This window comes from Dipodomys spectabilis, unplaced genomic scaffold (genome assembly GCF_019054845.1).
Source record: "Dipodomys spectabilis isolate Male_0828 unplaced genomic scaffold, ASM1905484v1 ptg000032l, whole genome shotgun sequence".
Classification (NCBI taxonomy): domain Eukaryota; kingdom Metazoa; phylum Chordata; class Mammalia; order Rodentia; family Heteromyidae; genus Dipodomys; species Dipodomys spectabilis.
In genome coordinates, this window is record NW_024870709.1 from 22,906,304 (window position 1) to 23,031,679 (window position 125,376).

Below are 125,376 nucleotides of genomic sequence, written 5' to 3' on the forward strand. Positions count from 1 at the left end.
TGTCTACTACATATATAGAATGCATGTACCTCATAGCATGAATCTAGGAAGGCTTAACAACAAAAACGTTGTAGAGGATTGAACTAGAGTCTTAGCTATTTCTGAACATGCAAGGAGAAAAAGACAAGGAAAAAGTTTACAAATTAGCATTCATTTACACTTTGGCCAACACTGTCCGTTTTCTACTACCTAATTTTATCTCAGGCAGAAGCTCAAGGCCATTTTAAAAACCAAGCCCGTTGCAACAATGAGAAGTACAAGTTGTCATGTGGAAAACGAACTTTACAATCTTTGTGTGGGGTTGGGAGGAGGGAAGGGGAAACAAAGGAGGAGGCTACAATGCTTGATAAGAAATGTACTCATTATCTTGCCCATGTAACTGTAACTCCTTTTTTAATTTCACAATAAAAAAATTTAAAAAAATAAAAATTCCTTTTCTCTGTATCTTAAAAAACAAAACCAAGGAATAAGAAACTGAGTTTTTATTCCTGCTAGAATCAACCATAAATGGACTTATCTAGATTGAAATCTACCCATACTAATTTTGGATGGGATATAAAGAAATGAAGAAAAATATTCAAATACTAAAATTGTTACCAACAAAAACAACATCGCAAAGACTCCCACATAAACATCTTGCATCTTCCACGGCTTTCACACTCAGTCCCATTTGAAATTCATCAGCATTTAAAACACTCATGGAACTGGTGTGTGTTAGAACCTGAATTTGGATATTGATTGACTGTTCTCTTCTGTTCCTGAATATTTCTTTCCTGATTATTATGTCAATCCCAGTAGATTTTCTAAGTTAAAGCCAATTTCCATTCTAAACATACCTTCCAGTTGCAAAGAGGTAGCTCTAATGAGAGTTAAAGATGAAGAAGGAATACTCATCAGCGTATTATTACTGGAAAGTTGAGGCTTCCAGTTCTAAAGAGAGAATACACACTGTGAATGACACTGTGAAGACCATTGCTAGAAGTGAAAATAACCACTGTAATAGCACCAGGAGTTAATAAAGACAACTGAAGACCAAAATTAAGAAATTTTACTGGCAATAGTGAGACTAGCTTTCAGAGATGGTATCACGGAAAAATTAGAAACAAACAGGAAAGCCAACAGGCTAAACAAATCAAGGGAGAATTTGAGGACATCATCAAGTAAGAAAAAGCACAAAAGAGGTAGAAACAGAAATTTGGATGAAAATGGAAACAAAGCCTGAAGAGAAACAGGCAGAGTGTAATAAGAACATGGATGGATGTAGGAAAAGAAGTCAGAATACAAAGAGAGTAAGCATCAGAAAGTTTGAAGATAAAATGAAGGGCAGGTCTCAAGTGCTTGAGTGTGAATGCTGGTCCTAAGCTTGGTAATCATTGACATTTTCCAGTCATAAGAACTATTTTTCTTTGCGGTAAATCATGATATACATTACTATAGAAATATGCTTTTTTAATTTATATATATTATTGTAAAAGTACTGAATAGAGGGGTTACAGTTACAAGAATAAGGTAATGAATACATTTCCCCTTCATCTTGTATATACATTTTTCTAATTTGGGGAAGGGAAAGGAAATAACAAAATGCTGATATAAGGATACAGGTTGACCCATTGTAACAATAAAATGTACAAGACACTATGTTGAAAATGAACTTTACAACTTTGCAGGGGACAGGGAGGGCGGAGCGTTGGGGAGGTGGGGAGGGAGGGGATGGTAGGGGAAAAACAAAGGAGGAGGTAACAACAAACCTATAGAAATATATTTCTGATATTTTCCTATATGTTTTCTACATTTTTCTGAAATAAACATTTATTTTAAATATGACTGGAAATTTTGGTTTGATAGTATGTACATTTGATAGTATGTATATATTTTCACTTACATATTGAAATGTTACTTTATCTGAGGTATTACAGCAATTGGCACTAAATTTCTTGAGAAATCTTATTGATTTTATAGTTTATTTCTTTCCACAATATTTTCAAGAGAATCATATTATATTATATCATATATTCTGCATAATATATATAACTTATATTATAGGTGAAACATATAGAGATATATACATAGTAATATCTATAATATGATGTCAATATTTCGACTTATAAATAGTAATTGTTTGCTTCCATTTAATCACAAATCACATGATAATAGAAGGTTATCAGCATATGTCCATCTAGATACTTAATAAATTAATAAATGCATAAATCCTGTGTATATTAGAGAACCTAGATTACTGAAGGAATTAAAATTGAAAATCTGTTTTTTTTGTATACCACATCAGAATAAGTATTCTCTGTATACCATTCTTTCTCTATTAATATACATATGAATAAATTATTTTCATAGGATACAAGTGTGAAAGAGTAAAGAGTTAAGTCACAATTTTAATCAGGCCATGTGATAAAATAAACAGAATAGTATTTGTAGTGGAAATCTTTTTATCTAACGATCATCAGGACCTCAAACTTTATAAGATATTTAAAATTAATATTTCATTTTATCAAAACTTCAGGTCATCATTAGTTAAATAAATAATAAAGGATGTTAAAAAAGAATAATTCAGACGTATTACATATTCCTAGCTAACCAAAAAGATCAAACACATGGGTAATTCTTTTTTATTGTTGCTGTTTTCATGTACAACTTACAAGCCAAATATAATTTTTTTATAACTTGAATAGAACTTGAAACATTTTAGAAACAATATGAAGGAAACTATTTGTCTCTTACTTATGTCTTGATCCTTCAAAGTTATCAGTCTTTCTTAATCATAGAAAAACACCATAGCACAAAAATATCCCTAACATAGGCAGCAATTCTTTCCACAGTGATTTATTTTGGAGGTTTCATTCCCCAAGCACAAATAAAATGATGTTTATATAAAGGTTCTTCAACATAAGAGTCACCCAATTGTACCTCCTCATGAAGAGAAAAGGTTGGAGAAATTCCCATGAGAAAGCCTTAGGAATCCCTGTAGACCAGGGATGCTGTTCTGCTGAGCATGGTAGATTTGGACACACATCACAAGTCCACATGGCCTGCCAGGCATTACAGATTCCAGTATCGCAAATATCCATTGACTCCAGGCAAATGCAGTTCTGACAATTGAAAATATGTTGATGACATTACTTCTGATTGCAAATGATGTGCATGATTTATGTAGGCATATGTTATACATAAAAAAGTATGGATCATTTTTGTTTTTCCTAAGCTAATGAGAAAGTTATTTATAGGGCCTGGGATTAAGTTTGCTTCTTGAGGCATTTGAAAGTAAAGTTGTCCTCCTATCTATGTAGTTGAAATTGGAGGAATAGAGCTATCTTCCCCACAAATCTAAAATCTGATGAAAAACCCTAGTAGGGGGAAGCAGAAAGCAAACATGGGCACAGGACTGCAGTGGAAGGTGGGCTGAACCTGAGCTCCCCAAACATTAGTGTCTCAACATGCCCAGGAAGCTTGTTGAAATACATATTCTGTTGCAATGGTATGGGTGAGGCTAAGCCATCTTGCTTTACAGTAAGAAGACTGATTGGTAGAAAAGGCCTTCATCACAGGAAGGCCAAGATTACTAATGAGCCTCAATCATTGAGGAAGCTAACAAGTGCAAATGTGATGGCTTGAGAACCCCAAGCAAAAGGAGTTAGGTGTGGTCAGAAAAGCAGCATGGGACTTCAAGCACTGTGCAGTTTCCTCCAACATAGAAGAAAACCACTTGAGGAAGTAGGAATGTAATATGCTCATATTTTCCCTTTAAGTATGAATACAGAACTTGTCAAGAAACATTAATTCAGAAAAAAAACATTCAGTTTAATATTCGTGGCCTTTAGATTTGATGTCTAAGTAGAATATTCTCTATGTTTTTGTTGTTTTTTTAATTGTGAAAATACTGTACAGAGGGGTTACAATTACATGGGCAAGATTATCAAGCATTGCAGCCTCCTCCTTTGTTTACCTTTCTCATCCCTTCCCAACCTCCCCCCACCACCAATTCCTCCCCCCCCCAACCAAAGTTGTAAAGTTCGTTTTCGACATGACAACTTGTACTTCTCATTGTTTCAACAGGTCCACTTGTATCCTTATTTAAACGACTTGTTTTTCCCCTTCCCCTCTACAAATTATACCGACATCAAATACAGTGAAAGCAGGGGTTATACTGTGGGGGGAGGGACATACAAAGCAACAAAGAAATAATCTTATAAATGCGTTAGAAACAAATGCATGAAAGAAAAAAAAACATTTAAATACATATCTTAGGGTTCATTTTCCTAACTTCACCTTATCTGACCTTTTCTGCTTGACTCATACATGTACTAGATATTTGTCTTACCTCAACCTCTACAAACCACAAAGAGGAAAATCAGAGTACATATTTTTAAAATTGCCAATCAGAGCAATATTGAAAACTTTTGAAATCAAATTATAAAACAAACCCCTATTATCTATTATCTAATGTATTTTTAGTGACTTAACAAGTGATGGGTTTCATTGGATTCCTCTGAACTTTTCTTGAAAGCAATAAAATTGATCACATTTGTCTAAAAGTAGAGCTTCTCAGTCATTCCTGGGTATCATTTACTGATGAGGCTATACATCATGAAAAGATTCAAGATGATTGTGTAGGCCCTGCCATTTTCCCTTTTCCTTCCCTACCCTCTCCAATTATCAATCTTCCTGAGTGACAAGGAACATGTCAAAAAATACACTAAACAAAATTTACTGTCATGTTAGGCAAAAATCAAGGAGTAAATAATATGATATATGGAGGTCATTCTTAACTAAATCACAATTTGACTCAGATTGACTCCTCCCCTAAATTATTTATGAGCCTCTCTGTGCTCATCATTTTTATTATTTACTACAAAAATATAGCAATACAGATTGCTGCTTTAGATAATCTTTACAAAAGCATTCATTGAGTGGCATTTCACTGAGGTTTGCATTCACATTGACACATAACTGAGAAGCCAGCATGACTTGGAGCTGTTATTTGGTATAGATACATCTCTTCAGTGAATTGTCTCTTCACATTTTTGTCCATTGTTTATTTGGGCTAATAAATTTCTCGAACATATTTTAAGTGCTTATCAAATATGTGACATATACATATAACTTTTCAATTTCAAGTGAGTTATGTAAGAGTGGCATTGCAGTAGGAGCTGATTTTCTACATAGAGAACTGTATGAACACAATGAGTGTCTGTGGGAGTGTGTCCAGATTGCATCATTCATTTATAATAGTCAAGAAAAAGTTTCTAGAGATACATTTGAATTTATTTTGAGAGGGACTCCAAATAACTCAGGATGAGTAAACATAGTTGGGAGAACACACACTTAAATGGATACTAATGGTTCATTTTGGTAATCTAGCTACTCAGGAGCAGGATTTGAGAAGATCAAGGTCCTTAACTGAGCTCAGGCAAAAGAGTTCATGAGACATTATCTCAAAGAATAGCTGGAAGCAATGGCATGTGCTTATTGTTCCAGCTTTGTGAGAGGTTGAGCTCAAGAGAATCAGAGTTAGAAGTCATCTTGGCAAAAAAAATAAAATTTTTTAGAAAAAAGCTTACAAACCCCATCTCAACATAAAAAGTTAAGGATTATGAACATAACTACCATTCCCAGCCACTGCTGAAAAACTAAGTAGGAGGATCATGGTCTAGGCCTGGCTCTAGGTAAAGAGTAAGACCTATTTTAAAACAATCACTTACAAGGGGCTCAAAGGATGATTCAAGCAGGAAAGCACCTGGCTAAGATGCTTTAATCACTGAGTTCACAGCTCACTACTGCACAGTTTATTATATCTTGTGTACACACATATTGTACACACATATGGGAAACGAAATTATCCAAATATTTTATATCTTTATATATTCGGATTTATCTGTATTTATATATTCAGATATTGATATACTCAAATTATTATATATGTACATGATCGGTTGTCAACAACAATTATTAAAACTTAATGAAAAAATAATATTCCTTAATCAGACTTCTGTATAAGAACAAAATCTGGAAGAGGATTATATAATATGACAGAAGAAATAAGTTACTAGAGTTTTACCAAGTACATATATGAAAACTTTTTACAGAGTGGTCCTGATTGGTATCAGTCAAAAAGGGGTGAGGGTTGAAAGGAAGATACTCATTGGTTAAACTTGGAATGTATAAAATAACAGGAAACCTAGCATTTAAGGCTTTTCACAAGTGAGGCCTATGCACATGCTCATTTCTGTCTTTCACAGATACCCACTGAGTACGATGGCTTCACATTTTCTTAGTATTACTAGATCTTCGTTAATATATTTCAGTAATATATTAGAGTACCTACTGAGATGGTTCTGATTTCCTGTTCACGTGGATATTTTTTAATTCCAGAACAGTGGAATATATTGTTCCTTTTCTGCCACTTTTCTATGTCCATGTAAACCTAATGCTTTTATTTCAACTATTAGTTTCTGAATGAGCAAAGCTTCTCACATTGCATGAATCTTAAAAAAATAAATCTGCAAAGGTGTTCAAAGACACTATAAACAACCTCACATCGTCTCTCTCTCCATCTAGACAAACCAAACAGAGTAGCCTTAGAGTTCTGTCATACTTTCACTGTGTCATTTTTCTCAATATTGCATTCCAAGTCCTATCTATTTCTCGACAGCATATGTTAGTTGAATATTTACAAAACAAGAATTCATCATTAAATAATTTGTTAGAAGAAAAGATTTGAAGAATAGTAGATTTCCTGACTCATAACCAAGATGAACAAACACAAACTTGCCAACAAGATAGAATATTTGTGATAAATTTCCATCTTACAGAAAATTTCCAACCATAAAATAGATCCTTTACATTGGTCATTTTGAAAGAAACAGTATTTTAGAAATTTTTCTATTAATAAAGTCACAATAAAGAACACATAGCAGAAAAATGCTTTTATCTAATTACTTAGCATTCATAGATGCTTTACACTGAATATTTTCTGATTTAAAATATTAATATTTTAGAGATTTTATTAGGTGTGCCAATTTACGTCATTAAATAGCTTGAAGTGTTGGTTTAATTAGAATTGAACAAGGATAGGAAATTTACAATGGTAAAAAGTTTTGGAACATTTCAAAACATGCACAACTAACTGCAAAATTTTTGTGAGTGTGTATACTAAACAGGGAAATATAATAGTTTCAGAACTAAGCATTTTTCTTTAATGTTTTTCTCAGGGAATCTCTGACTTGCTTGTTTCTCAGGCTGTAGATCACTGGATTTAACACAGGGATTATGACTGTGTAAAACAGAGAATCTATCATGTCTGGGTCATCTGCTTGCTGAGACGTGGGGAGCACATACATGGTGAAAAGCGTTCCATAGTACAGAGACACCGACAGGAGATGGGCTCCACAGGTGGAGAAGGCTCTCCGCACACTTCTCATAGACCTCGCTCGTAAAATGGTGAAGAGCACTAGGGCATAAGAAATAATAACCGTTCCAATCGTAACTAGCTGGATTAAGCCAGCAAAAATAAATAGTATCAGATAATCTATAGAAGTGTCAGTACAGGAAATCTTAATCAATGGCATAAGGTCACAATAAAAATGTTGTATTATGTTGGAATTGCAGAAAGTTAATCTGAATAATAAAACCTCATAAATTGAAGCATGAATAAGTCCACCTATATAGGATAAAACTATTAGCCAGATGCACCGTGTATTGGTCACAATCGCTGGGTAAAGTAAAGGGCTGCATATGGCTACATAGCGATCATAAGCCATTGCGGCCAAGAGAAAGCATTCTGCAGTTACCCAGATTGCAAAAGAGAAAAACTGTGTCATACATTGAGAATAAGAAATCATCCTACTTTCATCTGTGAAGTCCACCAGCATCTTTGGTGTGACTGTGGACGATAAGCAAGCATCCACAAAGGCTAAATTCCCAAGGAAAATGTACATGGGGATGTGAAGGTGAGGGTCCTTCCAGATGAGAGCAATCAGACCAAAGTTCCACACAATGGTGAGCAGGTAGATTACCAAGAATACTAGAAACAAGGGGAGCCACAGCTCTTGATGTTGTGTAAGTCCAGTGAGAACAAATTCTGTCAGAAACGTTGAATTTCCCCTTTCCATAGCTCCAGAGGATGTCTTCTGAAATGAAATAACATACATAGAAAAGGTCAGCCAATAGGACTAGAAAGTGAATACTTGAGAATGAACCATGTTATCAGAACTATGTTTCTTTATTTACTTATTTTAATCTTTTTATTTTCTTTCATTAGTTGTACCAAGGAGTTGCCACTCAACAGAGCAGTTTATGAATCCAGAGCCTCTTGCCAATGTCACCACTTCTCAGCCACCCCTCCTGTCCCATCCCTTCCCTTTTTACAGCTTGACTTCATCTCATTTACTCCAAAAACTGTTATCGATTTATAGAACTAATCAATTCCTGAAAACAAGAGTGTCCAGACCCTACTACACATATCCTGTACCTGCAAAGACATTGACAGTGTTTGTTTCAGGGCTCATCTTCCTCCTGTTATTGAGATGTAATCACTTCACACAGTACATTAAAAACAACAAATACAAAGAAAAAGCTCTTGTTTCCATATCTTGGAGTTCATTTCTCTTTGCATCATCTTATAAGGTCATATGTACATAGCTATTGAGCTATTCTGCTCATCTGTTAGGACTATCTTAGACATGTATTAATTATTACAAATGAGAGAAACCATGGGAATCTATGTTTCTCTGGGTCTGGCTTACTTCACTTAATGTGATTTTTTTCTGAGTCTTTCCATTTCCTTTTGATGTCATTCTTTCTGATGGAAGCATAGTATTCCATTGTGTATATTCTATTTGTGTATATTGTGTACATTTTCTTGATCCATTCATCTACTTAGGGACATCTAGGTTGGTACCATACCTTAGCTAATAATGCTGCAATGAATTTGGTTGTGCTGGTAGTGTTAGCATACCTTTGTTTGTGGTCATTTGGATAAATGCCCAGAAGTGGGACTGCTATTTCATAGGGGATCTCTATATTTAGCCTTTTGAGGACCCTCCATACTGCTTTCCAGAGTGATTGAACAAGTTTATACTCCCACCAAAAGTGTTGTATCATTCCTTTTTGGCTACATTCCCATCATTGTGTGAGTTAGTTCTTTTTGTTTGTTTTCCCTTTTTGGTTTATCCCCTGTTGTCACTGTATTTGATTTCGGTACTCTGTGTCTTGTTATAAACGTTTATCTGATTTGGAGAAGAGAAGGGAAACAAAAAAATAATGGTGAGCCAAAGGATAAAGAGTGAACCAATGCAACAGTGACACTCACAAGACAATATGTTGGAAATGAACTTTACAAGGTAAAAGAGGCAATGTGGGGGGAGAGAAACTGGGAGAAAAACAAGGGAGGGGGTAAAAATGTTTGACAAGAAAGGTACTCATTTTTTATGTATGTAACTGTAACCCCTTTGTACATCACCTTTACAATAAAATTAAATTAAAGAAAGAAGCTACAAAAAAAAGAGATGTGATTGCAGTTGTTTATTGGCTCCTGTGTTTCTTCCTGTTCCTGTCATTTTAGCTAGATGATTTCTCCCATTCTATATCAAAGCCAATGCCAATTAAAAATCTCTTTTCTTACTTTAATTCAAACCTCTGTACAGACAACAAACCTTCTGCTGGGAGACACATTGAAAACACCACAGGAAGGAATAGGAGAAACTCTAGGGCTCTTTGGCACAGGCAGAAATTTTCTTAATACAGACCCAGAAACTCAACAAATCAAAGAAAGGTTGGACAAATTGGGTGTCATGAAGCTGCAGTGCTTCTGCATGGCAAAGGACATAGCTAGCAAGATCAATAGAAAGCCCACGGATTGGGAGAAGATCTTCACTAGCCATAGTGAAGGACATGACCTCATATCTGAAATATACTTAGAACTCAAGAAATTAACTCCCCCAACAACAAATCCTCAAAGAAACAACCCCCTGATTAACAAGCGGGTTAAAGACTTAAAGAGAAACTTCTCTGAAGAAGAAATGCTCAACTTCTCTACCCATAAAAGAAATACAAATCAAAACAGCATTGAGATTCCACCTCATCCCAGTTAGAATTGCTACCATCAAGAAATCTAATAACAACAGATGCTGAAGGGGATGTGGCCAGAAGGGAACCCTATTACATTGTTGGTGGGAATGTAAACTTGTTCAACCACTTCGGAAAGCAGTATGGAGGTTCCTCAAAAGACTCCACATAGAGCTCCCCCATGACCCAGCAATTCCACTTTTAGGCATTTACCCAAACGATCACAAACAAGGCCATACTAAAGCTACCAGCACAATTATGTTTATCGCAGCGCTATTCGCTATTGCTAAGATATGAAAACAACCCAGATGCCCCTCAGTAGATGAATGGATCAAGCAAATGTGCTATATATACAATGGAATTCTATGTCTCTATCAGAAAGAATGATATTACCCCATATTTGTTAGGAAATGGAAAGACTTGAAAAAAATTATATTAAGTGAAGTAAGCCAGACTCAAAGAAACATAGGTCCCATGATTTCCCTTATCTGCAATAACTAGTATATGTCTAGGACAAGCAGAAGAGATCAAAAGCTATGTACATATGACCATATAACCTGATTCTAACTGAAACAAACCCCAAGATAGGGATACAAGATGTTTTATCTTTGTTGCTGTTCCTTTTAATGTACTTATAATGTACTCTTATCACTTATAATGTGATTTTTTTTTGTTTCTTTGTATATTCTTGGTACAACCTCTGTTGTCACTGTATTTGATTCTGGTGTCCTGCATCTTGTATATAATTTTTCTGATTTGGGGAGATGAAGGGAAATAACAAAATGCTGAAGTAAGGATACAGGATGACACATTGTAACAATGATATGTACAAGACAGTATATTCAAAGGGAACTTTACAACTCTGTGGGGAGGGGGAGGTTAGAGAGGGAAGGGAGGAGTTGGGGAGTGGGGAGAAAAGGGATGGTAGGAGAAAAACAAAGGAGGGGTAACAATGCTCCATAGGAAATGGACTCATAACCTTGCCCCCTCTATACAGTATCTTTACAGTAAGAAAGATATTTTTAAAAGTAAAAAAAAAAAACCTGCTGGGGAAAGACAACCAAAACATTCTGAAGAGTGATAGAAGAAAAGTTCAGGGAGAACACAAGATAGTTGAATGCCAAAAAATAAAAATAAAAGAAGGAAAGATACTAAAAATGACAAATGACAGTGCCAAATGTGAAAATAATGTTCAAGGAAGCAAAAGAATGAAGAGATAGGTCTTCAGTTCTGAAAAACAAATAATGAAGAGAGATTACTGAGATTACTCAGTGAAATTTATATGTTGTTAAATGTGTAATTCAATATTTTTATATTGATAAATATATATCTTCACAATCGACTAATTATTATATCTGTATACAATATATTTGACTATATTATACATAGATACATTCATACACCCATACATATACATATATATAACATCTAGGAGAAAGATATAAATAAGTTCATGTTTAATTTATAAATTTAAAGTTTGAATTCAAAATTGTAATTATCCTAATCAAAAATGTTTTTTAGATAACTATTATAATTATGTAAATCTGTAAATATAATTTTGAAGCATTTGTCATTAGAGTTCACTAGAATGTAGCCAGTCATCACAGAGGGGATAAATAGTTAACAGATCACTTTTTCTGGAATCAATCAACTTATAAATATTTTAGTTACCCATACTTTTGTCATGAGAATAAAATATGCTTACTCAATTCTTTATTTCCCATGCAATCTTGAATAATTTTCATATTTTGAAAACTAAATCTAAAATTATCACAAGTTAAGAAAAATTAAACTTTATAAATCTAAGAAGTTCATTATAAATAATATTAAATATTATAAAATTATTTGTTCTTACCAATATCTTCTAAAAAATATGGAGATCCTTTAAAATTATTAAGCTTTCAAAAAGTACATTGTAGCACAAATGTTACTTCAGCTCTGGTCCCTAATCTTTCCACAATGATTCATGGTGAAGGCTTCACTTCCCAATCTAGAAAAATATCATATAGATAACTTTCCTTAAATACAGTTGTAAGCCAGTTGGATGCCTCTGGGGTTTTGCCAGGACTAGAAGGCATAGGAAAAAAAATCTCCTACAAGAGCCTTGGAAATCCCTTCAGGTAAATGTGAAGATCTCCAACTGGACATTCTTGACATGGATATTCTTGGAAAATCCAAATCATCCCATGGGGCCTTACAATGTCTAGAATACTAGAATATCAAGAAAATTGCATTAGTTTTGACAACTGAAATTACACTTGGGCACATGATTCAACCACAAGTGTCATTTCTGATAAGTTTATTCAAATCTCAGCTTTTCTATGTACATGCTTATTCACTATTATATATGCTTATTAGCAAACTATTCCCTATTTATTATTTTAATTATATGTCTATTACCTTTAAGTAATTGGAGAAAGAAGATATTATTCAAAATGTCAGTTAATGAGTACCAATATTACCCAGTCCTACCAACTGCATGCATCCCATCAATTTTACTAGCATATATTTAAGTGTATAAACATTTGTTGAGATTGCTTATAGAATATGTAAACCCACATACTCTTTTTTCTCAGAGTTCTACTAATCAAAGAATAATAACTGCACACAACTAAGAAAATAGGTGCTGGTGAGGATGCCATCAAAAGAGAACTCTAATATACCATTGGTGAGAGTGTAAACTTGTTCAGCCACTCTGGAAAATAATATGGAAGTTCCTCAAAAGACTAAACATAGAGCTTCTTGTGACCCAGCACTTCCACTCCTGAGCACTTATCCAATTGACCACAAACCAAGTCACTAAAGGTACCAGCATAACTATGTTTATTGCAGCTTTGTTTACCATAGCCAAGATATAGAATTAACCCAGATTCCCCTCAGTGGTTAAGAAAATGTGATATATATACACAATGGAATCCTATGCTTCCATCAGAAAGAATACCATTGCCCCATTGTAAGGAAATTGAATATCTTGGGGAAAAAATATTTAGAGATGTAAGCCAAACCCAAAGAAGCATTGGTTCCTGGTTTCCTTAATTTGTAGTAATTAGAATGTGCCTATAAATCGACAGGCAAACACAATGGATGGCAAAAGACAAAAAAAAAATACACTTGGACATGCTCAAATAAACAGCACTCTAAATTTTTACACAGTGAAACCAAAGAAGGATATTTGTATAAGAAGATCACAAAGGTTCAAAAGCTATGTGTTTATGATCATATAAAATAATATTTGTAAAATGAACGCCAAGAAATGGAAACAAGAGGATTTTTATTTTACATTTTCGTGAGTTTTTAAAAAGTTTTCCTGTTTGTGGCTGTTTTATATTTCTATATCTTTTGTCTTGTATGTAAGCTTATCTGATTTGGGGAGATTACAGGGAAGCACAAAAATATTGGGACACCAGAATCAACTCCAAATGGATCAAAACCTCGGAGTCAAAGCAGACACCCTGGAAACATTACAGGAAGGAATAGGAGAAACCATAGGTCACCTTGGCACAGGCCAAATTTCTCAATAGATACCCAGAAACACAACAAATCAAAGAAAGGTTGGACAAATGGGATTGCATGAAGTTGCAGAGCTTCTGCATGGCAAAGGACATAGCTAGCAAGATCAATGGAAATCCCACGAATTGGGAGAAGATCTTCACTAGCCATACAACGGACAAGGGTTTCATATCTAAAATATACTTGGAACTCAAAAATTAACTCCCCCATCAACAAATCCTCAAAGAAACAACTGCCCAATAAATAAGTGGGCTAAAGACTTGAGAAACTTCTCTGAAAAGGAAATAAGAATGGCCAATAGACATATGAAGAAATGTTCAATGGTTCTAGCCATAAACAACATTGAGATTCTACCTCACCCCAGTTAGAATGGCTATAATCAAGAACTCTAACAACAGATGCTGGAAGGGATGTGGCCAGAAGGGAACCCTACTGCATTGTTGGTGGGTGTGTAAACTTGTTCAACCACTTTGGAAAGTAGTATGGAGGTCTCTCAAACGACTCCACCTAGAGCTCCCCTATGACCCAGCAATCCCACTTTTGGACATTTACCCGAATGATAACAAACAAGACCATAGTAAAGCTACCAGCACAGCTATGTTTATTGCAGCATTATTTACCATAGCTAAGATATGGAACCAATCTAGATGCCCCTCAGTAGATGAATGGATCAAGAAAATATGGTATATATACACAATGGAATTCTATGCCTCCTTCAGGAAGAATACATTGCCCCATTTGTTAGGAAGTGGAAAGACTTGGAAAAAATTATACTAAGTGAAGTAAGCCAGGCACAAAGAAACATAGGTCCCAGGGTTGTGGAGGTGGGGAGGGAAGGGATAGAGGGGAAAAACAAAGGAGGAGGTAACAATGCTTGATAGGAAATGTACTCATTACCTTGCTCATGTAACTGTAACCCTTCTCTACAGTATTTTTACAATAAAAAGTATTAAAAATGGTGGGACACAGGGTGAGCTAATTCAGCAGTGATACTCACTAGATACTATGTTGAAAATGAACTATACAACTTCTGGGAGAGGGGACTCATGGGGGAAAATCTGGGAGTAAACAAGAGAAGAGATGACACTGTTCAAAAAGAAATGTACTCATTACCTGATTGACGTAACTGTAACCTCTCTGTATATCATCTTTATAATAAAAAAGAATATAACCCTAGTATCAACTCCCACTGATCCCAAAATCTGTACAATCATGCATTTATTGTATAGAAATGAAAGGTATTTACAAAACATGTCTAATTGTTTTAATACATAATACAAAATAATGGTATGAATGATTTGTATACTGCATTCTCTAGAGAATAACAGGAATATCTGTACTTTCTGTTGTGATTCACTTCACTGAACATTTCAATAATCCAAGCCAAGTAGGACAATTAATGGTCAAAAATCATAAAATAAACTTAAATTTTAAGTCATCGTAACAGGTAAATGTCATAATTTCATGAATTGATTCTAAAGTGAACAAGGATATGTTTGAAAGATTATACCAGCTTCAATCACATGACAAACTACAGAAATAAAGAATGTTACTATCATGAAATCACTAGTTTGAATGAATATATGTGTGCATGTATATGTATATACTTCTTTAGAGCAAGTACTACTATAATTTCCTTAATTGTATTACATAAGATATGCAGCCTTATTTCTTAATATTTAAATATTGTAGTTTGACTAAGCTAGATTTATGTTACCAAAGATCAAGGAAATCAAGCCTTTTGCATGGGCTTTACCTCTTTTTGAGGGATGATTGGATGGAGAATTTTCTTTTGCAATAGAATCAGTGAACACCACATATATTTGCTTTCTTGGAAATTCAGTCTGCCTTCTTGAAAATTCAGCCTAAGCATCCAGGTTGGAAAAACTCATCACATTTCTAATACTTATCTGAGAACAAGATACTTCAATTATGAAATAGTTCTTTCTAGAATCTATGGACAGTTTCTGTTTTTACAGATCTTCATATGCATGAAAAAATGCATCATGATGATCAAGATGCATTGTACTCACAATAATACGCTGAAGTGGAACTCTTTTGTATAGCTACTTGAAGATAATAAATCTTATAAATAAATTTAAAAAAAGAATCTATGGACACTTGTCCCTATCCTTTTGTCTCTGCAACAAATAGTGTAGTGACTATGGATGAATTAATAAATGTATTATCTACAAGGAACCCAGGAAACATCTCATATCTTACCTTCTACTGATAAAGTGCAGGTGAAAAGAACTTGTGTATATACATATGTATTATAAATAGCTTCTTATTCACATATTTTATGCTATCATCTAAAATACAATTATGATAAATAGATACTTTAATAAAAAGATACTTTAATACCTAGTTATTTAGAAAAAGCATGGATTTATTTCTTGAAATCTCAATCCAAAGATATATTTCTTTAAGACCTTTAAATTATTTTTTCTAGTATTACTTGCCTTAAGTATATATGCCCAAAATAAATAGAGATCTAGAGGACTGTGATTGCTTTACTAAAGGAGGAATTGAATTATCTATGTCTATCTGTCTATGTCTATGTCTGTTTTAATGAAATAATGAACGCCGTAATACCATGACAATCAATATTTAACCATGTAGGCACACATGTATATATTCACACACACACACACACACACACACACACACACACAGAATTCAGTACAGCAATTTTGTGTTGGGGTTTGAACTCAGGGCCTCAGTCTTACTGGGCAGGCAATCTAGCACTGAGCCACACTCCAGTCTTTCTTTTTTTTTTTTTTTTTGGTCATTCCTGGGTCTTGAACTCTGGGCCTGAGCACTATCCCTAAGCTCTTCAGCTCAAGGCAAGTGCTTTACCACTTGAGCCACAGCACCACTTCTGGTTTTCTGGTGGTTTATTAGAGTCTCACGGACTTTCCTGCCTTGGCTGGCTTTGAACCGCTATCCTCAGATCTCAGCCTTCTGAATAGTTAAGATTACAAGTCTGAGCCACCGGTGCCCAGAATCTCCAGTCTTTCTGTTGTGCTAGTTCTCTATTTTTTTTATAGATCCACAGACTTTTATTTTAATTCAACAGAATATTATTTATACAGAAAGAATTACTATTAGAAGGTACAAGTGGCTGAACATGGAGAATATAATTCTCAGAAATATAAACTAGACTAAATAAGAAATTACATACAAACATCAACTTGATTCATGGTTGCAAGGAGATGGGAACAAGTCTGAACTGCTTTTGAATGTTCTAGTTATTTTTGACATAGGGTTTAGCTGCCTGGATCAATTTTAGGTTTGCAGTTTCATCTGGGATGACAGGTAAGCTCCACCATGCCTTACTTTCTCCATTTTCATGGAATCCCATGGATTCTCTGCCTAGAATAGCCTTGAGATCCCCTAGGAAGCTTCTGTTATAGACCATCAACACATGGATTCACTGTAAAGTATTTACTTCCATCACTTTAGAATAAATTTCTTGTATCTGAAAGTCTTCTCCCTTTCTGCCACATAATTGCATGTCAAATTCACAGGAACAACAAGACAGTCACAAGGAGGAGATCTGAATTCAGCATTTTACACTAACCAAATCTCATATTTATAAAATTGGAATATCATGCTACATGTAATATTCTTCATTACTGATTGAAGTAGAGAAAGAAAAAAACATTACTAACTTGCCAGTCTGGGACAAGGCCAGGGTGAGGGGGGCCAAGAGGGAGGCTAGGATCATTTAATAAGCTGCCTTGACATGCTAGCTTCAATTGGAGATATTTTCACCAAGTTATTCTCAGCAAAATTTCTAATGACTACCTGCAACTGTGGGAGTCAGGAAGAAATAGTTATTCTGAAAAGGGTAGATGCTCAAATAAAATGGAATTTTAAATAAGCTAGAGTACCTAAATAAGCTACTTAGGAATATGATTATGGGTGGAATGAAATACAGGAAAATATAATACAAAGCCAAGTTCTTTCAAAGCGCAGGGAGAGTCCAAGGAAATGGCAGAATGGTGGCTAATCCACAGCTTTTGAGTTCTCGCTCTAAGAGTGTGGAATGTAAATGTGATCATTTATTTGTTCATAATTCTTCTTGAGGCACCTACAACCTCTTTGTTCCTCAGGCTGTATATGAAGGGATTTAGCAGGGGAATTATTATGGTATAGAACAAAGAATACATTTTGTCCTGCTCTTCTGTTGGCACAGACCCTGGGCGCACATACATGAGGAAGAGAGTGCCGTAGAACAAAGCTAGAGAGAGCAGGTGGGCACCGCACGTAGATAGGGCTTTGCTTCTGCCCTTCTCAGACTTCTTTCTCAGGACAGCAAAGAGGACATAAGAGTATGAGACAATGACTGTCAGAAAGGTAAAGACTTGTATAAAGGCAGAAAAGATTAAGATCATAACCATGTTAATGGTAGGATCTGTGCAGGAAATTTTGAGCAATTGTAAAATTTCACAGTAGAAATAATGGATGATATTGGACTTGCAGAAGGCTAATCTAGTCAGCAAACATACATGAATTGCTGAATGTACAAAACCAACAAAATATGAAAAATATATAAATTGAGCACAGTGTCTGTTGGACATCAGCACTGGGTAAAGCAAAGGATTACATATGGCCACATAGCGGTCATAGGCCATGACTGACAGGAGGAAGCATTCTGTGGTCGCACTGGAACCAAAAAGGTAAAATTGGATGAAGCATTCAGACAGCGATATCTTATGATTCTTAGACAAAAAATTCATGAGCATCTTAGGGGTCACGGAGGAAGAAGTACACGCATCTGCCAAGGCCAAGCTGCTGAGGAATAAGTACATGGGGGTGTGAAGATGGGGGTCCTTCCAGATGAGAGCAATGAGCCCCACATTACCAACCATGGTGATGAGGTAGATGAGTAGAAACACCAAGAAGAGGAGCGCCTGCAGCCTAGGCTGGTCTGTGAGTCCTGTGAGGATGAACTCAGTCACCAGCGTTAGATTTTCTTCAACCATATCGGAACTGCACAATTACTATAATGAAAGAATAATTGTTAAACAGATATACACATCATAAGAATGGCTACCTTTGTGAATGTGTATGACTGAAATATTCCTAAAAGTGCTTCTTGCCTGATAAGTATTTTTTTTAATTTTCCACATATGTTCCCTTTTATATATATTCACGTCCTTAACATAGCTTCAAAATAATTCATCTAAATTACATGTGTACTTATTGAAAGTCCTTTTCAATCTAAAGACAGTTTTAGAATTGCATATGCCTATCAAAAAAGTGTCCTAATTATATACAATAAGATTCTGAGAGAGTAACAAATAATTTTAGAAGGTTTTATTCTGTAGTTTCAGTAATATTTAAATTTTTTCCTGAATTGTTGTACTTGTTGGCATTATTGTGAGTGAAACATTTAATGTTTGCTTCCAGTAAGAAAGTTTCAATACTATTGCTTAGTCTCTGAAGAAACTTAGACAAAGATCTTTATTATTTTTGAAAATAATTTTATCACACTATTTACATTTATGAAATATTTTCATTTTATATTTATACCTTTCACTGTATATAATGTATTTACTATGACAAAATGTTCAAAAACATGCTCAAATTTTAAAGTAATATTAATGCTATTTTTCTTTTTTGTATGTTTTTATCGTAAAAATATTATACAAGAGGGTTGCAGTTACATGAGCAAAGTAATGAGTACATTTCCTATCAAGCATTGTTGCCTTCTCCTTTGTTTTTCCCCTACCATCCATTCATAATTATGAAATATTAACTTATGTTTACTTAAAAGAATTGAGTGACTTTTGAATTCTTGTTTGCAAATATATGCCTATAGAGAGTACTAGTACACCTAAGATTAAAATATCATTTTAAAATTAAGAACCAATAAAGATGTTTTCCTGAATGTCTGATTCAATTTATTTATAAACACCAAAGCCAAATACTGCTATTCTTAACCACAAGCAATATATGATTCTTCCCAAAAGGATAAGCTATATAACATTTTCCCCAAGCATTTTGTAATATATAAGGAAAATCAAAGCATCTATGCATTTCCTATCCAGCATTGTTACCTCCTCCTTTGTTTTTCTCCTACCATCCCTTTCCTCCCCACCTCACTAACTCCTCCCCCGGGGAAGTTGTAAAGTTCGTTTTCAACATAGTGTCTTGTACATCTCATTGTTACAATGAGTCAACCTGTATCCTTATTTCAGCATTTTGTTATTTCTCTTCCCCTCCCCAAATTAGAAAAATGTATATACAAGATGCAGGACACCGGAATCAAATATAGTGAAAACAAGGGTTATACTGTGGGGGAAGAACATACAAAAGAAACAAAAAAATCACATAGTACATTATAAATACATTAAAAATAACAGCAAGTAAGATAAAACCACTTGTGTCCCTATCTTGGGGTTCACTTCACTTGTCATCATCTTATATGGTCACATGTACATAGCTTTTGAGCTTTTATGCTTGTCCTAGACATATACTTGTTATTGCAAATAAGGGAAACTATGGGACCTATGTTTCTTTGGGTCTGGCTTACTTCACTTAATATATTTTTTTACAAGTCTTTCCATTTCCTAACAAATGGGACGATATCATTATTTCTGATGGAGGCATAGAATTCATTGTAAATATATATATATACATTTTCTTGATCCATTCATCTACTGAGGGCATCTGGATTGGTTCCATATCTTAGTTATGGTGAATAATGGTGCTATAAACATACTTGTGCTGGTAGCTTGGGTATGACCTTGTTTGTGTTCGATTGGGTAAGTGCCCAAAAGTGGGACTGCTGGATCCTAGGGGAGCTCTGTGTGGAGTTTTTGAGGAACCTCCATACTGCTTTCCAAAGTAGTTGAACAAGTTTACACTCCCACCAGCAATGCAGTAGGGTTCCCTTTTGGCCACATCCCCTCCTTCATCTGTTGTTATTAGATTTCTTGATTATAGCCATTCTAACTGGGGTAAGGTGGAATCTCTAAAGTAAATCCCCAACAACAAATCTTCAAAGAAACAACTGCCCAATTAATAAGTGGGCTAAAGACTTAAAGAGAAACTTCTCTGAAGAGGAAATAAGAATGGCCAATAACACATAAAAAAATACTCAACTTCTCTAGCCATATTCTGATTTTTTAAACTACATTTCAATGATCATTAGAATGTGTCATCCTGTATCCTTATTTCAGCATTTTGTTATTTCTCTTCCCCTCCCCAAATTAGAAAAATGTATGTACAAGATGCAAGACACTGGAATCCAATACAGCAACAACAGGTGTGGCACCATGGGGAAAGAAAATACAAAGAAACAACAATAACAAAAAAACCCACATATTACATTATAAGTACATTGAAAAGAACAACAAGAAAGATAAAGTCTCTTGTGTCCTATCTTAGGGTTCATTTTGTTTAGCTCAGGTTATATGGTCATATGTACATAGTTTTGACCTCTTCTGCTTGTCCTAGACATATTCTATATATCTATATTGCAGATAAGGCTGCTTGTTGGGGGGGCGGAATTGGGGAGGTGGGGAGAAAAGGGATTGTAGGGGAAAAACAAAAACAAAGGAATGGGTAACAATGTTCGATAGGAAATGAACTCTTTACCTTGCTCAAGTAACTGTAACCCCTCTGTACAGTATCTTTACAATAAAAAAATATTTAAAATAAAAAATAAAATAAAAAACTACATATCAATGAGATGTTAGCATCATAGTTTATATCTCATTTTTTTAATTGACAAAAGTAACCTGGATACATTAAAATTTCCTTGTAATTATTACATTAATATTTTAGCTTTCATTTCAAGACCTCAAAGTTTATTTTAAACCTTTATCATTTTTCCTATGTACAGAGCAATAATTATAAATGCATGATACATATTCAGATTTTGGTTACTGATTCTGTCTTAAAAAGTCTAGAATTTAGTTTATTACTTTGATATATTGTTGAAAAAACACATTGCTGAACTTTAGTAAACTGAATCATAAAATACTTCCATTCTCACCCAATTCCTGTAAAACACTGGACAACTGGAAATGTTCACATTTTTTCAAAAGAACATAAAAGAATGCAGAAAGCAATGCTATTTGTTTATTAGTTTAAAGAAATCTCCACCATGGAGGACAATAGAGCTTACTGCTTCTATTTCAAGCTCATTTTAAATGTAACTGGGATTCTCATAATATTTTTTAGAGATTCCCAGTAGGATGGATTCAAGGTTGTCCTAGTGGGCATTGTGAGATAATTACTAATCACCAAATTACACACAGCAGTAGTGACAATTACGACATGTTGTGTCCTCAGGGGTCACTATAAACCTTATTTGTAAAGTTATCATCGCTGAGCAGATTTAGAATGAGCTCGTTGTAATTCCCCTTACATCGCTTAATGGTTTCTAACTTAACTATAAAATGAACTGATTTCCATTTAGAAAATTTAAATATTCATAAGAATTAACATGTCCTTTTTTTGAAACTAATATCTTTGTGGTCACATCCCCAAACCTGCCCTTCTTCCAGGGATGAGTGTATCAGGGAGCAAGAATAATAAACATTCATTATGCAAGCAATTGAACCAGGAAACAGGTGACAAAACCGCACCTCAGAGCCAAACCATAGCAAAATCCAAAGAAGTATCTTAAATCCAACTTATTTTCCTGTCTCAAAATTGACCTCAAAATACAAGAATTATTCATCTTGATTATATTAAGAAAGCTCTAGTTTTACACTATCAACACATGTTAAACAAATCCTCCTTTTACACTCTTCAGAGGAATCATCATTTCACCAGCAACATACAAGCACATTGGGTGCACATTTAATATGGGAGTGATTTCCCTTTCCATGTAGGATTAACTAAGTCTCTTTTTTCCTTCCTTTCCTTTCTTTCCTTCCTTTCTTGACCCTTTTCTTTCTTGCTTGCTTGCTCTCTTTCTTTCATTTTTTCTTTCTTTCTTCATTTTTGTTGGGTACTAGGGTTTGAATTCAGGGTCTTGCCATTGCTATGTAGTCATTTTACCACATGAGTTATACACCTTGGCCTTCTTTGCTTTAGTTATTTTTCCAAAAAGCTCTCACACTTCATGCCTCCTGTGTAGCTTGCAGTACATAGGTGCTTCATCATATCCTACTTGTTTGCCGAGATGAGCATTTCATCAAATTTTTGAGGGTTGGCCTAAAAACATTATCTTTTAGATCTCTACTTCCCCAGTATCTGTAATTAGAGGTGTACTCCACCACATCTAGTTCAATGGCTGAAATGTTTAATCTTAAATATCAGTCCTTACACTGAAGAAAATAGAACCAATACCTAATAACAAAAGTTAAGGATCTTTTGTGTATTATTCACAAATGTATGTATATATCTACATATGCATATATATTATGTATATAATCAATAGTTAATGTATTCATAATCTTCAGTATTTGAATGGATTGAGACACAGAACTTAATTATTCTTTATGAAGATATAACATACATGGTCCTAAAGTTCTATACTATTCTGGGATTCCGATTTATAGACCAGCTTTTTCTATTTTTTATTTTTATTGTCAAGGTGATGTACAAATGGTAATAAGTACATTCCTTGTCAAACTTGTCACCCCTTCCCTTGTTTTTCTTTCCCTCCACCCCAAACCCCCGCAAATGGACAGCTCATTACCAACATCAATATTGTCTTGTGAATATTGCTGTTGCATTGGTCCCACCCACCTCCATCTTTGTCCCATTCTGTTGTTCCCCTTCCCTTCCCTAATTCAGATAAATGCATATACAATACCAGGGTACCAAAATCAAATACAGTGACAACAGGAGATGTACCACAAGGGGAAGAACATTCAAAAGAAACAAGAAATCATATAGAACACTCAAAACAACAACAACAAAGAAAAGCCTCTTACGTCCATGTCTTGGAGTTCATTTCACTTGGCATCGTCTTATATTAGGTCAGCTTTTTCTTACTTTATACATCACTGACTTCCTTCAATGTTAATACACTCATCTGAATCATTTACAAAGACAATCTGCAAGGTACTCATAATTGTTTTATAACTCATACAATAAAATTAGTCCTGGTATATGAGAAATTTGAGATTTCCCCCAAGAGTGAAATACATTTACAATTTAATTTATTCAAATAGATGCATCCTGCTTTGTAGAATCATTAGTCAAATGATTCTAGCTATCTAGAAGGTATACATCCTATTATACAGAAACAATGAAAAGTTGTGTAGATGTGTATTAAAAAATCCATCTAAGATGTACAAATGGTTCTTGTTCTGTGGAACTTTTCCTAAATGCAACTTTATGTTTTTGGAGTTTGAAAATGCATGCATTAGGTGAGGATGCCAAGCAAAGTATAAACAGATAATATCTGATAGAAAAAAAAATTATTCGGTCTTAGTGTGAATGAGAAAGGAAACAAAAACAAAAATAAAATAAGACCTGTCTTAAATGAGGCTAGATGATACAGTCTGCTGTCAACCAGGTGAATGCTGTGGTGGCTATACTGAAGTCATAAAAGATCCAATACTTACATCTGAAAAGTAGACTTCAAATCAAAATTGGTCAAAAGAGATAGAAAAGGTCATTTCATATGAATAAAGGAAATTTTCCATCAAGAAGGCAAATTCCAGGGCACTCAACTTTGTCAACTGAACACTAGTGAACTGAAAAATAAGATTTTATATCTTTAATATTTTCCTTTATCATATTGTGCACTGTTTTTATTGGATTAATCTATTTGTATTCTGTAGATATTTGTATCCTCTTTGAATTCATTTAGGCATTTAAATATCATTGACCATCTTTTCCATTTTTAGTTCTTTTGATTTTTAGTTCTTCCTCCTTTTAGTATTATTAGGTTTCTTTATTTTGGAATTGTTGGTGCTTTAGGTTGACATATTGCCTTGTTTATTCACAAACTTAGAAATTTTTCACTGGGATTTATGCACCTGAATTTGTTGGAAGTTTCAGTCTCCCATATCATTTGGTTAGAGATCCTGTATATTGCTTAAGATTGGATAAGGACTGGGTTATGACATTTCCATTTGGTGGATTGGAGGAATGAGTCTCAGTTATCAAATAATCACTTTCATTGTTTATAAATCTGTGTTATAATATGACCAAAAAATTCTGCTTGGGAAGAAGAAATTTGTCTACAAAAGCTATTATACATGTGAAACTTACAAATGTTACTTATTTGTTTGTTCATAGAAGGAAGGGGTAGGTTCTAGGCCTGTTAGGAGAAACTAATTTCTTAAAAAAAATGAAGGGTGCAGTTTTTTCACAATAAAAAAATTTAAAAAATAAATAAATAAATAAATGAAGGGTGGTAGTAGTGAGAAGATAATGTTTGGGGTAGGAAAGGATTAGTGCACTGAAGATCATTGAATAGGTAAATGTGTTCAACAGAGAGAGAGAGAAAGAGAGAGAGAGAGAGAGAGAGATCCCAAAGAGCCAAGAGGAAGAAGAGAAAAGAGAGAAAGAGGAAAACAATATAGGATGAAAAACAATCACACTGGACTTTAAAATATATAACAGGAAAATGAAAAACAGTTGAATGGTATTTGGATAATGCAGTTGCCTGGTAAGAGAGCAGGTAATGAAGACGTATTAGTGATAGAAGAGGGATAGAAAGATATAAGGGTAAGAGATTCTACCTGAAGATAGAAGGAAAACCAAGAGGGAACTTAGAAAGAAGATAAACGTATGGTTGAAAATGAATCCTGGAAAGCAGATGTTGTGGGGTGGGAATGATGAGCTCAGAGAGAAGGTGCAATGCTGGGAGCAATAGCACGAATGGGGGCTGTGGGAGAGTACATGGCCATCCTAAAAGTCAAGAACACTAATGTCTCTATGGTAGACAGGAAAAAAGAAACCAAAAACAAAATAAAAAGAAATGTACTCATTACCTGACTTATCACCGTTGCAATAAAAAATAAAACAAACTAATAATTTATTTGCATTCTATACATGTTTGTATCCTCTTCGAATTCAACCAGGTATTTAACCATCACTGAGGATGCGAAAGGAAGATGTTGGAAAGATCACAGGGAACAGCTCTCTGTGAAGAAGCCGCGTTTTAGGGTCCCCTCAAGCTTTCCACATCTAGAGAGTCACTCCAAGTAAGTTATAATCATACAGAGATATACACCAAAGAAGATTATAATCTGTTTGCATAAGAAGACACAAATCGGTGGAGGCGGAGGCCTTGCCACAACCAACCTACAATGGACACAGTCACAACTCACCCCAACACAGATGGTCCGAAGCATCCAAAGGAACTGGGAGCATCCCGCAAAAGACATCCCTTCCCAGAGAACAGCATCTGGACAGGAACCTCCCGTACCCGAGGAGAATGCCACTTTAAAAAATACATATTTTATCGTAAAGATGCTGTACAGAGGGATCATATTACATGAGTATGGTGATGAATCCATTTCTTGTTGAGCATTGTTACTCCCTCCCTTGTTTTTCTCCTACTACCCCTTCCCTCTCCCACCTCCCCTATTCTTCCCCTGCCAAACTCCTCCCCGAAGTTGTAAAGTTCATTTCCAATATAGTGTCTTGTGGGTATCATTGTTACAATGGGTCATCCTATGTCCTTGTTTCAGCATTTCGTTATTCCCCTTCCCCTTCCTAAATTAAGATAAATATATATACAAGACGGAAATTACATACAATTGCATACAAAGAAGCATTGTTTATTTATATACCAATTTCCCCAAAACTAAAAGCTAGAGGAAGTAGTACTTCTCTGACAAACCAATTCTTCAAAACGTTTTGAAATTTTTTGTACGTTTTTAATACTGCACAAAGGGTTACACTTACATGAGCAAGATAATGAGTACATTTCCCATCGAGTATTGTTACGCCTTCCTTTCTTTTTCTGCTACTATCCCTTCCCTCCCCAACTCCTCAATTACTCCCTCCCACTCATCCCCCAAAAGTTATAAAGTTCATTTTTTTAAATTTTTTTATTGTGAAAATACTGTACAGAGGGGTTACAATTACATGGGCAAGATAATGAGTACATTTCTTACCAAGCATTGTAGCCTCCTCCTTTGTTTCCCCTTCCCAGCCTCCTCCTCCCACCCAAAACTCCCCGCCCCCCCCATCAAAGTTGTAAAGTTTGTTTTTGTCATAACGACTTGTACTTCTCATTGTTGCAATGGGTCCGCCTGTATCCCTATTTAAACATTTTCAACATAGTGTCTTGTACATCTTGTCGTTACAATGGGTCAAATATTTTTTCCTTTCTTGCTGTTGTTTCTAACGTGATTTTCTACTATGTGATTTCTTTGTTTCTTTGTATATTCCTCCCGGTATAACCCCTTTTTTCACTCTATTTGTTAGGGGGCGAGGCTGCATCTCGTACATACACTTCTCTAATTTGGGGATGGGAAGGGAATAAACAAAATGCTTAAATAGGGATACAGGTTGATCCATTGTAACATTTTGAAATTTTTATCTTGTTTCCAGGGAATTTCCAGTAGGGGGGAGCCAGTGTTGTTCTACTGGGCATTGTGAACTAATCATTGAATCATCTGTACAGCAAGATGACTGAAAAAAGAATCTGTGTCCTCAGGTTTCCCAGGAGCTTGCTTATAAACCATCACTGAACACAGTTTAGATCAGCCTGCAGTCATTTGCCTTATTTTTCTCATGGTGCTACAAGCATATTATCTAACCAGATTGATTTTTATTAGGAAAGCACAGTTACTTTAGAAAAAAATATACCCAAATCAGAAATTAAGATCGTTCCATATTCCACCACTAAAAACATTTGTTTCTTGTATCTATGTTGTAATCAGGTCTACTATCCTAGCTACTCAGGAGACTGAGACTTGGAAGATGACAGTCAGTACAATACCAGCCAAGGAAGAACAGTCTACAGGACTTGTACACCCATGATTTGTGTAGCACTCTCTATCACAATAGCCAAGCTGAGGAATCAAATTTGATCCCTTTCAACTTGTGAATGATGAAAACAATGTGATATCACACATATTTTTAAATATACATATATTACATGCTTGTAATCATGGAGATGTTTTGAAGGGGATGAGGAAGAGTGATAGAATAAGAAAAAGATGAGGGAATATACAGTATTGAAATACAATGTGTCTATGTATGATTATAACATAAAAATTCATTGTTACCTATTGGGAATGTGGGGGAGAAAAAAACAGAATAAAATTCTCTACTTGGTAAGTCATGCCATAAATTGGTAGCGTTTTTCCTTAAAACTATAAAGTAGACAAATACCAGACAATATCTATGGGCTGATTTTTACCAGCCATTTTTTATTAGCCACACAGCATTATTCTTCCAAAAAGAATTAAAAAGAAGTCTTTTTCAGGACAAATAAACAGAAGTTATGCATGTGTTAGCTGCCTACATATCAATACAGATAGACACACATAAATACATATGCAAATACACATATATATGTGTATATATAACATGATTATGATCGTAGGAGTGTTTGAAGGGTACAAGCAAGAAGGGGAGAGTGACAGAGAGTAAAGAAGTACAAAGAATTTAGAAATATAATGTGAAAACATAAGAAAAGTCACTTCTTCAGTAAGTAGTGATATATATATATATATATATATGTATATCACACACACACACACACTATATATATATATATATGTATATATATATATATGTATATATATATATATACATATATATATATATATATATATATATATGAGACACAGGTGTAATCCTTTAAGGTCGTGCTGCAAAGAAGTAGTGGCCTTTCTTGAGATAATAAAGGTAGTCAAGGACAATGTCTATGTAGTGACATTTTTAAGTTTTTAAAATTAGTATCTTTAAGTAGTTGTACAAAGGAGTTGCAATTTTCAACCAAGTAGTTTATGAGTATAGTATCTCTTGATCAATGTCGCCCTTCCATTATTCTCACCCATCCCGCCCCTCCCGGCTCCTGTCCTCACCCTTCTTAATTTTGTAGGATATACACTGGATCACATGGCCACGTTTAAGAAATGAGAAATCTTTGCAGTTGGCATGACTGAGGTCAACTTCAGGCATAACTTTTGTGGAGATTCTGCATCCCCAGGAAGAGGGCTGTTGGCATCAGAGCCCACACCGCTGGGCACACAAGGAAGACTCATGAGGAGGAACCTGATTCTGAGAAGACTGAATCATTAACGTAACACACTGTGACTGAGGTCTTCTGTTCCACCTTACAGGAAGCAACAAATCACTAGATAATCTTAAAGCTAAATGTGCTAATGTCATGAGACAAGCAGATTGCTTACACAGCAGTGTGACCAAACTTACACAGTTTACATAACAAAAAGAGTCATCTCTATGTCACTAATTATGAATTGACCAAACGTTATCTGCTCTTTTAATGTGGGTGTCAAATTCTAAGACCTAACAGCTTTCAACTGGCATCAATGTGTCCAGAATATGCATTCCAGTCTGTCATGGACATCATGCTTTGTAATGTCAAATGCATGTATTTTCCATAAATTACTATTTGTTATTTCCACTTGTCACATGTATCCTGTCTTTCACAGATTTTTAAAAAAATAAAATAAAGTTTACCAACCTTTCCTTTTATAAAAAAGGTATATGCATTCCATAATATCACTTAATAACCTAAAATGTAGTTTTATAAGAACTCACAATTTTTCTAATCAAGTTTCATTAAAATGTGTTCAACTACTAATTTATGTAACTGATAAATTTTGATAAAGCTTGATATGCAATAAAATTATGTTACACTTCAAAAGTATTCTTAATTTTCATAGAAATATTTCTTTTAAGTATATTAGCACAACATGTCTTATTACCTTTGGTTTAACAATATTATTGTATTTCATATTTAGTTTTATGTTTATACATGCTGACTAAAATGTACAGTTGAAAAGGAATTAACCATTCTTTAAATAAATCAATATTTATTAAATACATATTTAATATATACTTAATATGTATATGTACATTTACTAATTATAACAAGCATTTATTAAATATTTATTGATTAAATATATGTAAGCAATGTACTTATGTATTAATTTTTCCTTTGCTGGAATATACATTGGAAGTACTTTGTCATTAAACAAGTAACATTAGTTTCAGTTTCATGATTTCAGTTCCATTTCATGGTCTGATTTTAAATTCAAATAACAAATAAAGGGGACCTATCCTTAATGGGTTTACTATTTTGATCAATGTAATAAATAATCACAAGGACAACTATAATTAGACTAAACTTTTACCTCATATAACAGCATATATACTCTCTTTTAATTCAGGCACTCTTGTGTGACCATGCCCACAAAAGAAAATAGACAATCTGGGGTTTGTTGAAGGAATTAGTGACTTTTACCAAAGGTGTTCTTTCATTCTGTTTATTTTGTTTTGAGACAGAGTCTTGTTGTATAGCCCAGGCTGGATGCCAGTTCCCAATCCTGCCCCAGCTTGCTGACTGCTGGGATTACCAGTTCTAACGGTTAAATTAGTGAGAATTCAGACAGCAAGGGAATGAGGGTTTCTACCACTCAAGAACAGCAGGTTAAACTAATAAATGAAACCCTGCTTGACAAGGAGAGATTAACACACTTTCATGTGCAAAACTCAAGACAATTCATTAAAATATATTATGAAAGAAAGAAAATAGAGCCTGGGAAGGTTTCTGAAACAGTTATTTCATTACTTTACTAAGTGCACCTAAAACTTCTTTGTTTCTTAAACTGTAAATAAAAGGATTCAGCAGAGGGATTATGATAGTGTAGAACAGAGAGTACATTTTATCCTGATATTTATCGGGGCCAGTCCCAGGGCGCACATACATGAAGAAGAGAGTGCCAAAGAACAAAGTCACAGACAGCAGGTGGGCACTGCACGTGGAGAAGGCTTTGCTTCTGCCAGTCTCAGATCTCTTTTTCAGGATGGCAAACAGGACACGTGTATAAGAGATAATGATACTAATGAAAGAAAATTCTTGTATAACAGTGGCAAATACAAAAGCTACTAATGCATTAATAGATGGATCAGTGCAAGAAATTGTAAACAGTGGCAAGATTTCACAGTAAAAATGGTCTATTACATTGGACTTGCAGAAAGTTAGTCTGAATAATAATCCAACGTGAATTAAAGGGTGCAGGAAGCCAATGACATAGCACACACTGATCATCCAGGTGCAGCGTCTGTTGGACATCACCACTAGGTAGAGCAAAGGGTTACAGATGGCCACATACCGGTCATAGGCCATCATCATCAGGAGTAATATCTCTGAGGTTGCACTGTAACAAAAAAAGTAATATTGAAAGAAACACTCCAACCTGGAGATCATGTGATTCCTTGTTAAAAGATTCATAAGCATTTTGGGGGTCACAGACGATGAGGTGCAGGCATCTGCAAAGGCCAGACTCCCAAGGAAATAGTACATGGGTGTGTGGAGATGGGAGTCCTTCCAGATGAGCAACATCAACCCTAGGTTGCCCACCATGGTGATGACATAAATGAAGAAGAAGACCAGGAACAGAGGGACTCGCAGCTCTGGACGCTCTGTTACTCCTTTGAGGAAAAACTCAGTCACCAGTGTCTGGTTCGCCTCCATGATGTCCCCTCAGACTGCTCTCTGCAATGAGAGAGGGGTCAGAAAAATCACCAGTTGTCATGCAAAGACTTCTGGGATTGCACTGTGATACTTACATTTCAGATTCTCATTAATCTAAAGATAGAAAGATGTCATTTTGTTCTTTGATGAACACACTTAAAACATGGGGATTTTACACCTATTTTTAAGACAAAAGAATTTTTGTAGTATATAATTACTTGAATGATGAATGGGGTAGCTATCACTAAATATCAATTACCTGGTTTATAATTTGGAAGACAAAATGAATGCAATATACATAGTAGGAGATATTTTGCAAGAAATTAAAGTATTTTAAAAATAGAATGTTTTTCAGAATCAAAACTCTTCAAATAAGACCAGTTCATTAGTCTTTTATTTCAATTTATCAAGAATTTGATCATATCTTATAAACTGAACCAACTTGTCTGTATAGTTATTACTATTGGTTCACATAATTCTTTCATGTTAAGATACTAATAAATCAAGTAATAATCTTGTGACTTAAATATTTATTTCTATTATTTTCTTCTCTTCCTCAACATTCTAGTTGTTTTAAATTTATGAAAACATATAACCTTTTAATATTTTCTTGAATATTTGCTTAGTAAAATATATGAAGAGAATATTGTTTCTTTTAAAAAAGTCATTACTGGGGCTGGGAAGGTGGCTCAGTGGAAGAGTGCTTGCCTCGCATGCATGAGGCCCTGGGTTTGATTCCTCAGCACCACATAAGCAGAAAAAGCCAGAAGTGTGTTGTGGCTCAAGTGGTAGAGGGCTATCCTTGAACTGAAGAGCTGAGGGACAGCATCCAGGCCCAGAGTTCAGGCCCCATGACCGACCAAAATAATAGTAATAATAATAGCAATAATAATAATCTCAATGTTAAAAGGAAACACATCCATGTACACACCCATATATTCTAATGGCTTACTTGCATATTAAAGTTAAGCTGAGGGGTAATCACTAAAATACCAATTTTAAAACTATGCAGTTAAATGAGTATGTCTTATATGTCCACATATTTCCAAGGAGGTTGGAATAAGTTTCTATTTCTGGCTTTAAATATAAACGAAAAGGAAAAGGAAGGTAGAAAATAAATTAAAAATGTATCCATGAGTTCAATAAGCCTGGACAGTAAGTGATAATAAGTCCTGTGGAAATTTAGGTGTTGCTAAATTATCAACAACTCAGTGCAACATTTTCACACAATATTCCATCCAGATCTGTGCCTTAGTGACCTAAACTAGGAAGTACCCAAGTGGAAACATCAGTACTAAGCTGTTCTCCCATTTACTGGAGAATCTATTCTGTAGAAAAAAGATTTTCCAACTTTATTTGCAATACAGACACAAAGGCAAAAACATTTGGAATACACTGGTAAGGCTCGTAGCGATCATTGTCCCAGCATGCCATAATCCAGTCTCCAGAAAATATTAACTCATCTTTATTTCATAGCTACCAGGAAGGCAATGGTGAATTCTGTTCTGCAATTGTGGTGAACTCTGTCATTTCATGTATTTTCAGGAACACTGGCTAAAGCAAGAAGCAGATGAGGAGGCGCAGGTCTCTCTGAAATATATATGTTGTCATGATCTGCAGTGATTAGAAAAGCTTACTGCATGAGGAACATTGTCAAAGTCAGAATGATTTTCACCTTGAAAGAGGAAATAATCAGAAAAATCTCTCTAAATTTAAAAATTTTGTTAAGAAAAAAATTAAGAGTTTTTCAGTGATTATGTATACAAGACAGAGTACTGAGCTTTGTTAGAAGTCTCATTGAAATGTGGTTTTCCAGGATGCATTTTTACCAATTGCCCATGAGATTAACATTCTTCACTACTTTGAATAAGTAGTGTAAAATAAAGTGTAATTTTCAGAGTCTATTAAACAATTATATAACTGAGTTCAAAATTTTGTTTTACAAACATGTAACTATGTGTCTGTAAGAATTAACAGGAACTAGACAACATATTCTATTTTACATTTTGATTTTATGATTGTTTTCAATCCCTTTGGTCAGAAATCACAAAGTTTTGATAAGAAAAGGATTTAATTTTACAATATATAATGGTAGTACCTTAGAAAATTGTATTCTCACCAAATTCCTATAAGACAACTGAGAATGGATGTCATAGACTTAAATCTTCATGGATACTGTTCAAAGGAAGGTACTAGAGACAATTGTTCTTCTGATTTTCATTTTCTTCCAAAGCAGTTTGAAGGGAATGGTATTTATTTCTCCCTGTCTCAAATCCTGTTTGTGAAGTGAATATTGGAACTCCCTCAATGCTGCCATGAGACTCCCAGTAGGGCAAAGCCAGTCTACTGGGCATTATGGACTAGCAAGCCAGTAATTAATAACACAGAGATTACAATTGTTATCTTTACATTACGTTATCTTTATTTTAAAAACAACTACCTTACAGATTAATTATAAGTGCAAAATTGCATTACTTTAAGATTCTTTAGATAACTTCAGAGAAAATTCACTAGCCATGTAATTTGATTCTGAGAAATAAAGAATAAACTAATTCATAAGGAAAATGTTTTGTGAATATAAATTCAGTGTTGAGGAATAACTGAAGTCCTAGTATATGTCAAATAAGAGATCTAACATATGACCCCAGCGATTTTGCTTTTTGTCCTTCCTTCCTTCCTTCCTTCCTTCCTTCCTTCCTTCCTTCCTTCCTTCCTTCCTTCCTTCCTTTTTCCCTTCATTTCCTCCTTCCTTCCTTTTTCCCTTCCTTCCTTCCTTCTTTCCTGTCTGTGTCTTCTGTCTTTTTTCTGCCTTCCTGCCTTCCTTGCCAGCCTTGTCTTCCTCGCCTTCCTTCCTTCCTTCTTTATCACACAGGATTTCCTCACTGACTTTGAATAGAATGGCCTCAAACTTGTGACGTTCTTTTTCTTGCCTCTACCTTATATTATAGGTATAAACAACCAAATCCAGTCTTACCATATTTTATGACAGTAGAATGACAAAAACACAAAGTAAACAAATTTCTATGGGCTCACTAGTTATTGAGGAATATGGTTATCTTAGTGGTGTGTATTTCCTTTCACTTTTTACACCTTTAACACCTTCATGCCTATATTTGTGCTAGGTCCTTGTGTTTTAATTTTCATTCATCGGTTGGACAGTGCTACAGAGCATTCACTCTGCATCCACTCCAGCATTGTTTCTTACTTTCTGGATGATAAACATTCTGACTGTGTAATAAAGAAAACATGAATATGTATCAATAGGCAATGACTTAAAGTCCTTTGGGTGTATAGACACTGAGACTTATTTTAAAAGAATATAAATTCTAAAAGTTTTAAATATATATATATATATATATATATATATATACTTTAAAAGAATAATGCAGAAAACAAAACCTTGAGCTAACATGTAACCCTGAGGAGACTAATTTCTACAAAGCATCTGATTTGTAAACCCAAATCAAATTAATGAAACTTAAAGAAAACTACACTTATCATCATACATTTTGCTCATAAATTAATACATTTAATTAAACCCCTCTTTACAGATATATAAAGATAATAAAAACAAAACGTTAGCTTAATTAAACAAAAAGAAAAATGTACTCAACAGACTAATTTTTGAGACAGTAAAAATATCTAGAAGAACTCTTTCATATAGGAAGGCACCTGGGTTTCACTTTCTGCATAGAGAAACTTTCCTGTAGAAAATATTTCTATGTCTTAGTTGAAAATATAAATAAAAATGAATTTTGTTTGGAGGTTTCATTAAGCGTTAAGACACACAAAGCAGAAATTATCCATGTTTGTGGAAATCATTGAGTCATATGCTATCATCATGAGTCCATAAAACAAAATCTTTCTTTTACATCTTCTATAAAGATAGGGATAAAATTAACACTATAGTTTTGGTGCCCTTTTGCATTCTGACTGTTTCAAAGATACTTTCTAAGCCAAGAGGTAGATGAGAGGGAACCTAGACCCCTCAGAAACACCAATATTATTATGTTGCTGTTATGTGAAAATCTTCCCAGTATTGGGAATTTCCAAAGTAGATGTCACACTGAATTTTACTTTTAATGACATTAATTTTAAAAGAAATCAAGACATTGGTTCAATAAAATTTTCTTACTGAAGGATGTGTGAACTGAAATGTGAAAGATAAAAGATTCAAAACCTTGAATTTCAGTTCTTGTCAAAAAAAATGTTTTTGCCTGAGCCAGGGTGTATAAACCTTATATTAAGGTCATTATTAAAATGCTTTGGAATTTACAAGTTCATTTCCCTCAAGAGTATCTAAGGCTATGGTTCTTAACTTCTGAGCAGCATAGAGTAAAATAGTATTGTAAGGCATACAATATTGTAAATGATACAATCTCTGTTGAGAAGCATACAATTTATGTTACAATCACACTTACGTGATTGTATTTTCAAATCTTTATTCAGAAGGTATGTAACTGTGTATCCACATGGTTTAAGAAGAATTGAACAAAATGTTTTATTTGGTTTTCCTAGAACAGAACTACTTTTGTAGATATTTGCCCTAAGAAAATATCTTTTCCATATACTAACTTTTCAAGAGAAACACTTGATCCTGAAATGATATATTTTACACTCTTTTAAAAAAGCTATTATCTTTAAGTAGTTGTACAAAGGATATGCATATAACAACGTAGCTTATTAATACAGTGCATCTTGATTAGTCCTCCTTCAACATTCTCATCCCCTTCAATTCTTCTTTCCCTTATTTTTCTTAATTTTGTGATATATATAATGAATTCTTGGCTGCATTCTCCCCTTTGTCTACCCCCTTTCCCTCGTTCCCCACCCTCAAGTACTCATTTCCTGATGTCAACTTTGTTGGGCTTTCATCTAGTCTTTTTGAAAGATTATACTATTTGAGCTGTCCATGGAATCTATTTTGCTTCAATTAATTTATTTGTACCCACTTGCATACCACACAGTGTTTACTTACAGATTTATAGGTATATTCTATCTATCACAAATGAGGGAAACCATGCAACCTTTTTTCTCTGGGTATGGTTTACTTCACTTAATATAATTTTTTCCAAATCTTTCCATTTTCTTATAAATGGTATGATACCATTTTTTCTAATTGATGCATAAAATTCTATTGTGTGTATATACCAACTTTCCTTGATCTGTTCTTCCATTGATGAGTATCTGGGTTGAATTCATATCTTGGCTATTGTGAATAATGCTACAATGATCATGGTTTTGCTGGTAGTTTTAAGGTAGCTTTGTTTGTGTTCCACTGGATAAATGCCTAGGAGTAAAATTGCTGGGTCATAGGTAAGCTCTCTGTGAAGTCCTTTGAGGAACCTCCATACAGCTTTCCAGAGTGGCTGAACAAGTTTACATTCCCACCAGCATGGTATTAGAGTTCTCTTTCGGCTGCATACTTGCCAGTACCTATTTTCTTAGTTATGTGATGTACAGTATTATTCTTTCACTAGTAAAACTCTGGGAATTTGGTTGTGAGAATTTCAATAAAATCTTAGTCGTTTCTCACTACTTAGTTTCTAAGATTCTTACTACTAAGTTTCCTGCTTGGATTAAGAAAGCATCCCTAATGTTTTACAATTGTTATCCCAGAATAAGAACTAAAAGTTTCCCCAGAGATACTATATATAACACTTTGCTTTGTTTTTTCTGTATGTTTTCTGATTATATTTAAGTTAAAATTTTTAATCATACTAAGTCATAATTTTGGCTACATGTCCCATGCCAACTATGTAGCTATTTTGATAAACATGAAACACTTGGAATAGGTACTTAATAGTATTCACATAAATTTCTACAAATGATGGTTTTCGTTAAACCAGTGCCAGGTTATTATACTTAAAATTAATTAAATGTATTTTATTATACATATGGTTTTAACTTTAATCTCTTTCTTAATATCTTTTTTTATTTTCTTTAAGTACTTGTACAAAGAAGCTTCCATTCAAAAAATCAGTTTATGAATACAATGTACTTATAACTTGTTCTTTACAAAACTTCTGGCATATCAGGTAATTTGTGCTTTGTTTTAGCTATGTCCTTTGTGATAGTATGCTAATTATATACTCAATACATCATATCTGGGTTTATGTTACTCTTGGTTTGTCTATCTTAAAGAAATCAATTTTACTACTACTTATTTGATAAACAAGGGATTTACTCTATATTAACCTTTTCTCTTGTTTTCTTTCTTTGCTTTTTACTTTTCATTAGCTTCATTATTAATAAAATATTAGACTTACAGAGGTATAATAAAAATAGTTCAAAAAGTCCCATGTATTTTTTTTTTTTTGTCGGTCATGGGGCTTGAACTCTGGGCCTGGGCGCTGTCCCTCAGCTCTTCAGCTCAAGGCGAGAGCTCTACCACTTGAGCTACAGCGCCACTTCCGGTTTTCTGGTGGTTTATTGGAGATAGGAGTCTCATGGTCTTTCTTGCCCGGGCTGGCTTTGAACCGCGATCCTCAGATCTCAGCCTCCTGAGTAGCTAGGATTACAGGCGTGAGCCACCAGCACCTGGCCAAAAAGTCCCATGTATACTTTATCCATCCTATCTTTTTTTGAATATGTTATATAATCCTAGTACACTTACCAAACTAGAATGGTAATACTAATCCAATAATATTGAACTAACCTACAGGCTTTATTTTATAACTCAGCAGTTTTTCCCTAATGTTATGTTACTGTTTCATAATTTAATTCAGTATATCATTTGCATTATCATCTCTCCTTAATTTTCTCCAGTCTGTGATCATTTCTTGGCCTTCTCTTGTCATTCATGATCCTGACAATTCCACAAAGGTTTGTCCAAATCAGGCATGTATGAGTAAGCTTGTGATCTTAGTCATGCTTGATTCAGAGAACAGGGAAATATATTCAAAGCCAGACTTGGCAAAAAACTGTTGCTAGACTAGATCACAAACCAGTGGCTGAGTGCAGCACTACGTGCCTGCTATCCATTCTATCCCTTTCATTCCATTCAAAAGCCCATTCTTAAAATCCTTTTATTTTTAAATCCATCTTCCCCCTAGACACCATGTAACAAATTCATCTCTATCCTAGATATAAACATACTTAGATACATTTGGACTACTACTTTATTTCTAGTTTAATAATATTTCAAATTACTGTACTTCAGTGGTACAAGGGTGTTATCTTCTCTAGATGTAAACTGTATTTTCAGCGAGTTTGTTGTCTCTGTTATATGTTCTAACTGATTCATCCTAAAGCAACTTAAAGCTAGGTGGAGCTGTAGTTTGTCAGCAATACTACTTGACTATCACATCACTTTGCCATAAAACTACTCTAAGAAACAGCCATGATATTTTTAGGTTAGATCAGTGGTTGGATAAGAGTCTCTCACTTCCCTGTTTCACCAGTAAGTACCAAGGCTATCAAATATATAAGCTTCAACCAACCCACTTTACTACACACAATAACCAAGATGATCACCAAACAGATTTCAGTGAGGGTCATTTATTTTATTCCTACTGTCTCACAGTATATCTTTAATTAATGTCAAGTGGTTTGTATTTTAGGACTTAGTGTCCCCAAAGAAATGCACTGATGTCAGGGAAATTCCTTTAGGATCTGAAGAAGTCTTTAAATTTGCAAGTATAATAGACATAATTACTACCACTGACCTAGTATGTGAGATCTTCATTTCCTCAAACCAAGCTTTTTGGAAAACAAGGTACATATATATTCTAACACCTTAACAATAAAGCAAACAATGCACTAGCAAAAACCTCTTTGTGAAATCTAAGAGAAGCTTCAAATTAAATTTTATTGCTAATTATACTACTCATAAATACATGTCTTCACATTGCTAAAAAATTTTCATTTGTTCCAAAATTTAATTATTTTCTATCTTTCTATAGTCAATATTGAGTGGCATTTGGTTCTAAGATGAAGTAATAATATGGTAATTCATCTGTATTTCTCATTATAAAATTTCAAATTATATAGGTAAAATTACAGAAAATCATTTAAGTAATAAAGGCATGCAGACAGTAATTTGTCAATGCCTTTATAGATTATATACAGTACTTTTATATTTTAGAAGTTTTACATTTAATGCTTTGGAATAAAGAAGTTTTTATTGTTTTCTTTTTAATGCTTTGATTATGGAAATATAAACTCATTTTGACCACAGAATTTATATAATAATGTTCATCAGTTATTATGTCCTAATGAGTCATTTAAATAACAAATATATGACAAAAATCAAAAGAAATTTTGATTTCAGAATTTAATTTCAACTTTATGCAGAGAATTATGGAGATAATTTCAAATAAATTCCTGAAAAGTGATAAATAGCTTTCAATGACTTTTCTCATTTTGTGTTAAAATTCAGAGAGTAACGATCCATCATTTTGCTAGCTTTCTAATTCTGTCCACATATATATTCTTATTGCATTTTTTTAACTTTACTGTAAAGGTGAGGAACAGTGGGGTTACAGTTACATAAGATAAAGATCAGATAAAGAGTACATTTCTTTTAAAATACTGTTCCCCCCTCCCTAATTTTCTCTTGATTACCACTTCCCCCCTCCTGATCCCCTTCCTACAACTCACCCTCTTCCCTACCATCCCCCCATCCCACAAGATTATACAACAGGACAAAGGACGAACCAATGCAACAATGATACTCACTAGACACTATGTTGGAAATGAACTTTACAACCCTATTGCATTTTATGATGAAACAGAAAAAAAGTTCAAAACTTACATTTTAATTTAAAGAAAGATGCTATTTAAAAATTACTGATTTGTATGGTATTTTCACAATTAAAAAATAAAAGAAATTTCTTTAACTGTTATGAAAGAAAAAAGGAGCAAAAAATTTTAAACATTCAATTAAAACCTTGTATCTTCATAATTCCTATCTTGACAGACAAGGTAATAATGAATGGGAACAACTACACGACTGAATTTACCCTCACAGGATTTACAGATAAGGAAAACCTAAAGATAATCTTGTTTGTGGTGTTCTTTGCCATCTATCTGGTCACCATGGTGGGGAATCTTGGATTGGTGGCCTTGATTTACATGGAACGCCGTCTTCACACACCAATGTACATCTTTCTGGGAAACCTGGCTCTCATGGATTCCTGCTGTTCCTGTGCCGTTACTCCAAAGATGTTAGAGAACTTATTATCTGCAGACAGAAGGATTTCCCTCTATGAATGCATGGCACAGTTTTATTTTCTTTGTTTTGCTGAAACTACAGACTGCTTTCTTCTGGCAGCAATGGCCTATGACCGCTATGTGGCCATTTGCAGCCCACTGCAGTACCACATCAAGATGTCCAAGAAACTCTGCATTCAGATGACCGCAGGTGCCCTCATTGGTGGAAACGTTCATTCGATCATTCACGTAGGACTATTATTTAGGTTAGCTTTCTGCAAGTCAAATCACATCAATCACTTTTTTTGTGACATCCTTCCATTATATAGGCTTTCCTGTGTTGACCCTTACATTAATGACTTGATGATACTTATTTTGTCAGGGTCAATTCAAGCTTTTACTATTACTGTAGTCCTAATATCCTATTTCTGTATTCTTTTCACTATATTCACAATGAAATCCAAAGAGGGAAGAGGCAAAGCCTTATCTACCTGTGCATCTCACTTCTTGTCTGTGTCAATATTCTATGGCTCTCTTCTCTTTATGTATCTTCGACCCAGTTCAGCTAATGAAGGGGATAAAGACATATTTGTTGCTGTTTTTTATACTGTAGTAATTCCTTTATTAAATCCCTTTATTTATAGTCTTAGAAATAAGGAAGTTACAAATCTTGTGAGAAAGATTATGAAAAAGATAATTTTATAACACTGTAAAGCAAGTACCTTCTGTCAAGGAAACATTATATATATAGTGTATGTGGGGGGAATATCATACAGAGGGGTTACAATTACATGAGCAAGGTAATGAGTACATTTCTTATCAAGCATTATTGCCTCCTCCTTTGTTATTTCAACTTAATAACACATATTATTATTTTAGAGGTAGTAAAAACATTTTTTTCTCCCCAACCCCTCCCCTCCGTCCCCCCCCCCCCCCCCCCCCCCCCCCCCCCGCCCCTGCCACGCCAAAGTTTGCCACTTTGTACTCAGAACTTTGACTCATTAAAATAGGGTGGCATCCATCTCAAGATGTTTCAGAAAGACAACATTCTATTAAAATATACTTGCCAATATAAGTAATAGTAGGATCCATCAGAAGTGAACTAAGGTATTGTAGTAAAAAATTACTCTCTTAAACAATTTACTCTCAAATTTTTTTTTGCTTTTCATTTTTTTATTGTGAAAATACTGTACAGAGGGGTTACAATTACATGGGCAAGATAATGAGTACATTTTTATCAAGCATTGTAGCCTCCTCCTTTGTTTCCCCTTCCCATCCCTTCCCATCCTCCCCCAACCCCACCCAATACTCCCCCGTCCCCGCACCAAAGTTGTAAAGTTCGTTTTCGACATAACGACTTGTACATCTCATTGTTGGAATGGGTCCACCTGTATCCCCATTTAAACGATTTGTTTTTCCCCTTCCCCTCCACAAATTATACCGACATCAAATACAGTGAAAGCAGGGGTTATACTGTGGGGAAGGGACATACAAAGCAACAAAGAAATAGTCTTATAAATGTGTTAGAAACAATCGCATGAAAAGAAAAAAATATTTGAGTACATATCTTAGGGTTCATTTATTAGAGTATTTTTGTGACATGGTTGTGATATGTCTGTCTGTGATTAAAAATTATGGTCTTCATAATAAAATGATTTGTGTGTTTATTTTTACATAGACTTTGTAACGTTGCCATCACATGTGACACTCTATTGACTGATTATCTATTAAATCAAAGTGTTTTATGCCTTTGTTAGTCATTTGTGCTTTGTTAGTCATTCGGCTTTCCCAAAGCCTGAACTGACTCCAGTCAAAACTCTCAACACCTTCATAGCATTTACAAAAGATGAATATATTTGCAAATAAAGAATGAAATCATGAATAGCTAAACAAAAATAAACAAATATTAGGAAAAACATTTAATTGAAAATGTACTATCCTCTGGACATTAAGCTATATATGTCTTAAATACATATATGTGAGTGTGTATATGCGTATATATATATATATATATGTGTGTGTGTGTGTATGTATGTTTGCAAAATCATTGCTCTATATATATACCATATAAACATATATGTATAAAACTGCATATTTACTTATATACATATCCACATACATGAATACAACAACCAAATACAACAACTAGACTTTTTAAATAATTTTCTTGAATAAAGTTCTATACATTAAAATAATGAGTAGCTTGTTTATGTTCATCCCAACAGGTATGATGGAATTGAAGTTGGCATCAATATTTCCTTTTTCTATAAGCTTGATTATAGGGGAGATAGATAATTTCATTTCTGGTAATTGATTATTAAATAGCATTGAAAGTAAATTGTACCTTAAAATGAAGATGTTTTTCAAACCTACAGAAGAGGCTAGAAAATCTGGTAGTTAATATCAAATATCCTCTAGACCTTGTCGTGATTGATCACGAAATTCATCATGTCAATTTCTATTGGATAATTAATTGGATGACCTGATCTAATTATTACCTTATTACTTTGTTAGTCTTCAATTACTAGGTCATACAAAGAAGAAATTTATGCTTTATATTCATGTGATATAACAAAATCAGGAGATATGTATACAACAGGGTTCAGAATATAACAGGAATTATTCTGCTAATAAGCTAAAATTCGCTAGTGAAGAGAATAAAGCCTTATTTCCAAGCAATAGGTGTATTAAGTTTGGATTAGCTTATGAGTATATTCCATAAACTTTAAATAAATCCCATATGCCTTCACATCAATTACCTGTTTCTAATTTTGTAGTTCTTCTGAGACAAAAATATGATGAAACTTTTCAAAATAGATATCAAACAGATATCCAGAGACATCTGTTTTCTGACTTAATTATAAAGGGTCCAATAAAGGGTTATGTGTTGGATACTTCAACAAGATTTCATGATGTTTTTACAGTTAGAATTTAATGTACAACTCCTCTTTTAAAGGACATTATCAGAATCAAGCCCACTGATTTCCTTTCCCTATTGCAATCCTACCAATATTTTTTATGTATGTCTTCATCATCTACCTTAAATTTTATGTAGAATTTCACACAACCGCTGATGAGACTTACTTATGATATTATATAACTTAATTGACACCAGGGAGACAAAGTGATTATTTTCTGGAAAAGTGATGATGTATATTGTTTGTGTTCGATTCAAGAGTATTTTTAGAGGGTTGGGATGAGTGGCTCAGTTGGTAGAGCACTAGCCAGCGAATGAAGAGGTCGGGAGCTAAGTTTGTGTTCCACGCTCAGAAAACAAAAAGAAGAGATTCTTTTTACTGAACCCAGAAATCTTTCTATCCTTATATTCTGTATCTTGGTTATGTTTTTTTGAAAACTGCATGTTACTTTGGTCATCATTCCATTGTGCACTCTTGAATAATATCCATAGCAGAAATGTCTCTTTTATAATTAAATCAATCAGTATTGAGGGCTATGAACAAATCAACAAGATGAAGATAACCATCAAACGTTAGTGAAATTGTTTTACTTTCTTGTCTCACAGGACAGCTTCAATTAATTTCATGTGGTTTGTATCTTTAGCACTTTCAAAATGCATTGATGTCATTGCAATGAATTCCCTTTGGGACTGGATGGAACAGTTTAACTTCACAATGTAAGGGTCATAATTAAGAACAATGACCGAAAGGTTGCCTCTAAGATTGTTATTCATCTCATCCTGAATACTTTGGATAGCAAGGTGCAAGTACACATTACAATTCTGACACCTTCACCATAAAGCGAACAACGCATAAGCCAAAATCTTTTCTCTGTAAAAAAACAAAAAGAAGGTAAGGAAATTACATTAATTTTAGCCACGATATTTACTTTTCAAAATTAAAAACAAAGTAAGGAAATCACATTAATTTTAGCTACTATATTTACTTTTCAAAATTGTTTTTACCTTTTCAATATTCTGAAATTTCAACTCCAATTTTAAATGCCTAGGTTTACCTTTTTAAAAAGTGAATAGTATGTAATTTTAGGATGAGGTATTACACTGTTACTCATTTTATTTTCTAAATAATGAAAAATGCAAATTATGACAGTGAAATTTAAATAATCCAGTCAAAATGTGTGGCATGCATATTAAATGTGATTTCTAATAACCATTTTTGGGGGAAACATATATATATATATATGTATATATATATATATATATATACACATATATATCTTAAGATGATTGCATTGAAATTGAGTGCCATCAACTCCACCAGAGTTGAGATTCCAAACAGCTCACTAAGGATCCGTTGTAGAGTAATGGAAGAAAGTTCAGCATTCCCAGATCAATAGCAAGGATCTCAGATTGTAATGAATTCTGTCTTCTCTCCATAGAAAGTTTTTGTGTTACTCAGGATTATAAACAGGGCAGGTCTTGTGCATGTTATCAGAGTCCTATGACAGCTATGCCCACAGCAGCCCCATAGTACTGCATAATTCCTGTCTCAGAATTATCTAAATATAAACCTGAAGACATTTATTAGTAATAAAGAAATAGTAATGATACATTTAAAAGCAAAATCAATACAGCTTTTAAAGAAGAAATTATAAATTTTCCTGTCTAAAAGACATGCTTCACAATTCAGAATAGGAGATTGGTACAGCCTGAGTTATTCAGACATGACTTTACTATGTAGCACTGTACATGAATTATGGCACATAATGGAGAAAAGACTGAGATATTTGTAGAAAATGGGAAATAATGACAAGAAATGGTGAGTCTTTATTAAAATAGATGTTATTGTGAAGAAAATCAATCACACGTAACAATATATTGTAATTTATTTCTTTATTTATAATTTCACTTTTGTTCTCTTTAAACCAAAGTTATTTCACTTCAACATATGAACTTTTGTAACAATAATCCAACCTGATTCGCATTGTTTATTTCTTTAGCTTTCCAAAATAATTATCATTGAAGATGAACATTGTGTGAGCTCTGATATATTCATTTAACATGTATCTCTAACATGCTTCCTAAAAATATACATTCTAGAAGAATGTATAAAATTAGTTTTCCACATTAAAAATAATCTCTACATCTAGGATAGTGGATTGTAAATTTTTATTAGAAAGCTTCAAAAACTGATATTAAAATTATTTAGTAACAAACCAATATATAGACCCCTGTATATAAAGATGCAAGATATAAAGAAACACATTGTACAGTTTGAACATCCTCCTGAGATTCTTACGACAAATGTTGGTGAATTATCCTCCTTGGATATGTTGGTGAATGTTGACATAAGAGAGAAGTCAATGATACTGACACTAAGAAAAATAATGTCCAAGATTACAGGTAACTGTATTCTACTGACAGCCATGAAAATAGAAAATAATCTATCATTTTTTTAAATGAATGAAAATATGAGTGCTCTCAATTTGAATTTATATCTAACCGTAGTCTCAACAGATGAACTAAGGATGACTGAGGACAACGACTCTTCCATAACTGAGTTCATCCTCATAGGATTCACAGACCATCCGGAGCTGAAGGTCCTCCTGTTTGTTGTGTTCTTTGCCATCTATCTGGTCACCATGGTGGGGAATCTTGGATTGGTGGCCTTGATTTACATGGAACGCCGACTTCAAACACCAATGTACATCTTTCTGGGAAACCTGGCTCTCATGGATTCCTGCTGCTCCACTGCCATTACTCCAAAGATGTTAGAGAACCTGTTTTCTGCAGACAGAAGGATTTCCCTCTATGAATGCATGGCACAGTTTTATTTTTTTTGTTTTGCTGAAACTACAGACTGCTTCCTTTTGGCAGCAATGGCCTATGACCGCTATGTGGCCATTTGCAGCCCACTGCAGTACCACACCAGAATGTCTAAGAAACTCTGCATTCAGATGACCGCAGGTGCCCACATTGCTGGAAACGTGCATTCAATCATTCACGTAGGACTATTATTTAGGCTGACTTTCTGCAAGTCAAATCAAATCAATCACTTCTTTTGTGATGTCCTTCCCTTATACAGACTCTCCTGTATTGACCCATATATCAATTCATTAATGATACTTATCTTGTTGGGATCCATTCAAATTTTTACAATTACTATCGTTCTAATATCCTATTTCTATATTCTTTTCACTATATTCACAATGAAATCCAAAGAGGGAAGAGGCAAAGCCTTATCTACCTGTGCATCTCACTTCTTGTCTGTGTCAATATTCTATGGTTCTCTTCTCTTTATGTATCTTCGACCCAGTTCAGTTAATGAGGGGAATAAAGATATATCTGTTGCTATTTTTTACACTCTAGTAATTCCTTTATTAAATCCTTTCATTTATAGTCTTCGGAATAAGGAAGTAATAAATGCTATAAAAAGAATTATGAACAGGAAACAATTTACCATTTAGCAATAATTATTATGCCTTTCAATAATACTTTTTATAAATCAACATATTGAAAAACGTAAAAATTCCACTTAATACTCAAAATATTAACATAGTATAACATGTTGGTATTTTATTTTAAAAAAATAAGGCTCTGGTATATACCTGAATAAGTAGGGTGTTGTTTAAACTTGGGTATTTTTTTGTAGTTTAAAAAATATCCATTAAATGCTGGACTAGAAGTTGATATAAATAAAGGTTGCTAGGAAATTTCTTAATCTTAAAGCATAATGTTAAAGTAGCAAGTACACCACAAGTTTTCAGTCATTGATCATTGCAAAAACCATATGATATTATGAGAACAAATTTTATGCTTTTTGATTATTAAATTGACTACAGTTATTTCAAGTTTTCTTATCAGTGATATTTTTATATTTTATATTAGTATCTAACATTTTCTGAACTAGAATAACAATTCCTGATTATAAATTGTTGTTTAAAATGAGGAACTTCATAGTGACATCCCAATGTATTTTTATATACTTTTCTAATTTGTCTATCTTCTATGTCACTATAATTGCTGAATATATCCAATAAATCTAGTGCTTTCTTCATGGTAGTAAAACTGTTTTGTTGGTCATTGAAAATACCAACATCTGCACTAATTTCAATTTAAAAATATTGATATGTTCCTAGAATTTATGAAAGATGGACATATTTTTCAATTGCAAATGAGGAAGAAAATGGTGCATATCCTAAATATCTGATTCAAAGTACTTCTTAATCAGACGAATGTACAAACACCAAAGAAAAGTAATTTACTTGGATATGTTGGTGAATGTTGACATAAGATAGAAGTCATTGGTACTTCAAGGCCCACAACCAACAAAAAAGAAAAAAAGAAGTCATTGGTACTAACACTAAGAAAAGTAGTGTCCAAGATTACAGGTAAATATGTTCTACCAACAGCCATGAAAATAGGGGTGGGGGGAAACCTATTGTTTAAAAAAAAAAAAGAATGAAAAAGCTGGGCACCTTTGGCTCACGCCTGTATTCCTTGCTACTCAGGAGGCTGAGATCAAAACCAACCCAGGCGGGAAAATCTGTGAGACTTTTATCTCCAATTAACCACCAGAAAACAATAAGTGGTTCTGTGGCTCAAGTGGTAGAGTGCTCACCTTGAGCTGAAGAGCTCAGGGACAGCGTCCAGGCCCAGAGTTCAGGCCCCATAACTGACAAAAAAAAAAAAGTGAAAATTTGAGTGTTCTCAATTAGAATTTATATCTACCCAACAAACAGATAAACTAAGGATGACTGAGGACAACTACTCTTCCAAAACTAAGTTCACTACCTATAAGGTACACTGCAAGAACACTTATTGAGCTGTCTTGTCATGCTTTTCTGAAGAAAAACCTCATGCACTGAAATACTTATGGGCTTGGCCAAGCTCATCCAGGCAAGTCCAATGCATCTGAATTTGAATCATGCTTTTTCTGTATATGGCTTCAGGATTTAGATAATGGAAATTATTGCCCCTGATGTTTGGTGATTAAATAATATGAGAAATAAACTGTATCATAGGACAAACACTTAATAGTTGCTCCAAAAAAGGAACATGACCAGGTAATGTTTCTGTCAAAGTCTAGAAAATGAGTCACTAGGGTTGGGAAGTAGGAGTTGACAAAAAGCACAGAGCCAACAATGTGACAAACTATTTTAGAGGTCATGGTGACTTATAGAACAGGTCACTGAGAACCTTCTACTCTCAAAGAATCAGAATCAGAATTTATATTGAGGCATCAGAGACCATATTCTTCTTGGCAGCAGAGTAATTTCAGAAAACTGATTTGGCGATTGATTGATTTAAAAAGGTATGGAATGAGATAATGGTACATACATATAATAATTCATTCTCCTAAAAGTTATGTCTATAATATTATAAAACATAATAAATAATTCAGCTCTATAATAATGAACACATATATGTTCATGAAAGAATAGTCAAAGAAAGGAGAACGGGACACAAAATCAGCTTGTAATTATTGGATAAAATAATAATCCTACACCTTTAGCATCAACCATGTAACACGAGATTTCATATTATGAATATTCAACCAATGCATGTCATTTGGCAGTCAGTAGATACTTCCTACAAAATGGTTTTAATAGGATTGTGCTCATTTTCTATAATGAAACACTTACTTTTAAATATTAATGTTTTAATTTACTATTTAGAAATTACTAAATTTGGTAAATACTCATAGATATACTCACTACAAGAAAGCAAACTAGGTTCTTTAAATAAAGAGTACAAAAGTATTAGTAGATTTAAATTATTTGGTAGTATAAATCTCAATTTTAGTGGACAATTTTTCAAGTCCTGATACTTCAAAATGCATATGTTGACATCCCGTCTGGCATCTTCATTTCTCACTTAGCCTCATCCTTTATTCTGATGTGCTACAGAGTTTATAAAATCTAATACTTCTACACATTCCCTGATTCTTCCTTCTGTTAGTTCAAATGTACTGTTGATATTTATTTTACTTATTGGCCTCTTCAACTACAAATTTTTCATTTGTTTTTACTTTCTTTTTCTTGGTAGTCTATATTTGATGTAATATTGCCTTCAGAACTCCATTTACTTACTCCTGGTTTTTTTTATCTTCTAAATATATTAATTATGCCTCTTTTGAAGCATTTAATGCTAAATTCTATGTCTTCTTAGTCTCACAAGCATTTTTATTGCATGTTTTATTCCATGTGTCACAGTTTTTACCTATCTTATGATTCTTTTATTGGTCTGATATGGTGGAGGACATAAAGAGGGAATACAATATTTGACTTGGATTGTGAAAAATGGATAATGAATGATTTTAAGATATAAATGTAAGTGTGCTGTGGATAAGACTTCTCTGCTAACTCATTACTTTAGCTAGTAACTGTAATTGTAACTCTGTAACTCCATAACCCTGTCACTCTGTAACTCTGCTTCTGCTGTTTTCTGAGCAATGGGAGCCCTAACCCAGTGGACCATCACCACCCTTTGTTCTATTCCCCTGCTTCCCACAAGGAAAACCTTGGCGGGAAATTTAAACTAAAGGTGCGTATTTCTTGTAACAATCATTGGCTAAAACCAACACCCAGCCTCTCCCTTTCCCTACCCTAGTCCAGAATGCTTAAAAGCCCACATGGGCTGGCTCTCAGGGTATTTCCTGGGATCCCAACTCCAGATGCGGTCCTGGCCTGTCAGCACTTTTCCCTCAATAAAATCTTTTACATTTCACTGCGGACTGAATGGTCTCACTGCCACACCCACTATAGGTCATTTGAGGATAAAATATAAGAGTCACTTTACTCATTCACTCACTCTAGGAGCTTGTTAATACTTGTTTATGGTTGACAAACAAACTGGCTGGAATATTTTTGTGAAGACTATTTTTGTTTTTCACACCATGTGGAGACTGATATTGCTCTTCAAAAGGATGCAACATTCAGTGTAGCATGCACACCTCCGATGACTATCCAGTTAGCACAGGTCTACTTCATTTTTTTATTATGTTGACTAATCATGCTATGATTATTCCTCATTCATATCCTGTTAAATCAAGCCCCATTACAAAGAGAGTTCCTCACAACATGTCTGAGATTCCTTCTAGCTTCCTCTCTTTTGTTGTCTTAGGAAAACCAGTTAATCTATGCATAGTTAATGATTAGTATTATTTGTTACCAACATGCCTTGCACCAAAACATTCATTGTTTACATCTTGAAATTCATAATGAAATTTACATAATGAAATTCATGCATGGACAGAGGTCTGAAAGGAATGGGTAAATGGAATGGAGGTGGTGAAATAGAGCAAACTACATTTGATGTATACATGGACATAGCACAACGAAACTACTTTGTACAGTAAATATACACTCCTTCAAAGATAAAGGAGGGAATACTAATAGGTGTGAGTTCTCTACATTCTATTTTTATTTTCTTTATTTTTACATTCTATTTTTAATATGGTTAATTCTCTTTGGATATCTTTGATAAAAATTTTTGAGACTGAGGCTCCAGATCTGGAGTTGGGGACAGTGGCTTAATTCTCCCTGACTGACACAGCTAATATAGGACACTGGGTAGAAGTGGTGACTCTTCTCAACATGCACAGTATTAAACCTTTGCCTCACAAGTAAGCTGAGAGTGAACGTGACCAGGATACTGCCATTAAATTTGTTCATGTCACCCTCACAAATGAGGATTGGGTAGAAGAAGGAATCCTGGAACTCCTGGGAAAACTCATCTGGAATTTAGCTTCTGTAAACACATAGCTGATGGAGGTGAAAGTAATTTACCACTAGGTGGGAGGGAGGAGGCGGGAAAGGAAGGAGCTGTGTGTCCATGGAGAAGTATGAGTCATGCTGACCTAAAGCCAAGGGACAGAGAAGCTTTGATTCAAATGTGACAGAATCTCCCTGTTTTCACCAAAATGGAGTGACTATTTCTGCTTCTTTAGTTACTTAACTTTAGCTCAATTTCAAAGACATTAAAATAGGCTTTTACTATAAGATTTTCTCAATTGGAGCTGGTCCATGAGAATTCTCATGTTGCCATTCTACAATTAGAGCTTTGCTGTAGATTTTCAATTTGATTTTACCCAGTTGGAAGTGTTCTCTCTTATTTCCAGTTTAGTAAAATATTTTTTATCATACATTTGTATGTTGGTTTTGTCAAAAAAAAATCCTGCATAAATTCACATGATAAATGATTAATCTTTTAAAGTGAAAAGAATATTTTAATGTGTTGGGTTACATTTAAATATCAATAAGCCTTACATGGCTGAAGCAAATCCCCCTTATAATGGAGTATAAGAAGCCCACTTTTAGCAGGCACCCTTGGCTCCTGCCTGTACTCTTAGCTACTGAGGAGGCTGAGATCTGAACATGGAGGTTTGAAGTCAGCCCTGGCAGGAAAGTCCATAAGACTCTTATCTCCAAATAACCTGGCAGGAAAGTCTGTGAGACTTTTTTTTTTTTAGTTTAATTTTATTTTATTTGTGAACATACTGTACAGAGGGGTTACAATTACATGCAGCCTCCCCGCTCCCACCCCAATCCCAATCCTTCTCCTTCCCCCCCCTTCTCCCCCCCTCCCCCCTCCCCCCCTCCCCCCTCCCCCCTCCCCCCTCCCCCCTCCCCCCCCCCCAAAGTTCGTTTTTCAACATAATGTCTTTTTTTTTTTTTTTTTTTTTGTCGGTCGTGGGGCTTGAACTCTGGGCCTGGGCGCAGTCCCTCAGCTCTTCAGCTCAAGGCGAGCGCTCTACCACTTGAGCTACAGCGCCACTTCATCTGTGAGACTCTTATCTCCAAATAACCACCAGAAACCCAGAAGTAATCTGTGGCTCCAGTGGTAGAGCACTCGCCTTGAGCTGAAGAGCTCCAGGACAACGTCCTGGAGTTCAAGCCCCACAACTGACAAAAAAAAGAAGAAAAGAGTCCCATTTTTAAAGTAGACTATATAGCTTGTTTAAGGATGGAGAGAGATGACACAGGAGGAGGAAAAGATTGCTTATAGAAAGAGGTATCATTCAGCCTGAATATTGCCAGCTGGGTAGTTTTGTGGTTGTGCCGTGTTCTGACACAGAAAATTGAGATTATAAAAATTAGTAATTTGCCAAAAAATGTAAATGACCCAAAATATTAAGTTAATCGTTTATTACTTGAATGGTAAATTGAGCAAAAAAAGGCAGAAATCATGAAAAAATAGAAGAAAACTTGGATCTGAATAACTCAACAAAAATAAATACAATAAAATGCAGTCAAGAGGACCAACAATGGACAAAACATAGTTGAATTTTAAATTGAAGATTGGTCTTTTAAAATAAACTAGTTAGTTTTTGGATGCCCCATCACAGACCACCAGAGACCATGATCAATGCAAACAGTAAAGAGTTGTTTATTGCAAGCTCGAGCTTGGTCCTCAGCATACTCGGTGACCAGTGACGCTAAGAGACCCTTAGCATAGAATCAGCACAGTTTTTATAGTATTGAACAAACAACTTTAAGGAACTTTTACATAAGAAATTACATGATTGGTTAACATTTAAAGCAAGCTAAGCTGGGCAAATATGATTGGTTGGGCTTTACAGAAAAATATCCTTGGCCCATAGCTTGACCACAAATGGTTATGAGTCACACCTGGACCAACAGTATGCATGGCATGTTTCGCCCTGGGCTCTGAAGAACTGGTTGGTCAGAACATTATATGGTTTTAACTGAAACTCTTAGCTCATGGTCACTCAGGGGCAAAGTCACTCGGGGGCCAACACCTGCCTTAAGCAAATGCCATCTAGGGCTCCAAGAATTGTTTGTGCATGGCTTTCTGTCATAAATTCCTGGCATTGGGGCTAAAGTGGGTCATGAGTTAAGTCGCAGAACTGAGATGGGGTCTTAAGTAAAATGGAGTTGCTTAGGTTTCTCATTCACCATTGAAAAGAATAAGGTTATGTAATTTGCAGGAAATGGCTGGAGCTGTGTGTCATGACAAACAATATAAGCTAGAAAGAGAAAGACAAATATCATATATTCTTAATATCTTGAACTGAAACAAAAACAATCCAAAGAGGAGTGAGAGTGATGGAAGGAGAATGAAAAGTAGGAGGAGAAAAGAAGGGAAGGAAGGAAAGAAAAAGAGGAAGAGGATGCACAATTGACTATAAATTGAGGACTAGTGAAAGAGGAACTTGTGAGCAGAGGATGGGAGGGCAATTATGACTAAGTGTTTTATATATGTATATGAGAAGAACATAATGAAGGTTAATATTGTTTTTAAAAGGGAATAGGGAATAAAAAGAATAGTGTGTTATATCAGCGTATGTTCTATGTGTGGGGTGGGGATATCACGATGAAAACTCCTTATAAAATTAATACATACAGGGAAAGTGGCTCAGTGGTAGAGTGCATGTCTTGCATGCACGAGGCCCTAGGTTCAATCCTTCAGCACCACATAAGCAGAAAAAGCCTGAAGTAGAACTGTGGCTCAAGTAGTAAACCTTGAGCAGAAGAGCTGAGGGACAGTGTCCAGGCCCAGAGTTCAAGCCCTATGACTGACAAAAAAAAATGTTATACAAATAAAGGAGAAAAAAAGAAAAAATGATGAAGAAATCATGAAAAGCTTCTATTAGGAGAACAAATATATGCATTATGGATATTACAGAAAAGAAAAAGGAAGCTTTTTTAATAAAGTAAAACTTTTAATTTTTAGAATAGATAAATATATTTGTATAACAACTGGCAATTGTGCAAAATTCAAATGACCTAAGATAAAATCAACAATAAAGAAAAGATCCTCACTGGGCAATATTATGCTCAACAGGACCAAAGTTAACAGATACAATGATAAATGTTAAAAACTGCAATACACACTCAGGCACAAATCAGCTAACCACTAATGTGGTTACAGGTGATTTTTCAACAAAAGTTGTACCCCCAAGAGAACAGAATGGTATATCCGAAGTTCTGAAAGAAAAACATATTCACCCAAATAACCTATCATTCTGAAATGAAGGAGAAACATTCTTTTCCAGAAAATTGACAGAATGCTTAATCACAAGACTGATCTTTAAAAACAAATTCAAGAAAATCCTACACTAGATGAAAGAAAAATAAAATGCATTTATGAAGATATGAAAATATAAGATCCAGTTGTAAATCAGACATAAAGTTTGAAAGAAAAAGAATCAAATTAACCAACTTTAAAAAATTAAACAAGGGTTAACAGGAGAGAGAAAGAAAAAAATGGAAAGCAAAATAGAAAAATAACAAAATGAGAGAAGTAAGAATTTTTAATGGTGATGCTGGTAATTGAACTCATGACTTCAAATATTCTGCATAATCACTCTAACATTGAGGTATATTCCCACCTTTCAGATATAAGTATATACCTATCAATAATAATATCAATGAAGATTAATGGGTCAAACACATCAACTGAAATATTTAGATGGGTTGATTTAGTAAAATTAATTCCAAAGTAATACATTCAACAGTATGCTACCTAATAGAAAATTATTTTCATGAAAAATGATATTCTTTATCAATCATTGTACATTGCAAAAAGAGAAGGCAAAGGAATGGATGAAATATTCTATGGAAATGAAAAAGAGTGAGCACAGTCTCTAGGCTCAGATACAATAAACTTTAATTCAAAAATAAGTAATCAAGGTCACTTTATAAGGAAAAAGTTCAAATTTACCTAGAGTAATGTAATTTGTAAAAGGAAGATGAAAGTTTAAAATGTTGGAAATGGTACATTCCCTGATTTAATTAGATACATTCTGTATGTGCATCAAAATATTTCAAGGTGCCTATAAATAAGTAAAATTACTACTTGATAGTTAAAAATAAAGTATAAAACAGAAGTACTTAGAAAATAAATACATCTTAGAACTGATGAATCATGTTGCCAGTTTATATTTCAAAAATAAAAAGCTATATATTTTTATTCTTTTTGAAGCTTACATTATCTTAGCTATCACCAATATATCAGTAAGCAAAATTTCATAAATACAATGAAATTTTCATACTATTATTTTTTTAGAGTGCTGCATATAAATACAATTTAATTTTTTTTTTCATGTTTACCTAATTGTCAGGAAAATTTAGGTTAAATGTTTTCAAAGTAATTTTATGTATGTTTTTGATAGCTCTAACTCACCTTCCAATTTCCTTTTTGAATACTAAGTTTTTTTCGTAAACTGTATTAATTGCATTCTATCTAGTGAGGGGTCAAAAAGGTAACAGCAAACAATGCGTTTGCTGTTAATTTAATGAAAATGATGAAGAAAATTAAGGAGAAGGAGTAAAGAAAAGGAAGAGGGGGAAAAGGAGAAAGAGGAGGAAGAAGGAGGAGGAAGAGCAGGAGGAGGAGGAGGAGGAGGAGGAAATAATAATAGCTTATGCAAATTAACCAAATGGGCCCCAAACAAACTTTAGTAAAATTACATTATCCTCCCTATCTCAAGTCATCTTAATTAATTTCATGTGGTTTTTATTTTTAGGACATCTCCACAGAAATACATTGATGTCATTACAGTGAATTCCCTTTAGTATTTGACGAACAATTTAACTTTGCAGAGAAAGAGACATGATTTCCAACACTGACCAGTGGGTCATCTCTGAGATTTTCACTCTCTTCATCGCAAATGTGTTGAGTAGCAAGGTGCATGTACACATTAAAAGTCTGATGCCTTCACCATAAAGCAAGCAATTTACTGACAAAACCTCTTCTCTGTGAAACAAAGGTAAGAAATTTGTTAGTTTTAACTATCACTATTACTTACTTTTTGAAATCATTTATTTTTTAGAATATTCTAAATTTAAACTCCTTTAACATAAACTTAGCTCTGCTAAAAATAAAGTGGCATGCGATTCTAGCATGAGATACAATACTGAAATTCATCTTCTTTTTCTGAATAATATAAAAAATTTAATATATGCATGTATGTATGTATCTATGTGTATATGTATTTGGCATAGCTGGGATTTGAATTCACAGCCTCACACTTGAGCCATGTCTCCAATTCTCTGTTTTTCTGGTTATTTTGTAAATGATGTCTAGGAAACTGTTCTTCCGAGGTTGTGTTTTTATCATCATCCTCCAGATCTCAGTTTTCTTCGTAGTTAGGATTAAAATTATGAATCATTGGCACTCAGTTCATGATTTTAATTTTTTGATAACATTTTTCCATTGTCTTCCTTTGGTCATTTAACTATGGAAATAAAATCCATTTGATAGTATTATTCAATTCATATCTAACAATAAGTTACTTAAGATGAAACAACCTATTCTATTAAGAATTCTATCAGGATGTAAATGGTTTACTCCTTTTTTCATAGATAGATAGATAGATAGATATAAATATAAATCTATAGATATATATATGGAGAGAGAGAGAGAGAGAGAGAGAGAGAGAGAGAGAGAGAGAGAGAGAATTGTGAGGATTGAACTTTGGGCCAGTGCGCTGTCCCTTCGCTCATTAGTTCAAGGCAAGTGCTTTACCACTTGAGCCATAGTGCCACTTCTGGTTTTCTGGTGGTTTATTGGAGATAAGAGTGTCACGAACTTTCCTGCCCAGGCTGACTTTGACCCGTGATCCTCAGATCTCAGCCTCCTGAGAAGCAAGGATTACAGGCATGAGATACTGGTGCCCAGCTATCTTTTATTTATTTTTTTTGGCTTTGTTTTCACAATTCTTTTTTTTTTATTGTCAGGGTGATATACAGAGGGGTTATGATTGCATGAGGAAGGTAATAATTACATTTCTTACAAACTTCTTACCCCTCCTCTCATTTTTCTCCTCTTTCCCTCCCCACCAACCCCCTCCCACGTTGTACAGATCACTTCCAACATATTGTCTTGTGTATATCACTGCTGCATTTAGTTCTCCCCTTGTCCTTTGTCTGTGGCTCAAGTGGTAGAGAGCAGAAGAGCTCAGGGACAGTGCCCAGACCCAGAGTTCAAGCCTCACAACCAACAAGAACAAAACAAAAAGCAAAAACAAAACAAACCTTTTTATTTTTTATACATTAACAAAGATCAGCCTGTTAGCTACTTGACTAAATGGCATAATGCAGATTATCGTTGTGTGTGTGTGTGTGTGTGTGTGTCCCAGTCCCAGGGCTTGAACCCAGAGCCTTGGCATCTTTAGCCAAGGCTAGCATTCTATCACTGGAACCACAGCTTCTCCTCCAACTTTTTTGGCAGTTAATTAGAAATAAGAGTCTCAAGTGCTTTCCTGCCTGGGATGGTTTCAAATCTCAGCCTCGCAAGCAGCTAGGATGATAGATATGAGCCACTGCAGATTATCTTATACAATTTTCATTTTTTAAACAATAGAAAAGCAGAAAAAAATAGTATAGGTAAAAGAAAGTATAATCTCTTAGGGTGATTATATTGAAATTTTCCCTTATAAACTTCTCCAAAGTTAATTGTCAAAAAGTTTAGATTCAACCAAGTCACTAAAGAGCATTAGCTGAAAAGAGAAAACAAAGTCCCTGATCCCTGGTCAATAAGGAGATGGAGGATTGGAATGCTTTACATCTTCTCCCCACAATGTGTCGTCATTGTTTGTGTATGGGATATGCCTACTGGTCTGGAGCATGTACAGGATGGATGCTAGGCCTACTACAGAACTGCTCTGTCACTGCTAGGCCTACTACAGAACTGCTCTGTCACTGAGCCATGCGCCCACGGGCTTCATCACTGCAGCTTGCAGAATGATCTCTCAGAATTATCCAAAAACAAACCTGAAGACATTTATAAGAAAATGATTTCTACATATTTAACAATAAACTAGTGCAAATTTAATCAAAGAAAATTACAATGTTGACTTTTGGTTCCTTTTCTAAAAAAAAAAAAAATCTTAGAATTGTCCTGAACTTAGAAGATACAATCCATAAACCAGAAAATGGAATTGGTATGTGTTAGAACATAACTTTATTACAGAGTATTGTGCCTGTCTATGCCCCTACAAAGAGGAAGTGATGCATTTGTTAGAAAGAAAGAAAGGAAAAACAGAAAGGAAGGAAGAAAGCAAACAAGGAAGGAAGGAAGGAAGGAAGAGAAAATGAGAAAGAAAGAAAGTGAGAAAGAAAGAGTGAAAGAGAGAAAGAGAGAGGAAGAAAGAAAGAGAAAGAAAAAAGAAAGAAAGAAAGAGAGAGAGAGGAAGAAAGAGAGAGAGAAAGAGAAAGAGAGCAGAAGAAAGAAAAAGAAAGAGAAAGAAAGAAAGAAAGAAAGAAAGAAAGAAAGAAAGAAAGAAAGAAAGAAAGAAAGAAAGAAAGAAAGAAAGAAAGAAAGAAAGAAAGAAAGAAAGAAAAGAAAGAAAACCAGGCTGGCAGCCAGTGGCTCACATCTATAATCCTAGCTACTCAAGAGGGTGAGGTCTGAGGATCGGAATTCAAAACAAGCCTGCAGGAAAACCCATGAAACCTTTGTTTCCAATAAACTACCAAAAAGCCAGAAATGGAGCTGTGACTGAATTGGTAGTACACCAATCTTGAGCAAAAAAAAAGCTCAGGGACAATTCCCAGGTCCTGAGCCCAAACCCAAGAAACAGAACCCCCCTCTAGAGAGAGAGAGAGAGAGAGAGAGAGAGAGAGAGAGAGAGAGAGAGAGAGAGAGAGAGTGAGAGTGAGATTGAGAATTGTAACATGGACTGATTCAGTACTTATAAAAATGGGGTCAAGTGCAGAAATAGAGCAGAGGGAAAATATATGAGCATTTATTTCTCTAGCTTTCCAAAGTAATTATCTTTAAAGATGAATAATAGCCCTTACAGTTTCTTTTAACTTTATTATTCTTTCAATACTTATTTAACATGTGTCTAAAAGATTTTTTCTCTTTTTAAAGTTTATTTTTATTGTTATTATAAAGGTGATATACAGAGGGATTACAGTTGCATAAATCGGATAGAGTACATTTCTTTTTCAACAATGTCACTTCTTCCCTCTTTCCCAGTTTTTCCCTTCTTTCCCCACACACAAGTTATATAGTTCATTCTCAACATAGTGTCTAGTGAGTAGCAGTGCTGCATTTCTTTACCCTTTATCCCTCCATTTCTGTGGCTTCCCTTATCCTCCCAAAGACAGATAAACAAGACAAAAAGCAAACAATACAAAAACAGCAACAAAGAAAGAAACCTCTGTTTCCATTTAGTGGAGTTTATTTCAATGGATATTATGTTATGTGGTCAGATGCACATAGGCATTGTGCCTTTGTGTTTCTCTCCTAAGAGTATCCTCCTTTGTGGAAGTGGAGGTATGGCTCAAGTGGTAGAGTGCCAGCCTTGAGCAGAAAAAGGCAAGCAAGTGTGGGATGCCCTGGGTTCAAGTCCCGGTACTGGCACACACATGCACATACCCCTCCAAAACAAGCAAACAGACAAACAGTATCCTCCTTTGTTCTCAGTGTGTGATTGCCTAGAGTCCTGTATAATTTACCATGTCCCTCTGTCCCCACACATTTTAGATGTAGCTTCTGCAGATGCAAAATGTTTTCTTAGAGAATATATAAAAATGGTAAACTCTGTAAAAAAAGATAATAATTATGTCTAGAAAAGTTGAAAATAACTTTGTCTTAGAGAATCTTTTTAAAAATGACAGTGTAATTATTTGGGAAAAGCAAACCAATTTTGTTTTCCTATATTTTTATATTGTACTTTCACAAGGATATAAAAGTGCACTTTTGGGGGCAGGGAAGGTAGCTCAGTGGTAGAGCGCTTGCCTTGCATGTATGAGTCCCTGGGTTCGATTCCTCAGCACCATATAAGCAGAAAAAGGCAGAAGTGGCACTGTGGTTCAAGTGGTAGAGAGCTAGCCTTGAGCTGAGGAGCTGAGGGACAGCGTTCAGGCCCCGCAACCAACAACAACAAAAACAAAAAATACCTTTTTGCTCTTTAAGCATCTTCTCAGGAATTTTCAAAGGTACCTTTGTGAAATTTAACTGTCACACTTGGAAACCATTGATACACTAAGACAACAAGTATTCAAGAAATATACACCAGAGGATGTTGGGGGAGGGGACAAGCAAAAAAAAAAAAACTTCTCTGTCATAAAAAGGAAATTGAGTAAAAGATATCCTTCAATTAGATTTTATGTCTTCCTAACTCCTGTCTTCACAAACTAGGTCATGATGTCGCCAGAGAGAAACTACACCTCAACAACTGAGTTCATCCTCATAGGATTCACAGATCAGCCACACCTGAAGACCCTGCTGTTCATCGTGTTCTTTGTCATCTATCTGGTCACCATGGTGGGGAATCTTGGATTGGTGGCATTGATTTACATGGAACGTCGTCTTCACACACCAATGTACATCTTTCTGGGAAACCTGGCTCTCATGGATTCCTGCTGCTCCTGTGCCATTACTCCAAAGATGTTGGAGGACTTGATTTCAAAGGAAAGAAGGATCTCTCTCTATGAATGCATGGCTCAGTTTTATTTTCTTTGTCTTGCTGAAACTGTAGACTGCTTTCTTCTGGCAGCAATGGCCTATGACCGCTACGTGGCCATTTGCAGCCCACTGCAGTACCACACCAGGATGTCCAAGAAACTCTGCACTCTCATGACCACGGGAGCCTACATAATTGGAAACCTGCATTCCATCGTTCACGTAGGGTTATTGTTTAGATTAACATTTTGTGGGTTAAATCAAATCAATCACTTTTTTTGTGATGTCCTTCCCTTATACAGACTCTCCTGTGTTGATCCTTATATTAATGACTTGATGATACTTATCTTGGCAGGTTTAATTCAAATCTTTACTTTGACAGTAGTCCTAATATCATATTTCTATATTCTTTTCACTATATTCACAATGCAATCCAAGGGAGGGAGAAGCAAAGCCTTATCTACCTGCTCATCCCACTTCCTCTCTGTGTCAATGTTCTATGGCTCTCTGCTCTTTGTGTATGTTCAGCCAAATTCAGTTAATGAAGGGGATAAAGACATAGCTGTTGCTGTTTTTTATACTCTAATAATTCCTCTGTTAAATCCTTTCATTTATAGTCTTAGAAATAAAGAAGTAACCAATGTTATAAGAAGAATAACAAACAATAAAAGATTTTTGACATTCTGAAATAAGTATGATAGTTCTTGGAAAAGTGATTTTAATTCACAAATACTTTTGCCTAAATGACATATAAGGACAAAGTAGAAAATTCTACTATTCAAATAGTAACTTACTAAAGCACGATAATATTTTAGTTTAATTCTACAAGAAGAGATTTTGGTCAAATACACTTTAAAAGACACACAGGAGTAAAGAAATTTTTCTGAGTTACAATTTTTGAAATAGTCATAAAATCCAAGGAATAAGAGTTTGTATATATAGAGGTAGCTGATTAAATTCTTAACATTGTAATGCAATCTTAAAGTCTCAGACACATTAGAAATTTTCAGATATTAATCTGAATTGTTAAAAAACAATATCCATGGTAAGTAAAGTGTATGCTCCAATTAGATTTCCATCTTGACTTTAGTCTAGGAAATGAATATATATATATATATATATATATATATATATACCATTAAAGTTCATGGGGTTTGGATATGAAATTGCCTATTTTCATGTGGCCATCAAAATAAAAATCAGCTTTAGCACTTAAACAAGTTTACAGATGAGCAAACAACACAGAAAATAATGAGTAGAATGAATTCTCCCTCCTCATCATATAATCAATAGATCTCAACATTTATGTTTACTTCAGAAAAGTATTATGTTTGCATCTAGTAAATGGTAACTGCTACATTCTTATCTCTTAATACTTCTTGTATTTGTGATCCTTTATGTTCTAATGCCCATACATTAATTTAATTTCAAATAACTTTTCAGTTGTACATGTTATGATTTTTCAATATTATTAAGAAATTACACACTTTATCATCTCTGCAAACCTACTTAAAATTTACAATTCACCAACAAAAAATAAAGATGGTGCTCTCTAACTGAACTCGGGACACTAAATAAATGATGGCCATAAATATGATATCATACAATGTTTGGTAAAAGCATGGAAATTCATGATGAAGTAGAAGAGACAGACACAGGGTAGAGATTCAAGAGAAACATGGATCAATTACATTTTACCTGACATTAATTTCAAAATTTGGAGAAGCCAGAAAATCATGTAGTTGATAAAATTAATTTTAAGCAAGATTAAAAACTGTCATACAGTTGATGACCTCAAGACAATCTAGAAATAACTATTCCAACAAACATTTCAAAGAGCGAAGGCATTTCCATAGATAATCGTGGTAGCATTATAATTATTGCCAAGAAATTTGACACCATCTAATACGTACTTCATGTATTTGAGTGTATGTCCCTGCCAATACAAAGCCATGAAGTTAAGGCTCTTTGAAGCTCAGCTTTCTTGCCATGGCTGGTGTTTTACCACTGCAATCCAACTGCATTTGGAACTGGATCCTCATTGACTTTTCTCCCTGATCTGGCTTCAAACTCCAGCCTCCTGAGTAGCTAGGATTACAGGTATAAGCCAATAATTCCCTGCTTCTCTGTTGTTTTGTTTGATATTTTGCTCTTTTAAATTTTATTTTACTGTAAAGATGCTGTACAGAGGGGTCACAGTTACATGATAAGGCAATGAGTCCATTTCTTGTAGAGCACTGTTAGCTCCTCCTTTGTTGTTCTCTCACTATCCCTTCCCTCCTCCATCTCCCTCATTCCTCCCCCCACCCCAAAGTTGTATAGTTCATTTCCAGTATAGTCTCTTGTGGGTATTATTGTTGCAATAGGTCATCTTGTGTCCGTGTTTCAGCATTTTGTTATTCCCCTTCTCCTCCCCAAATTAGACAAATATATATACAAGATGCAGGGTATCAAATACAATCACAGCTGAGGAAATAGCATATGAGGAAGAACATACAAAGGAAACAAAAAAAATCACGTTGTACATTAAAAACAACAACAACAATAGGCTTGGAAGGTGGCTCAGTGGTAGAGTGTTTGCCTTGCATGCATGAGGCCTTGGGTTCGATTCCTTGGCACCACATAAGCAGAAAAAGCTGGAAGTGGTGTTATGGCACAAGTGGTAGAGTGTTAGCCTTGAGCTGAAGAGCTGAGCTGAAGGATAGCGCCCATGCCCAGAGTTCAGGCCTACAACCACCAAAAAAAAAAAGGAAGGAAGGAAGGAAGGAAGGAAGACTAACCTCTTGTGTCCATATCTTGGGGTTCATTTCACTTAGCATCATCTTATACTTAGTATCTTATCTTATAGCTTTTGAGCTTTTCTGCTTGTCTTGTAAGATTATCCTAGACATATACTAGTTATGGCAAATAAGGAAAACCAAGGGACCTATATTTCTTTGGGTCTGGCTTACTTCACTTAATATAATTTTTTCAAGTCTTTCCATTTCCTAACAAATGGGGTGGTGTTATTCTTTCTGATGGAGGCATAGAATTCATATATATAGATATATATAGATATAGATATATACATTGCACTATTCCAATTTATATATATATATATATAATGAATATATATATATATATATATATTCATTGACTGAAGGGCTTGTTCAACCACTCAGAAAAGCAATATGGATGGAGGTACCTCAAAACACTACACATAGAGCTCCCCTATGACCCAGCAATCCCACTTCTGGGTATTTTTCCCTTTTAAAATTAAATTCTCCATCATTTTGTTCATTCTTTTAACAAATTGGATCCTAGTGGGTATTTTTTTTAACCAGAAATATGCATTGTCAATGTTTTTTCATAGCCCATGTATTATCTTCCTAAGAAGAGAAAACCTCTGAATTGGTTTTTACAGATGTTTTCCATTTTAGTGTATCAAGCTTATCAATTCTTTCTTTAATACATTGTATTTTTCTTTAATATATTGTTTTCTATAATATATTATTATGAAAGCATGAATAAAACTTATGAGCATACAGTTGAACTATTACCTTTAAAAATTAAGGTAATCTTGTCTAAGCATAACAGTCCAGAGAAAAATGCCAGTAATATACAGTACAGACAAAATAAATCACATTTTGACTAAGTATTTTGTACATAGAAATGAACTGAATTCACATAATGAAGAAAATAAGGAAACTGACTGAACCTAACATACCTGTACTTCTCTCTACAAGTATTAGTAGTTTAAATAAGCTACATTAACTCTACTTGATCCAGTAAACTGTCAAACTATCCTGAGATTTTATATATTTTATATATTTATATATTTATATTTTTATGTATAGAATATGAGGAAACAGAAAAAAACAATAATAATGCTAATACTAATAATAGCAATAATACTAAATAGGTCTAGGCACTGGTGGCTCATGCCCATAATCCTAACTTCTAACATGGGTAGGATTAGAGGATCATATTTCAAGGCTATCCAAAGCAGGAAAGCTCATGAGACTCTTATCTCCAATTAACCATAAAAATAAAATAAAAACCAGAAGTGGAGTTGTGATTCTAGTAGAATGATTGGCAAAAAAAAAAAAGATTTGAGGATAATGTTCAGTCCCTGACTTAAAGCCCCAAAACCAACACAAACAATAGACAGATAGATAAGATGGGAGACAGGTAGGTAGATAGGAGTTGTATCAGTAGCAGCTGTTGAGGACAAATCAACATAATGACTTCAACCAAACTCATTATCACAGGGTAGCTTTAATCCATGTAGTTTGAATTATTCAGGAATGCATATCTCCATAGACATACACTAATGTCAGTGCAGGCAATTCCCTGAAGGATTTGATTGAACACTCTACCATGTAAGCGACGTGATTACTAACACTGACCTATGGATCAGTGAGATTTTCATTTCTATAATCCCAAGTGCATTAAGATGCAAGTTACGTATATATACATATATATATGTATATAACAAACTTCTGACACCATCATCACAGTGCAAATAAGAAACTCTATTCTCATGAAACCTAGGTAAGAAATGTCCTTTAATGTTTCCTTTCGTTATTTGGCATTTTTCAACATTCCTAAATTATTACCCTTTCTTTTTTCTTAACTCTTCTCAAAATTGAGTATCATGTGTTTCTAAGATGAGATACAATAATACAGTTCATCTGATTTTCTGAATTAAATATAAAATTTCAAATTGTACAAGTAAAATATAAAAATGGATGTTAAATAATTCAGGCACATGCATTAAAAGTAATTTTGCTTTAGCTAGTGCAATTTGTGGTTTATATTTAACATTTTATGCAAAAATATATTACTTTCTTCCTTTTGATCTTTTAATTATGGAAATTTAAACCATAGAATGTATGTGATCAGATTGCTAAGTAAATATACAGCAATAGATCACCTAGTTAATACTATGAAACATTATAAAGTAAAGTAAAATGCAAATTTAAAATTCTACTAGGATATAAATGTTTTTCTCTTTTTGTCAAGTGTTAAAAAAATCAAATAAAAGCCAGCCTGCTTTTATTAGTTTTTTTTTACTTTTAGATATAATAAGGATTATCTTCTACATATTTCATAGGAAATAGAAAAAGGTACACAGAATAATCAAGATATATTTTTAAATTATAAAATTTCTTAAGATGATTGCGTTACATTTTCCCCTAAAATCTCTCCCAATATTACTAATTAAAATTTGCAGTATGAAACATGTCTGTAAGGAATATTAATTAAATAAACAAAGGTCACCCATTTCTGGTCAATAGTGGAATATAGGATTAGAATGATTTCTGTCTTCTCTCTGAAGCATGCTTTACTGTTATCATTGTGTGTGTGTGTGTGTGTGTGTGTGAGAGAGAGAGAGAGAGAGAGAGAGAGAGAGAGAGAGAGAGAGAGAAAGAGAGAGAGAGATTTTAAGGGCATTTTGCTTGCTACATAAGTATTTATCACTGAGCTACATGATCATCTCCCCTTTAGTATTTTACAGGTCCTATCTCAGAAATAGGTAAAAACAAGACATTACTAGGGTAGGTCAAGGGGAGGGAGTAGATGAAAGGAGAAAGGAAGGGTAGGGAAATGCAGTCAAGGTATTTAAGGTATATTTGTAAAAATGGAACTAAAAAAATTAAAAGGTGGGTAGGGGGATGGGAGTAAGGAAGTCAGTAACTGATAATAATCTGATAATAATCTAAGGTCACTTGATTTCATTAAACAAGTATCTTTATAATTAGTAGATTACTAATATATTCATTTTAGCATATATATAATTTAGTATGTATTGTTTATGTTAACAAGTTTTAGCATACTTCCTAAAAATGCTCCATTGTTTGAATATATAGAAGTAGTCCTCTAGGAAAATAAGATACATAATTCTAGAAAACTGGACTTAAATTTGTCCTAAAAATCTTTTTAAATCTTTTTAAAACTGACAATGAAATAATTTGAGAAGAGTGAGCCTCTTATCCTTAAATATATAAAAATGCAACGTTTCTACTTTAAGCATTCACCCTGGAATAACTATAAATTTTAACAGTGACAGAGTTAATTGGTAATGACACTAAAAGAAGAAATGTCAAGGAAGTACGGAAAGCTATATTCTATAGAAGGCAGGAGATGCTTAAAAAAGAAAATTCTGAGCTGTTATAAAAACATTTTTAAATGTTTTTATATCTTAAATAAAATCCTATGTCTCTTGAATCTTATCTCACAGAGGATGACTGGGGACAACAATTCCTCCACAACTGAATTCATTCTCATCGGATTCACAGATCAGCCACACCTGAAGACCCTGCTGTTCATCGTGTTCTTTGCCATCTATCTGGTCACCATGGTGGGGAATCTTGGATTGGTGGCCTTGATTTACATGGAACGCCGTCTTCACACACCAATGTACATCTTTCTGGGAAACCTGGCTCTCATGGATTCCTGCTGCTCCTGTGCCATCACTCCAAAGATGTTGGAGAATTTCTTTTCTGCAGACAAAAGGATTTCCTTTCTTGAATGTATGGCACAGTTTTATTTTCTTTGTTTGGCTGAAACTGCAGACTGCTTTCTTCTGGCAGCAATGGCCTATGACCGCTATGTGGCCATTTGCAGCCCACTGCAGTATCACACCAAAATGTCCAAGAAACTTTCATTCAGATGACCACAGGAACCTACATTATTGCAAATCTGCATTCTATTGTTCAAGTAGGATTACTGTTTGGGTTAACTTTCTGTGGGTCTAATCAAATCAATCACTTTTTTTGTGATAATCTTCCCTTATACAAACTCTCCTGTGTTGATCCTTACATTAACAATTTGATTAGACTTCTTTTGGCAGGGTTAATTCAAATCGTTACTATTACAGTACTCATAGTATCATATTTCTGTATTCTTTTCACTATATTCACAATGAAATCCAAGGGGGGAAGAAGCAAAGCCTTATCTACCTGCTCCTCCCACTTCCTCTCTGTGTCAATGTTCTATGGCTCTCTGCTCTTTGTGTATGTTCAGCCACATTCGGTTAATGAAGGAGATAAAGACAAAGCTGGTGCGGTGTTTTATACTCTAATAATTCCTCTGTTAAATCCTTTCATTTATAGTCTTAGAAATAAAGAAGTAATCAATGCTATAAAAAGAATAATGAACAATAGCTTTTTTCTGAAGTAAGTATCGTCACCCTTAAAAAAGTGATTTCAATTTGGAAATACTGTTGCCTAAAGTGACATAGACAGAGAAAGTAGAAAAATTGTAATCAAATACTAACTTATTAAAACATGATGACCTTTGAGACTAATTAGTACTATAAGAAGGGATTTTGCTCAAATATACTTGAAAACGTGGGTAGTAAGACATACCTGCAATAAAGTAAGGAATATTTTTGTAAAAATTTTGAAATATTCATCAAAATCAAAGTTTGTATATATAAGCTTGTGCATACATATTTGTATATATGTGTATGTATATATATAAATAAATAACTGATAAATTTCTCAACATTGAATTGTAATCTTAAAGTCTCAGAAACATTAGAAATGTTTAATACTATGCATGGTAATTGAATTGTATGACCCAACTGGATGTTCATCTTGACTTTACAACATCTGGGAAGAGTTGTTTTAGAAGAAGCATTTATTAAAAAATTATCTCACTATCTGAAAGTTATGGTGATTGAATAGATAATCAGTCTATTTTCACACAGCAGTCTGAATGAAAATCAACCTGTAGGCAGACACATCACTCAAACAAGGGCAAAAATGAGGAAACCACATGCATGCGTGCACACATACACACACACACACACACACACACACACACACACAGACTCAAAATTGCTAGAATGAACCCTCATACCTCATCAAATAATCAAGAGATCTTACTATTTGTGCTTGCTTTGCAAAAGTGTGATATTTGTGACTGATAAATACTAACTGCTACATTTTTTGTCTCTTGCTTATTTCTTAGTTGTTCCTTTATTCTCTAATCTTCATATACTTATTTAAACTTCAAATAACAGTGTTGCCCATTTTTTTACTAATCAAAACTATTGTTTTTACATATTTTATCATTTCTATAAACTTGCTTATAATTTGCTTCATAATTTTCCAAATGAGATTACAGATGGAGCTCCAAACCATAGTTCTAAAAACCATACGGAGAAGTAGGAAACTCATGGGGAAACTCATGGGGAAGTAGGAAAGACACAGGGCAGAGATTCAAAGGACACATGGATTGATTTCATTTTGCCTGGCATTAATTCAAAACTATTTCAAAATTCAGAAAAGTCAGAAAATCACATTATTAGTATACATTAATTTTTAAACAAGATAAAAACTGTCAACAGTTGATGACCTCATGACATTTTATGAATAAATATTGCAATAAATATTCAAAGGGCAAAGAAGTTTCCATGCATAATCAGGATATCATTATTATTGCCAAGATATTTGACATCATCTATTATCTACTTCATGTACAGATTTTTTTCAGTAAAACATAAAATGGGATCTCTACTGCTTTGTTTTTCATCCTATACTCAGTTGACTAATAAAATGATCTGCAAAATGTACAGCTTTCTGAAGACTCAAGATTAGATTCAAAATAAATAGTTATGCAGCTAACAGGTATGATATAACATAATTGGGAAAATATTAGAGTACAGTCACATGTATTCCAAGAACCCACAAACATCACTTCTTCAGTAGGCCTTGCTAAATTTGATAACTTGCTTAGGCATTATTTACCAAATGTTTCCATGAGGAAGATAACTTGATTCCCTGTTAATGAAAATCTAATGCATATGATGATGCAATCGTGTGTTTTCTTTTTTTATTGTAAAGACACTGTACAGAGGGATTACAGTTACATGAGTAAGGTAATTATATTTCCTATGGAGCACTGTTATCCCCTCCTTTGTTTTCCTCCTACCATCCCTTCCTTCCCTACCTCCCAAACTCCTCCCTCCCTCCCCCAAAGTTGTAAAGTTCATTTTCAACACTATGTCTTATACATAACATTGTTACAATGAGTCAACCTGTATCCTTGTTACAGCATTTTATCATTTCCTTTCTCCTTCCCAAACTAGAAAACTGTATATACAAGATGCAGGGCAGCACCAGAGTCAAATAGACTGGAAACAGGGGTTGTGATCTTGTGATGAAGGGAAGTCTGAAGTAGGTGGATCTCCACTCAGACTCATACACAGGTGGGTAGAGAGACCTCTGCCTTGAAACAACTAGGAAAACTACCCGGCTGGAAGTCTGGCTCCCATGTACTATAGGAGCATAGATAGCAAAGGTTCTGAAAACCCTATTTGTTCCCAAATAAATAAGTGTCTTGCTATGATGTCTTTTTCAAGTGAATTTTTGAAAATAAAAAGACTGTTCAGATTTACAGAAATCTACATACACACACACAGACACACAGACACACAAACAGACACATTCCCGCATACTATTGACATCTCATACTACTGCAACACTTTGATTTTAATTAGTGAGTCAAGCTAATACATGATTGTGTACTGGTGTTAAGGCCATTCAGATTTACATAGTATGTTCCTAATTTTCTATTGTTGCAGGATACCCACCAGGAGACCTCATTACAGCTCCTCAGGTTCCTCTTGGTTGTATCACTTTGTCTAGCACTCCTTTTCAAAGTCCTTGCAACTTTTGAGGAATATAGCTTAGGCATTTTGTAGAATACCCTTAAGCTAAGATTTCTCTCATTGATTTCTCATTATTTGACTTCAGCTCTGCATTTCGGAGATTGAAATGACAGAAGTGAATTGCCATTGTTATCACATTGCATCAACTTAAATACTACCATGATTACAGATAACTGTTGATGTTAACCTTGAGCACCTGACTGAGATTGTACACGCTAGTTTCTCTCCTGTAAAGTCACTCCCTGCCTTTTTCCTACTTGTACCCTTTACAATGAAGTCATCATACACCCCACTTAAAGAGTGAGAAGTAATGAATCAAGTCATTGAAGGCAAAATGCTTCAAAAGCCACTTTGAAAATCTGAACAGCAAACATTTTTCCCAGCTTATTTCCATTATTTAAATCAGTATGGACTTCTCAATATTTAGTGTCATCCATTGTATCCAAATATCACCTTATTAACTTTTTGATCAAATCACTCCATGTATTGCAACTGGAATTTTTTTCTTTTGCTTACGATATCCCTGCTCTTTCTTATATTATTATGTATGTGGGTTAATATATTTTGTCTGCTTTGGAGATTTCATAATTTTTTGTTATTTTTGTACTACAAGTTGATACAAGTTCAAATTGTGTATTTGTGCTTTATTCCTAGAGGTCAGACATATCTGTACATAACCCTAGTTAATGTTACCAGTAAAGCAGATGTAAACAGGAGGTTTCTGCCATGTCCTTGCTTCTAGGATATCTAGAACAGTAGACTATGTGTTTTTCTCCTGCTTTACATGTCCTTCTGTGATTTAAATATCATTGGATTTTTACCTACATTTTTCAGTATCCTTTCACTTTTTTATTTGTAGTACACTATTATAAATGACTTTAAGAATCTTTTATTTCTTTGGGCTACTAGTTTCCGTTCAATGTGTGACATTGCTAGTGAGGTGTTCTACAACTGAGCCCATTCCCAAATGAACAACTTTTTTTATGCTTGTCATTTATGTTCTGTGTGTGTGTGTGCTCGTGCATGTGTGTGTGCGCGTGTGTGTGAGTGCAAGTGCCAATACAAAGCCCTGAACTTAGGCCCTTACTATCCTCACCATTGTTGCTTTAATGGTGCTTTTCCACTTGAACTTTGCCTACACTCCAACATTTTGCTGATACTTGGAGGTGGAGCCTTGTACTTTTCTCCAGGTCTGAATTCAATAGTCAGCCTTTTAAGTAGCTAGGATTACAGGTATGAACCAACAACACCTAGTTTGTATATTATTTTTGTAGATATTTATTCAGATATTTTACTCTTTGTAAATTAAATTCTCTATTTTTGTGTTTTGGTCAGTCTTTGCACATATTGAATCCTAGGTATTTTTTTCAAGAAATATGTATTATCAATGTTTTCTAATGCTCCATGTTTTATCTTCCTAAGAAGACAAAGCTTCTGAACTTCAGACATTTTCAGTTTTAGGAAATTGAATTTCAATTGTAACAAACATCAATTTTTATTTATTACATCATTTTTCTTATAAATTATTCTAACATTATTATGATAACACTATAAACTATGGGCATACAGAAGACCACATACATTTAATGGTTAAGGGGATCTGTTGAAAGCATAAAAGACCAGAGAAAATGTCAGTAAAATATAATACAGACAAAAATAAATAACATTTACCTAAGTATTTTGTAGGACATAGAAACAAATTGAACTCACATAATGAAGAAGCTAATAAACCTGAATGAACCTAATATACCCTCAATTTCCTCTACAAATATTAGTATTTTGAATAACCTATATTAACTTCACTTGGTTCGGTGAACTATCAACTACCTTGATATTATTTACTAGCAATTATATAATTTATTCATAGAACATGAAGAAAACTGTAAAAGAAATGATAATAATTGAGCTGTGTGGTGGTAGCCTTATCCTAACTTCTAAGGATCGAAGTTCAAAAACCATCCAGAACAGGAAAGTTCTTGTACTCTTATCTCCAATTAACCACCAGAAAAAAATAAATGAATAAAAATAAAAGTGGAAAAGTGTTCTAGCCTTGAACAAAAAAGCATAGGATAGATGATAGATAGATAGATAGATAGCTAAATAGATAGATGATAGATAGATAGATAGATAGATAGATAGATAGATAGATAGATAGATAGATAGATAGATATTCGTAGTAATAGTTGCAGTAACACAGAGATCAGCAAAATGATCTTTCAACCAACTTTAGTAAAATTAATTTGCTTCATTCTTCCTGTCTCACAAGGCAGCTTTAATTCCATGTGGTTTGAATTATTCAGGAATGCATGTCTCCACAGAAATACATTGATGTCAGTGCAAGCAATTCCCTGATGGATTTGATGGAACACTTTACCATGTCAGGGACATGATTACTAACACTGACCTATGGGTCAGTGAGATTTTTGTTTCTGTAATCCCAAGTGCATTAGACTGCAAGTTATACATATTAAACTTCTGACACCATCATCAGGAAGCAAACAATGAAGTCTCAAAATTTTCTTCTCATGAAATCTAGGTAAGGAATGTACTTTAATTTTTGCAACCAAAAGTTCTCCTTATGTGTGATTTTTCAATATTCCTAAATTATAACACTTTCTTTTCTTCCATAATACTCAAAATTGAGTATTATGTAATTCCAAGATGATATACAATAATATAGTTCATCTGTTTTCCTGAATTATATATAAAATTTCAAAAATTATACAAGAAAATGTAAAAGTGAATGTTAAATAATTCAGGCAGGTGTGTTGAAAATAATTTTAACTTAGCTGGTGAAATTTGTGATTTGTATTTTTATTGCAAAGATGTATTAATTCCTTTTGCCTATGGAAATATAATTCATTTTAACCAAAGCATTTATGTGATCAAATTACTAAACCAATATAAAACAATACATCACCTAGATAATAACATGAAACAACATCTTAAAGCAAAGTTAAATGTAAATTAAAAATTCTATTAGGATTTAAATGTTTTTCTCTTTTTTGTCAAGTGTTAAAACCTCAGAAATAAAAGACAACAAGGTTCCATTACTGTTTAAATCATTTGTTTTAGTTTTAGTAATAATGCAGATTGTCACACACAATTTTTATAGGAAATAGAAAAGGAGCAGAGAATAATGAAGATAAGTTAAAAATACTATAAAATTTCTTAAGATGATTGTATTGAATTTTTTTCTTAAAATCTCCCCAATATTACCAGTTAAAATGTTCAGTTTGAAATTTGTCTCTAAGAATATTAGCTGAATAAAAAAAAAAGGTCATTCATTTCTGACTGATAGCAGAATATAGGATTGGAATGATTTATCTTCTCCCCAAAATATGATCAGTGTGTGTGTGTGTGTGTCTGTGTGTCTGTGTGTGTCTGTGTATGTTTCTGTGTGTGTGTGCTTCAGGGCACTGTGCTTTCTACATAAGTATTCTATCACTGAGCTACATGATCATCTTCCCTCTTAGTGTTTTACAGGTCCCGTCTCAGAAGTATGTGAAACAAATATAAGGTAATACTAGGGTAGGTCAAGGGGAGGGAGTAGATGAAAGGAAAAAGGAAGGATGGGGAAATGAAATCATGGTATTCAACTAACTTCTGAGAAAACAGAACTAGGAGGATTTAGGGGTCAATAGGGTGTTGGAAGAGATGCTATTGTGAGGAAGACAGTGACTGTTAATAATCTAAGGTCACTTGATTATTTTAATTGATTTCATTAACCAAGTAACTTTGATTATAATTAACAGATTACTCATGTATTCATTTTAACATATATAATTTAATACATATTAATATTTATGTTAATAAGTATTTAGCGTGCATCCTAAAAATGCTCCCTTATTTGCAGAATATTTAAAAGTAGTCCTTTAGAAAAAGAAGATACATATTTCTAGAAAACTGGGTTTAAATTTGTTCTAAAAATCTTTCCAAAACTGACAGTGAAATAAATTGAGAAGAGTGAGCCTCTTATCTGTCTATAAATGTATAAGAATACATTCCTACTTTAAGCAGTGTCTTTGTATCTTTGGAATATCTTTGTAATTTCAGCAGTGATGGCTAGAGTTCATTGGTAATTACACTAAAAGAAGAAATGTCCAGGAAGTACAGAAAGCTATATTCCATGAAACGCAGGAGATGCTTGAAAATTTAATTTTATTGTCAAAGTGATGTATACAGGGGTTACAGTTTCATATGTAAGATAATGAGCACATTTCTTGTCGAACACTGTTACCCATTTCCCTCTCCCCGCGCCTTCCCCCACTTACCTCTCTGAACTCTTATCTCACAGAAGAGCTAAGGATGACTGAGAACAACAACTTTTCCACAACTGAGTTCATCCTCATAGGATTCACAGACCATCCGGAGCTGAAGGTCCTCCTGTTTGTGGTGTTCTTTGCCATCTACCTGGTTACCATAGTGGGGAATCTTGGTTTGGTGGCCTTGATTTACATGGAACGCCGTCTTCACACACCAATGTACATCTTTCTGGGAAACCTGGCTCTCATGGATTCCTGCTGCTCCACTGCCATTACTCCAAAGATGTTAGAGAACTTCTTTTCTGCAGACAGAATGATATCTCTCCATGAATGCATGACACAGTTTTATTTTCTCTGTTTTGCTGAAACTGCAGACTGCTTTCTTCTGGCAGCAATGGCCTATGATCGCTATGTGGCCATTTGCAGCCCACTGCAACACCACACTAGAATGTCTAAGAAACTCTGCATTCAAATGACCACAGGAATCTACCTAATTGGAAACCTACATTCCATTGTTCATGTAGGGTTATTGTTTCGGTTAACTTTCTGTGGGCCTAATCAAATCAATCACTTTTTTTGTGACATTCTTCCCTTATACAAACTCTCCTGTGTTGATCCTTACATTAACGATTTGATTAGACTTCTTTTGGCAGGGTTAATTCAAATCGTTACTATTACAGTACTCGTAGTATCATATTTCTGTATTCTTTTCACTATATTCACAATGAAATCCAAGGGGGGAAGAAGCAAAGCCTTATCTACCTGCTCCTCCCACTTCCTCTCTGTGTCAATGTTCTATGGCTCTCTGCTCTTTGTGTATATTCAGCCACATTCAGTTAATGAAGGAGATAAAGACAAAGCTGGTGCGGTGTTTTATACTCTAATAATTCCTCTGTTAAATCCTTTCATTTATAGTCTTAGAAATAAAGAAGTAATCAATGTTATAATAAGAATAATTAACAATAGAACATTTTTCACATTCTGAAAATGTCAATGGAAAAGTGATTTTAGTTTGAAATTACTGTTGCCTAAAGTGACTTAGACAGAGGAAGTAGAATATTTGTAATCAAATATTAACTTTTTAAAGTATGATGACCTTTGAGACTAATTAGTTCTAAAAGAAGAGATTTTGCTCTACTGTACTTGAAAATTGTAGGTACTAAAACATACGTGCAGTAAAATAAGGGTTATTTTCAGATACAATTTTTGTAAATAGTCTTCAAATCCAGGGTTTGAATATATAAGCTTGTATATAGAAATTTCTATATTTATATATATAGCTCACAAATTTCTCATCATTGAAGCATAATAGAAATTTTCAATATTAATCTAGGATTAAGCTACACTATGCATTGTAACTGAATTGTATGTCCCAACTGGATGTACATCTTGACTTTACAACATGGAGGGGGCGGTTTAAAAGAAGTATTTATTACGTTGTCTCACTATCTCTGAAAGTTATGGTGACTGAATGGGAAATCTCTCACAGACTATTTTCACATAGCCTTCTGAAGAAAACTCAATCTGGAAGCAGACACATCACTCATACAAGGACAAAAATGAGGAAAACACACACACACACACACTCAAAATGGCTATAATGAACCCTCCTGTCTCATGAAATAATCAAGAGATCTTACCATATATGCTTGCTTTGCAAAAATGTTATATATGTGACTGATAAATACTAACTGCTATATAGTTGCCTCTTGCCTATTTCTTACATATCTGTTCCTTTATTCTTTAATACTCATATGTCCACTAATTTGATTTTGAAAGACCATTCCATTTCACTACTTATCAAAACTATTTTCTACGTATTTTATCATATCTATAAACAAACTTATGATTTGCTTTGTAAGTTTCCAACTGAGACTACAGATGGAGCTCAAAAACATGGTTCTAAATGTCATACCATAAAATACTTTGTAAAAACATAGAAACTCATGATGAAGTAGAAAAGACATATGGCAGAGATTCCAGGGAAATGTGGATCAATTACATTTTTGACTGGTATTAATTCAAAACGATGTTAATACTTTAGGAAAGCTAGAAAATCAGATCATTACTACACACACCCATTTGCTTAAACAAGATTACAAGCTGTCATAGAGTTGATAACCTCATGACAATTTAAAAATAACTATTCCAACAAATATTTCAGCAAGCACAGGCATTTTCATACATAATCATGATAACATTATTATTATTATCAAGAACTTTAACATCATCTAATTTATACTTTATGCACAAAATTTTCCAATGAAACATAAGATGGTCTCTCTACTGATTTGTTTTTCATCTTAGGCTCAGTTGCCTAATAAAATATTTTGAAAAATGTATAGTTTTCTGAAATCTCCTCATCATTAGATTCAAAAAAAGTTATGCAAATAACAGATATGGTTTAACATAATTAGGAAAATAATAGAGTACAGCCACATGTATCCCAAGAACCCCTAACATCACTACTTCAATGGGCCATCCTAAATTTGATAGCTCATTTAGGCATTATTTACCAAATGTTACAATAAGGAAGACAACTTGATTCCTTATTAATGAACATCTAATGCATATGATGATGCAATCCTGTGTGAATTTTCTATTTCTCAGTTTTTGTTTCATTTTTACCAAGGCTAAATGTGGAATAAATAGAGACTTTTATTAATCAGGCAGCCACTTTGTTACTAAAGATACATCTTCAATTCCTTTTACTATCGTTGCTTTAATAATGCATGACATTTGAATTCAGTGTTAAATCTGAGATAAAAATAATGGGGGTTTTCAATGGCTATCTGGCTAAATTCTGGAAAGAAGAACTACCTACAACCAAGAGGCCTATGACAGAAATTCTTGCTACTTGAGAGAGTAAGGTCTAGAGAATCATGGTTCTAAGCCACCCAAACAGAAAAGTGTGAAACTATATCTCCACAAAACAAAGCTTGCACCTGCTCTTTCATACATAATTATGTGTATAAGTTAATATATTTTGTCTTTTTTAGGGATTTCATAATTTTATGTTATTTTTGTACTACAAAGTGATACAAGCTTATATTATATATTTTGTGCTTTAGTCCTAGAGTTGAGACATTTCCGCAAATAACCCTAGTTACTGTTACTTGCAAATGATATTAGAAAACAGACTTACACAGTAGGTGTGCCCACTTTTCCTGCCATATCTTTGCTTAAAGGAGAGATCTAGAACAGTAGAGTATGTGGTTTTCTCCTGCTTTACATTTCCATAAGAATTTTGTGATTAAAATAGTATTGCTATTTAACTATTATTTTCAACATCCTTTCATTTTCGTTACTTGAAATACACTAATATAAGTGACTTTAAGAATCTTTCATTTCTTTGTGGTACTAATTTCTGCTCCATTTCTTACACTTGCTAGTCAGATGTTCTACCTCTACATCCCTAACTGAACATATTTTTGTTATGCTTGACATTTATATGTTTTCTGTGTGTGTGTTGTGTTGTGTGTGTGTGTGTGTTGTGATATAAAGTGCTGAACTTAGGGCCTTACTATGCTCAACTTTCTTGCTCATGGCTGGTGCTTTTACACTTGAACCTTGCCTACAGCCAGCATTTTGCTAGACAATTGGAGGTGGAGCTTTACTTTTTCCTGGCCTGAATTGTTATTACTGTATGATCCAACAATACCCCACTAGAATATTATTTTTGTTAGGTATTTATTCAAATATTTTGTTCTTTCTAAATTAAATTCTCTATTTTTGTGTTTTGATCATTCTTTACGTGTATTAAATCCTGTTGGGGTTTTTCATTATAGGAAATATGTATGGTCAGTGTTTTCTGATGCTCCATTCTTTATCTCCTTAAGACCACAAAATTTTTGAATTGTTTTTTGTTACAGATGTTTTCTATTTAAACAAACTCAAATTCAGTTGTAACAAACATCAATTTTATTCTTTAGTACATAATTTTTGTTATAAATTATTTTCTTTAACACATTATTCTGATAGCATGTATAAAACTTATGGACTTACAAAAGACCACATACATTTAATGATTATGTGGATCTTGTGTGAACATAAAAGACCAGAGAAAATATTAATTATATATAGTATAGACAAATTATATTTTTACTAAGTACTTTGTAGGACTTGGAAATAAATTGAACCCACATAATAAAGAAGCAAATAAATCTGACTGAACCTAACATACCCTCTAGTTTCCTCTATAAATATTAGTATTTTGAATAACCTATATTAACTTGGTCCAATGAACTATCAAACTATTTTGTGATTTTTCCTGGCAATTTTATATTTTATGCACAGAATATGAAGAAATCTGTAAATAATAATAGTAATAGTAATAGTAATAATTGGCTATGTGGTGGTAGCCTTAATCCTAGATTCTAAGAAGGGTAAGGTCTGTGGATCAAACAAGAAACTTCATGACACTCTTATCTTCAATTAACCACCAGGAAAAAAATAAATAAAAGTGCAAGTGGAGCTGTGGAGTGCTAGCGGTAAGCAAAAAAATGCATAAGGACAGCCCCCAGTCCCTGAATTCAAGCCCCAGAATCACTACAACAGTGGATAGGTAGGTAGATAGATAGATAGATAGATAGATAGATAGATAGATAGATAGATAGATAGATAGATAGATAGATAGATAGATAGATAGATAGATAGATAGATAGATAGATAGATAGATAGATAATAAGTATTGATAGTAATAGTAGCAGTGACACATATCATCCAGATGATCTTCCAACCAACTTTAGTGAAAGTTATTGGCATCATACTTCTTGTCTCACAGGGCAGCTTTAATTCCATATGGTTCGAATTATTCAGGAATGCATGTCTCCACAGAAATACACTGATGTCAGAACAGGCAGTTCCCTAAAGGATTTGACAGAACACTCTACCAGGTAAGGGACATGATTACCAACACTGACCTACATTTGGGTCAGTGAGATTTTCATTTCTGCAAACCCAAGTGCATTTGAATATGTTACATATACATACTGAACTTCTGACACCATCGTCAAAGAGCAAACAATGAAGTCTCAAATTTTTCTATTCATGAAATCTAGGTAAGGAATGGACTTTAATACTAGCAACCAAAAGTGTTTCCTTAAATTATTTAACTTTTTTATATTTCTAAATAATAACCCTTTCCTAGCTCTTCTCAAAATTGAGTATTATGTAATGCTACAGTTGATCTGATTTTCTGAATCACAGATAAAATTTCAAATTGTACAAGTAAAATATAAATCTTAGTGTTAAATAATTCAGGCATGTGCATCGAAAGTCATTTCAATTTAGCTGGTTACATATCTGTTTTGTATTTAACATTTTAGAACAAAAAATGTATTACTTTCTTCCTTTGATCTTTTGATTATGGAAATAAAATTTATTTTAACCATAGAATTATGTGATTTCAGAAATGATGAGACAAAGGACATAGGGTGAACCAATGCAACACTGACATTCACAAGACACTATGTTGGAAATGAACTTTACAACTTGGGGAGGAAAGGAGTTTGGAGGGAGGGATAGCAGGAAAAAATAAGGGAGGAGGTAAGAATGTTCAACAAGACTTGTACTCATTTCCTCATTTATGTAGCCGAAACCCCCTATAGGTCACCTTTACAATTAAAGAAAGGAAAAGTTTACTTTCTCATGCAAAAATAAATTTCACATATAACTTTAAAAAGAATTCACTGAGTTGATTATTAAGTCAATATATAGTAACAGATCACATTGTTAATAATATGAAACATTTAAATCAAAATAAAATGGAAATTTTAAATTCTATTATAATGTAATTGCATTTCATTCTCTTTGTTAAGTGTTAAGAACTTACAAATAAAAGCCTGTTTATATTAGCTTTTAGTATTAGAGAAAAATGCAGGGACTGGGAAGGTGGCTTAGTGGTAGAGCGCTTGCCTTGCATGCCTGAGGCCCTAGGTTCGATTTCTCAGCACCACATAAGCAGAAAAAAAAAAGAGAAAAATGCAGATTATGCAATTTTCATAGGAAATATGAAAAGAGAAACGAATAATCAAGATAGGTTTAAAAAAAGCTATCATAATTCCATTAAATGATAGTACTGAAATTTTTCCTTAAAATCTCCCCAAAATAAGTAGTTAATATGTGTGATTCAAATTAAGGAAACTTAACTGACTAAAACAAGGTGGTGAGGAATATAGGATGGGAATTATTTCTGTCTTCTTCCCAAATCATACTATGTTTATTACTATCATTCTGTGTGTGTGTGTGTGTGTGTGTGTGTGTGTGTGTGTGTGTGTTTCAGGGCACTGTGCTTGCTACTTAAGTATTCTATTATTTAGATACATAATTATCTCTCCTCTTAGTATTTTACAGTTTCTGTCTAAGAAGTATGTTTTTAAAAATCTAGGTATTAATACAATTGGGGTGGGAGTAGATAAAGGGAGAGAGGAAGACTAGGTAAATGCAGTCATACTATTCAAGTTATATATGTAAAATGGAACAACAAATATTTGGGCATGAGAGAGATTGGGGAGAATTATGGGAGGTGTTCATAAACTGACATGTTAAATTGAAATCCCTTTGTATACTTACTGAAAGATAATAACAAAAATCCATCAATGAAATGATAAGGAAATGATTAAATACATCTAGCAAAGCAATGTATACTTTATAAAATAAATTATAAATCATTCTTAGCATTAGTCAATGTGTTCTACAACTCAGAAAATAATGTTGATGTGGCCTGGGGCATTTAGATGAAACTTTATTAAGTAGCTCTGTCTACAAGCTATTCTTTATCAATTAAAAATGATTAAGGTCTTTGGGAAAAAAATAATGTCAATGATGAAATGATTGTTTTTGTGAAAATGATTGTTACTATATGTAGGGAAGTCAATGACTAGCAATAATCTAAGATTGTTTTATTATTTTAATTGAATTAATTAACCAGGTACCTTTGATTATAGTATATTAATACTATACTAATTTTAAAATACTAAATATGCATATTTTAACATGTATTAATAGTTTAATTTAACAAGTGTTTATCATGCATTCTAAAAATGATCCCTTATTTGTGGGCTACACAAAAATAGTTTTTTTTAAAAACAAGGAACATATTTCTAAGAAATTGAATTTAAATTTGTCCTTGAAATTTTTTTTTCTTTTCTTTTTTTTTTTTTTTTTTTGTCAGTCGTGAGCCTGAATTCTGGGCCTGGGCACTGTCCCTTGGCTCTTTAGCTCAAGGTTAATGCTCAATCGCTTAAGCCATAGCACCACTTCTGGCTTTTTCTGCTTATGTGGTGCTGAGGAATCAAACGCAGGGCCTCATGCAAAGCAAGCACTCTACCAGTGAGCCACCTTCCTAGCACAAAATCTTTTTTAAAAATGGACAGGGAAATAATTTCAATGTATGAAAATCCAATGTTTCTACTTTAAACTCTTTACTATCTTTGTGTACTTAAACAGTTACAGCTAGAGTTCATTGGTAATTACAATGAGAGAAGAAATGTCCAGGAAGTACAAGAAGATGCGGTAAATGCTTGAAAAAGAAGCTTTCTAGCTGTTATAAAATATACTTTACATGAATGAAAACTTGCATGTGCTTAAATACAATCTTCTGTCTCTTAAATCCTGTCTCAACAGATAAGCAAAGGATGACTGAGGACAACAATTCATTCACAACTGAGTTCATCCTCATAGGATTCACAGATCATCCGGAGCTGAAGGGCCTCCTGTTTGTGGTATTCTTTGCCATCTATCTGGTCACCATGGTGGGGAATCTTGGATTGGTGGCCTTGATTTACATTGAACATCGTCTTCACACACCAATGTACATCTTTCTGGGAAACCTGGCTCTGATGGATGCATGTTGTTCCTGTGCCATTACTCCAAAGATGCTACAGAACTTCTTTTCTGCAGACAGAATGATATCACTCTATGAATGTATGGCACAGTTTTATTTTCTCTGTCTGGCTGAAACTACTGACTGCTTCCTTTTGGCAGCGATGGCCTATGATCGCTATGTGGCCATTTGTAACCCACTGCAGTATCACACCATGATGTCCAAGAAACTCTGCATTCTCATGACCACAGGAGCTTACATAATTGGACACCTACATTCCATTGTTCAAGTAGCATTATTGTTTAGGTTAACTTTCTGTGGGTCGAATCAAATCAATCACTTTTTTTGTGATGTTCTCCCATTATACAGACTCTCCTGTGTTGATCCTTATATCAATGATTTAATGATACTTATCTTGTCCGGGTTTGTTCAAGTGTTTTCAATTACCATCGTTCTAATATCTTATTTCTGTATTCTTTTCACTATATTCACAATGAAGTCCAAAGAGGGAAGAGGCAAAGCCTTATCTACCTGTGCATCCCACTTCCTTTCTGTGTCAATGTTCTATGGCTCTCTTCTTTTTGTGTATATTCGGCCAAATTCATTTAAAGAAGGGGATAAAGATATACCTGTTGCCATTTTTTATACTTTAATAATCCCTTTACTAAATCCTTTTATTTATAGCCTCAGAAACAAAGAAGTAATAAATGTTATCAAAAGAATAATAAAAAATAGAAAATTACGTGCCATTCCAAAGTAAGTATCAAATCTCTTGGAAAAACTGGTTTCTATATAATAATAGTTATTTTCTAAATTGTCATGTACTGAGAAAATAAAACATTCCATTTAACCACCAAAAAATTACCTTATTAAATAATGATGATATTTGAGTCTAATTCTAATAGGAGAGATTTTGCTAAAATGCAGTTGGAAATCTAAGGTACTACTATCCATCAGAGGTGAAATAAAAATTGTTCTTGACTGTTAGAGTATAACTAGTTTTTTTTATAATATCTATGAAATGCTAAGAGCAAAAGTTGATAAATATAAAGGTATTTGGAAAATTTTTCAATGTTAGAACATAATCTTAAAACCTCAGTTACATTAGATGTTTTCAAATACTACTCTTTCCTTAAGCAACACCATCAGTGGTAAGTAAATTATATGTTCCAACTTGATTTTTATCTTGATTTTAGTTATATCAAAAGATTAGGATTGAATAGTTATTCATCCTACATAGTTAATCTCAATCAAGAATATTTCCATATTTATGGTTAGTAATTTTATTCTCAAATTCTCTGAGCCATAATATCTACTTCTAATATAGCAATTGGTAGTGTTAAATGATATACTTCCTAATGAAAGCCCTATGTATTTTATTTTTCATACAGTTTTCTGCAGGTTTTTTGTCATACTGTAATTGTTGAATATATTCAATAAAAATACAATACAAGGTTTTTTTCTGCATGATAACATTATTCTTGTGTTGGTCATTAGTAGTAACAAAAACCCCTGATTCCATTTAAAAATATTGATATGGTCATAGCATTAAGGAAATACAAAGCTTCTGTTCAAATATAAATGAGACTGAAAATAAATAAAAATACTTGCTAACCAAATACATATGCAAAATTCACTGAAAATGTATACTCTCTGCTAGATCCTAACCAAGAATTTTCATATATACTATCACCTATAAAGCTTTTTTATGCTTTCATAAATTAAAATACCATGCTTTAAAGTGGGCATTGGTGGGCTCTTTCCTGTAATCTTAACTATGCAGGAGACTGAAATCTGAGGATGGTGATTTGAACCCATCCTAAGAAGAAAAGTCCATGAAACTCTTATCTCCAATTATCCACCAAGAAAGCAAGACATAGAGATGTAGTTCATGTGGTAAAGTGCTAGACTTGAGCACCCTAACCCAGAGAGAGAGGGGGGGGAGGGAGAGGGAAAGGGAGAGAGAGGGAGAGAGGGAGAGAGAGGGAGAGACAGACAGACAGACAGAGACAGACAGAAAGACAGATGGGGGGGAGGGCTGCACGGGGGGTGGGGGGGGGCGAGAAAATTATGCTTTAAAATACCAAGTAGGTTATCCAAACTCATTCAAGTAAGCGCGGAACAACTGAAACTTGAATGTGCTTCTTTTTATCCAGATGTCACCAGAACTCAGAAAATGGAGGCTATTGCTTAAGCTGTTTCATTTCTAAATAATTTCAGAAGTAAATTTCTTTACTTCGTTAGGGAAGGGGTATTGTAATTCAGGAGTGGGGATTATATATAGTTGCAACCAGTGAACAAATATGTCATGAGGTTTAACTTGATATGGACTGAACAGATAATTCAAAGAGCCACTTTGACACAATCAAAATGAATACAGATACAGCCTAGCTCAATAACAAACAATTAGGGACCAACAAACTAAGAAACAAAGAACCAGAAATTAAGAGGTATTCAGAAAAAAATAGGAGGAGAAAGTAAGAGGAGAGGAATGTAGGGAAAAAAGGAACAGACGGAAAATAATTCAAAGAAATTCAGAGAAAGGAAAAAAGAAGAAAAGAAAAAACGAAAAAAATATATATATACAAATAAAGAAAACAAAAACTCAAAAAAATACATAAATATAAAGAAATAGTGATAAAATTAAAGATACTAAGATGGAGAAATAGGTAATTGAGTAATCAAAATATATTCTTAATTAAGTATACACACAGTGGAGGAAGAGGCCTAATTATCACTGCCAGCTATGTATCTAGTAATAAACAGAACAGCAATGAAGGAGAAAGTCTAAGAGCATGGACACTCCCACACACACCATGAACAAAATACTAAAACGAAGGTCTGAGTGCAGGTTCACAAGCCTTCTTAGTCAACCAGCAGCTACTGACCAACATTTGTGCCTCAATGCATGGTAAGAAAATATGGTGACAGGGAAGTGAGCCAGTGGGATTAACCATATTTATCCCTGAGAACTACTCAACAAATGTGCCAATCATGTAGAGAAGTACGTATACCATAAAAGAATCTTCCCATTAGCAGGCATACGAAAAACAACACACCCAGCCCACATGTGATAAGTGTTAACCACATGAACTCTCCTATAGCCAAAGTTACCAGCCTGAGAGTCATTACAGGTCCAAGTCCAGCTCAGAAGCTGAATTCCCAAAAAGTTTTTTTCTCTAGATAAGCTAATTAGAGATCTTATAGTTGACTATAGACCTGTAAATGTGTAAATCCACTTCTTTCTCCAGCCTGTCTTGGTCTCTAAACCCAAGACTGAAGGAGGCAAGCAGGAAGCTACTGACTAGAGTAGAACCTCTCAGATCTGGCTCTTTATCACAAAAGAAAGAACAGGAAGCTGACAGCTAGACTCACAAAGACTGTGACACACATGTCATTCACTCTCCAAATGTACAGCTGAAGTGGAAAGGGAAAAGCTCACAACAAAAAAGGCTCTAACTTCCTGAGGGGGGCATTGATCTTCAGGAGGGAAAGAGTGATTTTGAAATTTTTCTGGACTTTATTAAAAGACAAAAACTATGCAGAACTGGCAGAGAAGTTCTAGTAATAATAGGGAATTTTGCAATTTGAAACAGAAAACAATACAGTTACAGAAGCTTTTAGGACACACCCCAAATCAGGCTATAACAGAAGCTTCTCACGACATTATAATCAAAATACTAAGTATAGAGAACAAGGAAAGAATAATGAAAGCTGCATTAATCACCACTAAATCAGCACAACAGGAAATACCCAAAGGATCTTCACTAAAAGGAAGATCAATATAAACATGAAAATAGCAGAGGAAATAAGTAGATGATGAGTAGATAAGCAAAGTAAGTGTAGGGAAACAAAACTAACACTAAAAAATAAAACAATAATAAAACAACAGTGAGATAGTAGGAATTGCTATAAAAATTCCAGTTTTAGACAGAATCAAAAGTAAGACCCAATCATTTGTTGTGTGCACCAACTAAGTTTTTGTGATAAAAACACATTGTCTAAGGATCTTCCAGGCAAATGAACCCCAAAAGTAGCTAGAAGTATCTATATCCATACCTAAAATTTACTTCAAAATTATCTGAAGTGACAAAGTGGTTAACATCACATTAATAAAAAGAACAATACACCAAAAGCATAAAACAATTGTTAAAATGTATGCCCCAAATGTCTATGTACACAATTCTGTTAAGTTATTGGACTTAAAAATACAGATAGACACTAACACAATAATAGGAGACATAAGTAACGTATTATCACAAATAGGTCATAGGAGCAAAAACTCAACAAAGAAACCCCAGAATTAAATGATTCCATAGGCCACCTAGATTTGACAGACATCTAAAAAATATTTCATCAAAAAGTTACAGAGCACACATTCTTCTCAACAGCTTGATGCAGTTACATTTATCTGGTTTGCTTTTATGATTGTGTTTTTGGGTTGTTCAAATTGAAATTTTGTCTACTCAAAGATCCTTAAGTATTTCCCCTATTTTTTTCTATTTTCATAGTTTGAAATCTTATATTTAACCCTGTTCAAGTTTTAATTGACTTTTATAATTGATGAGAAATAGGAGTTTATTTTACTGCATGTAAGTACTCAATGGTTCTCGCAAGAACTATGGAATCTGTGTTTATGCTGCTAATTCATGATTTCCCAATTTCAAAAATTATTAAATTTGTGATATGAAATAGGATAATTTCCACATTTAATCCTATACCTCACCTTACACTTTTAATACAGGTGTTTCACAATTGCCATTTGACCAATATTCAATGCTTCTTTGACTGTTATGCATGCATTGCCATCACATTAAGAATGCTTATTATGGTACTTTGACATTTCTTCCACAAAATTTTACTTTTTTATGTTAATAGCAAATTCAGCTTACTATTTTACTCGTATTTTTTATCATGAAATCTGCTGCAGTTTTTTTAAATAGAATTGGCAATCTCTTTAAATGATTTCTACATGTTAGTCTACTAGTTTCCTGGTTTTCTTGAGAATATTCTCCAAGAGACTTAAGCTCTTCCACCTGTTTTTATTGTTCTCTAGAATCATGAACAGATGTCATAAAACTTAAGTCAGAAGAAGCTACATGTTGGTTTTTCTACTAACTTCCTCAATTTTTTATTTAGTTTTTGTGGTAAATTCAAATAGTGAAAATGGGAAGTAGAATTTCATTTGGTACCAACTTAATGTGTATATCAAAAGCATTTTCAAAAATTTTTAATGTCATTTTTTTTTCTTTTTGCTTATGTGGTGCTGAGGAATCGAAGCCAGGCCCTCATGCATGCAAGGCAAGCGCTCTACCACTGAGCCACCTTCCCAGCCCCTTAATGTCATATTTTTTTCTACTTGTATAAAATTATCTTTAGAGTCTTTGGAAAAAATACATCTTTATATTAAGCTTTATAGCATAAGATGGAAAGAATGAAAACAAAACTTTGGTAGACTGTAAAAATACACAGAAAGACATATGGAGATTTATACAAAATATGAGGTAAAACAAAATTGCCCTCAAAGTGTAGCTTCAACAGAGAAATGACAATATTGTGACAATTCGCCTTCCATTTAGCTAAAAAGTTGGATCCATAGTCATATATTAAACCAAAATATATTGCTTGTTGTATAAAATTTTGTAAGATTTCAGACTTCATATAAAGAGGAAAATAATCATAGGAAATGAAAATACTATTTTAACTGAACAGCAAATCCAGATATCATTTTCAAAATAATTGAAGCATGTTATTTTCCCAATCATCTGTCTGTTTTTTCCTCTTTAATTTTTACTTCCTCGGTCTGTTTTATTAAGCAATTAAGTGTTCTCTATAAATGTTTTACCACAATGATTTCTATGTAAGTTTTTCCAAAGAGAGTCCTGGTAAGAAATTGAAGCACGGGTAGATACAAGCCAAAATATGTCTCTGAGTTTGTCTGGTATGTACAATGGATTCAGTACTAACTTCATCACCTAGGATGTTGCAGACACGGCAGAAAACTCTTCCTATAACCGGAAATCTTGATTCTCTTCATAGCACTAGCTATTTTAGAAGCATAGAGCCCTTGCTGATCTCTATTATGGTTTGCCATTGTTTTTCCAAACATTTGTAACTGTGTTTCCTAAGTTAGACCCTGATAGAGTCTTTTGTTTTTTGCAAAAAACAAAAAAAGCTAAATAAAAATACAAGAAAAATATTTAAGAAATTTGTCAAAGTAAAAGATGAACCTTTAATTTATAAACTGTACTTATAAATCTATATGAAAAATACAATCATCCAATCAGAAATAGTAATATTTCTCTTTCTCATAAAAGAAATAGATGTATTAGAAGGGAAGAACTCAAATGTTGTACTTCCTTAGAAGGGTCAACTCATAGTCTGAAAAAATAAACACCATGGATGTGGTTATTCAGAAATGGGAGTAGGATCAAGGGGCAGAGGATAGACAAATGACTAGAGGAAGGGAGGAAATGCAGTAAAAAATTCAATGCATATGAAGCTGCAGAGCTTCTGCATGGCAAAGGACATAGCTCGGAAGATCAATAGAAAGCCCACAGATTGGGAAAAGATCTTCACTAGCCATACAACGGACAAGGGTCTCATATCTAAAATATACTTGGAACTCAAAAAATTAAATCCCCCAACAATAAATCCCCAAACAATTGCCCCATAAATAAGTAGGCTAAAGGCTTAAAGAGAAACTTCTCTGAACAAGAAATAAGAATGGCCAATAGACACATGAAGAAATGCTCAACCTCTCTACCCATAAAAAAAATGCAAATCAAAACAACATTGAGATTCCACCTCATGCCAGTTAGATTAGCTATAATCAATAACTCTAATAACAACAGATGCTGGAGGAGATGTGGCCAGAAGGGAACCTATTGCATTGTTGGTGGGAGTGTAAACTTGTTCAGCCACTTTGGAAAACAGTATGGAGGTTCCTCAAAAGACTCCACATAGAGCTCCCCTATGACCCAGCAATCCCACTTTTGGGCATTTATCCAAACGATCACCAACAAGACCATACTAAAGCTACCAGCACAACTATATTTATTTGCCATAGCTAAGATATGGAAACAACCCAGATGCCCCTCAGTAGATGAATGGATCAAGAAAATGTGGTATGTTTTATATATATAATGGAATTCTATGCCTCCATCAGAAAGAATGACATCCAGTTGGAAAAAAATTATATTAAGTAAGCCAGGCCCAAAGAAACATTGGTCCCATGGTTTCCTTTGTTTGCAATAACTAGTAAATATCTGGGACAAGCAGAAAAGGTCAAAAGCTATGTATATATGACCAGATAAGATGATATTAAGCAAAATGAACCCCTAGATAGGGACACAAGTGGCTTTTTCTTTCTTGCTATTGTTTCTAACATATTTATAATGTACCATGTTTGTTTTGTTTCTTTGTATGTTCCTCTTCCATGGTATAACCCCTATTCTCACTGTATTTGATGTCGGTGCCCTGCATCTTGTATATACACTTCTCTAATTTGGGGAGAGTAAGGGAAAAAACAAAATGTTCAAATAGGGATACAGGTTGGCCAATTGTAACAGTGAGATATACTAGATGCTATGACAGGTTGGCCAATTGTAACAGTGAGATATACTAGATGCTATGTTGAAAATGAACTTTACAATTTAGAGGGTAGGGGCAGTGTAGTTGTGGAGATGGGAGGGAAGGGATGGTAGGAGAAAAACAAAGGAGGCAACAATGCTTGATAGGAAATGTACTCATTACCTTGCTCATGTAACTGTAAATCCTCTGTACAGTATTTTTACAATAAAAATGTATTTTAAAAAAAGAAACACAGTACAAACATCAAAGGACAGGGAGCATGGCTCAAGAGGTAGCATGCCTGCCTGTCTTGTACAGGGGTCCTAAGTTCAGTCCATAGTACTACAAATATATAGGTATGCATATATGTATATTATAATGTGTCTATGTGTATATACATATACATATGTGTACATACACATGTATATATACACATTTAGGGACTAAAACATTTATAAACAACATATTTCAATCATATAGCAACTATAGCCATAGAAAAGTATTGAGAAGCATAAGTAAAAATATTTCTGGGTGGAAAAATTGTAGGAAATAGTTACTTTTTTCTAATTTATATATATTTATAAAAACTTGATACCAATATGATTTTAGTAATAACTGGGAAGAAGAAGTTGATGCAAAATACAGACACCAGAATCAGTTTGTGGCCATTTTGAGATTTATAATATGAGAAAAGATTTAAAGATTAAACTGTTCTCATCTGCCTTAAAAAAAATTCAATGTATATTCTACAAAATTAAGAAAATTGAGGAAAGAGGTTCCAGAAGGAATAGAATGAGGAAATCAGTGACATTGATCAGTGTCATATTGTGCAGCATGGCAACTCCTTTGCACAACTACTTAAAGATTTTTAAAAATTTAAAGAAGTGTTAAAAATCACTTAAACTTATGTAAACTTAAATAAGAACAATATTAAAGTTTTATGTATTTTATATTTCTTGTGTAAAGATAAAGAAGAACTATTAATTTGGTAATTTTAAGAAAGATAGCAACCCATTTATTGCTAATAAAATGGATCAGAGATCTTTTTCAGACTCACATATTCTTTCTAGTTTATACCTTAACAAAATATATTGAGTCTTTAAATTCTCACACAACCTGATTTAAATATTTCATTTCTGTTGCAGTAAAAAATGAATGAGACTATTGGGAAGGCACTGGTAAAGCCCATAATTCTGAGATCTGAGATCTAAGGATTGCAGTGCAAAGCCAGCATAGGTAGAAAAGTCTGTGAGACTCTAACCTCCAATTAACCATGAGAAAACCAGAATTGGAGCCATGGCTCAAAGTGGTTGAGCACTAGTCTAGAGTAAAAGAGCTCAGGGACAGCTCCCAGGCCCTTAGTTCAAGCCCCAAGACTGACAAAAAAAAGAGAAAATTAATGAGTCTAACTTAATTTAATAGCTATTTTATTATAGAAAAAGTGAAATTTAACTAGATATCCATCAATAGGGAAGATGGTACATAAATAATGATATATAATGTTACTTTAAATTATGTATTGGAATTTTCTTGGTGATATGGAACAATTTCTGTGATACACTAGTAAATTCTGAAGGAATATGAGAAATGATTAAAATAATACACCAAAATGTTAATAATAATTATTATGTATTAATAAGTATGCCTATTTTGTGCTATATTTTTCTCTTCATGCATTTCTTATTTTTATATCATTTGTTTTACTTTTCCTGTGAATGTATGTAAAATAATAACCTTATAATAAAAATAGTGCATTTTGAAAGCCATAAATTCATAAAGAACGGGTAGGCATTAGTATTTTTTCTTCCCAATAAACTTGCATCCATTTACTAATTAATGTCATCTTTGCATAACCAGAACAAGTCAGACTAGCTTGATTCAGCAATCCTTGAGTGTGAAAGCCAAGTTGAGTCAATGTGCTAGAAACTGTGTTACTCATTTGTTAGGTATGTTTGCCAAGGCTAATTGTACACATTCTGCTTTACTTCTTTAAATACACTTTTATCCTAGGTCCATTCAGAACTTTAGTAGAAATGTAAAACAGTGACTAATAAGATTGAGTAATGAGTTATAATGAGACTTCACATCCTTGGCATGGCTACACAAATAGAAGTGAAACTCAATAGGAGAAAAAAGGTGGAGACAAACACTAGACAGTATTATTCTAAGTAGATAGGCATAGTGAGCTTCAAAAAGTGAGCAGTAATAGAGACAGACATAGAGATAATGAGGGTATACGGGAAAGAAAAGGAGCAGGAAGTGATAAATGTCATTACAACTAAGGTTGATCTCCAGAGGGATCACGTTACAGGTGAATAAATGCATAAACTTTTGATATAATAGTCTCCATGTATAAGTATTTTAACTTTCAAAAAGCCCATCAAGTGCCAGGTGCCAGTGCTCACACCTGTAATCCTGGCTACTAAGGAGGTGCAGATCTGAGGATCCGGTTCAAAGCCAGCCCAGGCAGGAAAGACTGTGAGACTCTTATCTCCAACAAACTATTCAGAAAGAGCCTGAAGTGGTGCTGTTGCTCAAGTGATAAAGCTCCTAGCCTTGAGCACAAAGAGGCTCAGGGACAGAGCCAAAACCCTAGGACAGGGCGAGGGAGGGGATTTTAAATTGACATAATTTAATATGTATGCCCATATAATTAGATCAGTATTTTGATATATAAACATTGATTATATGTCAATATAAAGATAAACAAAAGACTCTCATATAGAGCACTGACATAATAATACAACCGAAGAGAAGTGTTCCTTAACTGCAGAATAGAAAACAATAAAGATTCCAATGTATGAGACTCTTGGAAAAAGAAATGCACTGTTTCCACAAATCATTGAGAGATGGTTGATTTTTAATATTAACTGGTTAGCTTGAGAATTTACCCTAAATTAATAAAACCCAGTGGAATTCTTGGTGAAATCTAATGTCTTCACTGGAGACTTCATCAAACTTGTGGCCCCTGGAGACTGGGAGTTGAACAAGTTCTATAATGGCAAATAAGTTTTCTTTCTTCACAAACAACACACAATGGGCATCATTAGGAGAGAGATAGAAAGAGGTGATTACCTGGAAAGGTAACTGGGTGACAAAATGACTGCAGAATTTTTATTGAGCTCTCCCTTTGGGCTAGAGACCTTGTTAGGAAAAAGGGCTAGAGTGCATTCTTCCAAGAACCACACTTTCATGATTGGAAGATACAAAGAATCTTTGAAATTATTTCTAGAAGGCTAATTTCTATTTCTAATCAAAAGTTTTAATAGATACATAGAATTAGTACATGTAGATGGCATACAATATAACATTTGAATACTTGTACACATTGTTCTAATCATAGTAAACCTATTTGTGACCTCAAGTATTATTATTTCTTTATGGAAAAAAATCAAATTTTATTCTAGCTTTTGGAACCATTCAGAATACTCTACTGTGCAAAAGCATACCAGATTTTTTTTTACTATAACTTAGTACCACTGATCAATTTACATTTCATCCTACCATCCCTCCTCTTGCTTTTCCCATTAATCTTTTTTATGCTATTATAAGTGGGTTGATAACAAGACTTTTTATTAATCAAATTACAAAAACATAATGTAGGTAAATCTTCCTAGTACCCTTTCCCTCAGATTGTTTCTATCAAAGTTGCTTTTTACAAAAAAATTCTGTATTCTTCTTTTAAAGTTTTAATGCTCACAAATGAGAGAAATTAAGTAAACTGAAGAGTTGACAGGGAGGGTAATAAAATAAATAATTGTGTATATAAATACATATATGATTAATATGTACTTGTCCATGAATATGTATATTTTGGGTCTAGTTTCTACATGTGTATTAACAGACAATATTTTGTTTTTAAGCTTGGCTTGTCTCACCCAGCTTGGCTTGTCTCACCCAATATGGTGGCCCCCAAAATGCATCCATTTTCCTATGAATAACAGGATTTGATTTTTCTTTATGGTTGTGGAATATTCCACAATATATATGTATGTATTTATATATTATATATGCATTTATGTGTGTATTATGTATATATATAATATCACAACTTCTTTCTCCATTCATCTGTTGTTGAGCATGTGGGATGATCCAATTGTTTGGCCATTGTGAACCGTCCTGCAGTAAATACACAATAAAATGCAACCATGCAACCATATTCATCCTGATGCACTCTCCTGCTTACCCTGCCAGTAGTACTCACCCTTCTAACAGAGCCTATTTCCCACCTTGATGGGGCAGTTAAAGCACAGGAAATCTTTTTTCAGTATCAACCAGGAAATAGTACAATCAAGATCCAGAATCAAGCATTCGGGATGCAGAGCACACGGGGTTAATGTGCACAAACTGCATTTGTAGATTAAGTTTGGTCCCCAAGTAGAAGTTTTATATCTTTACTTCCCTTGACTTAATACTAGAGAAGTTGTAAGTCTACATTCATTTGAGTAGTCATTGAGTAGCCATTAATTCTGTCGCTTATGCTTTTCCCAGGTATTAGTCAAGTTTTTTTATTACAGCAATGTACCTGAAATAGACAACTTTGTGAGGTACAAAGGTTTGTTAGCTCGCAGTTCTAGAATTCCAATGCCCAGAGTCAGCAGCTCCAACAGTGTCCTCTAGTTAGGACCTCATTGTGGATGGCAGGAATACATGCAAGAGGGGAAAATCTCAAAGCCAAACAAAAAAGGGGATTCAGGGCTGAGATCTCTTTTATAACATTGAGCTCTCAAGACCCAGAGCTCCTCAGAGATCTGTGCGACCTTACCCTTTTGAAAGAAGCTCTTAAAGTGCTTAGATTTCCAGGTAGGTCAAATCTCTTATAGGTCCTTCAGCTCTTATATTGATTAGCTGGAGACCAGCCTTCCAAGAGAAGAAACTTGGGGACACAACCAAACCACATCTAAATCATACCTTTCCCCAATCATTTAAGGGGAAGCAGTTAAGATTTCTGCTGTTATTTCTTAATGATGATGCAAAGTATTGTGGAGAACCAAAAGAAAACATAACAATATAGTTGAGAAAATGATACTAAAAAATAAACTTTAATTTCAAACACATGAATTTCTAAATAAACGTGAATTCCAAAAAATGAAAAAAGTCATGAACAAACAATGACATTGAATGAATGAACAATGAACACTCATGACAAAGAATGAATGAACAAACAAAGAAAAATTAAGTAAATGTCCTTTCTCCAATGATGGTTTCCTCTATTGAGGCTTGATTGTACTATTTCCTGGTTGATACTGAAAAAAGATTTCCTGTGCTTTAACTGCCCCATCAAGGTGGGAAATAGGCTCTGTTAGAAGGGTGAGTACTACTGGCAGGGTAAGCAGGAGAGTGCATCAGGATGAATATGGTTGCATGGTTGCATTTTATTGTGTATTTACTGCAGGACGGTTCACAAGGGCCAAACAATTGGATCATCCCACATGCTCAACAACAGATGAATGGAGAAAGAAGTTGTGATATTATATATATACATAATACACACATAAATGCATATATAATATATAAATACATACATATATATTGTGGAATATTCCACAACCATAAAGAAAAATCAAATCCTGTTATTCATAGGAAAATGGATGCAAGAACTATAAGACTTGAGGCAGAGACAGGAATTAAGAAATAGAAAACCATAGAGGCTTGTGATGGAGTAAATTATCCTATATGATATGAAGAGAATTTCATTAGAATTCTAATCCAATTTACTGGGCTAGGAATGTGGCTTAGTGCTAGACTGCTTGCCCACATAAACAGAAAAGCTGGTACCACATAAGTAGAAAAAGCTAGAATTTATGCTGTGGCTCAAAAGAAGCTCAAGGGGGCTGGGAAGGTGGCTCAGTGGTAGAGTGCTTGCCTTGCATGCATTAGGCCCTGGGTTCTATTTCTCAGTGCCACATAAGCAGAAAAAGCCGGAAGAGGTACTGTGGCTCAAGTGGTAGAGCACTATCCTTGAGCTGAAGAGCTGAGGGACAGCGCCCAGGCCCAGAGTTCAGGCCCCATGACTGACAACAACAAAAAAAAGAAAGAAAAGCTCAGGGACAGGACCCTGAGTTCAAGCCCCAGAACTGGCAAAAACAAAAAACAAATCCAATCTACTAAATATTTGTTCCATACAGAAGATGGCAAAGCTGTACCTATATGATTATGATTATTTCTCTAATCTGACAAAACCTTCACAAGCCTGGGATTTTATATCTCTAATACTTCATGAGTTTTCATGCCTCTACTCTTCTGTTTAATAACTAACTCCCCAATCCTTCTTTGCTCTAATATCAATATATTTTTCAAAAGTCCTCTCTCAGTTAATTTATGATACAGCATCCCTTATTATTTTGTATATGTGTTTTATAGCAATGCATTGGCTCAATTGCAGAATATCAATATAATTGCACTCTTGAGGCTATAGTTACAATGTATAGATTATAATATCTCTCAGTAGGGCTGGAAAATTCAAGTCAATCAGACCTGTAATTCTCACTGCTCAGGAGATTGAGAGGTGAGAATCATGGTTCAATGCCAGCCTGGGCAGGAAAATCCATGAGACTCCTATCTCCAATTAACCACCAGAAAACCAGAGTGGAGCTGTGGCTCAAAGTGGTGGCGCACAATTAAAGTATTATTAATAATAAATAGTACCTTTGACATGTGATTCGCTTCTTAAAAAATAGCTAGCAGGGCTGGGAAGGTGGCTTAATGGTAGAGTGCTTGCCTCACATGCATGAGGCCCTGGGTTTGAATCCTTAGTGCCACTTAAGCACTACCAGAAGTGGTGCTGTGGCTCTAATGGTAGAGCTCTAACCTTGAGCTGAGGAGCTGAAGGACAGTGCCCAGGCCCAGAATTCAGGCACCACAACCAACAAAAAATAAAATAAAATAAAATAACTAGCAGACTCAAAAGTCTTTCCAATACCTTCCTCACTGGTCTATGTGACAACATTCTCTCTTGAAGGGGAGAAAATGAAGAGGACTCAGCTAGCTCAGAAGCTTGGAAGTATGTCACACCGCCATGTCCTCTGCCAACTTGTGTTCTCAGTGGAGAGAAAGGGTTGTTTCCCAAAATACAATACTGTATCTCTTCATCTCATAAATTGTGTAATGAGGCATCCTGTGACTCTCTTGCTGCTAGAAATCACTCAGACCAGAGACAACTGGAATAGGAAAGCAATGCCTTAGTATGATCCTTGTGTGTTGGGGAATAGTTCCCCAGAAGGCAAAAGAAGTATCAGGGAAAAGACAGGAGCTACACATGGAGATTCCTTCTCTTTAGCCAACCTCAAGTGTCATTTTATTATAAAATTGTACCTTATATTATTATATTATATAAAACAATATCATAGAAATATTGCCCTTGTATAAAGTTTTTAAACATTATCAGACAAGTTAAGTCATGCACTATTCATTTCTCCCATAGTTCCAAAGGTATGACTGATTTGCTACAAATTTTATCACCTGGCATTCTTAATTATATTTACACAACTGGGCTCCAAAATGCTAAGTCACAGAAAACAGAAATTTGGCCTTGGACTGCCTTAAAATACTACTATTCATTTATCCTCAGCATCAGGTTCATCATGGTAAAAAGTATGATCACATCTTCATCAATGAACTGAATGTAATCATAAAAGAAAATTCAAATTCATCACATTGTCTGACATCTCTATGTAACACATAGACTTCTTTTTCTGAAAATCACGTTTGATTGAAATAATATATTGACAATTTACTTACAGTTTTTAAATAAACAATATTCAGCATCCCGATTCGGCATTCCTGATTCCCTTGGGGTAGGGAATATGTCTCATAACATCTTTGTGATTGAATTCCCCTCCCATGGGGTATTCTGAATGTTAGTCTATAACCACACAGCTAACAAGAACTCATCCCCAGACACACTTCCCTTTTCTACCTTCTTATTCTCCTTTGATGATCTAACTCAGTTCTAAGGATTTAAACATATGTTCTAATGATGCCTATCCTTATGGCCTTGTCTTATATTTAACTGTCTGTTCAATAACACCACTTTGATTATAGGTAGGCATCTTGGATTTAAGGGGAATGAAAACAAAGTAATTTCTACTTCCTCACTTCTTCAAGAGGATTTTCCTCCTTCACTCACCTTCAGTTCAGTAAATGCTGTCAACTTGCCCTCAGATACATAATCAAAGATTAAAAATAAACATAGCATCCAGATATTTTCATTGCCAGCTTTTCTTACCCCCTAGCAGTTCCATCCCAAATTACATCATCAATACATCCTGATGAATCAATCTTCAAGTTATAGCCCAAATCCACCTATAGTTTCATAATACATGAAGTACTGAAAATAGAAGTGACTGTGTTGGAATAGAGTAACACATATGAGAAAGATATAACTGAGCATGTCTGAAGCTGGAGTGCGCATGAACTGGTAAATGGACAGATTCTGAAACTAGAAAGTAAAGGAATTATCTCTCCTATAACTTCCCTGTCTACAGCTTTATTTTAACCCACTGAATCCCACTTCTGACCTACAAATCCAGAACTATGAAATGGTAACTTAGTGTTACTTTGAGGTACTGAGTTTGTGGTAATTTTTTTTAGCAGAAACAGAAAGCTAATATATCCACCAAAGGCTATCAATCTCTTAGGAAACTCAGTATTTTGTGTTACAAACCCTGTGAGATCAAATCTTCAATCCCATCACCAACCACTTCCTTCAGTCTTTTTTGTTTTTGTTTTGTCAGTTGTGGGGCTTGACCACTTCCAGCTTTTTTCTGCTTTTGTGGTGCTGAGGAATCAAACCCCAGGGCCTCATGCTTGCGACACAAGCACTCTCCCATTGATCCAACTTCCCAGCCCCACTTTCTTCAGTCTTAATGTCCTTCATAGTTATGCATGTATCTACCTGACTCACAGAATTTCACCAACTATCCTTTGCCATAACCTGACACAACTCATTTCTTGATGTTCAGTATCTCAGATGAACCATTCACCTTTACCTATAGGCTTTTTCCGTTCACCTGATCTAAAATATCTCCCAGTAATTCCTTATTACAGCCCTTATTTTACCTTCAGCACAATTCCTGTTTCTTCTTCTCATTTATATCTTCCTCTATGTCTGATTTATAGTTCCATGAGAATAGAAGACTTAATTATTATAGCACACACTGTTATGCAGCATAATTGTCCAATAAATGGTAGGTGATTGTATTTTTTAAAAACAATTTTTTTATTGTGAAAATACTGTACAAAGGGGTTACAATTACATGGGCAAGATAATGAGTACATTTCTTATCAAGCATTGTAGCCTCCTCCTTTGTTTCCCCTTCCCATCCCTTCCTATCCTCCCCCCGCCCCCCCCAATCCTCCCCACTTCCCCCCCACCAAAGTTGTAAAGTTCATTTTTCAACATAAATACTTGTACATCTCATTGCTGCGATGGGTCCACCTGTATCCTTATTTAAACGGCTTGTTTTTCCCCTTCCCCTCCACAAATTATGCCGACATCAAATACAGTGAAAGCAGGTATTATACTGTGGGGAAGGAACATACAAAGCAACAAAGAAATAATCTTATAAATGTGTTAGAAACTATCACATGAAAGAAAAAAAACATTTGAATACATAAGGTGATTGTATTTTTTAATATAAAGAGTTCTCAAATAGCTTAAAAAAAAGTTTCACAAATTCGTTAGCAAATTAAGAAAATTATACAATTCCCTGGGTCCTATAACACTCTCCATGGTTCCACAGTATTCTGAGAACAATAGAGTAAAATAGGGGCTAGGAATAGCATTCACCTGTACCCATAGTTCCTTTGATGGAGACTCTTCAACAAATTTGACAAGCAGCTGATATTACTCAGCAGCACAGACTTGCTCCTGCATTATCACAGATATGTAGCTTTCTCTTGAAATAATCACTCTACTCTAGAATTTAAGTTCCAAAAGCAGAAATCTTATCCTACTTTTTTTATTCACTTTGTGATCAAGATAAGTCAGTGAGATGTAATCAAGCTGAGAGGAAATCACACTCTTGTTCCTAATACCGCTGAATGAGAGTAGTAGGACCATAGGCGTCTGAATATGGATAACAAGAGCTCTGGAGGTTGACAAGAAAGCAGATGTAGCTCACTTAAGGAAGTCTATTATCTATTAGGGTAGAAAAAGAAACATGATGAAGATAGTAAAAGTGATTTGCCAAGTAAAAGGCACAAAATGAATAAGGAAAGTGAAATTTTCAACAAGGACAAGAAAATAAATGCTTAACTTAGGCATAACACGTGGGAAGTACATGACGCAAGAAGAACTGACCTCCAGTGAGAAAGGATTAGTACTGTCAAGATAAGTAGTGCTATAGTTTGAATCTTAGCTGAACTCTAACTGCCAATGTGTTAAAGATATGTTGCCTCACATGTTGTTGTGAGGAGTGGTAAAACCTTTAAAAGGTGGGCCCTGGTATAAGGTCTTCAGATCTTGTGGAAATAGTGTTGAAGATAGATCATACCCCTTCCAAATACTGCCATCCACCACGTGAGGTGAGAGATTTTATAGTTAGGCTTTCTGCCATGATGGTTTACATCACCATAGACACAAAGGAACAAGGCCAGTCAGTGATAACTAAACCTACAAAACTGTGAGCCAAAATATATCTTGTCTCTTCATAAATTGATCATCTCAAGTATTTGTGATTAGCCAACCAAATTGAGACTTGTTATTAATGGATGCTAAGAAGTCAAGAAACTTATAAATGTTGAGGATACAAATAAGAAAGGATTGTGAGAAAAGGAAGCTTTCAAGAAGCTATGTGTACATTTGCATTTAAAATTTAATTATTTTAGCAAATAAGGTAGAAGATTAAAGGTATTACACAATTGAGATATTATATTTTGAGATTCTAGAAATTTCACTTTGATATAAAAATGAAATTGTTATGACTTTCCAATCTTTGTACAATACCTTCTCCTCTCTGAGCCAACTAATCATAACTCTTTCCAAATTTTTAGACTTCACCAACAAATCTTGTGGGAATTTTTTTATTATCACCTGATAGTTTAGTGACAAGAATAAAAGGTAACAACTCCAAGAAAAATTTTTTTAAATCATGGTCTTTAGAATTTGTTTAGAAATGAGTGTATGACTTACTCTCCAGTTCTCAAAGGACACATTTAATTATTCTGATTTAGTTTGTCTTCCATATTCAAAAGATTGGGTCTCCCAGGCCAAGTTCTAATGTCAATGCCAAGTTATTCCCCTTAGAATTATTTTGAATATATGTGATCTATTCTTTACAAATACCATGCATATCATCACTGATTGCTGTGCAAAAATAGTCTTCCAAATGATAAAGAGAATAGAGTTTTACTGCTGGACCTGCTTTAATTTCCCAAATCAGTACAACAACTGGCTTCTATTCAAGTCTCGTTGGGAAAAACAGGTGAGATAGAATTTACATTGTGTTTTTGCTAAAACTATTAATAAATATTCTTAAGTATTATTTCTCTAACTTGCTTAGGTGATTCAGTGTCCCTGAAATTACCAAGCTAATTTTTCAACTTTTTAGATCCTTGAAGTCATCCTTTTAATGTCTATTGTGCAAACACTAGAAAGTAATACATTATTTGTATGACTTCTGAGTTCCTGAGCTTAAATTTACCAAAGATAGATAGATAGAAAGGTAGATAGATATGTGATAGATAGATGGAAGCACACTCTTGGACTAGTAACAAAATACATGTATAGTATGAAAGTTTTTTGCCATAAAACTTTCAACCTGATGAAATAGATTATTAGTCTCTCTAATTAAATATACATTGGGTTTTTTGTACAGGACATTCCAACTTATGTATTAAACAAATTGTATGAGAATACTGTAAATTAATCAAGCTTTTGACTCATTACAATTTTAGGGAAGACTCCAGTTCTTCTCTGATTCTCAGAAAAATAAAATGCAAGGCAAAATTTGTTCCATAAATCATTATCAACTGGGAAAATTGGTGTTTTAAAGTTGTATTATGTTATATGACTTCAATACATATAGTATAAAAGTATTCAAATGACATAGATTTCATCCCCAAGTAATGTGAGATTTAAAAGTCATACATATTTTCTAGAAACAAAAAAGGGTTTTCTAGGAAGAAAAAAAAAGTATGTCTCTTCCACAAATTCAAAGTATAGTTGTTCTCAATAACTCTCAGAAAATTATTAGTCTAAACATATTGGCAAGTGGCTGAATAAAACTTAAACCAGAGGGGCTGGGAAGGTGGCTCAGTGGAAGAGCGCTTGCCTTGCATGCATGAAGCCCTGGATTGGATTCCTCAGCACCACATAGCAGAAAAAGCCAGAAGCGGTGCTATGGCTCCAGTGGTAGAGTGCTAGCCTTGAGCTGAAGAGCTGAGGGACAGCACCTAGGCCCAGAGTTCAGGCCCCACCACTGACAAACAAACAAGCAACAACAAAAAAAACCCTTAAACCTGAGCAGATATTCAAAAAACTATCTGACCAGTAAGTAAATGAATCCCAAAATAAGAAAAATAGACAAATTTATATGGAAATAATATGTTCCCAAAGTAGAAATTCTTCATCAGGCACATGTCTAAATATAGAAAAAGGAAGATTTAAAATATTCTGAAATTCTAATAAATGTGAATAACATAAAAAGTAAGAATGTCTTGATCTTTGATATCTGAGAGTTGACATAGAAAAAATATTTTCTTCAGAAGCAAGTAACTTCAAGAATGTATTATAATGTTGCATATTAATAAATGAGTTAAGATATATGCAATATTATTAGTAAATTCTCATATTTTCTAACTTATAGGACATTACCACAACAAATGCATCCTCAATAAAATCATTTTTACTTCATTCACTTTAGAACCATAAAGTATAGAAGTATTTAGTTAGGTCAACAGTGATTACATTAATTTGTCAGACCAAACAACCTTCATTTGACTTCCTATGTCCTAATTCTAAACATAATAATCATTGTAAAGAAGGGATGGTAGGGGGAAAACAAAGGAGGGGGTAACAATGCTCCATAGGAAATGGACTTATTACCTTGCTCATGTAACTGTAACCCCTCCGTACAGTATCTTTACAATAAAATATATATTAAAAAATGTTTAAAGAATTGAAATAGAAGAAAATAGAAAAAATAACCTATGGTTTTCATTACACAGAGAAAACTAGTGACATTTTGATGTTTCCATGTTATATTTATTTTATAGTTTTATATACATATATATTATAAATTAGAATTGTTCTTCACAATAAACTTTTTGTTTTTCACATATTTTATCATTGCAACATATATACTAGGTGAATATCTTTTTTTTTTCTTTGTCAGTCATATGGCTTGAACTCTGGGCCAGAGCGCTGTCCCTCAGCTCTCAGCTCAAGGCTAAAGCTCTACCACTTGAGCAACAGCGCCACTTCTGGTTTTCTGGTGGTTTATTGGAGATAAGAGTCTCACAGACTTTTCCTGCCCAGGCTGGCTTTGAACTGAGATCCTCAGATCTCAGCCTCCTGAGTAGCTAGGATTTCAGGCATGAGTCACCAGCGCCTCTTTGTGCATATCATTTTTAATGTTTGCACAAATATAATGTCATATATAGGTGACCATACTATTTAGGTATTTGCATTTTTCAGCATTGTTAGTAAAATTACAGTGGAAATCATTACATGTAAACCTTTACATGAGATTCTAATACTTCTCTCTGACAGATCATTATTAGTCAGTGTACAAATTTAAGAGCTTCATTAATCCAACACTAAATGATTTTTTAATTATTCTAACCAATTTAAAGCCACAGTGTATTGTTTCTATTTTACTACACTGTAGAAAGCATCAAATGTAATCATTTCTTTTTAATAGGAAAAATAAATAGGCCCAAAATTGTTTTCAGTTCAAATCATATACATGTTTCATAGAAATTATTCTTCCTGGAAGTGTTTTTCACAGAAAGAAAATAGAGAAAATTAACATTTATTTATTTAATACTATTTATTAATCTCTATTTTTGTTTGGTATTTAATTTTATTCAAGATTTTGCTATATATGTACATGTACATGCATACAAATTTATCCATTTTAACCCTTATGATTTCCCACATTTCTTTAATAGCATTTACATTTCTTTATACACCTGAACGTATGAATAAATGTCGTTGCTTATATAGGCAGTATTATAGAAAGGGTTTTGCCTTTTCCTTATTCTCTTATTCTCCCTGCTTCCATTCTCTGTCTGTCCCTCATGACAAATACTGCACAAGTATTCACCCTCCTCCATAGGGCATTGATTGTTACATGTTTAGGGCGAATGCAAATATATAGAAAACTACCAATAACATGTAAATTAAAATCATCTTTTAAGTCTTTTTCTTATGCCAGGCATAAGACTGCATGCCTGCAATTCCTTTGAAAGGCAGAAAAAAAGATTGTGATTTGAGTAGTTTGAGTACTATATAAAACTAGTGAGATTCTATTTTATCAAATAACGAGGTGCAGTGCCATATCACTATAATCCCAGCCCCTGCAGAAACAGAGGTAGATGAGTTGTAGTCCAAAACCAGCAAAATTTAAGGCCCTGTATAAAAAACAAACTCAAGTAATAGAGGTTTGCAAAAAAAAAAAAAAAGGACCCTGAATTCAAAGCCCAGGACTGCCATTTGTTTATTGCATTAGCTAGAACATAATATATTTTTACCTTTTAAGCTATATTTTACTATGAATTTAATGGCATTAGACGCACTTACATTTTACTACAAAGATCACTATTATGTGTCATTATGTGTCAAATTTTTATTCTTTTCTTATTCAGTGAATATTATTGCATTTTACGGGTCATATGTTATCCATTCAGTTTTTCCTTTGACATTCAGATTGTTTCCATCTCTGAGGTATTGTGTACAAGGCTGTGATGATCACAGATGTGCAACAATATTATTTCACAGAGTCTTAGCCACTACATTTATAGTCATTGAACTTGTTCAGGTAAGTACGATAGTCGTAGGTGACATCTAAATTATAAATCAGTTCAACCTAAACTCTATGGAGAAATTTTGTCCTAATATATCTCACAAAAAAGTTTGATGTTTTCAAGACCTCCTTGCAAATATGCTTTAAAAAATGTATAGAGAACAAATAATATAGCCTCAGAGACTGAGGATATTGCTCATTGATAGACCAACTGCCTAGAATGCACGAGGTCCTGGGACTGATTCCCAGCATACAAAATTTTAAAAATGTAATGTTCTAAGAAGGTTGATTGTCTCTCAGAATTGAACATACACTAAATCCATGCACACTTATAGAAATGTTATAGTTTATCTCCCCTTGAAACAGAGAGATTAATAATGTGTGGGGATGTGATATATTCCTAACTTCTCAAAAAAAATTTCAGAAAATTTGAAAATGGTTGAAGAAAATCGAAGCATTCAAAGCGAGTTTATCCTCACGGGGCTTACAGACCACCCAGACCTGAAGAACCTTCTGTTTGTGGTGTTCCTTGTCATCTATTTGATCACCATGTTAGGGAATATTGGACTGATGATACTTATTTCAAAAGAACGGTCTCTTCACACACCAATGTACATATTTTTAGGTAACCTAGCATTTGTGGATTCCTGCTGTGCTTGTGCCATTACCCCCAAGATGTTAGAGAATTTGCTTTCTGAAGACAAAAGGATTTCATTTTATGAATGTATTGCACAATTCTATTTTCTTTGCACAGTTGAAACTGCAGACTGCTTTCTTCTGGCAGCAATGGCCTATGACCGCTATGTGGCCATTTGTAGCCCACTGCAGTACCACACTAGGATGTCTAAGAAACTCTGCACTCAGATGATCACAGGAGCCTACATAGCTGGAAATCTCCATTCTATGATTCATGTAGGGCTACTATTTAGATTAGCTTTCTGTAAATCTAATCGCATCAATCACTTCTACTGTGACATTCTTCCCTTGTATAGACTCTCCTGTGTTGACCCCTACATCAATGAACTTGCGCTATTTGTCTTTTCTGGCTTAATTCAAGTCTTCACAATAGGTAGTGTTTTAATTTCTTATCTTTACATTCTTTTTACAATTTTCAAAATGAAGTCCAAAGAGGGAAGGATCAAAGCTTTTTCTACCTGTGCCTCTCACTTCTTGTCTGTGTCACTATACTATGGATCTATTTTCTTCCTGTACATTAGGCCCAATTTACTAGAAGAAGGAGATAAAGACATACCTGCTGCTATTCTGTTTACAATTATAGTCCCCTTACTGAATCCTTTCATTTATAGCCTGAGAAATAAGGAAGTAAAAAATGTCTTACAAAAAATTCTGATTAAGAAAATAACCTCCTGAAAGTTTAAACAAGTCATATCTTCTGTGCCTTCATGATTTAGATGCAGCAAAATGTACTATAAGAAATTACACTGGGGCTGGGAAGGTGGCTCAGTGGTAGAGCGCTAGCCTTGACCTGAAGAGCTGAGGAACAGCGCCCAGGCCCAGAGTTCAGGCCCCATGACCGGACCCCCCCCCCCAAAAAAAGAAATTACACTAATAAAATACATAAATTGTATGTCAAATATTAATGTGATATGTTACATTCAAAGCAGTAGTGCATGAAAAGAAAGTATAATGAACAGAGTCAACTATGCTAAGCCTTAACATAAAATAGCAAAAATTAAAAACAAACTCCGAAGTCGTTCAAGCAACAACTTAGTATGTTTCCAAATTCAAAGTCTTTGTCAGTGTCAGGAATCATCAGCACCTAAAAGACAGCAGTAAAACTTGCAGTTCGAAATATAAAGTAAGCCAGGCGCCTGTGGGTCACGTCTGTAATCCTAGCACACTTATTAACGGGATGGTTGTTTCTTTAGGATTTTTTATTGGAGGGGTTCAATTTTTTTGAGGCCACATTAAAGCTACCAGCACAACTATGTTCGTTGCAGCATTATTTATAATAGTTAAAATATGGAACCAACCCAGATGCCCTTCAGTAAAAGAATGGATCAAGAAAATGTGGTATACACAGACACACATAGATACACACACACACACACACACACACACACACACACACACACACACACACGCTTCCACCAGAAAGAATGACATTGCCCCATTCATAAGGAAATGGAAAGACTTGGAAAAAAATCATTTTAAGTGAAGTAAACCAGATTCCAGGAAACATAGAATCCATGGTTTCCCGTTTGTAATAATTAATATATGTCTAGGATAGTCCTAGCAGAGGATCACAATAGCCCAATAGCTATGTACATATAATCACATAAAATGATGCTAATTGAAATGAACTCCAAGATATGGAAACAAGAGGTTTGTTGTTGTTAATATACTGTGTGAAGCTTTTTTTTTCTTTTTTTCTTTGTTTATCCACTATTTATCCATTGTTTTTTATTTTGATAATCTGTATCTTGTATATACATTTATCTGATTTGGGGAAGGGAAGAATAACAAAATTGTGAGACAAAGGACAAAGAGCAAATCAATGCAACAGTGATACAAGATGCTATGTTAGAATGAACATTACAACTTAGGGAAAGTGGGAGAAAAAAGAGGGAGGGGGTAACAATGTTCCATACATATGTAACTTACTTATGTAACCGTAAGCCCTCTGTATATTACCTTTACGATAAAATTAAATTAAAAATCAGTTTTCATACCACTAGATGGACACAGAACTTGGAAAAAATGACAAAACAGAAGTAAAGACACATCAAGAGCTGAGTTCAGAGAACTAGTTTTCTTTGTAAAATGTTTCCTACCTCTCAATAAATGTAAGATGACTGTTAGAAAGCAAAAATAAAGCAGTGCCTCTAGGCATTCACACACAGTGAGACCAAAGGAGGATAATCTTATAATAGGAACACAAAGGCACAATGTCATATAAAATAATCCTTATCAAAATGAACTCCAGGAAATGAAAACAGGATGTGATTTTTATGGTATTTTTTTCTTCATATTGTTTGTTAGGGTATATGTGTTTCAGAGTATAAAGAAAGGCACAGAAATGGAGGGAGAAAGCATGAACAAATGCCACAATGATACTGGACAGTATGTTGAAAATGAACTATACAACTTGTGGGTGGGGGTGGGAGGAAAAATGGGAGAGTGAGGGAAGAGGTGACATTCTGACTTATGTAATTGTAAGCTCTCCTTATAGTAACAATAAAAAATTTTTAAATAAAGCAATGAATTCAAGGGAACTTGAGTTTGGCTGTTTTATACTTGTTTGCTACTTCCTGTGCCACTCCCTAAAGCCAATGAGTAGACTCGTTTGGCTTATTTCAGTCAATGAAGACTCCAAAAGTCTCACCAGCCATCACCAGATGTACTTGGCCTCTTACTATGTATCCATCTAGTGCCAGGCTATATAAAGATTATCTTATTTTACCTTCATTAACATCTTTCAGGAAAAAAGAATTATCATCCCGTGTGACAAGTGAAAAAATAAAATCCAACGTGTCTCGGTCACTTAATATATCCTTCATGGGGGTCTAACTACAAAATCCATAGTCAACTATCACACAAGAAGTCACAAAGAAATCACACAAAGGTTACAAAGAAATATTTAATCACTGTAATGCAGAAACTAATTTCTAAGCTATTTTGATTACTATGGCTTTGTAGTAGGAGTTTGAAATTTGGTATTGATATTCCTCCAGCACTGTTCTTTCTGTTGAGGATCGTTTGTGCTATTCGGGGTCTTTTATTGTTCCATATGAATTTTTGGATTGCCTCTTCTATTTCCTTGAAGAATGAGGTTGGAATATTGATAGGTATCACATTGAATTTGTAGATAGCCTTGGGAAGTATTGCCATTTTCTCGATGTTGATCCTTTCAATCCGGGAGTATGTGAGTCTTTGCCACTTTCTAAGTTCTGTTTTGATTTCCTTTTTCAGGTTTTTAAAGTTTCCATCATAGAGGTCCTTCACTTCTTTGGTTAAATCCTAGGTATTTTATTTTTTGTGGAGCTATTACGAATGGCGGAGTTGCTCAATTTTTTTTTCTTTCATGCAATTGTTTCTAACATATTTATAAGATTATTTCTTTGTTGCTTTTGTATGTCCCTTCCCCATGGTATAACCCCTGCTTTCACTGTATTTGATGTTGGTATAATTTGTGGAGGGGAAGGGAAAAAAACAAATCGTTTAAATAGGGATACAGGTGGACCCATTGCAACAATGAGATGTACAAGTTGTTATGTCGAAAAACGAACTTTAGGTATTGGCATAAGAACAGACCTCAGGACCAATGGAATAGAATTGAAAACCCAGAAATGAACCTACAGACCTATCGCCATCTAATCTTCGATAAGGGAGCTAAAACAATAGAATGGAAGAAAGACAGCCTCTTCAGTAAATGGTGCTGGCAAAATTGGGTAACTACATGTAGAAAACTAAAGCTAGATCCTTATATATCACCCTGCACCAGAATCAACTCCAAATGGATCAAAGACCTCGAAGTCAAAGCAGACACTCTGAAAACATTACAGGATGGAATAGGAGAAACCCTAGGTCTCCTTGGCTCAGGCTGAAATTTTCTGAATAGAGACCCGGAAACACAACAAATCAAAGAAAGGTTGAACAAATGGGATTGCATAAAGTTGCAGAGCTTCTGCATGGCAAACGACATAGCTAGCAAGATCAATAGAAAGCCCACAGATTGGGAGAAGATCTTCACTAGCCATACAACGGACAAGGGTCTCATATCTAAAATATACTTGGAACTCAAAAAATTAAATCGCCCCCCCTTGGGGCTGGGAAGGTGGCTCAGTGGTAGAGTGCTTGCCTTGCATGCATGAGGCCCTGGGTTCGATTCCTCAGCACCACATAAGCAAAAAGAAAAAAGCCGAAAGTGGCACTGTGGCTCAAGTGGTAGAGCGCTAGCCTTGAGCTGAAGAGCTGAGGGACAGCGCCCCAGGCCTAGAGTTCAGGCCCCATGACCAGACTCAAAAAAAAAATTTAAAAAAAAAAATTAAATCCCGCAATAACAAATCCTCAAAGAAACAACTGCCCAATAAATAAGTGGGCTAAAGACTTAAAGAGAAACTTCTCTGAAGAAGAAAGAAGGATGGCCAATAGACACATGAAGAAATGCTTAACATCCCTAGCCATAAAAGAAATGCAAATGAAAGCAACATTGAGATACCACCTCACCCCAGTTAGAATGGCAAAAATCAAGAACTCTAACAACAACAGATGCTGGAGGGGATGTGGACAGAAGGGAACCTTACTTCATTGTTGGTGGGAATGTAAACTTGTCAACCATTTTGGAAAGCAGTATGGAGGTTCCTCAAAAGACTTCACATACAGATAGAGCTCCCCTATGACCCAGCAATCCCACTTTTGGGCATTTACCCAAATGTTTACAAACAAGACCACATTAAAGCTACCAGCACAACTATGTTTATTGAAGCATTATTTACCATAGCTAAGATATGGAACCAACCCAGATGCCCTTCAGTAGATGAATGGATCAAGAAAATGTGGTATATATACACAATGGAATTCTATGCCTCCATCAGAAAGAATGACATTGCCCCATTTGTTAGGAAATGGAAAAACTTGGAAAAAATTATATTAAGTGAAGTAAGCCAGGCACAAAGAAACACAGGTCCCATGGTTTCCCTTATTTGCAATATCTAGTATATGTATGAGTCAAGCGGAAAGTCAGATAATGTGATGTTAGGAAAATGAACCCTTAGATAGGTATTTTAATGTTTTTTTCTTTCATGCATGTGTTTCTAACGCATTTATAAGATTATTTCTTTGTTGCTTTGTATGTCCCTCCCCCACAGTATAACCCCCCCCCCCCCCCCCCCCCCCCCCCCCCCCCCCCCCCCCCCCCCCCCCCCCCCCCCCGCTTTCAATATATTTGATGTCAGTATAACTTGTGGAGGAGATGGGGAAAAACAAGTCGTTTAAGGATTCAGGTAGACCTGTTGCAACAATGAGAAGTACAAATTGTCATGTCAAAAACGAGCTTTACAATGTCGGTGGGGGAGGAGAGGGGGGGAAGGATTGGTGGGGGGAGGGGGGAGGCTGGGAAGGGAGGTGAAGGGTAAACAAAGGAGGAGGCTGCAATGCTTGGTAAGAAATGTATGCATTATCCTGCCCATGTAATTGTAACCCCTCTGTACAGTATGTTCACAAATAAAATAAAATTTAAAAAAAAAAAAAGAAAAAGAAAAACGAACTTTACAACTTTGGGGTGGGGGCGGATTGGGTAGGAGGGGGGTGGGGAGGAAGGGAAGAGATGGGAAGGGGAAACAAGGGAGGAGGCTACAATGCTTAATAAGAAATGTACTCAATATCTTGCCCATGTAATTGTAACCCCTCTGTACAATATTTTCACAAAAAAAAAAGAAACTAATTTCTAATGTTTAAAAACCAGGAAATTTTTTATTTTAAAAAAACACAAATTTCGGCTTTTCTTACAAAGTTAAGAGACCTGGAAAGATTGGGTCTTTCTATGCAAACTGCCTGGTCCCTCTGAGCACATAAATGTAGTTTACATTATTAAGAATTTTCTGTTATCACACTGTATTATTTCAGAACTTTTCTTCAGCAACCAATATTTACCAATTGCTATAAAAAATATATCAATTTGAGCAATATTTCACTGTTTCTGCTTGTCTTTTACAATAAAATATTAAGGAAATGATACTAAAAAACCTCTCAGATAAAACAATCTATTAATTTTCTGACAGTTATATATAGAGTGAATTAAGGAAAGAAAAACATGACAACAAACAAGCCAAACATGATATTTAAAAGAAATTCTAATACAAAGCTAAGATTATTTTCATTTTAAGTAGATTGTATAGATATGAACTAAGAAATATGATAGAAAAAAAGAAATATGATAGAACAAGTCCATACAATATATTTCAATTTAGTAACTCTAAATTTAATGTTTTATTTGGTTTAAATTATCTTCATTTCTTCATTTTATAATTTTGTTTCTTGTTTTTGTTGGTGAATCAATACCAATCTCAGGTACAGAGAGAACAAAACTGGCCAGACCTGATTAAGGAGAGATGAGGAAAAGAAAGCAAAGGATAATGTGGGAAAGCATGTAGCACAAAATTAATATGATAATTTTGGAGCAATGACTCATACACTGATTTATATACTGATATATGACTCATATGCTAATATTTGTAAGTATGTTTTGCTTAGTATTCCTTTTAGAAAAATCAAAGAACACATGAAAATAAAGGAAAACTGATAAAAATCTAAAATTTTCTATTGGAAGAAAAATCTACTAAGAATTCTAACAACATGATTTGGGATGTGGGCATGTCTATGTAGAATTAATTCTTCACAGAAACAGAGAATGAAAAAAAGTGAACACAGCCTTTTGTCTGTGACCCCTAGGTAGGTATATAAGGGTATTCTAAATGAACACAAATGAAGTTACATCTCCTTCGCAAAAAAGGAAATTTAAATCACAACAGTGATATTTACACTCACCCTTATCAAAATGGCCATCATCAAGAAATAGACAAATGCCCATGTGAAGGTGAGGGGGCAGAAGCCCTTACACATTGTTGATGGGAGTGTAAATTAGTGCGGCCACTATGGAAATCAGTGTGGAGGTTCTTCACAAACTACAACTAGAACTACTACATAATCCTGCTTTACCACTCCTGGGCATAGATCTGAAGAAATGAAAATCAGTATACATACCCCTGTTGACATCAGCACTATTCAAAATAGCCAAACTATGGAATGAGCCTTGGTGCTCATCAAGAAAAGGAAGTTTTACTCAATCATAAAGACAAATTAAATTATATCATTTGCTTAGATTATCATATTAAGCAAGTTAAGTCACACTCAGAAAGACAACTATTCTGAAGTTTTCTATTGTAGAGAGAGAACCTGAAAGAGAGCCAATGGGAGGGGCTGGACAGGGAGAAAGGAGAGGGTGAACATGAAAGTACATTCTATGTATGTATGAAAAGACCCTGGCCTGAGCCCTGTGAAAGAGAACTCTTAAATAACTTGAGGGTAATGTGAACCCATCAAAAAAGAGCCAGTCTGCAAGGAATGGAACCAAGAGTGCTAACAATAGAAGGAAAGATACCAATTTCACTTATTAAAAGAACTACAATCTGAAGAGCTGCAAAGGATAATTATTCATGGACCCTCCGTGGACCAGAATCACATACCACAATATCAGCCACATATATTTTCCCCAAATGTACTATCTTCCTGGTTTGACTAGAGAAGGATCAGAGAGAAAATGATGGAGAATAGAGAGATGCTGACCAAGCTTCTTTCCCTATTTCAGGCCTGTCAGCCAAAGATAAACCTAGGTGAAAAGACAAGAGACTTTTACTACCACCATTAGTTTTTATACTTAACTAATTACACTGTAATTATGATAGCCCTTTTATTGACTTCACAAAAGGGACTGAAACACCTAATTATAAAACTATGAAAAGAATGGATCTATGGAGTTTAAGAGGAGGGATGACTAACAGCATCATATAAGTTGGACTTCCCTGACAAGTGCATTAACAACCTACTGCTGCTTTCAACAACTTCAGAATGTTCTAGAAATATAAAAGCACTAACCCAATGTTGGTAAGTGTCCAGAAAACTTAATAAAGAATATTAACATGAAAAAAATAAGAGACAACTGAAAAATAAATGGGAAATTAAGGATCTAAGGTAAGAAAAAGCCATTTAAAATGAAGGGAAAACAATATTTGATACCTGTGATGTGAAAGAGTAATGTTTTAAAAACTGTGGCTTCATAACATATTCAGGATAAAAGTTAGTGGCATACAACCAGTATTTATTTATTTATATTATTTTTAGTTTACTTGGTTTCTGCTAGGTGGGACAGGTCATATGCCACTACAAAAATTAGAGGTCTTTACGTCCAAAGTACGGAAATTGTTGGTGGACAGGTAAGGCCATTAAAAGAACCTACAAACTACCTTGAGAGTAATTGGGTAAAAATTGAATGTGTTTCTAAGTAATTATGAAAGGCAATGTAGAAAAAAATAGAAAAAAAGGCAATGTAGGAGATCATTATAGATTAAACAAGAAAAATATTTCAAAAAGAAATATACGATTACTTATTAAGAAAACACTCTAAGTCAAGATGAGCACTATCAAGATAAAATTAAACAATTTTGGTCAGATTTGGGGGGACAGCACCTGATTGAAAATACACAGTAGTTTCCTCCTGAAGAAATATAACCTGTTAATGAATACGCACCCAAAATAAAAGAGGTCTTCACTAGGAGATCTGTTAGAGCACTCATGCTTTCCCCCCACATATTAAATGTGACCTGACCTAATTGTACCTGATTTCATTGTACAATCTTACTCATTTCAATATGAATGAGATAGCAGTGTTTTCTTTCTCCCTCCTTTCTTCCTCCCACCCATATTTCAAATGTGTACACAAAGGCATTGGGGAGGGAGTAGATGGAGGAAGCATGACCTGGGGAGATGGCTGGATGATTAGGAATCACAAAATTGAGTTCTTCAGTCTCAAAGTCAGTATTTGAACTCTAAAACAAAAAGGGGAGGATCATTTTTAAACTTTCGTATCTTTGACCCCAGGGAATAAGAAATCTACCACTTGCCTTGTGTCTTTTCTTAAATGGATATGCATAATCCACTGTTAGTATATTCAGCAGTTTTATCTATGCTCTGTGCATCTGAAATCCACTACCATCTCTAGAACTTAAAATGAAGGGTCCCGATCAAATTGAGTTAGACATAGTATGAGTTGGTTTTCAAAGCAAGCAAACAAACCTCAAGAGATTCTGGTCCTCCAATAGACCAGTATTCTATTTTTAAATAAAGGCAAAACCATAATTAGAATAGTTATCCCTACCAAAACTATGTTGAACCTGAATTGCCACTGTAACATTAAGAGTTGGGAACACTGAGACATGACTACACCATGATGGCTCCACCCTCACAGCTGGGATTACTGTTCTTGCTCTTGGACTCCTAGCCAAAGCTGTTCTTTCTAAGTATCAATTGTTTATCCCACTCTTCTGTGCCCCCCCTTTACCCTCCCCAAAATGTAAACTTACAAAGAAGACAAAAAGTACAGAAAACGAAAATAGCTATTTAAAAAACCCTTGTGAGTGAACAAATGCAGCAAATGCAGCAGTGATACTCACTAGGTACTATGTTGAAAATGAACTACAAGTTGTAGGTGGGGATGGGAGGGAAAAACTGGGAAGGGGTGACACTGTTCAAAAAGAAATGTACTCTTTTATCTGACTTAACTGTAACCCCTCTGTACATCACTTTTACAATGAAGGGGTGTGTGTGTGTGTGTGTGTGCATGCGTGTGTGTGTGTGTGTGTGTCAAGTGTTCTGCTATAGTGGCAGAAAAGGAACTAAGTTTTTTTTTTTGAGGTGAGGGGTGGTCATTGAGGCTTGAACTCTGGGCCTGGGCACTGTCCCTGAGCTCTTCAAGTCAAGGCTAGCGCTCTACCACTTTTGAGCCACAGCACCACTTCCTGAACTAAGATTTTGATGCTACTAAACTTTACTTACCAATCAATGGTTAGCACAATCTATAAAAGTCAAGAGTATCACACTAGTGCAGTTATGTTTGAGAAAAAGAATAAGAATGTAAACCTTCAAGGCAAAATCCTTCCACCTTGAAATATGAAAGGCTAAAAATCCTGAGTATTGAAGCCTGCTCTGTTTTTTTTTTTTTTTTGCCTGCTCTGTTTTGAAGTGAACCTGAACTAGAAACTAAAGAAAACTAGAAACTAGAAACTCCGACCCCAGTGCATATCTCTACTAGAGGGCAGCCACAGGGAAAGTCATTGTGGCTCTGAGTCCTTCATGCATAGTGGGTCTGACCACAGGGACTGTCCTTTCCTTCCCATGCACTGTGTTGGTCTCTGCATAATACAACCAAGCATTTACGGAGATCTATTTCAGGATTTGTTTAAAGCACTTAAGTTATTTAATACTCAGAGTAATCTGTTAATACAGAAGCTATCTGATCGTTAGTTTAGCTAGTGGGCCATGCTCACCTTTAAGAATTTCTGACTTGTATACAGGTTAATGTCAACCACACATGCTTTCTAGTTCTCACCCAAGGTATGAATACAGTTTATAGTCAAAATGTTCACTTTCTTTATGAAGGCCAGTTACTGGCTTCCTCAAAAAATTAGATTGTAATTAAACCAGACTTAAGTAGCATTTTCGAGTGACTACTTTTTGCTGAACAATTGGTGTTGTCTTCATTACAACACTCTTGAGGTAAGTGTCTTCATTATAATTAAGGAGCAGGGGGAGGTTGAAGGTTAAGAGTAGACCTAAGAATATAAAGTTGGCACTCATCTCTCAAGCTAGATATTAATCTTTACATACCATGCATCTCTGGTAGAACCCTTGAATCCCAGAAATTGTGCCTATCAGATAATATGCCTTCTTTACAGGGAGAAACACTTGGAAAAACTTGAGTGTTTATTCAAGTAAGTTGTTCTTAATGACAGCATAAATTGCTTCCATGAAAACTGAGGAGGAAGAATAGTTTCCAAAAATTAGCTAATAGAGATTTAGAAAAAGTATGGTAGGAAATCATAAATCAACAGGGATTAGACCTATCAAATATATATATATATATATATATATATATATAAAATTACTGTTTGATATAAAACCAGTTTTTAGGGCTGGTAAGGTGGCTCAGTGGTAGAGCACTTGCCTTGCATGAGTGAGGCCCTGGGTTCGATTCCTCAGCACCACATAAGCAAAAAGAAAAAAGCCGGAAGTGGCGCTGTGGCTCAAGTGGTAGAGCGCTAGCCTTGAGCTGAAGAGCTGAGGGACAGCGCCCAGGCCCAGAGTTTAGGCCCCACAACCGGACCCAAAACAAACAAACAAACAAAAAAAAAGTTTTTATACATATACATAAAACACATGTATGTCTATCCATTTATATGTATGAATATATATTTATAGTATAAATATATATACATCAATATAAATGTCTGAATATATATTCATATATATTTATATAAATATATATTATAATCATACATATATAAATATATGCATGAATATATATTCATATATATTTATAATATAAATATATATTCATATATATAAATTTGAATCAGGCATCTTTAGTATTTTGAGATTGGAAGAAAAATGGATAGTAGAGTCTATGAAATAAGGCTAAGGACTGTGAAGAAAAACACCATAGATCATGAGATTCGTAGAATCACAGATGTTTGTAATTGTATGTTGACAAGATAGGCAAAGAAAATTAAAAGAAGTCTAATAGACTGAGAGGGACTGACAAGTTGCAGGAAAGATGAGGTTAAATTAATACGCTGAGACACCAAGAAAGTCAGTATAAAAAAGGTGGTATTACTCAGTATTTTTTGTTCTTGTCAGTCATGGGGCTTGAACTCAGGGCCTGGACACTGTCCCTGACTGAGCTCTTTTGCTCAAGGCTAGTGCTCTACCACTTTGAGCCACAGTGCAACTTCCAGCTTTCCAGTAGTTAATTTGAGATAAGAATCTCATGGGGAGTTTGTTGCCCTGGCTGGTTTGGACCTGCAATCATCAGGTCTCAGCCTCCTGCAATAACCAGCTAGGATTATAGATGTGAGCCACTGGCACCTGGCAAGTCATTTTTTTTTTAAATGAAGACAAAACTGAAAAATCCTTATTTCACATTTCTAATCCTCTATAAAAGTACAGAAATACAAATTGGTTCTTACTTCATACAAGTCTGCTGAAAGCATACTAATGTTTATATAACAAGCAACAGAACATTTGTAGTAACAGAAAAAGAATGTAGCTGTATTCCCTCAATTTATTACTCTACAAGTATGAGTCATTCTCTTATGAGAAGAGGTCTGAAGGAACAAAAGATACCTCCTTATCTGTACCTGGCCAAAACAGTGTTGAGCCTGAAATAAATTTTTATCTTGAGAACTACACAGGGCAGTATTGCAATAAGAAAACCAAATTGATTCAACAGATTTTCATTTCAAATAAAACTTTATATGATGATCAAACACTGAAATACCTTCATACTATTAACCTTATGGTCTACTGGATATGACTGGATCTATAAGCTTACAGCACTCATCTGTAATTTGGTGATGTCTACACTGAAGAAATGAACTAAATGGATTTGTGTGGTCATCTCATTCTTAACCCTGTGGCTGAATTGACTTGGGATTTATTAATCCTATTCTCTCCAATATACATACCCTAATATTGAGGATAGGTTAAACTTTAAAACAGGTCTGTCAAATTTACTAAGACTCCATTGTTTTATGCTTTAGGTAATAGGCACAATGTTTGTGAATAAATTCTTCTAGAATTAGTCTTTTTTTTTTTTTTGACAGTCCTGGGGCTTGAACTCAGGGCATGGGCACTGTTCCTGAGCTGCCTTTTTGCTCAAGGCTAATGCTCTACCATCTGAGCCACAGTTCCATATTTGGCTTTTTTTGGTAATTTGGCTTTTTTTTTTTAATTGAAGAATCTCACACTTTCCTTTCTGGTTTGGATTTCAACTGCAATCCTCAAATCTCAGCCTTGAGTTAGCTAGGATTGATTACGGGCATGAGTGACCAACACCCAGGTAGTCTGCCTTTTTACTAAAGTAAGTTTATTGCTATCTTTAAATTATGCAATTAGTCTTTTGCTAAAGCATATTGAGGATATTTATACACATCACTTAGTTCATTTTTGGAGCCATAAAAGGGTTTTAAAGCACATTTCTTAGGTTGCCATAAAATATGTTCAGAAAAACCTAGCATGCTACTATCTTAGAACATTACATGGAAGAATAGGATTTATCTTGTCACTGATATAATGTATTAGAAACTGATCAAAATAGATGGTTATATCATGCTTTTGCTCATCTGTGGAATATAAACCTAAAGGATATATTCATAAACAGGCATATATACAAGTATACATATGTATATATACATATGTTCATATATATAGAACAAGGGTGAATGAATGGGAACATGGAGAGGGAAAGAGAATAATGCAAATGAATGGGAACATGGAGAGGGAAAGAGAATAATGCAAAATGTCTAATATCAAAAAACACTGTGTCTATGTACGAACATTGTATAAGTAATTTACTGAAAGTTGATGGGAGAGAACTATAGAGATTATTTTACTTCAGTATATTCATGTGAGACAACAGGGTGAAATCCCTTGAAACAATTAATACTTTAAAAAAACAGAAAACTACAATAGGCTCTGTTGGGGGCTAAGTATAAGTGGGAGAGGGGCAAATGGAGAGTAAACCAGAGAATATGACTGATGTACACTCACAACAATATGTAGAGATCACAAAACTAGTTTGAAAAAAATATTTTCAAATTCTAAAAGAAACTCTTACTTTGTAATGGAGGAATAGGTAACCACATTTTCTAGAAGATAAACCCCAACACTGGAGATAAAGACAGGTCTCTAGAGACCTCCAAGTTTTCTATAGAGAAGAGATTTCCACTAATCCCTACTCTTTATTTTCATGTGTTGGAGACATCAATCAATGCAGACACTACGCACAATTCTCATTTTTAATTTTATTTTTTTAAAAAAGACAGATTTAGGATATGGTAAGAAATTACTTAGTTACATATTTTTATATCTGTCAAATGCTACAGTAATGGAATAAATAAATAAGATTTTCAATGTTCAATGTTTATAGACATATTTATAAAAAATGACTAAATCAGAAGACATAAAATAATGCTGATACACACCAGGAAGGGAATTAGGCAAGGAAAGGCACATCGTTTCACCACAAGAAATAAAGACCACAGTTGAAGGCTAATGGACAGCCACAGCTTTAGATCTTGTGGTAGTATTCCCAGCACTGGAGGGTCATTATGTTAGAACCTTCTTTACGGTACTTAGCTGGAATAAAGAGAAACAGTTGGAGAATTTACTGTACAATCCTAATATAATATTTAAGAGATAGCACACTTTTAATAAGCCTGGTGTATGAAGAAGGAAGAGCAAATATTGAAAGTGGTTTGCAGTGTTGAAAATTTTTACTGAGTTTTAAAAAAAGGTAATATGCTGTAACTGGATTAACTTGTTTATCTGGAGGTGTTGGAATTTTTAAGTAAACACTGTATTTTTCACTTCTTGTAGACAGACAACAGTGTAACAGCTGCCATATTTCATCTCAGATAAAGTCATGTGCCAAAGTTTAGGAAAAAGGATCTTAAATAATTTCCCCATTTTATGGAACTTAAGTCTTTGAAAATGTTACTAATACTGCTAACTGACTGGCTATCTACAACAGCAAAGTGAATATGAAGTGTTGACAATGATAAGAGGTTTCCCAAAATTAGTGTTTCTAGCTCAACATATATAGTCATCTACTTACTGGAAAATTTAACACACATGAGTACTTGTTCTGGGTAAATTTCCAACAGTTTTCTTTCAGAAATTTGTATCATTTCTAGAAATGTCTTTCTATCTAGACTTTGAACCTAGTTTCTTTGAAATATAGAATACTTCAAGAGTAAATGAATTTTAGTGGTATTAAGTCTTTAGTGGTACATAAACAAGTGGATTTTTAGGATAAAATGGTACATCTACAAAAATTAGGAATTAAATTAAAACGATGAGGAAAGCAAGGGGAAAATACCAATATTAAAAAAATATGATGGCAATTGTTTATAAAGCAAGCGGCTTCCCTTTCATGCCACACGATATGCTTTCATTAAGGTGTACTCTTTCCGGTTGGTGTGAGCAGCCCAGATGAAAAGAGCAGAAGCCATGAACTGTAAGGGAGCTGAGACACAAGCTAGGCAGAAGGACCATCCAAATTCACCAGTTACTTTCTCAGGCAGTTGTAATTTCTGATGAAGTAGTTCAATTCCAGCAACATAGCAACTTACTGAACCCAATGTACACAGACCTTGGGGAGAAATTGAGAAAAGAAAACAAAACATCTCTAAATAAGAGCACAGTAGAGTTTTTCAGGCAGCATTACAGGTGAATGTTTAGTCATTATGACTCCCTAAGGAGACAGAAAGAAGCCAAGTTAGATAAGATGATAAGACCCACCTGCAAGGAGGTGAAGAATGCCAGTAGCAATGGTGGGATATAAGCTTCGGCAGATACAAGCACAGAGTCCAATCAATGCCCCAAAGCACATCAAACCTAGACTTACAAAAGGTAAAAGGAACTGGCAACGCCAAAGATCTGGTTTTAAAAGAGGAGAAAAATAACTACGTTACTATAATTTCAGACCATTTTACAACAAAAGAAATATTCTAATTAGACCTTACTCAAAAGGTGAAAAAGCATTTTAATACTGAATCCTTTAGCAGTTTATTGCCATTTATTCTACAAATGTTTTTTGACCTAATCCCAACAACTATTACTACTGAAAATTATTATTTCTATTTTATAATTGAAGAAACATAGACAAGAGGCCTAAATAACTTGTTCAAAGTAAAAGTAGGAAAGTAAGGTTTGAAACAAAAGTAGTCTGTTTCTAAATGCAGACAGGATCAAGTCTTCACAGGATCTAAAGGCAGTAATACTATAAATGTGTAGGGATTATAAATGACTAGTCTTGCATAGATTCAACATAATGGATGTGGAATACATTAGGTGCTCAATACCTGTTTTTTTTATATTTTCTTACCAACATGAGAAGATGATGGCCTCACAAGTACCCCATTCCAATTTCTTATCATTTAATTATTAGTAATCCTATGCATTCCCATTGCAAAACAGAATACTGTACATATTCAACATTTCCTCTCATAATATAGTCATTTCTAGACAAGCTCAAAAATACCTCTGTAGCCCTGAAAACTGATGCTGAAGTTTGAAGATAGTTATTACAAGGGCAGATTAACCATCAAATAATACAATTTTTTTTTTTACAACTACATATACACTTTTTGGTACTACACAGATGAACATGTTTGACAAGCATGATGCATTCAGAGCTCAAACTTTTTCATGAACTTAGGCAGTGTGAGTGTTATCTCACATACAAGAGTTTATTATAATTTTACAAATGTCCTTATACTCAAAAGTAACATAAAAATGTATTTTGGAAGTCTGGATTCCATCCTAACAGGTGTTAGCTGTCTCTCTCAACTAAGTAATTTGACATTTGGCAAGTTTATTTCTACTTTTTAAAATGTATTACTAATAGAACAGAGGTCACTGGAATACGACTAGAAAACTTACTTCACATTCACATTGACATACAATACATTGTTTTCCAAAAATAAAGTTAAGCAAACATAACTATTTCCTTTTCTGCCCAATTATTCAACTGAAATCAAAGTACTCACAGGTCCGAACTAGATCAATTCCACTATTATGGTTTCCAGGATCAACGTATTTCAGCATGAACTGCTCTGTTAGTGTGAAACTCATGCATTTTGTAACCACATCAAATGACTCTGGAACAAGAATATCTTGTTGTTTTCATTTAAAACATTTTACAATCATCTCTTTCTGAATTACTTTCTAAAGTAAGAAGTAATAATAGAAAGATTTTTCCATGGAAATTATCAATCTCTTTTGCTGACTAGCAAATGGCTTTCACCAATGCCCAACAGGATGATAATATAGACATAAGGACAAAAAAAAGTGCAATGAATGGCAGTACAATGAACAACAGATGAGGTATGTTAATAGATTAGAAAGGAGTCAGGCAGGAACTTACTGAATTAAATAAGAACTTTTAGCTTCTTACTCTACTATCCATGGTCTCCATTTCAGGTGATAGCACATTTCTACTCTTCCAGTTCTTCAGACTAGAAAGTTTAGAGTAACTCTTGCTCTTATATACTCCAACAGGAAATCATAGAGGTTTAGGGTTTTGTTTTGTTTTTCAAAATATAGTCAAATATAGCTGCCACTCAGGTGCCACTCATCAGGATTACAGGATTTGCTTCCAATTCTACCTTCTGCATGAGTATTTGTTCTCACCATATCAACTCCTACTCAATGCCCTACTCAGTGGATCTTCATTATGTTCAGATTGAGCATCAAAGTCCTCATGTTTTAGGACCAGAGAGTCCTATATGATTTACCCTACTCCCAATTGCAGAACAGGACCCTAGCAGCATTTTCCCTCTCTCCCCCTATCCCTCCAATTCAGTCTAGTGGCTTCTTTACTAATCCTTAAACTTTTCAATTACACTACTGTCACAGGACCATTGAAATAATAACTATTCCTTCCAAGCAAAATGATTCTCCTCCAAAACCTGACTACTTATAAGTTCAATTTCTTCTTTTAATCTTTACCTATATCGAATCTTTACTCAAGTAGTATCATCTCAATGAGACCCATTCTGACTATCCTATTGGAAATCGTAATCTATACCCACCTTTAAATTGCTCTATATTTTAATAGCATATCATCTTTTTAACATACTGTGTAATTACTGTTTTTATCTTTGCACTTGTATTTATGATGTTTATTGTCTGGCATTCCTTACTAATCTGCTAGCTCCAAAGGAATAAGGATTTGTTCTTCAAGTTATATGAAGTCTTAGAACACACAGAAATGCAACAAATGTTGAACTAGTGATGAAATAACTCACAGAGATTCCAGTATCAATTGCTCCTTTGTCTTCATAAGTAGACCTGACCATTTAACAATGAATTTTAACCAACTTTCTCCCCTTTCTTCACCTACTACCCCCTTTATTCATACATAAATGTTACCATCCTTTTGATACACTATAAATGAAGCTTACTGGGCTATGATTGAAATATAATACTTCCCTCTGCCAAAAGACACAACCATAAATAAAAATAAACTACAAAGTTTTTCTTACAGAGAGTCCTAAAGCTTTCAATTTAATATGTGAACATTAAAGTCTTATAAGCATTAAATAAAAATGCTTATAAATGTAAGGAATAACTTAGACCTTTTTTCTATAATAGAAAACTTTTAACCAATAAACTGTTGAAAAAAGTTAAAACTTTTACCCAATAAGTTGTTGAAAACAGTCTCAAATAGATAGACAGATGATAGATTTAAATGCAAAATTGTTCAAATTACATCTTCTACAATATGGGGCAAAATGATATACAAAAAAGACAGCTAATCTATAAAAGGACCATCAGTTCATATCTGTTGACTTGATTTAGGATACCTGTCCCTTTGTCAGTTAACAGATAATTACACTAATGTTCTTTTTCAACTATTTCCTCATGACATGTGAGATTAATATTAGTAAATACTGTAGTAATGCACAGAAGTTAAGGGGAAATAATGGCAGAATGAGACAGGTTAAGGTTTGAGGAAGGAAAAATTCACAAATGTGCTAATATACAATTTGGCAATCATCAAGACACTTGGGCTATTATTGGATAAGCAGGAGGAGAGAAGTTGAAATAAAGGAATACCTGTTCTTTCTGGTGGTGCATACCAGTGTGTGTTTTTAGGTATGGTGATACACCGTCTCCATAATCCCACATTGCCATTGTATCGGAAAAGGGCATCATTGTAAGTCTTCTCATCAGTTTCATCACTAATGAAATCTTCCCAGATGCTTTTATTCAAATCACTGGAATTTTCTTGAACTGGACTTCGATATTCATACCAGAAGTCTGTGCCAATAGAGGCTGCCATGTAGATGGTAGAAATGAGGCTAAGCACACAAGCAATTACAAATGCTGTAGCAAAACGGTTATCCATTCTGGCATTCAGACTGCTCTGTTTAAAAGTTAAAAAAAAAAAAAAAGGAAGGGAAATTAGTGTTCAAGAGCAACTATTTCACATCATGTTTAAATAAATCTCAAAAACCACACTATAACCCATCCCTTGTTTCTTTTAAAGCAATAATTAGGTATTATTTTTTTAAAAAAGCAAGCGTTCAACTTAAAACAAATCTCATTCTAATGAAAGTACTTATCGAATGCCACATACCCAGGATGCTACGGAGACAGAGGTCTTGTTCTCTAGTCTATCACCTGCATACTAAAACAGACAACACTGAAATGGACATACACATTACAGATACAAACAAGACAGGCCCCGAGAGCAGCGGCGTACCGTGCACACACTTTCATTTGGGAGATGACTGAATGTTTGCACAAGTTATAGAGTGTAAAGTACTCTGGGTTTGAGTGAGGGAAAAGGCACAGGCAAAAGCAGCAGTGCTTGATAAGAAACGGACTCGTTATCTTGCCCATGTAATCGTAACTCCTCTGCACTGTATTTTCACAATAAAAAAAAAAAAGCAGCATTGGAAATCGACTCCTCCTCCTTTGCTCGGGAGAGGGAGACCTTCCCAAAATACAGGCAGGAGTACACGGAGGACAGTGCCAGGTGGGCATCTCCGGGAACCCACTGGGGCTGATCCGAGCCTTTGCCCGGACACAGCTCTTTCCCACTCCAGCTCGCTCTCCCCAGCACTTCTGGAAC

General features: G+C 34.4%; 10 protein-coding genes and 1 pseudogene across 14 annotated transcripts in view; 7 read left to right on the forward strand and 4 right to left on the reverse strand.

Moving 5' to 3' along the window:
* Nucleotides 1-7,190: 7,190 nt before the first annotated feature.
* Nucleotides 7,191-8,138, reverse strand: LOC122105617 (olfactory receptor 5H2-like). The gene has a single exon (XM_042676935.1). It carries the CDS (start codon nt 8,118-8,120, stop codon nt 7,191-7,193), a length of 930 nt encoding a protein of 309 aa, XP_042532869.1. The 5' UTR covers nt 8,121-8,138.
* A 9,513-nt stretch (nt 8,139-17,651) lies between these two features.
* On the reverse strand, nt 17,652-18,584 carry LOC122105614 (olfactory receptor 5AC1-like). The gene has a single exon (XM_042676927.1). The coding sequence runs from the start codon at nt 18,573-18,575 to the stop codon at nt 17,652-17,654; it is 924 nt and encodes a 307-aa protein (XP_042532861.1). The 5' UTR covers nt 18,576-18,584.
* An 11,693-nt stretch (nt 18,585-30,277) lies between these two features.
* LOC122105642 (olfactory receptor 5AC1-like) lies at nt 30,278-31,195 on the reverse strand. The gene has a single exon (XM_042676966.1). It carries the CDS (start codon nt 31,193-31,195, stop codon nt 30,278-30,280), a length of 918 nt encoding a protein of 305 aa, XP_042532900.1.
* Nucleotides 31,196-40,126: 8,931 nt separating this feature from the next.
* Nucleotides 40,127-41,053, forward strand: LOC122105656 (olfactory receptor 5K3-like). The gene has a single exon (XM_042676980.1). The coding sequence runs from the start codon at nt 40,127-40,129 to the stop codon at nt 41,051-41,053; it is 927 nt and encodes a 308-aa protein (XP_042532914.1).
* Nucleotides 41,054-45,793: 4,740 nt separating this feature from the next.
* LOC122105655 (olfactory receptor 5K3-like) lies at nt 45,794-46,732 on the forward strand. The gene has a single exon (XM_042676979.1). It carries the CDS (start codon nt 45,794-45,796, stop codon nt 46,730-46,732), a length of 939 nt encoding a protein of 312 aa, XP_042532913.1.
* A 13,654-nt stretch (nt 46,733-60,386) lies between these two features.
* LOC122105507 (olfactory receptor 5K1-like) lies at nt 60,387-61,334 on the forward strand. Its single transcript, XM_042676749.1, has one exon. It carries the CDS (start codon nt 60,387-60,389, stop codon nt 61,332-61,334), a length of 948 nt encoding a protein of 315 aa, XP_042532683.1.
* Nucleotides 61,335-66,873: 5,539 nt separating this feature from the next.
* Nucleotides 66,874-67,811, forward strand: LOC122105509 (annotated as a pseudogene).
* A 6,805-nt stretch (nt 67,812-74,616) lies between these two features.
* Nucleotides 74,617-75,558, forward strand: LOC122105510 (olfactory receptor 5K1-like). The gene has a single exon (XM_042676750.1). It carries the CDS (start codon nt 74,617-74,619, stop codon nt 75,556-75,558), a length of 942 nt encoding a protein of 313 aa, XP_042532684.1.
* Nucleotides 75,559-82,210: 6,652 nt separating this feature from the next.
* LOC122105511 (olfactory receptor 5K3-like) lies at nt 82,211-83,158 on the forward strand. The gene has a single exon (XM_042676751.1). The coding sequence runs from the start codon at nt 82,211-82,213 to the stop codon at nt 83,156-83,158; it is 948 nt and encodes a 315-aa protein (XP_042532685.1).
* A 22,216-nt stretch (nt 83,159-105,374) lies between these two features.
* On the forward strand, nt 105,375-106,310 carry LOC122105661 (olfactory receptor 5K1-like). Its single transcript, XM_042676985.1, has one exon. It carries the CDS (start codon nt 105,375-105,377, stop codon nt 106,308-106,310), a length of 936 nt encoding a protein of 311 aa, XP_042532919.1.
* A 13,211-nt stretch (nt 106,311-119,521) lies between these two features.
* The window catches only part of Cldnd1 (claudin domain containing 1), a 6,588-nt gene continuing 733 nt past the window's right edge, over nt 119,522-125,376 (reverse strand). The window contains exons 2-6 of one of the 5 annotated variants that reach the window (XM_042676824.1): nt 124,879-124,929; nt 124,356-124,665; nt 122,285-122,395; nt 121,035-121,172; nt 119,522-120,885 (exon numbers count right to left, since the gene is read on the reverse strand). In XM_042676824.1, the coding sequence (XP_042532758.1) occupies nt 120,665-120,885; nt 121,035-121,172; nt 122,285-122,395; nt 124,356-124,647 (762 nt within the window). In that variant the 5' untranslated portion in view covers nt 124,648-124,665; nt 124,879-124,929 and the 3' untranslated portion in view covers nt 119,522-120,664. Of the gene's footprint in view, nt 120,886-121,034; nt 121,173-122,284; nt 122,396-124,355; nt 124,666-124,878; nt 124,930-125,376 lie in introns of those variants that run through there. The other 4 variants (XM_042676820.1, XM_042676823.1, XM_042676821.1 and 1 more) reach the window with 4 other exon arrangements.

Bases quoted from the DNA above. Each gene is read 5' to 3' on its own strand.
- LOC122105661 (XM_042676985.1), top strand. From the start codon at position 105,375: ATGGTTGAAGAAAATCGAAGCATTCAAAGCGAGTTTATCCTCACGGGG.
- LOC122105642 (XM_042676966.1), bottom strand. From the start codon at position 31,195: ATGGAGGCGAACCAGACACTGGTGACTGAGTTTTTCCTCAAAGGAGTA.
- LOC122105510 (XM_042676750.1), top strand. From the start codon at position 74,617: ATGACTGAGAACAACAACTTTTCCACAACTGAGTTCATCCTCATAGGA.
- LOC122105507 (XM_042676749.1), top strand. From the start codon at position 60,387: ATGATGTCGCCAGAGAGAAACTACACCTCAACAACTGAGTTCATCCTC.
- LOC122105511 (XM_042676751.1), top strand. From the start codon at position 82,211: ATGACTGAGGACAACAATTCATTCACAACTGAGTTCATCCTCATAGGA.
- LOC122105656 (XM_042676980.1), top strand. From the start codon at position 40,127: ATGAATGGGAACAACTACACGACTGAATTTACCCTCACAGGATTTACA.
- LOC122105614 (XM_042676927.1), bottom strand. From the start codon at position 18,575: ATGGTTGAAGAAAATCTAACGCTGGTGACTGAGTTCATCCTCACAGGA.
- LOC122105655 (XM_042676979.1), top strand. From the start codon at position 45,794: ATGACTGAGGACAACGACTCTTCCATAACTGAGTTCATCCTCATAGGA.
- LOC122105617 (XM_042676935.1), bottom strand. From the start codon at position 8,120: ATGGAAAGGGGAAATTCAACGTTTCTGACAGAATTTGTTCTCACTGGA.